At 35.4% G+C, this 144,179-nt stretch overlaps 7 protein-coding genes across 17 annotated transcripts; 6 read left to right on the top strand and 1 right to left on the bottom strand.

Annotated features, from left to right (window-relative positions):
* Positions 1–38,325: 38,325 nt before the first annotated feature.
* LOC126716129 (glutathione S-transferase zeta class-like) lies at positions 38,326–74,063 on the top strand. 2 transcript variants are annotated; one of them, XM_050417151.1, is made up of 11 exons: positions 38,326–38,486; positions 38,572–38,683; positions 38,788–38,844; positions 38,951–39,036; positions 39,140–39,214; positions 40,682–40,735; positions 40,860–40,941; positions 41,128–41,189; positions 41,891–41,950; positions 42,392–42,519; positions 73,786–74,063. In XM_050417151.1, exons 1-10 carry the CDS (start codon positions 38,484–38,486, stop codon positions 42,500–42,502), a joined length of 702 nt encoding a protein of 233 aa, XP_050273108.1. In that variant the 5' UTR covers positions 38,326–38,483; the 3' UTR covers positions 42,503–42,519; positions 73,786–74,063. The 2 variants fall into 2 exon arrangements, with proteins under 2 accessions (XP_050273108.1, XP_050273107.1); XM_050417150.1 differs by lacking the exon at positions 73,786–74,063 and adding an exon at positions 43,068–43,337.
* LOC126716132 (glutathione S-transferase zeta class-like) lies at positions 67,483–74,063 on the top strand. Its single transcript, XM_050417159.1, has 11 exons — positions 67,483–67,641; positions 67,755–67,854; positions 67,957–68,013; positions 68,128–68,213; positions 68,317–68,391; positions 69,221–69,274; positions 69,399–69,480; positions 69,667–69,728; positions 72,538–72,597; positions 73,042–73,169; positions 73,786–74,063. Exons 1-10 carry the CDS (start codon positions 67,639–67,641, stop codon positions 73,150–73,152), a joined length of 690 nt encoding a protein of 229 aa, XP_050273116.1. The 5' UTR covers positions 67,483–67,638; the 3' UTR covers positions 73,153–73,169; positions 73,786–74,063.
* Positions 74,064–76,399: 2,336 nt separating this feature from the next.
* LOC126716130 (glutathione S-transferase zeta class-like) lies at positions 76,400–121,823 on the top strand. Of its 4 annotated transcripts, none has more exons than XM_050417154.1 (11): positions 76,427–76,644; positions 76,750–76,862; positions 76,928–76,984; positions 77,113–77,198; positions 77,292–77,366; positions 79,434–79,487; positions 79,603–79,684; positions 80,857–80,918; positions 81,872–81,931; positions 82,569–82,696; positions 83,286–83,530. In XM_050417154.1, coding segments are annotated over exons 1-10 (702 nt in total). In that variant the 5' UTR covers positions 76,427–76,642; the 3' UTR covers positions 82,680–82,696; positions 83,286–83,530. The 4 variants fall into 4 exon arrangements, with proteins under 4 accessions (XP_050273113.1, XP_050273111.1, XP_050273109.1 ...); XM_050417152.1 differs by having other exon boundaries at positions 76,427–76,657; positions 76,751–76,862; XM_050417155.1 differs by lacking the exon at positions 76,928–76,984 and having other exon boundaries at positions 76,427–76,657; positions 76,751–76,862.
* On the bottom strand, positions 83,945–86,560 carry LOC126716125 (uncharacterized). 6 transcript variants are annotated; one of them, XR_007652010.1, is made up of 5 exons: positions 86,054–86,560; positions 85,032–85,686; positions 84,785–84,876; positions 84,296–84,494; positions 83,945–84,204 (listed from the first exon to the last, which is right to left on the bottom strand). XR_007652010.1 is itself a non-coding variant. In XM_050417139.1 (4 exons), the coding sequence occupies exons 1-4, from the start codon at positions 86,524–86,526 to the stop codon at positions 84,362–84,364; spliced, it is 1,353 nt and encodes a 450-aa protein (XP_050273096.1). In that variant the 5' UTR covers positions 86,527–86,560; the 3' UTR covers positions 83,945–84,361. The 6 variants fall into 6 exon arrangements, 4 of the variants coding, with proteins under 4 accessions (XP_050273096.1, XP_050273099.1, XP_050273100.1 ...); XR_007652011.1 differs by having other exon boundaries at positions 84,847–84,876; XM_050417139.1 differs by having other exon boundaries at positions 83,945–84,494.
* LOC126716131 (vegetative cell wall protein gp1-like) lies at positions 101,426–102,863 on the top strand. The gene is made up of 3 exons (XM_050417157.1): positions 101,426–102,152; positions 102,271–102,397; positions 102,644–102,863. The coding sequence occupies exons 1-2, from the start codon at positions 101,455–101,457 to the stop codon at positions 102,272–102,274; spliced, it is 702 nt and encodes a 233-aa protein (XP_050273114.1). The 5' UTR covers positions 101,426–101,454; the 3' UTR covers positions 102,275–102,397; positions 102,644–102,863.
* On the top strand, positions 104,750–106,733 carry LOC126716127 (DNA topoisomerase 2-like). 2 transcript variants are annotated; one of them, XM_050417146.1, is made up of 6 exons: positions 104,750–104,960; positions 105,050–105,239; positions 105,320–105,381; positions 105,469–105,586; positions 105,969–106,527; positions 106,682–106,733. In XM_050417146.1, exons 2-6 carry the CDS (start codon positions 105,095–105,097, stop codon positions 106,716–106,718), a joined length of 921 nt encoding a protein of 306 aa, XP_050273103.1. In that variant the 5' UTR covers positions 104,750–104,960; positions 105,050–105,094; the 3' UTR covers positions 106,719–106,733. The 2 variants fall into 2 exon arrangements, with proteins under 2 accessions (XP_050273103.1, XP_050273104.1); XM_050417147.1 differs by lacking the exon at positions 104,750–104,960 and having other exon boundaries at positions 105,012–105,239.
* Positions 121,824–126,999: 5,176 nt separating the features above from the next.
* LOC126706259 (uncharacterized) lies at positions 127,000–132,360 on the top strand. The gene is made up of 4 exons (XM_050405636.1): positions 127,000–127,102; positions 130,850–131,295; positions 131,386–131,533; positions 131,582–132,360. The coding sequence occupies exons 1-4, from the start codon at positions 127,000–127,002 to the stop codon at positions 132,358–132,360; spliced, it is 1,476 nt and encodes a 491-aa protein (XP_050261593.1).
* Positions 132,361–144,179: the final 11,819 nt, after the last annotated feature.

The raw sequence follows: 144,179 nt of genomic DNA, 5'->3' as shown, positions 1-144,179 counted from the left end.
TCTCTGTCTTGCCTCAGCCTTAGGTTTTTTTTTTTCTTTTTTCTTTTCTTTTGTTTTTTTGTTTGGACTTCGGAGACTGGAGTCTTCGGTCGGACTGCTAGGTTTACATTTTTGGACTAAACCTTTTTTTTTTTTTTTTTACATGTGGGCTGGCCGGCTGGGTTACAATTTCTGAGGGGGCCCAAGCTTTTTGTAAGGGGGCCCAAGTCTTTTTTTTTTTTTTTTTGAAAACTAACCTACTTAAAAAAAGAAAAAAAAATTGGGCTAGAGGGGCCCGGGCCCCTACCTGTGTCTATCCCTAGCCCTGCGAAACCAAAAAGGAAAACAAAAACAAAACAAGATTAATAACAATTCAGCAATACAAAAGCCAAACGGCAAAAACCCCAAATGGAAAACTAAAGAATAAGGATGAGACGTACTGAAATTTTAGTGATGAGAAACGGTGGAGACTTCGAACAAAAGGACAGAGAAAGAGAGGAAAATCGGTGGCTGTTATCACCGACATTGAAGGAATGAGGATTTGGGATGAACTAGGGTTTTTCTTGGGCGTAGGCTCTTGTGGGCTTTTCAGCTTATGGACCAAAAATTGAAAATTAAAAAAAAAAATTGCAAGTGTGAAGGATTCGAACTAGAGTTGCTCGGCCAAAAATATATCGACTTGCCACCATGCTAATTCGAACAAAATATAGAGATGAAAATTGACCTTTTAACAGCCAATTATGTTCAAATTACACATTCTAATATTTTATAGGAACAAATACCAAATAGCTTTAGAATGACGAGTTTGTACAAATTTTGCGAAACCCAGAGAGAGAGAGAGAGAGAGAGAGAGAGAGAGAGATAAGTGCTTTGTGGCACCGATAAGTCTTCAACAACGAAAACATTCCATTGCTATTAAGGCTCTCTCAGACTTAGCTAGTGGAGGCTCTGCTGACTCAAATAAGGCTCACACTTATCATTGTGGTCGATATGCTAAACTCTCAATGACAAAATTATTTTGATAATTTTTTTAAAAGGATTGGGTTGTTCGTTTTTGGTAAAATCGGTCAATTATGCTTAATTGTTTTTATCTTTTCTATTGGTAATTTTTGTTATTGTGGAAATTTTTTGGGATGTTTATTTTGTTTTAGATGGGTCTAAATATAATAATAATTTTATGAAACAAAATTGCATAGACACTTTAATTGGGTTGGTTATACTCGTGTCGGACACAGTCATTTGACACTTTCGCACACGTGGATCTAATGAAAATGCCTAAAAAATATAAAACCTGGTGTAGTAGCCTTGATTGATGACTATTTCATATTGGATTTGTAGTTTCAATTCAAGTGTTTACTGAAAATTTAAAATTGTCAACAATCTTTGTATTGGATTTTTTGCATGTCTTGCTAATTGTATAGTCACCCTATTTCCAACCTTAGACACCACAATAAACACACAATTGTGATTAAGTTGCAGATGTTGCATAAGAACAATTAGAGAGCACATATGGTTATACATCTTCGGTTTTATAGTGTATATTGATGATGCATAGAAAATCAGCAGGCTGGATGTTTCGGGTTTCAATGGCCTTGAGATTGCTCGGAAGGCCTGAAAAGAAAGAAGCACAAGATCAAAGGTGACTGTGGTGAACTGGCCAAGAACCCTCCGATGCTTAAGTTAGTTTTCTCTCTTGAAATTAGGAATTCCAACTCTGTAAGTGGTGAAAAACATACTTTGATTGCATATGGTTGAGTCCTTTTATAGTGAGCTTTGGAGTGGTTACTTGTTTAGTAACTTCCTCAACGTGGATGGAAGTTAGAAGGTTCAGACTTAATTTCTACAATTGCCTTCAGAAGTTAAGAACTTAATGGGAAGTTAGAGCGATGGATAAGAATTTTGCTCCTACTTCAGAATAGTAGAACGTGGTCTGAATCATAAGCTTTTGGATATAGATTTACTTCGAAAATTTCTAAGTTTTTGGTGGTCGTCCAGGTGACTCCATGCTGGACAACCTTCCTACACTTGGATGACCTTTCTGGTCTTGAACAACACTACGGACGAATTGGAGATAGTCTAATTTTCGGTTCACCATCATATATAAATAATAAAAATATAAACATCAAGAAAATGACCTTAACTATGAGGATGGAACCGTCAAATGTGAGAAAAAAGTAAGAAAACCACCAAATGTGAGAAAAAAATGTCACATGTGATGTTGGAACTGCACAATGTGAGAATGAGACAGTTAAATGTGAGAAAAAAGTAAGAGAACCACCAAATGTGAGAAAAAAAACTGTTACATGTGATGTTGGAACTACACAATGTGAGGATGGAACCGTCAAGTGTGAGAAAAAAGTAAGGAACCACCCAATGTGACAAAAGAACTATCATATGTGATATTGGAACCGCACAATGTGAGGATGGAACCATCAAATGTGAGAAAAAGAAAGTAAGGAAACCATCAAATGTGAGAAAAATTGTCACATGTGATGTTGAAACTGCACAATGTGAGAATGGAACAGTCAAATGTGAGAAAAAAGTAAGGAAACCACCAAATATGAGAAAAGAACTGTCATATGTGCTGTTGGAACTACACAATGTGAGGATGGAACCGTCAAGTGTGAGAAAAAAGTAAGGGAACCACCCAATGTGATAAAAGAACTGTCATATGTGATGTTGGAACCGCACAATGTGAGGATGAAACTGTCAAATATGAGAAAAAAAAAAGTAAGGAAACCACTAAATGTGAGAAAAACTGTCACATGTGACGTTGGAACTGCACAATGTGAGAATGAAACCATCAAATGTGAGAAAAAAGTAAGGGAACCACCAAATGTGAGAAAAGAACTGTTACATGTGATATTGGAACTACACAATGTGAGAATGGAACCGTCAAATATGAGGAAAAAAGTAAGGGAACCACCAAATGTGAGAAAAGAACTGTCACATGTGATGTTGGAATTGCACAATGTGAGGATGAAACTTTCAAGTGTGAGAAAAAAGTAAAGAACCACCCAATGTGACAAAAGAACTGTCATATGTGATGTTGGAACCGCACAATGTGAGGATGGAACCGTTAAATGTGAGAAAAAGAAAGTAAGGGAACTACCAAATGTGAGAAAAAACTGTCACATGTGATGTTGGAACTGCACAATATGAGAATGGAACCGTCAAATGTGAGAAAAAAGTAAGGGAATCACTAAATGTGAGAAAAGAACTGTCACATGTGATGTTGGAACTACACAATGTTAGGATGGAACTGTCAAACGTGAGAAAAAAGTAAGGGAACCACCAAATGTAAGAAAAGAACTGTCACATGTGATGTTGGAATTGCACAATGTGAGGATAGAATTGTCAAGTGTGAGAAAAAAGTAAGGGAACCATCCAATGTGACAAAAGAACTGTCATATGTGATGTTGGAACCGCACAATGTGAGGATGAAACAGTCAAATGTGAGAAAAAAAAGTAAGGGAACCACCAAATGTGACAAAAGAACTGTCATATGTGATGTTGGAACCGCACAATGTGAGGATGAAACAGTCAAATGTGAGAAAAAAAAAGTAAGGGAACCACCAAATGTGAGAAAAAACTGTCACATGTGATGTTAGAACTGCACAATGTGAGAATAGAACCGTCATATGTGAGAAAAAAGTAAGGGAACCACCAAATGTGAGAAAAGAACTATCATATGTGATGTTGGAACTGCACAATATGAATATGAAACCGTCAAATATGAGAAAAAAGTAACCTGATGTAACAGTTTACCTACTAGTGGGTACCGTACCCCCCCCCCTTTTTTGGGGAGGGTACCGTAGAATTACTCTATATTTAATATTTATCATTTGGTTTCAAATGGACTTTAACAAAATCGAATTTTATAACTTAATGGCAACTGGGCTAAACATTTAGTGCTTTCTAAGTTTAATTAAAAGAGCTGCTCTCTCTCTTTGTCACTTTTATCTTAGGGCCCAAAACGAGTGGATAGGATTAGGATTTTTTATTTGTTTTAATTTTTAAGAAAATACATATTGGGATTATTAGGAAGTCCAAAAAAAATCTAATTAAGTACAAAGCAAAGTGGTTTGAAATTAGACATGGCAAACGGGCAAGTCGAGTTGGGTCAATTGAGTTGCGGGTCAAGCAAATTGTGGGTAAAAACAAGTCATTTTAAGCAAGTTAAAAACAAGTTCGGGTCAATCGGGTTGCAGGTTGGGTCGGGCCGGGTCATATTTTTCACATTAATTTTTTTTTATAAAGAAAACAACATATATTTGCCATTTGAAAAGTTATGCAACAAATTACTTAATATAAAATGTATTACTTTGAATTCACCACTTATATCAAGAATTAACTTAGTTAAACTTATTAATACTTACTCAATAATTTTAAAATTATACAAATTCCAGCATTACTAACTAAAACAAAATAACACAAAGATAAGTAAAACAAATACACAAGTTTTATTTCTACACAATATCAACATCTCAAAATATAAAACAAAATTACAAATGACTTATTGGATAACTCATTTGACAAAGAATAAAAATATATAAGAAATTTACAATCTTGAAAATTAATTTTATAATCTATTGTCAATTGAGGTTGGTACTCCATTTCAATTTGAGAATATATATTAAAGTTTGATTGTTTACTTATTTATACATGGTCTCTTTTATAAATATCATATCATTGTTAAGTAACACACACTCTAAGAAAATTTTAAAAAGCCGTTTATTTTGGACATAAATTGTTAAAAAATAGGTCTAGGCATTCATAATTCATGCTAATTTGATACTTTGGCTTCACTATATTCACACTTATGAATGTTTCTCACACATGTCTACAATTTTAAATCTATATTTATAATTCTACTGTAACTATATTATCTGGACATGTACTTTACTATTTGATATCTAAAAATCTTTACTCATTATAGAATGCTTAACCATTCATTTTTCAATTCATTTGCACGTAGTTATGTAAATGTCTCGATTGTTTCCTTAAAACTCACAACAAATAATTAAACCAATATTATTTTTATTTTATTTTATTTTTACCAAAAAAAGTTTTAAAAAATAGTTCGTGTCACGGGTTGGGTCGAGTTGACTCGCAAAACCACAGGTCGGTTCATGGGTCAACCCGTTTTTGCTTCGGAAAAAAAGAAAAAAAAAAAAGGGTTTGAGTCTTTTTTCGAGTTGGGTCGAGTCAAAAAATTCTGACCTGTTTTACCATGTCTATTTGAAATAGAAAAAAAGAATTTATACTCATATATTTACAGTATTATACCTGCTGATTTCAAATCAATAATACAATCATCACTCACATCGCATTTATAATTTGTTTATTTATTTAAGTTCCCAATCTCATGGCCAAATCCAAATTAGCATATTATCTATATATATATATATATATATATATATAACCGAAACCTCTTAAACTCTCACAATTTTCCACGTCAGCACAATATTTAAATAAAATTATCATTTTATTTAAATTAAATTATTTTTGTTTAGTCCAAATTTAACAAGGAGTGAAACTCTATCTCTCTAACAAGTCTAATTTAAACTCAAATTCATCATTATCATTTAAAAAAATTTATTTTTGTTTAATCCAAACTTAACAAGGAGTGGAACTCTATCTCTCTAACAAGTCTAACTTAAACTTAAATTCATCATTATCATTTAAAAAAATTTATTTTTGTTTAATCCAAACTTAACAAGGAGTTGAACTCTATCTCTCTAATAAGTCCAACTTAAACTCAAACTCAAACTCAAACGTTGATAATCTATATAAATATATATATATATATATATATATATATATATATATATATATAACCGAAGCAAAAGATAGAGACTAACGTTTAAAAAAAAAAAAAAAAAAGCAAGCAATCTAAATCAACTTTCTTCTTTGATTAATGAATTTTGTAGGGGCAAAGACTCCATATCATGTAATGGGCTTTGGGCCTCACCCGGGACAATTGACAAAGTCCGAGGAGAGGAAATGGTTGTCTAAAGGATTCCCAGTTAAGCTCTCAAATGCAAGGAACATATGGAAGACGATCCGAGGAGGAATACCTCCTCGGATGTGATGAGTGTAGCTCGAACGTGCACTCTAGCAATTAGAGGGATCCTCCAATAGGCACTAGCAACAAGAGTGTGCCTCATAAACCCACGGGGAAGAAGGAAACACAAAATATCCAAGGAGAGGCTGCTGCTACGGCATTAAATGCATTGTAGCTACTTTTCTGGCCGCATTTATGTGGAGAGGACCTGTGAACAATGCTGCCTTGGCCACCACAACTCACAGAAGGCTGAAGATGGGTGTCCGATGGGACAAGCACTCAAGTAAGGATCCAAATGATCAACAAGTGTAGGACCACGATGACTTCAAGAAGGCTATATAATATGGGGAGTCCCCATGAGAAGGGGGGACGGAGAGTAAAAAAAAGAAAACACTGTAGCAATCTAAACTGCCAAAATATTCAATGGTGATCAATATATATTCATTTAACCTCCTCAGATTGAAAATCTAAGGATATCAATGTGTTTTATTTGTGTTAATCGTTGTATGGCCCAATACTAACTGTTGTCCAATTCGCTAGGACCTAGTTTTACAACCCATTCTCTACAAATTCATTGTTTCTGGGCTCGTTAGACCAAAGCCCCATACCTCTTGGGCTTGGGCCCCAAATCGTGACCCTACCAATTTTATGTCGAATTTTTTATATTGTTATTATTAATAAAATTTCAGTTCAACATATGTGGATATTTGTTTATATCTACGATTTTCTTTCTATTTTATTCTTTTGTTATATTTAGAATTGATTTTCTTTTGAGTGTTTGGGTTAATCTCCTTATTTGTATTGACATTGTTTTCGTGGGTTTGGTTTTTGGGTTGAAATTTCTACTAATTTTTTTTTTATTGTACATGGCAGATAAAGCATCTCTATTTTTTGGAGAAAAATCAAAACTACAACTTATGTCTTCCAGCCTAAGGAACGATAAATTTTTATTTGGTAATATAAATTTGTTGAATTTGGTTTGGTTTTGAAGTAGAATTTGGGGATTCTATAAATTTGAAGTTTGATCTTAATTCTTCACCTTAAATGCTTTTTATTTAGGTTCATGTATTTTTTGTTTTCCTATTAAAAGCTATGATTTTTGGTTGATTAATTATTTGTTTGGATTAATTTCAATTAATTGTTTGTTTGGATTCAACATAAAAGATAATGAAATTAGGTATTATAATTTTGATATTGTTCCATGTTTTGAATTGCCTATATTGTTATTACTATAAGAAAGTCATATTGCTACTCAAATTTGAAACTTGGTGTGTCTTCCTCATATCATAGTCTTTGTTTATATATTTGCAGTTTATATTAGTTTTAAGTGTGTGTGTGTGTGTGTGTGTGTGTGTGTATAACTATTGGGAGTTTTGCTTTATTAATTTAAGAATTGTAAATTATTTTGTAGGTTTCAATAACTATGCATTTGCAACTCAATAACATTCAATGTTAGACAACACTTCTAAACTATGAAAAAGTATAGAAGTTAAATATTTCTTCATTAAAAATAAAAAAATAAAACTATTTAGCAAAATGTCTATTTACTCATTGTTGGATTTTTTTTTTTTCAAAGTCAATAATTTTTTCGTGCATCGCATGGGTTAGCGACTAGTATACTATAAAACTAAAGTTAGGCTTAGACGCCATGATTGCGCTAAGTGGTTTCACCATATTGTAGAAATATTTTTAGATTTTAAAAATATATATAATTTTTCTTCTCCTATAATTTCTAAGTTGATAAAAATCTTAACTTGATTACAATCTAATATCCATGTAATCCTTATTTTTTTTATGTGTAGTGTATTATAAAATATATAAAATATATATATATATATATATATATATATATATAGGTTATATATTACTAATAAAAGTCTAATCAATATTGCAGAATTTTTTTTTATATTTAAAATGATAAGACACGTATATAAAATAAATAATAAATAAATAAATAAAACCTTAGAAACATGGATAAGATAACTAATGTACTTAGATTAGGATACTATAACCATTAGTATTTTATTTAAAATTTAAAATTTAAAATTATAGATAAAAAATAATTTTAGAAAAAATACCCGTATTTTTTTTTTTTTTTTTTTGGATAGAAACATTTTTTAACAATATATAATTGATTAGAATTTCACATAGGATAGGTGTTTCTTTAATTCCAAACCATCTAATAATTTCTCTTATAATTTAACTTCATTATAATTTGAATTCTATGTCTAATAGAACTCTCCCAAGTCCTAAGTTCCAAGTTTTTTGGATAAACATGCATTCTAAGTGATAAGTTTTAGTGTTTTACGGTTTTTTTTTTTTTTTAACGTCAATTGTGATAATTTGTTTAATACATAAATGCTTTTCCTAATAATTCTAAAATTGATTAGAAATCTAACATCTTCACAATTGAAAATTCTCTATATATACGATTTTTTAAGAGTATTCTTATATATTTATATGCACAACTTCTTGTGCCAAATGGCTTCACAAAATTGCATAATTTTTTTTAGATTAAAAAAAAGGATATAATTTTTTTTGTTCTAATCTTCTTCTCCTATAATTTCTAAATTGATTAAAAACTTTAATTTGATTACAATCCAAACTAAATTTAATATAGAATTATGATTAACTTTAATGTAGAGTTCTAATTAATTGATACTGTAGGGACACAAAATCTCTAACGGCCCAACAACGATGTTGGGCTCGCACACGGAAAGTCCCTCACAATAATATTTGTAGAGAGTGGGCTTGAAAGGCCAGCGTTGGATCACAGGGCGACATTTCAGGCCGGACTATAGGTGAATCAATATGAGAAAGAGCTTTGGGCTGGATATTCAGGCCCTTCAATCTTGTATCTAGGAGGATTTGGTTCCTCGGATCATGTCCGAGGAGCGATGGTGCTGTCCCCGGTTACCCGTCGGAGGGTTTTTATGTGGTGTCCGGCGTATATTATCCAGACATTCTCTTTCATCAAGTCTTTCTCAAGAAGCTAGATGGGAGAGAGCCCCCCTTTTTGGTCACATAACATTCTTTTTTATACTAGCTTACGTTCGTTATCCTTCGTCCACGTGTAGGGTCGATCTTTCCAGGACAGATATCTGTCCCATCAGTCTAATCCCAAAAATTGCTGGAGATGATCCATAAAGCCTAAGATCCCGGCTCTGTTAGGGGCAGTGTCATGTCAGGGAAGGGTATTAAAGACAACTTCCCCAGGATATTTTCTGATCTTTCTAGCTTACTCGTGTTCCATTCCTATCCCTGAGGTTTTGGACCTGCCGAGGATGAAACCGTCCTCGGCTGTGTCTTCGGGCCACTTTTTACGTTTCCTAGTTTCGAGCTTGGGCCCTGGCCTCCTTCAGTTTAGGACCGGTGGGCTTCCCATAAGCGCGTGGGCCGGACCCATAAACTACTGGACCCCACATTAGCCCCTCAAAATCCTGCTGTCCAACGTCATGGTAGGACAGGTGGATTTTGATGATGTCAAGCCCTTATTGCCGTTCACTTTCTTCGGATCTTGATCAACACTGGCGACTCTTCCCCTCCCCAAGGAACGTACCGGTCTACGAGCCGTTTTGCTGGATTTGCGTACGTTGCCGTTATGCCGCGTGGTTATCTGCAGCGTGTATTTAATACCTTCCCATTTACGAGAGCTCCCAGATACAACGGTTACTGATGGTGTAGGAGAACGAAGCGGCGCGTTATACTCTGGATTTCCTTGGAGATCTGAGTGCGTTACATGCCCTCTTCTTCGTCCCCTATATAAAGAGAGAAGACAGAGGGTGACTTCTTCATATCCGAATCCCTCACGTTCTTCCCAGAGTCCACTTCCTCCATCCGGTTACTCCCTATTCAATAATACCTCTCTCATAGTAATCCACCATGAACAAATCCTTCCTTTCCCAGAAACGCCATGTCCTAACAAAACTCGAGATGGCTCGGTCGGGGCAAGGATGGCGGAGGCTTAAGATTTGCCTCCCCATTCTTTTAGCCAAAATCCGAAGCAGGGACTCGTCACACCCCATTTCTGGTGTGACTGAGTCGAAAACCTCCCTTGTCATCTCCATCTGCTCTCTCATGAGCATACCTAATATGGCTCCCCTTCTCCCTCTTTTGCTCCTTTTACTTTCTTTTCATTGCTTCCCTCTTCTTCTCCTCCTTCCCGCTCATGTCCTCCATCTTCTTTTTCCCTTGCATTCTTCAGTGACAAGAGCTTGCTGAAGTGCTTCCATGTGTTCCAATTCTTCTTCCTTCTCCTTCATTATTTTTGTATAAGGTTCTTCTCCGGATATGAGCAGTACTGAGGCATAGATTTCAGAGAGACTTTGAAGGCGAGTTCAGAAGACACCTGATGGTTTACTTATTTGTATTACGGATGTTGTTACTGTTTTAGCAGTTCATTTTTTGTATAGGCTTGTTTAAGCCCTTCCTTGTACGTTGTAACAATTTTTCATATTAATAAAAGTTAGTGTTACTCTATTTCGTATGTCTTGTTTATATATTCTAACAAATGTGAAAGCGCTGCTCGGCATAATAGTATAGCATTTGAATCAATAATAACTAAGGCCAAAGTAATCATTGATAAAAAGATGCCACGATAACTTTAACAAAATTATTATTCAACATAACAATCCGACCAGTGAGGAATGAGACTTATCTTAAAATTAGCCGTGATGGGTGTTAAATGCCCGATGAGGTGTAAGAAGTAGTTATCCGAGGACATGTTACCCACCGGATGAATGGCCTCCTTAAGTTGTCGATCATTAGGTTATTCTGCCATCTCCATGATACGCGAGCCTTAACCTTTTCCAGTGTTTAAGCCGAGAAATTTCTTCATTCGGGCAGTTGATTTCCCAAGAAGCCTGAGTCCGAGGACTTTGCAAAACCTGGGTTTTGTTCTGGACTTATGCGTTTTATCTTATGTACTTGATTTTTCCCTTAGGCTTGAGTCCGAGACTTGTGTCTTTATCGGTACTTGGTTTTCCCTTTTAGCTTGAGTCCGAGGACCATGCAAGCCTTAGGTTCTGTCCGAGACCAATGTCTTTATCGGTACTTGGTTTTTCCCTTTTAGCTTGAGTCCGAGGACCATGCAAGCCTTAGGTTCTGTCCGAGACCAATGTCTGCACCAGTACTTGGTTTTCCCTTTTAGCTTGAGCCCAAGGACCATGCAAGCCTTAGGTTCTGTCCAAGACCAATGTCTGCATCAGTACTTGGTTTTCCCTTTTAGCTTGAGTCCGAGGACCATGCAAGCCTTAGGTTCTGTCCAAGACCAATGTCTGCATCAGTACTTGGTTTTCCCTTTTAGCTTGAGTCCGAGGACCATGCAAGCCTTAGGTTCTGTCCAAGACTTTGAGTTCAAATTTTCCCTTTCATTGAGCATTTCCCGAGGTGCCAAACAGGGTGTCCCTGGGCCTTCACGCCAAGCGGGCTTGGGCCGCGAATTCAATGAATCCACGGATTAAGAGATATTTCTGCAACCTCTGGCCACGCAGTACTTCTTTGACGCCCCAAGGATCGAGGCGCGCCTTTACGAGGCTCCTTGAGTCTCTTGGCTGCAATTGACGTTGGAAGTTGAGCCAAGACTACTTTGTCTGTAGTGCTCCTTGGGACGCCGCGTGAGTTGACTGCCATTATCTTGTCTTTTCAAATAAGTAGGAGGGAGAGAGGGTTGCTTTATATATACACCCATCCTTTTATTTTTCTCTCACATCACGCTTCCCATATCCGGAGTTCTCCTTTCTTGGCATAACATGTTGAAAGCGAGGGTTGGGAAGAAAGAACTTTCTCCGCCGCAGAAGCGCCGTGTCCTCATGAGGCTTATAACAGTAAGGTATGGGCACAGGAAGCACAAGTTCAGGAGAGTACTCCAGCTCCACCGAGGGGGAACGGCGTCTCTCCCTCTTTTAGTCAAAATCCGAAGCAGGCTCTGTTCATGCCAGCACTTTGGTATGTCAGAAGAAAGAATCTCCGCCATCAGCGCCTCTACTTAGCAGCAGGCGAATATTTAGAGAAAGCCCCTTAGTTTCCCACTCCCTGCACCTTTCCTTCAACGGTGCCAGGCTCAAGTTGGGTTTCTTTGGCTGCCTGAGTTATGGGCATGTAAGAGCGCGGGGGAAGAATAAGGTCTCGGAGCTGTAGCCAACCTTTCCTTCGACATACCTCCTCGGCTTTCTCCAGCTTTCTTGTATTTTTCTTTTTCTTGCTTATGTAGTAAGCTTTGACGTAGGCTGATTCCAGCTTTTCATTGTACACTGTACTATTTCTTCGTTGTAATAAAAATGGAAATTGATTTACATGTTTTAAGCGTTGATCTGCTGGGCAGTACAACTTTGTGAACGAATGTGCTCTATGTATGTGTTGCTTTGAGAATATTTGTAACAAAGCTACTTTGAAGCATAATCTAATCAACTCTCATCTATCAGCACTATCAGGCATTATATCGATAATTTGTAATAAATCAAACTTAGGAAACTGACCAGGGTAGCAGTTGACTACTCTTGTGATAAACGCGCAAATGTCGCCCAAGAGTGATGACCTCCTCACAATCCATCCGATCTATCGAACGGGAAGTAGGGTACTCCGATCGTGCTTTTGTGTATCTGGTTTTTCATTTGCGTATTTGGTTTCCCCATAGGCTTGAGTCCGAAGACTATGCAATGCCTCGGTTCTGTCCAAAACTTGTAAGACTTCTTCTTTGTACTTGGTTTCCCCACAGGCTTGGGTCCGAGGACCATGCAAGGCCTTGGTTCTGTCCATTACTTGTAAGATCTCTTTTTTGTACTTGGTTTCCCCATAGGCTTGGGTCCGAGGACCATGCAAGGCCTTGGTTCTGTCCATTACTTGTAAGATCTCTTTTTTGTACTTGGTTTCCCCATAGGCTTGGGTCCGAGGACCATGCAAGGCCTTGGTTCTGTCCATTACTTGTAAGATCTCTTTTTTGTACTTGGTTTCCCCATAGGCTTGGGTCCGAGGACCATGCAAGGCCTTGGTTCTGTCCATTACTTGTAAGATCTCTTTTTTGTTAAGTAGCCTTTTTCTCTATACTGATTTATTTTTCGAAGGTCGGCCCCTAGGCCAGGGAGAGAGGAGTTGGCTCGAGGCCGGAAGCCCCTAGAGCTGCCCGCTCCGTTAGTAGTGCAAGGCGTAGCCCCTAGACGAAGCTTATGGCGGAGCAACAACTGCACGTCGCCGGAGATGAGAAAAACTCGTGAATCTCTGTTTGCGAGAGGGCTAACTCATGCGCCACTCGTGCCAACGCGCAAGCCTTTCCCACAGACGGCGCTAATTGTAGGGACACAAAATCTCTAACGGCCCAACAACGATGTTGGGCTCGCACACGGAAAGTCCCTCACAATAATATTTGTAGAGAGTGGGCTTGAAAGGCCAGCGTTGGATCACAGGGCGACATTTCAGGCCGGACTATAGGTGAATCAATATGAGAAAGAGCTTTGGGCTGGATATTCAGGCCCTTCAATCTTGTATCTAGGAGGATTTGGTTCCTCGGATCATGTCCGAGGAGCGATGGTGCTGTCCCCGGTTACCCGTCGGAGGGTTTTTATGTGGTGTCCGGCGTATATTATCCAGACATTCTCTTTCATCAAGTCTTTCTCAAGAAGCTAGATGGGAGAGAGCCCCCCTTTTTGGTCACATAACATTCTTTTTTATACTAGCTTACGTTCGTTATCCTTCGTCCACGTGTAGGGTCGATCTTTCCAGGACAGATATCTGTCCCATCAGTCTAATCCCAAAAATTGCTGGAGATGATCCATAAAGCCTAAGATCCCGGCTCTGTTAGGGGCAGTGTCATGTCAGGGAAGGGTATTAAAGACAACTTCCCCAGGATATTTTCTGATCTTTCTAGCTTACTCGTGTTCCATTCCTATCCCTGAGGTTTTGGACCTGCCGAGGACGAAATCGTCCTCAGCTGTGTCTTCGGGCCACTTTTTACGTTTCCTAGTTTCGAGCTTGGGCCCTGGCCTCCTTCAGTTTAGGACCGGTGGGCTTCCCATAAGCGCGTGGGCCGGACCCATAAACTACTGGACCCCACAGATACATATGAGCCCAAGTTAATTGATATACATGAGACCTTTTAATTTTAAAAATTTTGGATTAGACGTCTGAAATACTTTATTTATTTTTAAAAAATTTTACGTTGATGACTATTTAAAAAAAAAAAAAAAATCTATCCTATTTCCTTACTGCCATCAATCACGTTTTCTTTCTCTTTTTTTCTTCTTTTTTTCATTTTTTATGATTAGAAATGATAATTTCAATAGGATTTAAACTCTATAATAATATCAAATGAGACTCTACAAATATATTTCATTTTTAATTTCATTTTTGGATAAAGTTACGTTGATAACAACTTATTCTTCTTTGTGTTTTTATTTTAGTTTTTAATTTCTACATTAATGGAGTAGGTTTTAAGAAAAAAATTCTATCCTGTTTCTTTACAACCATCAATCATGTTTTCTTTTTTGCTTTTTCTTTTTTATGTTACGTTCATATCAACATTTATTTTTTCCTTTCATACTATTCATATGACTTTTTTTTTAATTCAAATTGCAGCAATTATTTTTAGCTAAAAAAAATTGTAAATAAATCATCTTCTTTGTTCTTATCAACTTTTCTTCTATAACTTTATTGCTTTTTTGGATAAAGTTATGTTGTGTTCAACTTCTTCTTCTTTAAATAACTTTAAATTTCTAAACTGATTATAACTTAGAATAAAAAAATATAAAAAATCTATCCTATTTCCTTATTAGCATCATTCACGCTTACATGCTTTTTTTTTTTTTTTTTTCTTAATACAGGTATGTATTTCTCTTCTTTGTTGTTGTGTTTTTTTTTTTTTTTTAAGGTTGTGCTTATGAGTCATAAATGTAGTTTTAAATCCCTGAAATCCATTATATAAACCTCTATAAATATTGACTCTTTACCTATTAATTTGATAATCCATCAAATTATAAAGATTTCTACACGTGTATTCTTGAATTATTAGTTTTAATTTTAAAATAATATCAAGATTATATTAAATTTGGACTTATCAATTCCTTAGTACTTTTTTTTTTTAAGAATTATCAATTTAAGTTTTAATTTGAAAATTATTGATTTAATTTAATTCTAGGAAGAAATCTTACCCCTTATTTTAGTGAGATAATTATTTACATTTTACAACTTTTTCTGTAATCTTACTGAATCTTTAACTCTTTTAGGCAACTTTTAGGAGCATTACATTGATTCTTTATCTTTAAGATGAGGCTTTCATTGCTATTGCAGCAATGGTGGACAGCTACATATCTCATGCAAGCATACATGAACTTAAATTGCCTTTCAATATTTTGAATGCTTTATTATTTGCTAGATGTGATTAGGCTCAAAAGTAGATGCTTTATTATTTTTTTGGATCATTTAAATACACCACTATTAAGTTAATAGGTTTTTTTTTATATAATTTTTTTAAACAAAAATGAAATATATTTTGTCAAACCGGATTTATTCATGTTGTTCCCTTTTTCTTTTCTTTTTTTATATTTATATTTTGAATATAATCACTTAATACTTATTTATGTAAAGTGTTCATAGAATTATGTATCGGTTTGCAACATTAATTTAGATTTTTTGCTAATTATTAGTATAATATTTTATTACCAACAAATTTTCATTAATCATTTATTTTTTGGTTTTAAATTGCAAAATTTTGGAAATATAATTCCTGAATTTTCAAAATCTTTAAAAAGTCATCATTCTTCCAATATCAATTTTTTTGTGCATTGATTATTTTTACTCTTGAGCCATCACTATAAAATAGGGTTTTTTTTTTCCTTTACAATAATCGAACTTATTTGACTAAAATAGTAAAATCAAAGTTGAAATGATAGCTATTGTAGGCTCCAAGGACGGGCTTGCTGGACCAAACCGCTGTTTGGGCTCACAATTTATTTGTGTGGTGGGTCTGGGTATCCTACCTTGGGTTGTTCTAGGCTTAGGGACCCAATTGGGGGCACTTCCCTCTCTTCCTCTATGTTTTCTTCTTTTCAAATCCTCTCTTTCTCTCTCCTCTCTTTTCCCAAAATTGCATCCCCTCCCTATTCCTTCGTTTCTCCTATTTATAGCCTTTGTTAATGGGGTGATCATCATTATCTTCTCCCTTAGTGCAAAGAAAGGTCTAATGTCGATGAACTTAAGTGGATTTTTAGGTACAAGTGGCTTTGGGAACGGTTCCCATTGCAGCAAATGTGTTCGGCAGCGGAGTTTCCTAAGGTTCTGCCGAGCACTTAAATGGCGATGTGACCGGGCGATGTGACCGGGCACGTATATAAAGCCCGGAAATGGTTTCCCGAGCAGCATGTGAGCAGGGCGTACGCAGTCCGCTTTTTAAGTATCTGGACAACACTCAGTTCAGACTGGTAGTTATTGTGGGCTTGGGCCGAGGCTTTTGTTGGTGAGAAGGTTGGACCCCCGGCCCATATCATTAATTCATGGCCCAAGGCCCAAATGAACTTGGACGTTAGGTGCCGTACAGCTATTAAATATATATTTTTTAAATTGGTAATAGACTCATATGCAATTTTACAATCTATATGGTTCTATTTTTTTTATTCAATTTATTTATTTATTTTTTTTTTTTTTTTTAAGGTTTGTCATAAAAGATTTCAAGCTATCCTAAGAAAGGTTTGTAATCTATATGTAGATCCATTAAATGCAAAATTTATATGCAAATAGTTTGATACATGTAACAACAAATGACATTATAGCACAACTGGTATGCTAGAAGATATTTTTGTAATGAGGTGTTATTGCTATTATACCAATGCAATTTATTCATTTCGTTATAAGTGTAACACCCCAAAATCATAAATAATAAATGTCTATTCAATTTAAATAATCCATAAAAATATTAAATAAATGTAACCAATAACCTAAAATCTCATCACAATTGTTAGAACTCTAATTCCAGCAAAGATAAAATATCCTCAAAATAATTCTCCAGTACAATATTCAATACCATAAAAATAATAATGAAATCCTCAGTTTCAGAATATAATTTGTAACTGTTGTCCTCCAAGAATCTCTACTCCAATGATCCCTCTAATGTATTTGTAAGGGGGAATAAAAGGGGGGGTGAGATAACTCAATAAGTGGAATTTACTAACATTGGGGTGTGGGAACAAACCTTCTTAAATAAATAATTCATACAGCAAAGTTATTGTTAGGACATATGTAATTCAATGTTAAAAACATATGTCAATATTTTATGTAATTGGTTAATCCTTTAACAAAACGCACTTTACTTGTAATTGGGTAGATCTAGGATGTGTTTAATGTTTCAAGAAACAAGGTTTTAAGTTCAAGTGTTAAAGCCATGCAAGTCTATCCAAGAAACAAGTCAGAAAGTGCAGGAATTTAAAGCTCGACAGCTAGCATCTATCGAGGTTTAAAAACTGCTGAAACCCGTGGCTCGACAGCTAGCTTGATAGATGGCTATCTATCGAGGTTTATGAAGTTCAGATTTTCAAGCTAATTTTCATCCAATCCGTGAGTATGTGTTTAGGCTTTCTTTTCTCACAACCCTAAACATATATAAGGATTATTTTAAGGGCCGTAAAAGGTTACAGAAGTTGCACAAGAGTATAATTCCATAGTGTGAAGAAAGGTGTGACCGAAAACCTAGTTTTGCCCTAGTTCTTCTTTCTCTTGAAGAAGCTATTGTGTTTGCACACCATAGGGTTTTGTGACCAAGCAACTTCATGATCTTCATCATGTGATGAACAGAAGAACTTTGCAGCCAACATCCTTCTCAAGTTAGTGATCAAGTCGCGTACTGGAATCCGCGCAATTGGTTAGTCACGTATTGGGAGACATGCATTGAAATAAGAGATTGCACTACAGAATAAGTCCAATTTGGTATTGGGGTAAGGGTTCAACTATAGGTTGGTATAAGGCATTGGGATTCCTTTACTTGTAACCACTTGTTTTGATAATAGTGGATTCTCGAGAGTGGTGACCTCAAAATCACCCGATGGGGTTTTTGCTGTGTAGGTTTTCCCTATTTGTAAACAAATCACTGTGACAATTTATTTTCCGTTGCATAATTTAGATAATTGGTGATGTGTTTGTGCTATCACGCGCTTTGCATGTTAATTTGATTAATTAATAAACTTGGCTAATTAATCAATTAAATTATCACAAGGGGTCAATACGTTTTTGGCCAATCAAGTGGTATCAGAGCAGGCACACTTTAATTAGGTTTTAATTTTTGCTGTGTGATCCATTGACCCCTGTTTGTCATGGATAGAGGGCAATCTCTTATTATATCTCCTTTATTTGATGGAACTAACTATACTTACTGGAAAGTACGCATGAGAGCTTTCTTGCAGTCATTAGATAAGAAAGTGTGGTAAGCTGTGGAGATAGGCTGGACTAAGCCTACAGAAGCGCTGGCTGACTGGGATGATGCTAAGATCAAGGCGGCAAACTTTAACAGCAGTGCATTGAATGCTCTATTCAGTGCAGTCACAAATGAGGAGTTCAAGAAAATATCCTCCACTGAAACTGCTAAGGAAGCATGGACCATTCTCCAAACAACTTATGAAGGAACTAAGGCTGTCAAGGATTCAAAGCTTTAGAGGCTCACTACAAGCTTTGAAGAGATCAAGATGGAGGAGGATGAGTCGTTTGATGAGTTCTATGCCAAGCTCAAAAACATAGTAAACTTAGCATTTAATCTTGGGGAAACCATTCTTAAACCCAAGATTGTGAGAAAGGGGCTCAGATATCTACCCGAGAGATTCCATGCCAAGATCATTGCCATTGAGGAATCAAAGGACATTGACAAAATTCCTTTAATTGAGCTAGTTGGAAATTTGCAGACCTATGAGTTGGGTTTAACGAGGATAGGGAAATCAAGCAAGAGCAAGAGCATGGCTTTGAAAGCCAAGAGCAGTGATACTGATGAGTCTTCTGATGATGAAGATTTTAAGATGAAGTCCTACATCACCAGACAATTCAAGAAGTTTATGAAGAATGCCAATGCAAAGGGCTTCGACAAGGATTGTAGACAGTCGAGTTCTTCTCAGTCTAAGTGCCAACACAAAGGGAAGAAGGATGCTAGGGATGACGGTCAGTACACTGTTCCCTCAGGACCAAAGTGTTTTGGGTGTCAAGGTTTCGATCATATGAAACAAGAGTGCCCTATGTATCTCAAGACCATTGGGAAGAGCAAGGCACTTACTGCTACGTTGAGTGACACTGAGCCTGTGGATGATTATGATAATGAGGATGATGGAATCCTAAATGCCTTCACTGCTACATTAAATCCTACTGAAGGGGTTGTTGAAGATGTGGATGAAGAAAAGGAATTTGTGGAGTCTAAGTTTGAAAAGATGGATGAGCAAGATGATATCCACACAGCCTATGCAAAGTTATACAAGGTCTCAGAAAAACATGAGAAGTTGTATAGGTTGGCCACCAATCCAATTGGGTATTAGGGTAAGGGTTCAACTGTAGGTTGGTATAAGGTACTCGGATTCCTTTACTTGTAACTGCTTGTTTTCATAATAGTGGATTCTCGGGAGTGGTGACCTTAAAATCACCCAGTGGGGTTTTTGCCGTGTAGGTTTTCCCCATTCGTAAACAAATCACCATGTCAATTTATTTTCCACTACATACTTTAGATAATAGGTGATGTGTTCGTGTTACCACGCGCTTTGCATGTTAATTTGATTAATTAATAAACTTGGCTAATTAATCAATTAAATTATTATAAGGGGTCAATACGTTTTTGGCCTATCAGTTATAACTTGTAACTCATCAATATTTTAACATCAAATATTTCATATAAAAATATCATTATATTGTGAGCCATTATAACATACCAACACCATCATATAAACAATTTCTTAGACTTTTCTCATGATCAACGTTTACGCCCCGTTAACAGGGTTGTGCTGTCCCCTTTTAGGACTAGAACCCCATTTTCTTCCCTTCTCTTAAGGGTAGTTCCTTTGGAACCTGAAGGTGCACTCCCTTACTAAGGTGGTCCCTTTTTGGATCCTTAATGGTATACTCCCTTACTAAGGAGCTACAAATTTTGCACTGTCCCCCTTTTCTGGGACCGTCATTTGTTAAGGATTAGCTACAATATTATTGTCCCTTGCTAAGAACTAATACAACACTAAGCTTTTAATCACGACTTGCCATAGAATTCAAAATAAATTCAAGATGCCCACAACAAATAATCATGTCATAGTACTCAAAATACAAAGATTTCTCCACACATACAAATTTAAGTAAGTTTAGGTTGTCCCACAAGTTTTTCACATAACAAATAGTCAACATTTCCATACAATGTGCACATCAAACATTTATAGGGTATCAATATATTTATATAATATCAACATATTTCTTTGATATAAGGATAGTTTGATAATCAAAATTGTTTTGGGAAAATCTAGTAAACACCACTTACCACTTAGTTGCAAAAATGAAATCAACCACCCTTGAGTCACAATAAATCAGTAGAATTAGAATCTAACAACACCAAACATAGGTCCATCAATACAAAAATTTCCCACTTATAATTCTGTTCTTACACTTAACTAGTTTTATATATCTATATTAAAGCCTACGGAGATGTTAGATTCTTTGAGATACACTTCAGCTTTGTCAGATTTTTGGGCTTACAAATATAGCTGCATAATTAGATTTTTCCCATTAATTTAATCATAGATATTCATGAAACACCAATATGGCTGAATGATAGATATTTGATCAATCTAATATATAGTTGAAGCTAATATTATATCTTAATTTATCAATCACATAGCTAGCCCTTTATTCCCCTGTTGCCGCAAAGTTTAAAGATATTGCTGGTCAAATTTCTGAACAATGGCAGTGCGTGAATGACAAATTGGTTAACTTAGATAATATATAATTTTTTATTCCTACATTATAGAGACTAAAAGGATATTCTAGGCTTGAAAAGCATTGCTGCCTTCTATAGTAAGTTAGAGATGAATACACATCACTAGAAGGATGATAAAGAAAATAAATATCAACCATAAAGCAATCTTTTCCCTTTCACATGGTGACAAACTTAAATTGATAAAGTCCAAGCCTATTACTCTATCAGTTACAACTCTCAAAGCCTATGGAGTACCCCTTTCCTGACATACAGCCATTGCATCATTCCTAATTTAATATAATAACAATTATAGTAGCCTTTTTTCCATTAATATAATGATAGATTAGCTTCATGCGCAAACCCAAGTCTTTCTTGTAAGTGTGAGACAATTGCTAGCCATTAAATATTCAAACTTCCTCAATTTAGAGTAAGGGAAACCTTACCTGCAGTTTCCACGCACAGCCACATAGAAGAAAAGAAAATTTCAATAGTCTATTGTGGCTGAAACAAAAGGAAACCTCATATGTATACACATGTAGCTTAGGAGGTAAAAGGTTAGGTTTTTTTTCTCTATATTTTTTTTTAAAGCTTATCAAAACCCATATATATATATATATATATACCTATGCCATCTCACTTGGGCGTCTTATACCGTACTAATTATCAGATTTAAATATTTTGGGCCGAAACCAATTAAATCCATTTAATTGTGGGCCTCCTTTTTAATTTATGTATAAGAATTAAGTTAGTATCAAAATTATGGGATGTTACAATAAGAATTATTTATTTTGTTATAATAATTATTAAAATATGGTAATTATTTTTACATATATTCTATAAATTTTATCATAAAACCATGCAAGGCACGGGTCTTTAACTAGTTATATATAAAACTGAAGTCTTTGACTTTTTATTGATTTATCTAGAACTTGCCACATCATTATCATTTTTTTAAAATAAAATCATTTTTATTTAGTCCAAACTTAACAAGGAGTGAAATTTTATCTCTCTAAAAAGTCCAACTAAAAACTCAAACTCATCATTATCATTTTTTTAAACAAAATAATTTTTGTTTAGTCCAAACTTAATAAAGAGTGAAACTTTATCTCTCTAACAAGTCCAACTTAAACTCAAACTAGAGAGCTACAAATTAGTTGCACCAATATTACATAACATAAACTTGGCAAACTATGATGGCAACCTTCATGATAAGTCATTAGCCTACCTGCGGCAAAAGAAGATAAATTTCAATATAATAAGCATTGGATTTCAAATAATGACGATGTGGTGAGTGAGGCCTTTCCAACAATAACAAAAATTTAAAAGATAAATATTAACTCTTTACCTACGACTTAATTTAATTTGAAAATTAAGTATCACATTTTAATTTGGTGGAATTATGATATCTCAACTTATTTAATATTTAGGGAATTGGTAGTCCTTTTACGTAGAAGATTTAGAATTATAGTCAAGCAAGATTTGTCCAACAAATTAGTTTATTTATTTTATTTTTTGTTATTTTTAAGAAAAAGATGATTGTCCAACAAATTAGATAACTTTGTAGCTGTTTTTTTTTTTTTTTTTTTTTTTAGAAACCAGACCTCAAGCCTGGGACTTTATTGAAGCGAAAAGAACTAATGGACGTCAAAGTCTACCAAAACAGCAATGTCTGAAGGCAAGGCATTCATCCAAACTTGGCAACCAACGTTGGAAGAAGCCTTTTTAGCAAGAGCATCCGCAACTATATTACCAGTGCGGTTAACATGGCTAAATGTAGCTGAAGAAAAACTAGGAAGTAAATACCGAACATCGTCAACAATATTTCCAAAGGAAGATAGTAGTGAAGTCCCCTGGGATACTGCAGAAATGATTGTGGCCGAGTCACCTTCAAAAATTACGCATTGAAACTCCAGCTCAGCAGCTAATTGGACCGCTCTGAGACAGTCAAGCGCTTCCATATCAGCGACTGATGAAGATAGCGGAATAGGCATGGACAAGGCAGCAGGGGAAACACCTCTCCAATCACGCACGATGACCCTTATACCAGCTGAGTTTGTACGTTTGAAGAGTGCCGCGTCGAAGTTCACTTTGACTGCATTTGGTTCTGGAGGGTGCCATTGATGCCGAGCAGAAGGTTGATGGATAGGGATTTCTGGAGTCTGACTAGCAATGAAGTCCTGTAACAGTGCACCAGCAACGGAACTGATATTCGCTATGGGGTGAGCTGGGCGACCAAAATGGAGTGCATTTCGTCTGTTCCATAAGCACCAGGCAATTGTTGCGAACATCTCCGTTCTGAGCTCGTCCCGAACCTGCATAAACTTGTTAAGTAAATCACAGAAATTAAGGGGAGGGGGAGATATCATGGACTGGAACCAATGGAAAGGCTGCCACACAGGGGCTACGTGGCTGCAAAAGCACAGTGCATGAAAGGCATCTTCCAGAGTATCTTTGCACAACTCACACAAGTCCGAATCTGTAATATGTCGCCGCTTCAGATTACACTTGGTAGGAAGAGCATCGTTACAAACTCTCCAAACAAAGTGTTTAATCTTGTTGGGCACCTGCATCTTCCAAATTCCTTTCCAAAAGCTTCTCTGAGTGACCTGATTGGATGAGCTTGCATGGGCTGTTGAAGCCGAGGCAGCCAACAGCTTGTAGGCACTGCTAGTGCTATACTCTCCAGATGGAGTGCATGACCAAGTCACATGGTCAGGGGGTTTTTTGTGGCTAATTGGAATACCCAATACCAAAGAAGCTTCATGAGGTAGAAAAACACGTTTTACCTTCTCAGATTTCCACAAACCCAACTCTGGATTGATAAGAGAGCTCACCTTAGTTTCCGCCATAATTGAGGGGAGGGGGGAGAGGATTACTCTACTTGGTTTCACCGGCAACCACTTGTCTTCCTTAATTCGAACTGATTGACCATTCCCAATCCGCCACACCATACCCTTTTTAATAACATCCTGAGCACCAAGAATGCTCTTCCATGCGTAGGAACCGGAATTGGATTCCTTGGCATCAAGAATAGAGCAATTTGGGAAGAAACGGGCTTTGAAGACCCTAAAGCAGAGGGACTCCAGGTTTTGCATCATCCGCCATACTTGTTTAGTAAGGAGGGCTTCATTGAACTTCTCAATTTCTTTGAAACCCATTCCACCCACTTCTTTTGCTTCACATAACCTCTCCCAACTAACCCAATGCACCTTCCTTGAGTCATCATTGTAACCCCACCAGAATTTCCTAATGAGGACTTCTAGCTCTTTGATCAACCCTTTGGGTAGCTTGAAACAACACATAGTGTACGTTGGGATGGCTTGAATAACAGCTTTAATAAGGACTTCCCTACCTGCTATGGATAATAGCTTTTCTTTCCACCCCTGTAATTTCTTCCACACCCTTTCCTTAAGGTAGATAAAACTCCTTTTTTTCGCTCTCCCCACTAATGCTGGCAAACCCAAGTATTTTTTATATTGTTTGATCGCTGGGACTCCCAATAATTGTTGAAAGTTCAAAAACGTGTACAAAAACACTTTTGAACGTTTAGACCCCCAAAAACCAATTTAATCAACACATGCAATATGTTAAACAACTAGTGTGCGGAAACTTAACATATGCTATAACAAGGAATTGATTAAACAACTATCTAAGCCACATCAAAATAAACCACAGCAGATTAATGTAAAGGCAGAGATAGAGAGGAAGGAAGATGCAAACACAGCGATAACACCAGATATGTTATCGAAGAGGAAACCGAAGACCTCGGCGAAAAACCTCTCCGCCGCCCTCCAAGCGGTAATCAATCCACTAGAAAATACAGTTGGGATACAAGGACAGCAATAGACCCTCCAAGCCTAATCTACCCAATGCACCTAAGCCCTCCAAGCTTCTTGCTCCAACGAGGTTGCGCCGAACCTTTTTCTTTTCTAGCTTTCCGGATTCCGCTACTACACCGTAGCATCAACCAATGAATATTGGCTCCTTCCTAACTGCTTCCCAGAACTCCAAACGACTGTCTCACAGAGATGATAATGGTGAGAACCAGGTTTGGTATAATGGCCTCTCAAGGATTTGACAATGGAGAGGAAGAGAGTGAGGGATTTTGATGAGACTCTAAGGTAGAGATTGTGGGTGAAACAATCTGGTTTTTCTTTAGGGTTTCTCTCTCAAAATTCTCTCTGGAAGCTCTCTTTCAATCGTGGGTTAAAAGGGTATTTATACTGAAGAGGAGTGGAATGCGAAACGTCAGGTTTTTCCAAAACAGGGGTGGCTCGCGGCTTGACCTCGCGGCTTGACTAAGTCGCGAGTTCCAGTCGCGAGTTAACCGTATGGCCAGTTGTCCTGTTTTGTCCTGTAGTGCTCCAGCTAGCATGACTGTTCATCTTCCAGCATACTTGGCACGTGTGCAGATTCTGGCGGGTTGAAGCCGCGAGTCCAGTCGCGAGTCCCAGCCGCGACACTCTGTTTTCTTGCACACTCTTGAGCAATCTTCACACTATCTCACTCACTACCCTTACAACAATCCCACCTAAATACAGGGTTACTAAATGCTGAATTACAAGCAAATTTGGCACGGAATAAAGCCAATTAGATGGTTGAATAAATTCAACCTTACAATCTCCCCCTTTGGCTATTCCGTGACAAAACCCTAAAACAGACTCTAGACTTAACATGTGAGTTGGGAACAGTTGATCAAAACTCACTCACACCTAATTCTAGAAGCTGTGAAGCACTTGAATCATATGAACATAAACTCCTGAAACACAACAATACACCATGATCATTGTAAGCAGAAAATTATTAATGCATATGAAACAGGCAAAAAGAGATCAAGCATAAGATGGAGTTAATGAACAAACCATGGCTTGATCAACCAAGTGAACACCACAAAGTAGTGATCACAGTGTTCATTCACACTTGGAATGAACACACAGACATACAAGTTAACAAGCACAAGGCAAGACACTTGTATGCTCAACACTCAACCAATGCATAGCACACATGGCATATGCATCTAGGAACAATCCTACAAGGGCACAAGAGTGACAGTACATAAACCACAATGCAGAACATTTAGATTTAAAATACTGATTTCACATAGCATAAAGGCTGCACTTAAGCATGGTACATACCACAAGGCCTACAAACTATGCATAAAACATAAACCCTCAAAGCTTACACAAGCATATGGGTACAAACCAACAAATACCTGAATAACAACATCAAACATATATAAAAGTTTATCCAAGAGTATATGAAGAAAGTTAGAAACAGTTATACACCAAAACACAGTGTATCAAAACCAAAATAACCATAAGTTTTGAAGATAAGACGAAAGACAAAAATATGTGTGTGTGTGTACTCCCCCTATCACTATGCACACTTCCCTTTGAACTTTTCTCCCCCTTACTATGCTCTCCCCCTTTTTGTCACGAATAGCTAAAGACTCTCGTCCAACTTTCGTTGAATCTCATCAAGCTGATTCTCCATAGTCTCGAGTCGCATTTGGACATGGTTGTTTGTGGAGTAGAGAAGTGCCACAAGCTCATCAACCCGTTTCTGAATATGCTCAAGAACACTGCCAACTCTGTCAGTAGGAGAAGCAGTTTGTGCTTGCGGAATACCAGCCGGTGAAGCTTCAGGAACATCACGAGATGCAGATGTGGTATGTGCAGGTGTCTCTGAGTCAGGAGCAAATGAAGGACCCGGAGAGATGTGAGCATGTCTTAGTGATTTGGAGGAGTGACTTCTGCTCGCTTGAAGAGTTAACAAAGAAATGGGACGTTGACGAGTCAACATTTTACCATCTGCAGGAGGAGTAATGCCAGCACTAAGGATGAGTTTCATGACTAGACTGCAAAATGGAATGATTCCTCGAGCTGTAGATCGACAAGCGGTCTTCCTCAAGTTGTAGTAGATGTGAGCACATATATCAATGGGGGCTCCGGTAATGAGATCACACAGAAATATAGCTCTCCCAAGATTGATGAATGTAGTGTTGGACAGTGGGTAGAGATTGGTGAACATGATCAACTTCAGTGTGGTCAACTCAGGTGCAAACTTTGCGGTGCTGATGGAAGTTCCTGCACTAGACACCTCATGATCGTGTCCTAGGATTTGTAGAATTTCCCCAACCTCTGGATTTCGTTCATCATAGGGAGTTAAGTTCACATTCTGAGGTCTGGTGATGCCGAGAAGATCTGCGATGGAGTCTGGGGTAACACTAAACTCTGTTCCTCTGACCCAGAAAATGAGGATAGGTCCAAGATCAGATGCATTGGAGAAGCATTCCTTGACCAGCTCATCCATTGGATCATCAAAGTTTCCGAACAAGTTTGTCCAGTCTCGTTTTTCAAAGATTCGAGGGATGAAAGTAGTCCCTAAGGTGTTGAACTCTACTACCCGCTCCACTATAGTTGTTGACTTGTCAAACACATTTGAGTAGGCGTGTGAGTTCAGGGGAACTCTGAATCTATCCTCATTGGGATCTTGAGATGCTTGAGATGAAAGACGAGTCCTTTTAGCAACTGGGGTTGCTGGTTCGTCAGAAACAATGTCTTTACTCCTGGAAGATCGACGAGACATCTTCGTGAGAAGCTTTCCAAGCAGTTGGTGAATGCACCAATCATCTTCATCACGTTCATCATTCCGGGATCTCCGTTTTGCTCTCTAGGTTGATCCCCTGCCCACGTTCTCCTATCAACTCTTGGTCCTCCTGACCTTTGAGGAGTAGCACTGTTCTTTGCTCTCAGCTTTTGGCAATTTGGTCGAGTGTGCCCTTGAAGTCCACAGTAATGGCACACATACATTCCTCTAGGACCTCTTTGTGGTCGAGGACGTGACTTGGCACGAGACTCAGACCTGCCCACATACTGATTATGATGATTCAGCATCCGTTGGTCCACCACATTCTTCTTCTCCTCCACCTCGAGGTTCACACTAGTAGAGTCAGCTACAACTGGATCTTTGGACTTCACAAACTTCACTTCTTTAGTGACATTTCCAGTTGAGCTACTTCCTCCGGTATATCCCAGTCCGGATTTGTCTGAGAAGCTCTTTTGAGATGATATAACATCATCAAGCTTCTTGGTGGTGACCCTCTCTATTTTTGCATTTGCTTGAACAACCTCATTCTCAAGGAATCTCACTTTAGTGTAGGCTTCGGACAGCTCACCATTAAGAGTTTCAATCTCGCATTTGGCCTCCCTATACCGGATTAGGAGACTTTTGTAGTCCTCCTCAGCCTTCATCATCTTTCTCACAGCAGCCTTGGCTACCCTTGTGTATTCACCAGATTTCTCCAAAAGTGAGTTGTAATTCTCTTGAAGAGTAGCTGTGCTTTCTTCTTCTTCAGCTTCAGATTCTTCAACAATTCCTAGTGATTCAACATCACTATGTTCTCCAAGGTCTTGAACAAGCAAACTCAATTCATCCGACGACTCAACATGAGCAATAGTCATGAAAGCTGAATAGTTCCCCTCTCCATCACAGCTTTCTTCAGATTCTGAGTCGGATGAGTCTGAATCACTCAAGGTCGTGGCATACACCTTGCCTTTTGATTTCAAATAGTTAGGACATTCCCTCTTGAAGTGTCCATGCCCGTTGCATTCAAAACAAGTAACACCTTGTGTGGATTGGGATTCTTTTCCATCTTTCCTTTGGAAATCCCTCTTCTCCCTTCCAGAATTTTGGAATTTTCTCTTATCATCAAATTTTCCATTGTTTTTGAATTTCAAAAACTTCTTGAAATTTTTAACAAGATAGGCTACATCCTTGTCCACCATATCTTCTCCCGAAGAGCCTTGATCTTCCACCTTCTCATTAACAGTCTTTAGAGCAATGGATTTACCCTTCCGTTGATTTGACAGCGACATTTCATAGGTTTGTAGAGAACCAACCAGCTCCTGAACCTTGATGTCGTCAAGATCCTTGCTCTCTTCAATGGCTGTCACTTTGGCACGGAAGCTTTCCGGCAATGATCGAAGGATCTTCCTTACAATCTTAGAGTCCTCCATCTTCTCCCCCAAGTTAAACTTGCTGACAACCACCTCATTTAACTTCCCATAGAAAGAGTCGAAAGACTCATCCTCACTCATCTTGAGCTCCTCAAACCGAGTGGTCAGCATTTGTAACTTGGTATCTTTCACCTTCTTCGTGCCTTCATAAGTTGTTTCCAGAATCTCCCATGCATCTTTGGCAATAGTAATATGAGAAATCCTGTGAAATTCATCTGGAGACACACCACAGAAAATAGCATTTAGTGCTTTACTGTTAGCATTAGATGCAGTAAGAGCTGCCTTATCCCATGTGGATTTGGCTGCTTCAGGTTTGGTCCAACCCATCTCAACAGCATCCCACACGGATTCATCAATAGAGCATAAAAAGGCTCTCATACGAACCTTCCAAAATGCATAATTACTTCCATCAAAATATGGAGGTGCATTAAGGGATTGAGACCTATCCATCTCAAAAAGAAAGGGAGTCAAGGATCACACAATGGTAAAGAAACCAAACAGATGTGTACCCGCTCTGATACCAATTGAAAGTTCAAAAACGTGTACAAAAACACTTTTGAACGTTTAGACCCCCAAAAACCAATTTAATCAACACATGCAATATGTTAAACAACTAGTGTGCGGAAACTTAACATATGCTATAACAAGGAATTGATTAAACAACTATCTAAGCCACATCAAAATAAACCACAGCAGATTAATGTAAAGGCAGAGATAGAGAGGAAGGAAGATGCAAACACAGCGATAACACCAGATATGTTATCGAAGAGGAAACCGAAGACCTCGGCGAAAAACCTCTCCGCCGCCCTCCAAGCGGTAATCAATCCACTAGAAAATACAGTTGGGATACAAGGACAGCAATAGACCCTCCAAGCCTAATCTACCCAATGCACCTAAGCCCTCCAAGCTTCTTGCTCCAACGAGGTTGCGCCGAACCTTTTTCTTTTCTAGCTTTCCGGATTCCGCTACTACACCGTAGCATCAACCAATGAATATTGGCTCCTTCCTAACTGCTTCCCAGAACTCCAAACGACTGTCTCACAGAGATGATAATGGTGAGAACCAGGTTTGGTATAATGGCCTCTCAAGGATTTGACAATGGAGAGGAAGAGAGTGAGGGATTTTGATGAGACTCTAAGGTAGAGATTGTGGGTGAAACAATCTGGTTTTTCTTTAGGGTTTCTCTCTCAAAATTCTCTCTGGAAGCTCTCTTTCAATCGTGGGTTAAAAGGGTATTTATACTGAAGAGGAGTGGAATGCGAAACGTCAGGTTTTTCCAAAATAGGGGTGGCTCGCGACTTGACTAAGTCGCGAGTTCCAGTCGCGAGTTAACTGTATGGCCAGTTGTCCTGTTTTGTCCTGTAGTGCTCCAGCTAGCATGACTGTTCATCTTCCAGCATACTTGGCACGTGTGCAGATTCTGGCGGGTTGAAGCCGCGAGTCCAGTCGCGAGTCCCAGCCGCGACACTCTGTTTTCTTGCACACTCTTGAGCAATCTTCACACTATCTCACTCACTACCCTTACAACAATCCCACCTAAATACAGGGTTACTAAATGCTGAATTACAAGCAAATTTGGCACGGAATAAAGCCAATTAGATGGTTGAATAAATTCAACCTTACAATTGTTGGATGCGGGATTGGGTTTGTTGAAGGGTATTGGAGCTGAAAAAAAATATTAGTCTTCTCTTTATTAATTTTTTGACCTGTTCCCCTTTCATAAATAGCCAAAATATCCAGAACCTCTGACACTCAACCTCAGTAGCACGGCAAAAGAGGACACTATCATCAGCAAAGAATAAGTGCGATACTCGAGGACCATATCTACTAATAGCCACTCCCTTTATGTTACCTTCCACCTTTGCCTTTTGCAATAAGCCTTGTAGACCCATGGCACACAAGAGAAACAGATACGGTGATAGAGGGTCACCTTGGCAGAGCCCCCTAGAGGGTTTAATGTTTCCAACTGGCTGCCCATTGAGAAGGATAGAATACGACACTGATTTCATGCATGACATAATTATTCTTCACATCCTCTACCCAAGCCCCAAATGTTGCATTATTGCCTCCACAAAACCCCACTCCACCTGGTCATAAGCTTTACTTATATCTAGCTTAAGAGCCATAAATCCCATCTTGCCTCGTGTTTTTCTCTTCAAATAATGGAGAGTCTCAAAAGCCACAAGGATGTTATCAGATATCAACCGGCCCGAAAGGAAAGCACTCTGAGAATCTGGCACAGAAATAGCTAAAAACTTTTTCAATCGGTTAGCCACCACTTTAGCAATAAGTTTATAAATGACATTACACAAGCTTATTGGCCTAAAATCTGAAACTTTCTTGGGATTTTTAATTTTGGGTATGAAGGTGATGAAAGTAGTATTTATGGAATCTGGGACAATACCTGAGTTTGAGGCTCGGAGTACCACTGCAGTCACATCTTCCCCTACAATGTGCCAGAAAGACTTATAGAAAATAGGGGACATACCATCAGGGCCAGGAGCTGTGAGGGGAGCCATTTGATTGAGAGCTTCTTTGACCTCACTAGCTTGGAAATCACCATCTAACTGCTCAATCAACTCCACCCCAACAATGCTTTGAATACCACTCAAGATAGTGTCAAAGCCATGCGGATTTGAACTGGTGAAAATTTGATCGAAGTAACCCTCCACCACCTTCCCTAATCCGGCCTCATCTTCGACCCAAATTCCATTGTCATCTTCTAATCCTGTAATCAAATTCCGCCGATTCCTTTGATTAGCTCTACAGTGAAAATATCTTGTGTTCTTGTCCCCTTCCTTAAGCCATCTGTTTCTGGATCTTTGCTTCCACATACATTCCTCTTTTACTTGTAACTACTGAATATCATCTCGTAAAGCCTGAATCCGAGAAGGATTGTTTCTGTACCCTCCACTTTCCTCTTCCGACTTCAACTCAGCTAGTTTTTGCTTTAGAGAATGTCGAACATGGCCAAAAGTCTTTTTATTCCACACTCTGAGATTTTCTGGCATGTCAAAATTTTGCTATTGAAACCCCACACCGTGGCTTGTGTCATCCCAACTCCCCAAGAATCACGGATTACCTCTTCACAGGACCTGTCCCTCAACCACATGGCTTCAAACCGGAAAGGGCACCCTTTTTTATAAAACCGGTTTTGTTCTAAATCTGGGCTTAGGAGGATAGGCTTGTGATCAGAGTGAAAAGCATCCAAATGGTGGATTCTGGAGGAAGGGAATCTCAAAATCCAGTCAACGGTAGCTACCCCTCTATCCAACCGGATCCACACATTCTGATTTCCTGGGCGCCTATTACACCATGTAAATGGGAAGCCATTATACCCCAAATCCTTCAACCTGCAAAAATCAAGAGCATCTCGAAAGCCCTGCATTTGTCTTTCCAGTCTATCAAGCCAACCCTGTTTCTCATCTGCATATAACATTTCATTAAAATCACCAATACATACCCAAGGGAGAGTGAACCGAGTACTCAATGTTCTGAGCATGGACCAGGAGTTTTCCCGGTTGGCGGTCTCATGGTCTCCGTAGAAACCAGTGAACCGCCAGGCGTCATCAACTCCATGGTCAATAATGGCATCAATATGATTTTCTGAAAAAGATTGAACATCCACATTAGAATCAGTAGCCCAAAACAAAGCTAGACCACCCCTAGTATTATGACGTGGAACCACAAAAAGATTAGCATATTGTATCTTTCTACCAATTCTTACTAAAACTGATTTCTCAACCTTGGTTTCCATTAAGAAAATCAGCTTGGGATCTTTGTTACGTACCAACGTAACTAGTTCATCTTTTGTCTGTGGGTTCCCAAGCCCACGACAGTTCCAACTAAGGCAACTTATTGGGCTCGGTGGTGTTGGGAACCAGCCACCACCTTTAAGTTTTCTTTTTCAAGATAGTTACAATCTGCCATACATAATTTTTTCCCTTCCCTCATATCTACTAATTCAATGCTAGGTCTTCTATCAACAACCATAGGAGTAGAATTTGGAATTGGGTTACCTGGTTCACGGGCCAACTTCTTCCAGGTTCGAATGGATATTTGTGGATTAGAATTGGTAACACTGTTTGTGTAATCTTGCAATGGAATTGGATTAAGCCTCGGGCTGAGGGGGACTGGGGACTTCCGTGGCGAGCATTTGGCCCTACCCCTGTCTGATGGGATGCATTTTTCCTGGAGTGACAAGCCAACAACTTCTTCATCCAATATCACTGCATGGCTCGGGTTGGTTTGTTTCAGACACGGCCCATCAGAAAATGCACTGTGCTGCCCTTCAACATGTTCACAAACCACTCCAGTATGGCCTTTCTTGAAAGTTGCAAAGTTGTCCATGTAGTGGTCAGCCTCCATTGCAGACTGTGCATCATGGTTTTCATCATCTCGACGTGGAACTGAGTTCTCTTTACTTTGGCTTGATTGGCTTTTCTTCCACCATGGCGGCTGATTGCAAGCATTGCCTGAGATAACAGCCACTGTTTTTCTGCCTTGGCGAGTCGGATCTGCTTTCAACCACTCGCCGTATTGCTGATCCTCCCTTCTCAACTTCCCTCTTCCCCTCAACCATACTTCATAGTCTCGCCCCCCATGTGTAACACGTCCACACCAATAACAGAAATTAGGGAGGTGTTCGTATTTGAGTCCCACCAACCCTATCTGTTTTCCATCTGATCTTAGTTTCGAGCATCGCGGAAGTGGCTTAGAAATATCCATGGTTATTCGGGCTCTCAAGAACTCGCCGCCCGCACTGTCATCTTCCGGGTCAGCCACCTGAACCACATTCCCAATTGAGTTACCTATTGCTTCACCGGTTTCATGGGTCAGGTTCTTCAAAGGTATATTGTGCATCTGCACCCAGAACGTGACCTAATTGTATTCCAGGTGTGGTATCAGTTCAACATCATGAACCCTTTGGAAAGCTATTAAGCTTTTGTCATACAACCAAGGCTCGTATTCGAGAACTCGTTCAAGATCCATAATGTCTTCAAACTCAAATACCAACACATTATCACCTGAATCACGAATCTTTAACTCACCTACCGGTTTCCACAGTGGCTTGAAAGTGCGAGCCACCGCATCGACATTTAGCACTCTTTTCGAAAAAAAACCTCCTTGCCAACCGATGAACCTCCACATCCTCTTGATTCGGAACATCCGCACCCCTTTCTTCGTCCTCTGTGAGAGTGAACCGTGCCCACAAATCTTCCAGTCCAGCCATGAGGGTAGTTTGTAGCAAAAAAGGATTCAGTAGAGCACCACACCGACTAAACACACCGTCCTATTAGTCCGGAGACGTGAAGGGAAAAGCAACCCTAAACTAGGTTAGGGACAATATTCTACTCGCGGCTGAGAGAAAAAAACCCTAGCCAAGCGGCTGAGAGAAAAAAACCCTAGCCAACGTGAGAAACCTCTAACTCTCTGATACTCTCTGATACCTGTTTGTAGCTGTTGAAACTAAAAAATAGTGTCATTAAAAAGAAAGTCATTTCACGGCTTGTGGACTAAAGTGCCACATCACGGCTTTTGGATTAATTTATATGATGAGACCAAACGTGTGATGGTCTACAAAAAGGGAATATAACTATATATATATAAAAGAAGGAGTCCACGTGAGGTGAAGAGTTACTAGTCTGCTAGTCCTCTATTACCTATAAGAAAGGACTAGAGTGAGAAAAATAAGGGAAGATGGGCATAGCATTAACGAAAAGTAAGTCTGCCATTATCCCTAAATAAAAAATAAATAAAATAAAAAAGAGATAAAGAGTGAAAGATGGCCAAAGCAAATATAATTAAAAAAAAAAAGTGAAAAGCTGAAAAAGTGATAAAGAAGTGTCACCACCAGAAAGTGAGGAACACGGTTTGGTGAAAATGGGCTGTCACAAACTAAAAAGAAGGAGTTTAAAAAGCAACTGAACAGAGAAAAGAGAAAAAAAGCTAAAAAGTGGGTCACGACTCAACATTAAATTAGGAGTTGTGGAGGAAAAACTGACGAAAACTGCTCCATGACCTAATCAGTTGAGAGAAGAATAAGGAATAGCTTCTTTGGAATCTCTCTATAAATAGAGGGAGACACGCACAAGACAAAAAAAAGAGAGGAAGGCAGAGACACAAAAAAAAAAAAAAAAAAAAAAAAAAAAGAGCAAGTGCACACACACACGGCAAAGACAATAGAGAGAAGAGAAAAAAAGAGAGGCAGAGAGCAACACCAAGAAGAGGAGGATTACGCAGCATAGGTTTGTATATGGGATTTCATCAGTCCCTTTCTTCTCTATATCTCTCTCTCCCTCATTTTTTTTTTTTTTTGATACAAGATAGAAATTCTATTCTAACCTAATCTAAGTGTATATGTGTGTGAAGCTCTCTCCTAGAGACTTGAACCCCGACCGTTGCCCCCCACACCTCACAAGCACTTATACTTATGGAGTGACCATCGCACCAAGGGTGTGCAGTGGTCTCTCTCCCTCATTCTCAAATCAAATAATTTTTGTTTGGTAAAACAAATAGAATTGGGTTTCATGGGGAGTTTCTAACTCCATGCATGAAGCTTTATACAAGAGTCCCTAACTCTTAAATCCTATTTGAATATTACCAAATAAAAATTCTCTCACTACCAAAATCTTTCTCTCACCCTTCTTCAAATAATTTTTGTTTGGTAAAACAAATAGGGTTGGGTTTCATGAGGAGTTCCTAACTCTATGCGTGAAACTTTATACAAAAGTCCCTGACTCTTAAATCCTATTTGAACATTACCAAATAAAAATTCTTTCACTACCCTATAATTGGAGTCCTTGACTCTACCCCATAATTGAAGTCCTTGACTCTACCCAATTAATGGAGTCTTTGACTCTACCCCATTAATTGGAGTCCTTGACTCTACCCCATAATTGGAGTCCTTGACTCTACCTCATCAATGGAATCCTTAACTCTACCCCATCATTGGAGTCCTTGACTCTTCACAAATTTAATGGAGTCCTTGATTCCACCATCAAATTAATTGAGGCATTAACTTTACCAAATTAATTGTGACTAATTCTTTGGGATTATTAATTCTTTAAACAAGATTGGAGTTAATAATTCTTAAAATAAAATGACTATAAAATTGGGTTGGGGAAATTTTCCAATTCAAAATATGTTCACAATGAATAAAATTGCTTCAAAGGAGTTTTCTTGCCCTTAATCAAAATATCATTAAAGCTCCTACAAAGAAGCAAATGAAAGAATGGAAAATTACTTGGAACTTTAACTTCTCAAAAAGAGAATCCTTGATTCAATTTCCATGGTCTTTGATTTATCCTTGATATTAAAACTAATTATCTCACCCAAATACAAAATTATGCTAGTACTTAATTAAAAGCCAAGTATTGACTTAAAGACCCATCATTTAAAAAGGGACAAAACCATATTTGTGACTTTAAATCTAAAACCTCAAATTAAGAACTACGAAGTGGCTTGATCCCCGCCAAGGGTATGTAGGCAACCTAAATAAATTATTAGGTGCAGCCATAAATAAATAAAAACATATGTCCCCTTGAACATAAAAGTAAATAAACTTATGTACAAAGATGACATGGTTGGAATCAAATGATCTTCCCTTGAAACAAGGGATTGTAATTAAGAGATACATTATCTTGAATGGGTACAACTCACATCAATAAAACTCATACGCCAAAAGGCCTATGGGTGAAATTATGTTTGACGAATTTGACAATGTTTGTTAAACATAATTTGACAATATTTGTTAAACATAAGTTGACAATGTTGTTAAACATAAATTAACAATTATTGTTAAACATTGGTTAATAATTTTTGTCAACAGTAGCCTTTACAAGTTTACATCTCTATGTCACCAATTCAATACATGTGGCAATAATTTAAGCTTAAGTCATTGATAAAGATCTCTATCTAGCCAATTTCTTGTGATCTCAGTAGTTCCAATGGTGGAAATCACCCAAATGAAAAAAGGTTTTAGGCCCCTTTATACATTTTCCTGAAAAAAAAAAAAAAAAAAAAAAAAAAAAAAAAAAAAAAAAAAAAAAAAAAAAAAAAATTGAACAAGCTATATATTTAAAGGATAAAAGACACATTTAGGTATTAATTAATTGGGATCATTCTAATCCTATGTAGTATGACAACAGAATGAGCATATCAATTTTTAAACGATTCCATTCTTCTCAGTTTTGCTAGGTAAAAAAGAAAAAAGAAGAAAAAAAAAAGAGAGCTCCAACATGAAAGACTGTGGCCTTCTAATAACTATTGATTCCCTATCATGTGGTTTGGGTGGATACATTACCAAATTCTATATCCCAATGAGAAAACAAAATTCTATATCTTTGCTTCATCTCACGATACGAAAGTATGTTAATTTCTTGGGCAGAAAGCTTATATACAATATATTAAAAGGAGGTATGACTTTCATTATTTTAACGTGGGCTCCTACTCAACATCCTTTAGCATGGACCACATGCTGATAAGGTTTGTTTAAAATTTAAAACTAATTGTTTTATGGGTTCGTGTACTTTTTTCTTTTTCTTATATTTTTCTTTTGAACAATCATATATTTTTTGAATTGTTTCAATAACCTGTTCTTTAATTATATATCTTTTTTGGTATTTTGGAAGTTTTAACATCCGAATTTATGTAGTCACATATATATGTGTGTGTGTGTGTATTATCTATAATTTGTAAACTCTAAATCTTTTGATTCCTTTCAATAATTATAGTTATGAATTATTCTTTTGAATGTAACCCATCTTTCTCTTATATTTCTCTATTGTTTAGTCATATATATTTTGTTTTATTTCAATAATTTCTAAGAAGTGAATTATCTGATTCTTTAATATTTTTTTTATCTTTTAAAAGTTTTTATATCTGAATTTTTGAGCTATTTTTTTTTGCTGTATCTGAAACTATCTAAAAATTCTTTTGTAAGCCATTACATGTTCAAGCAATGGCTTTTTCATCAAGTTGTAATACAAATTGAAATCATACAAGAGCAAATTATACATCGGTGTAATTTCTTAATCAATTTAAGATTTTATAAAATTATTTTAATGTACCTCACAAATAAATAGGTTCTCGTGCATAATACAAGTTAGCGACTAGTTATTAATATTAATGTAACGATAATAATAATATTAAATTAAAATAATAAAATTGATTTCAAAAAAAAAAAAAAAAAAATTAATACTAAATGAAATGAAACAATCAGGTAATAAAACATTGCGATTTGTGATGTGATGTTAGCATATTCCCCTTTTTATTATTATTCGGCTATTCCTACGGAGTACGAGAAAGAGAAAAGGAATCTTTGTTCCTTAATTTTTGTGGGCTGGGCTGGGCGCCGGTTTAATTGTAATTATCACACATACATATTTCCTTTCCTTTCTTATTAATAAGAAATATCTATGAATCAGAATCAGATGACAACAAAATCGCCGGCGGATTACGCTCGTTAAGAATTAGAAGTCTTTTGTTTTACCAAAACCAAATTTACTGAAATATGGTACGACTGTATCTATCTATCTATCTATCTATCTATATGGTTTGTTTGCTAAAATATATTGAATTGAAATGATTTTATGGGTTAGGCAAGCGTAAGCGGTGATAAGAAAGAGAAAGAGAGTGAATTGAAGCTGAAACTGTATTCATACTGGAGGAGCAGTTGTTCCTTCCGTGTTCGTATTGCCCTCAACTTGAAAGGTACTTTCTTTCTTATTTCTCTTTATTTATTTATTTATTTATTAATTCTTCAATCTATCTTAATTTTGTTTTACATTTATTTTTGATGATAATTGATTGATTAGGGCTGAAATATGAGTACAAAGCAGTTAACTTGTTGAAGGGAGAGCAATACAGCCCCGGTGAGAATAGAATTAGAGTCAGATGACCTTTACTTTACTTTCTATTATTGTTTAATAATAATAATAATTATGTATGTATGTATGTATGTATGGTGTAACTAAAAAGAGTTTACAAAGCTCAATCCTATTGGTTATGTCCCCGTGCTTGTCGATGGGGACTTGGTGCTTTCCGACTCTTTTGCCATCTTACTGGTTCGTATCTCTATCTCTTTCTTTTTCTCATTCTACTTTCCCTATTATGATTATTAATCATCAATTCTTCTTACATTTTTAACTATCTAACTAACTTACACAGTATTTAGAAGAAAAGTACCCCCACCACCATCCTTTGTTACCTCAGGATCTTCACAAAAAATCCATCAATTTCCAGGTATCAACATACTGCCTTTAACTTAATTACACTCATCTCATTTTTAACCTTCTTTTTGGATTTTACACTTTTCTTAATCATAAAAAGCATAAAAATACCCATGTACATCAATCTCCGGTAAGTTTTATGTACAATTAATTGATGCTCACACCATAAAAAGCATCAACAAACTGAGGTTGAAACAGTTCTTTTTTTCTTTTCTTTTTTGATAAATAACGATAGTTTATTAATCAAAATACCCATGTACATCAATCTCTTAAATTACAATGATCAAGCATATCTAAAAAATTAGAACATGGAAAAGGATAAAAAACACAACTCCAATCCAGTAAAGTTAGTCCTGGCACAGCCCTCCACAAATCCACCTTTCGATGTTTACCAAAAAGGACCTTGCAAAGCTGAAAATAGGTCAGTAACACTTTGTGGCATAACCCATAGATGACCAAACTCAGAAGCAATTGGACAATGAAGAAGAAGATGATTCACTGATTCCCACTCCTTTTACGCATATAGCACCAATCCACAACTGTAACTCCCTTATTCCATAAAATATCAAGAGTCAGAATCTTTCCTAAGCTGGCAGTCCACGAGAAGAAAGCAACCCTGGGAGGGATCTTTGAGCGCCACCCAAGTTTCCAAGGAAAAAGAGTATCAGGAGTTGAGTAAAGGGAGAAATAGTACTCACGACATGAGGCTGCAAAGAGCTGATGGCATATAATATCATTTTTTGCCACATTAATAACTTGAAAATTGTGTCTGCTTCAAATTCTATCTTGGTGAAACTTATGCGAATAATTTACATTGAAGAATGTATATAAAGCCTACTTCACTTGCTAAGCAAACTGGGGTACACATTTTAAAGGATGGCTATGCCAAAAATGCCAGCTATGTTTATTTTGAAATAAACTAAATTATTTCTTGTGGATTGGTGCCTAGGATCAGGATCCTCTCCAATTTCTTTGAAAATGAGAGTTTCCATCTCATGTTTAAGATATAGTTTTCATAAATCTAAATATGTATATATATGGTGCAACATCATTTAAAATTCTATTCCACCAAATAAGGAATGATTACTAATTTTAAATGAGGTGGCATCTTGTTCGCCCTTAGATTTGTTAAATACTAAATCTTCACTTTGAATTGGACACTCTTTATTTCAAAAGCAAATGGGGAGTATTATTTTCCAAACAACCTTGCAAGCATACCTACAAGGAATTGTGTCTCACATGGTGAATAACACTAGTGTTGTTCTTTTTTACATGTTGAATGATATGTTTGAAAATCCCTCTTTGGCTTTACTTTCTTTTCCAGCCTTGAGGATATAGTATAATGTTTTGAGCTTCCTGATCTAATCAGGCATAATTCTTTGTTGTATCGTATCCATTTTTGCTAATATTCACACATGTTTTTGCAAGTATGTTTCAGATTTAGACACTAATGGGGTTGCTTTTATAACTGGATATGTAGGCTGCCAATATTGTTTCCTCAAGCATACAGCCTCTTCAAAATCTAGCTACACTGGTATATATCTGAGTGAGACTGTTGTGGTTATATACCCCTCTGTTAAAATTTAGATGTCATTTTTCACGAAATTGTTAGAACATATATGATATAAAGTTCATTTTTGTGCTTTTCCTATCTACAGAAATACATTAAGGAAAAAGTTAGTCCTGATGAGCAACAGCAACTTGCTTTTGCTAAACATCATATCGAAAAAGGCTTTGTAGGTAAGCTTTGACTAATCTGGTGAAAGGATCGTGCTCTTTGTTTATTTGGACAATCAGATTAATGTTCATGTCTCCAAATCTCCCTGGCAATTCCTGTCACATGTGAACTTTATGTGCCACCATGCGATGATTTCTGCTCCTCAATGGGTTTGAGTCTATTTCGATTATTATTTTCATATGTTTCAGCACTTGAAAGGCTTTTAAAAGACTATGCTGGAAGATTTGCAACTGGAGATGAAGTTTTCCTGGTTCGGTTTCCTGTTTCATCTGTGTCTGTGCCTGTAAACTTGATTATAGTTTATGCTGCTTCTGTGTTAAGGATTCTTTTCTTCTTTTTCTCTATCCACATTGAATGTACAAAGTACCTAACCTTAAACACAATCATGCACCATAAATCTGTTGAATCTAAATATAAAATTGGCTGCTGCACAGAGAAAATACTAAAAGCATCTGCATCGCTCTGAATTTTCATTTTACTACCAAAATATTCCAATATTTCTAGGGATTTGCTACTGAAGTTGCCAAGCATCGTGAAGTTGTTCTAATATCTACAACCAAACAAGGATTTTCTTCTGCTTGCTTGTAATGTTATTTCAACCATAAGTATTGAGATCAACTGCCAACAGAACACAGTATAAAATATTTGAACACTCTCCTCAATCTATAAGACTGCAATCGGAACATGGTTCTTCTCCCAAACCCAAACCATGGATTACGAGACATGATGGCACTAAACTCAATTCTAAGCATTACATTTTTGACATAAGTATATGAATTTATATAATTGTACTAAAGTCAGTCGTATACTCAATATGTTTTAGTTCCACATTGCATGGCATAGTAGAATTTCACTTCCTAAAATGCTTGGAAGAATAGTTTGGATGGAATTAATTCATGAATTAAGGTTTTTTTTCAAAATGTAATGCAATGCATTGACAATTATTTGCAGGCAGATTTGTTTCTAGCGCCTCAGATTCGTTCAGCGGTTGAAAGGTTCAAGATGGACATGGTAGTGCTTGCTCTATAATTATTGTGCCAGTACCATTTGTAGACAAATATATTTAATTTAAATATAATGTAATTTTTTTCATTATATATACTAATTTAGTCTTCAATCTGCTTTAACACCAAATTCTTTTTTCACCTTGGGCCTCAGCAGTTTGTGGAATTACAGTTTTCAAAAGCCTTGTAGCTCAATTGGCACCTTCTAGTGTTTCCAACCATGATTCAAATCCGCCCACCCCTAACTATTGATGTATCAAAAATAGTTTGTGGGATTACAGTAGTAGCAAAAATCTGTAGTCTTATTCTGCTAGCGTAAATCTTGCTTCTGGTTTGAGATGTTTCAATTTCTTCATCCACACCTTTATTCAGTAATCTTGAAATTAGGGTGTGCTTTAAAGTCCATTTCTGTATCTGTATCTGCTGACAATTTTTTTTTTCCATGCAGACTCAATTCCCTGTCTTATCCAGGTTGAATGAGGCATACAATGAGATACCAGCTTTTCAAGATGCTATGCCAGAAAAGCAGCCTGATACTCCTCTGACAAGTGCTAGTTAAACCAATGGGTTGAGGAGGTACGGAGAAACATTGTTGAAATCAGAAATTACTAGCTCTTTCTTATCCATTAGGTTTGTCTAGAATATTTGTTATATATATATAAGAGTTAGGTTCAAATGTTGGATTGGAAATTATGAACTACCTCATCTAAAACATGGTCAAAATTATGGTAAATAAATGTTTTAGTGTATAGTAAATGATATTAGATTAATAGGAAATTTAGCATGCATGATGATAAGCATATGGAAGACATGTAATACAATGATAGACTTGAAAAGATGTTAACCTAATTAAAAGTTATTAAGTGATGTAGTATCACAAAAAGATACACCATTTGTAACTAAGACCACAAGAACAAGAACAAGAATAACAACAACAGCAGACTATATATATATCTGTGTGCGTTGCATAATAGAGGGCTAACATATATTCTTTCAATTGGTCTTTTGCATAATAGTGCTGGTTATAAAAAAGAAACATATCTGAATTTGATTGAAATTGTCATTCCTGTTGAACTGAAACTTTATTTTCTAATAAAATTATGCTTCCAATCTCAAAATTGCAGCATAAAGTGCCACATGATCAAGCTTCGAGATAGAGCTTTTTGAAGCATATTTGTATGAAGGTGTTGTGATGAAGGTTGTCACCTTAAGGAACACAGTGGAATAATGTTAATAATAATGGATGGTGAGCTGATACGTACAATAAATGGTTTGGTTACCTGTTTGAAGTCCTTGAAGTTCAGTTTGCTTTTGTATCCGCTAAAATTATAGTTTTGTTTACCTGTGTTTTCTTCCTGTTGTACACCAATAAAATATCATATTTCTAGCAGAAATGTGTTAGGACTTCCTTAGAAACTCTTTTACAATTCATTAATAACCAAATAAAAATCTGCAGTAACAAGTTTAGATGTGGATCTTGTCCTTGGAAAGGATGAGACATACCAGTTGGCTAGAAAGACCGGTAAATTAAGAAAGATTGAGGATCTTTTTTTTGTTTTTTTGGTAATAATTTGTGGGGGGCTTATTTAACCATCCACATTTGTGAAGGAAATTTATTGACTTGCATTTGAGAAACAATCTATAGAGAGTAGTGAGCTGAAGTGCCGCATTCATTTAATTGTATGATGCGTGGCTTTCCATCTAGGAGATGGTTTAAAACTCAAAGCTTTGCAAAATGGCTTTCTTTTTTGGTCTGAAAATGGCTTTATATTAAAATGAAAAGAAGATTTACAAAACAGAAGCTTGAGTTTACATAAGACTGTATACAACATTAAGAAGTGAGGTGGCAAAACCCGATGAAAGTACAGGATCATGCACATTGCTTGTGCATGACAGAGGGCGTGGCTTTCTGATTCAATGCAAGTTTTAATCATAGTATTTAATTTTCTTCAAATTTTGGTAATAGTGCTTACCGTTAAACTATTCTATATATGTTAATAATTTTATCTACTAGGAAAAGGGGTATTAGGTATTAGGCATCCTACCATTGCACACCTTTGGTGCGATGGTCACTCCACAAGTATAAGTGCTTGTGGAGTGTGGGGGGCAAGGGCCGGGGTTCAAGTCTCCAGGAGGGAGCTTCACACACATATGCACTTAGATTATGCTAGAGTAGAATTCTATCTTGTATCCCAAAAAAAATGTATTAGGCGTCCTGGTGATTTGGCACAATTGCAATTTAGTCCACAAACTTTCAATTGCTAAATTTAATTTTTTAAGGTTTGAACTAAAATGAAATTGTTTAGGGTTCCACTCAAAATACTTCTCACGATTTCATTTTTGTCCATACTAGCCTAGAGAGTCAAAATCTAACAATTGAAAAAGTTTGTGGGACTAAATTGTAATTGTGTCAAACCACAAGGGGGGTTTGTCCTAAAAATGGAAAATTTGGACAAAGCCTAAAAGTTTTATTTTAATGTAAACTTTCATTTTAATGTAAACTTTAGAGGTTAAATGTAACAATAATTGAAAATTTTGTGGACTAAGTAAATTATAACATATTCTCTACTCATTGGGGCAGCTACAATATGTAGGATGAACTTTAGGATATATATATATATATATATATATATATATATATATATGATTTATACATGCCCTTAAATAAGGCTCCAAGGGAAGGGAAGGGAAGGGTTAATATTGGCTCACTTCATCCAAGACCCATACACATGGCAAGTAAAGTTGGAGGTCGCACAATTAGGCATGGCCCATGGGCATGAGATTGTGTGATACTGATGGGCCCCCAAGGCAAGGCCTGGCCTGGCCTTTGGGGCTGAGCTTCATGCTTACTTAGATTAGATATTATTGAGAGCTCAGGAGAAGATGAGGCGTATGTGTATCGTATAAACATGCTGTCATAAATTTTTGTAACAGTCGAGTAATTTAAGCGTGACTGATAAAAAATAATAAGTGAATCAAAGATCAGAACACAGAAAGAAGGAATATAAATTAGGTATTAGCGTATTTTAATTCTAGCTTCTAGGATTGGGCACTGGGGTCACATTGTTTTTTGCCTCCTCATTTCTTTATATTATAAAAGCGCGAATGCCGCTACAGTGCTTCGGTACTGTGCACTCAGAGTGTTTACACTGTGCAAGCACTATAGCGGCAACAGTGCTTTGGTGAGGCACTTCTCCTTTTTTTTTTTTTTTTTTTTTTTTAAGTCTTCCCTTTTTTTTTTTTTTTTCCTTTTATATATATTGTTGTATTGACACAACAAATTTCACAATATTTTCACAATTATTGAGGTGTCAATTTCTTATAAGTTAAAATAAAATAATAAAATATGAAACTGTGACCAACCACAACTGAAAATAAATGTGTTGTGAAAAGCGACAATGCCGCTACAGTTTGCACTGTTCATCTATAGTGTTATTTTGGTGAGCCACTTTGTCTTTGTTTTTTAAGTTTTGAACAGTAGCTACAATTCCAAATGGCACTATAGCTACAGTAGTTACAGTTTTTTATTTATTTATTTATTTTTAGTCTTCCGTTTGTACTTTTTTTTTTTTTTTTATATATATTGTTATACTGATGTAACAAATTTGATAATATTTTCACAATTATTGAGATGTCAATTTCATTTTGCTGCTTTAGTGTTTTAGCACTATTCATCTACAGTGCCATTTTGGTGAGCCACTTTGTCTTTTTTTTTTTTAAGTTTTGAACAGTAGCTACAGTACCAAGCGGCACTGTAGCTACAGTAGTAACAAAATTTTTTTTTTTTTTCCAGTCTTCCGTTTGTACTTTTTTTTTCCCTTTTATATATATTGTTATACTGACACAACAAATTTCATAATATTTTCACAGGTGTCAATTTCTTATAAGTCAAAATAAAATAATAAAATATGAAACTTTGACCAACCACAACTGAAAATAAATCTATATATATAAAAACACGAATGCGCTAAATCACTGTAGCTACAGTGCTTTGGTTTCGTGAGCCACTTTTTTTTTTTCCCAAATTTTGAATAGTAACTACAATGCCAAGTGGCACTGTAGCTACAATAGCTATAGTTTTTTTTTTTTTTTTTTTTTTTTTTTTTTTTTTTTCATGTAATCGGTTTGTGTTTTTTTTGTTTTTTTTTCCTTTTGAATATTTATGTAAGCTGGTGTAAGGACTCGATTTGTAACGACCCAAAATGATACTGGGTTCGCACGTAAAAAAGGCTCAAACAATATTATTTGTAGAGCGTGGGTTTGAAAGGCTAGGCCTTGGTCACCGGACGATAGTTCGGGTTGGTTCCGATCAATGAATCTCGTCCGAGGAGTCTGGGGAGCTCTATGCTCTTCTTATTCTCCCTGTTTATAGGACACCATGGCTGGGAGGACGGGTTGTTTGTAAGGACTCGATTTGTAACGACCCAAAATGATACTGGGTTCGCACGTAAAAAAGGCCCAAACAATATCATTTGTAGAGCGTGGGTTTGAAAGGCTAGGCCTTGGTTACCGGACGGTAGTTCGGGTTGGCTCCGGTCAATGAATCTCGTCCGAGGAGTCTGGGGAGCTCTATGCTCTTCTTATTCTCCCTGTTTATAGGACACCATGGTTGGGAGGACGGGTTGTCCCCCCCTTCTCTCATACTGCCTCTCTTATCCTTTTATACGGGGCTTTATCCTCTCACCAGCGTCCACGTATAAGCTCACTTTCCTAAGACTTAAGACCTGTCCTGTCAGCCCATACCTAGAGTGGTTGGGAGTGGTTATAAAAGCTGAAGAGCATGGCTCTGTTAGGTGCAGAGTATTGAATGGCAGTAATGGCAGCTTTCCCTTTGTCCTTAATCGTTATACTATCCAGCTTCTCATTCTCTATTGACATAGATATTTTAGATTTTTTTCAAAACTGTTCCTATACCGTTTTTGCCATTTCTTCCAGGGGGACCTTGGATATGCCGAGGACGAAATCATCCTCGACTGTGTCTCAAGACTATTTAGACTTATATTACCCATCCTCGGCTATACCCTTCCTCGGATCGGGCCTTGGGTCCCAATGTAAAAACGGGCCAAGGTCACAAATTATTGGGCCCCACAATAGCCCCTCAAAATCCTACTGTCCGACCTCTTGGTCGGAGAGGAGGGTTTTGACGATGCCAAGCCTTTATTACGGTTCGTTTAGCTCTACCCTTCATTAATGTTGGCGTCTCTTCATCTGCTTAGGAAATGCGCTGGGTTACGAGACATTCTTCTAGATTTACACACGATGTACTCCCGTCGTTTCAATGTACGAGGCGCGTCTTTAATAAATTTCCTTTACGAGGCCAATCAAATCTGACAGTTACAGATGACATTGGGGAGTTGAATAGACGCTACCTTACTTGCAGATCTTCTTGGAGATATGAACGGATTAAATGCCACTGAATTCACCTTCCATATAAGAAGCCAAACGAGAGGGTATTCCCTTCGCGTAAAGACTCTTTAACCTTCCTAAAGCCTCAACCCTCAAGTTGTGCTCTAAGTCTTCCTTATCAGCATAGCCACAGCTTATAGTGTGACACATTTGAAGTAGAAGTGGGGATGAAAAGATCACATCCTTCTCAGAAGCGTTCTGTCCCTCCGAAGCTTAAGATGGCTCGGTCAGGACAGGGATGGCAGAGACTCAAGATACCTTTCATCCTCCCTTCAGCCAAAATCTGAAGCAGGGGCTCGTCGCGTCAAACTTTTGGTGCGACTGAGCTGGGGTCACCCATTATCAGTACCAGCTGCTCTCTTATGAGCATAGCTAACATGACACAGCGTGTTAGGAGTCAAGACTGACGCAGGGACATAGTATCCCTGCTTCTTCCTCTCTTCCTTCATTGGTGCCTCCTTTTGCCTCCCCTTCTTCTTCTTTCCCATCACCAGATCCATCCTGGTGCTTTTCCTTCTTCCTCTTTTTCTCTTCTTCCACCAAGGGAGGTCCTCCTCTCAATATGGGTGCTACTGGGGCAGAATTTGGAAAGACTTCGGAGCAGAGCTTAAAAAGACTTCTGGCTGTTTGTTTGTCTTGTTGTTGTTGTTGTTGTTGTTTTTTTTTTTTTTTTTTTTTTTTTTTTTTTTTTTTTGTAATTCGTTTTCTATATAGGCTTGTTTAAGCCCTTCATTGTACACTGTAATACCTCTTTATATTAATAAAAGTCATCATTGCTTTATTTCGTATATTCTACCTCTTCTTTTTGAAATGGTTATGCCGTAAATAGTCGTACTACCATATGACTTCTTTTTTTATTTTTACATTCCGAACGATGCTTAGGGTCGAAATCCCAGTTAATAAAAAGGCCTTGCTCTGTGCTTATTGAAACTATCCGGCATAATAATGCTGATTTGAACAAATAATACTTAGGGCAGAAACCCTTATTAAGAAAAAAGAAAAAGATATTATGATGAGCTTATTAGAGCTGTCTGGCATAATAACGCCGACCTGAAAAAACAATACTTAGGGCCGAAATCTCTTATCAAGAAAAAAGATGTTATTATGAACTTATTGGAGCTATCGTGTACAATAAGACCGACTTGAAAATGGGTTGTATACCCCAAATTTGAACGAGATGATGGCCGAATGCTCGGTGCCGTGTAGGAAGTAATCATCCAACGATATATAACCCAAAATGAACAGCCCCTATAGGTCGCTGAGAATTAAGGCATTTTGCTAACTGCCTAATGACCTTCATAGCCTTAGCCTTTTCTGGTATTTGGTCCAAGGACTGAGCGACTTAGAATTTTTCTTAAGTAGCTGACTTTTCCATAGGTTTGAGTCCGAGGACCATGCAATACCTTGGTTCTATCCAAAACTTGATTTTTTAAGTAGTTGGTTTCTCCATAGGTTTGAGTCCGAGGACCATGCGATACCTTGGTTCTGTCCAAAACTTGATTTTTTAAGTAGTTGGTTTCCCTATAGGTTTGAGTCCGAGGACCATGCAATACCTTGGTTCTGTCCAAAACTTAATTTTTTAAGTAGTTGGTTTCCCCATAGGTTTGAGTCCGAGGACCATGCAATACCTTGGTTCTGTCTAAAACTTGATTTTTTAAGTAGTTGGTTTCCCCATAGGTTTGAGTCTGAGGACCATGCAATACCTTGGTTCTGTCCAAAACTTGATTTTTAAATAGTTGGGGGAATTAACCCCTCGGCTATGACGTGGGACCTTGGTTTAGGGGGATTAGCTCCTCGGCCAAGCCCTTAGAACCATCCGTGCTGCTGACGCTACGAAACACAACCCCTAGTGAAGAAACGTAGCCCCTAGTGGAACTTTACGCTAGAACACTACATCCGGATGTTGGAAATGATGTGAGGGATTGTCTCAACCCACTACCTGTGCCAAGACACAAGCCTTTCCCACAGACGGCGCCAATTATAAGGACTCGATTTGTAACGACCTAAAATGATACTGGATTCGCACGTAAAAAAGGCCCAAACAATATCATTTGTAGAGCGTGGGTTTGAAAGGCTAGGCCTTGGTCACCGGACAGTAGTTCGGGTTGGCTCCGGTCAATGAATCTCGTCCGAGGAGTCTGGGGAGCTCTATGCTCTTCTTATTCTCCCTGTTTATAGGACACCATGGCTGGGAGGACGGGTTGTTTGTAAGGATTCAATTTGTAACGACCCAAAATGATACTGGGTTCGCACGTAAAAAAGGCCCAAACAATATCATTTGTAGAGCGTGGGTTTGAAAGGCTAGGCCTTGGTCATCGGACGGTAGTTCGGGTTGGCTCCGATCAATGAATCTCGTCCGAAGAGTCTGGGGAGCTCTATGCTCTTCTTATTCTCCTTGTTTATAGGACACCATGGCTGGGAGGACAGGTTGTCCCCCCTTTCTCTCACACTGCCTCTCTTATCCTTTTATACGGGGCTTTATCCTCTCACCAGCGTCCACGTATAAGCTCACTTTCCTAGGACTTAAGACCTGTCCTGTCAGCTCATACCTAAAGTGGTTGGGAGTGGTTATAAAAGCTGAAGAGTATGGCTCTGTCAGGTGCAGAGTATTGAATGACAGTAATGGCAGCTTTCCCTTTGTCCTTAGTTGTTATACTATCCAGCGTCTCCTTCTCTATTGACATAGATATTTTAGATTTTTTTTCCAAACTGTTCCTATACCGTTTTTGCCCTTTCTTCCAAGGGGACCTTGGATATGCCGAGGACAGAATCATCCTCGGCTGTGTCTTAAGACTATTTAGACTTATATTACCCATCCTCGGCTATACCCTTCCTCGGATCGGGCCTTGGGCCCCAATGTAAAAATGGGCCAGGGTCACAAATTATTGGGCCCCACAGCTGGTATATATATTGTTATATTGACACAACAAATTTCACAATATTTTCACAATTATTAACGTGCACGTATACGCTAAAGCACTGTAGCTACAGTGCTTTGGTTTCATGAGCCACTTTTTTTTCCCAAGTTTTGAATAGTAACTACAGTGCCAAGTGGCACTGTAGCTACAGTAGCTACATTTTTTTTTTTTCCAGTAATCGGTTTGTTTGTTTGTTTTTTTTTTTTTTTTCCTTTTAAATATTTATGTAAGCTGGTATATATATTGTTATACTGATACAACAAATTTCACAATATTTTCACAATTATTGACGTGCCAATTTCTTACAAGTCGAAATAAAATAATAAAATATGAGACTGACCAATCACAACTAAAAGTAAATGTTTTGAGAAAATGTTACAACACTTATTGTGCAGTGCGTTTGGTTTATTCAACTGGTACGGTAGCTACCGTGCCTAAAGTTTTTTTTTTTTTTTAGTAATCGGTTTATATATATATTTTTTAATATTTATGTAAGCTGGTATATATATTGTTATACTGACATAACAAATTTCACAATATTTTCACAATTATTGACGTGTCAATTTCTTACAAGTCGAAATAAAATAATAAAATATGAGACTGTGACCAATCACAACTAAAAATAAATGTTTTGAGAAAATGTTACAACACTTATTGTGCAGTGCTTTTGGTTTATTCAACTGGCACGATAGCTACAATGCCTAATTTTATTTTTTTTTTCTTTCAATAATCGGCTTATGTTTTTTTATTTTTTTTTAATATTTATGTAAGCTGGTCTATATATTGTTATATTGACACAACAAATTTCACAATATTTTCACAATTATTGATATGTCAATTTCTTACAAGTCGAAATAAAATAATAAAATATGAGACTGTGACCAGCCACAACTAAAAATAAATTTTTTGAGAAAATGTTACAACACTTATCGTGCAGTACTTTTGGTTTATTCAACTAGCATGGTAGGCCTAAAGTTTTTTTTTTTTTTTTTTTTTAATTTTTAGTAATCGGTTTGTGTTTTTTTTTTCCTTTTAAATATTTATGTAAGCTAGTATATATATTGTTATACTGACACAACAAATTTCACAATATTTTCACAATTATTGACGTGTCAATTTCTTACAAGCCGAAATAAAATAATAAAATATGAGACTGTGACTAACCACAACTAAAAATAAATGTTTTGAGAAAATGTTACAACACTTATTGTATAGTGTTTTTGGTTTATTCAACTGGCACGGTAGCTACAGTGCCTAAAGTTTTTTTTTTTTTTTTTTTTTTTTTTTTTTTTCAATAATCGGTTTGTGTTTTTTTTTTTAAATATTTATGTAAGCTGGTATATATATTGTTATACTGACACAACAAATTTTACAATTATTGATGTGTCAATTTCTTATAAGTCGAAATAAAATAATAAAATATGAGACTGTAAGCAACCATAACTAAAAATAAATGTTTTGAGAAAATGTTACAACTCTTATTATTATCACAATATTTTTACAATTGTTAAAATCTCAGTTTCTTATACATCAAATAAAAAAATGCTAAGTCCACAACATTTTAACATTAATTTATACAGTGCCTAAAGTTTTTTTTTTTTTGTTTTTTTTTTCTTTTAAATATTATGTAAGCTAGCATATCTATTAACTATATAAAAAGTGCCAAAGGCTCATGAATAGTGTTTTTTTGGTTTATTCAATTAGTGAGGTGCACTTTTTCTTTTCTTTTTTCTTTTTCTTTCTCCTTCAAGTATGCCAGTTGGTTTGAGCTTTTTTTTTTTTTTTTTTTTTTTTTTTAAGATCTTTATATGTTTACTTTGTACTTGCAATGCAAGTTTATATTGTAAATACACAAAAGTTGTTAATATTATACACATTTGCACAAAAAATGGTAAATATTGTACAAAGTTTGTAAATGTGTACAAAATTTGCCAATATTTTTGTGTCCATAATATAAATTTACATTGTAATTAAGTACAATGTATACATAGAGATATTATGAAAATGTTGTAATGCATGTGTCAATTCCTTATGAATCAAATAAAATAAAATAAAATAATAAAATATTATATCGAGATCTAGCACAACTAAAAATGTCGTGACATTTTGTTGTTATTACAATATATTTACAACTATTAAGGTGTAAGTTATAGGTCAAAATAAAATAATAAAATATTGGACTAGGATTTGTCACGATCTTATATGATTGAGATTAACTTTTTATGACATAATTATCAAAATTCTTAAAATTAATATCTCTTTTGATTAATATAAATCTCTTTGTATTTTAAAAATCAAATGATTTATATTTATATTTTGTGATACAAATAAAATCTAAAATTGATCCTAATCACTATTTTTTTTTTCCATGGCTAGCACGTGCCTTGCACGTGCTGCCTTGACTAGTATTGTAACAATTGACAATGGGCAGTAAAATTAGTGTATAATCAGAGCGTGGCAGAGTTGTGTCCTAATCAAAGGAAAGGAAAGGAGATATTAAAGCAACGAAATCAATTAATTAAAAAAAAGAAAAAGCATATTATAGGAAGGAAACTATGAAGAAGATAATATTTAATAATTATACAATAGTGGGAATACCCAAAAAAGAATCGGTGCATACATACTAACTGTAGAAATTTTATTAGGTAATTCGGGAGTATCACCCACCACATGGGTGGGTATCACCCACCATATGAAATGGAGAAAATATATTTCTAAAGTACCCAATAATAACCAGCAATATTATGGAGAAAATCTACTCTTGGAGTACCCATTAAGAAAAAATCAATTTTATATAAAGCTAAATTTAACAGCATGTATGTGTTGGAATGAGGTGGTAAATTCCCATGGGCCATGGGGAACACATTGGCAGTTTTTTTTTTTTTTTTTTTTTTTTTTTTTTTTTTTTTGAGAAGCCATTGGCAGATGTTAAATGAAAGAAAGAATCAATTTCCTTAAAATTATTATTATTATCTATATATATATATATATATATATAAAACCGAAGCTTTTGAAGCTCCCACAATTTTCCACGTCAGCACAATATTTAAATACAATATTTAAATTAAATTAAATTTTCCACCTCATCACTGTTTTCTTTTTCCAATGCAAATTAGACTTTTAGCCAAATAAGGACACTTTTCCACCGCCTCTACTCTCTCCTATTTAAGAATTACTTGCGTAGAAAACCTAAGCCCCAAAACACAATTTTCTTCTTAAAACTTATTTTTCTTCAAGAATTTTTTTGAGGGCGGCTTATGCTTCACAATTCACATATTCCACTTATGTATTGGACTTCTCTCCTTCTTCGGTCAATGCATCAAGGTTAGGGTTATTTGATTTGTTCAATAAAAATTATAGATTTGTTGTTTTTTCTTATAAGTTTGTCAATTGTTGTTTTGTTTATTTAATTGCTGGGCCTGAATCTTTTAATTAAATCTTCAAATTTTTTTTAACCTTTTAAAAGTTTTAATATTTTGAATTTTAACATTTAAAAGGTAACTCATATTTCTCTAATATTTCTATGTTGTGTAGACATATTTTTTTTGTTTATTATATTTCTCCATTGTGTAGTCACATAATTTTTGCTTTGTTTTAATAAATTCTTGGCTCAAAATCTTCTAATTGTTTGGTTTACATATGAATTTTTAAGTTCATTTTTTGCAATACATTTAATTGTTTGGCCAATTTCAATAGTAGAAAAGCTATAATCATGGATTCCCTTCTTTCTATTGTATTTCTCTATTGCGTATATATATATATATATATATATATATATATATATATTTATATATTGTTTTATTTCAATACTTTTGAAGCTTTGAATCTTCTGATTTAAAAAAAAAAAATTTTTTTTGGCCTTTTGGAAGTTTTAACATCATAACTTTTGGGTTTTATTTTTTCTATTATCAGAAATTATCTAGAAGATTTCAATGAATATCCATGGATTATTCTTTTTGAGGGTAACCCATCTTTATCTTATATTTCTATTCCTAACTTTTTTTTCCTATATTTTTTCTTTAATTGTCCGTGTTTACATCTCTTTTGTTTTTCTTATTTTTACTTTCATAGCGTAGGTACATGTTGTGTATGTTCTTTGATTCGTTCTTTAATGATTTTTGTGTGAGTATGTGTCATTGTATCTAGGTACTTAGGCAAAATCTATAAAGACTAAAGATGCTTCTTTTTTTTTTCTTTTGTTTTTTTTTTTGGTAATGAATCCTGTGTTTTTCGACTTTAGTGAGTCATATTCTTAATTGATCGAAATGGTTTTGTTTGACGTGGATTTTGTTCATACTGGTTTCAAAGTTTATTTCTTGGCTTATATTATAGATTGTAATATATTTATTCATCAAACTGTTTAGTTGAGTTTGTTTTCGAAATTGTTTTCAGTGTTGGACATTTTCTTGAAGCATGTTGGTATCATATATTAAAATACTGTTAAGTTGATAATAATAATAATAATAATAATAATAATAATAATAATATAGTTTAATAAATGTCTGAAACTAATAGCTGTTAACAAATGTTTTAGCTATATGATTTTATTTTACAAATTCAATTTTGGTGTTGTAGTAAAATAAACAAAGATTAAATTATATATTGTACTCAATACATTTCCCGTGCATCGCACGGGTTACCGACTAGTTATTATTATTATTATTATTATCATGGTCGGTGTTGGATTTTGGAAAAGCAAAAGCTTTTTTTTTTTTGGGTAAACGAAAAGCAAAAGCTTTTTTCTTCAAATAACTTTCCTTCCTTCCTGTCTTGTTGGATTAAATTTAAATTTAAATGGTATGCTAGCCTACCGCTACCGCTGCCACTACCAGTTACTGTATTTATCTATCTATCATCTTTTTGTTTTGTAAGATTAATTAAATTGTAATATTAATCTGGGCTCTTTAATAAGGGATAATGTAACATTGTGTCTCCTATTCATCACCATCGTCAACTATTCCTCAATCAATCTAATCACTCAATGATAATTTCTTTCAAAATGTGTCTTCTCTCTATCAAAATACATAAATAAAAAATTACTTTTAGAAAAATTATATCAATATGAGTCACAAAATAAAAAATGAAAAAAAAAAACTAAAAATGAAAATGAAATTAAAAGTAAGAGAGCATGAGAGGAAAGAGAATTACCAAATCGTGATTTGTGAGAGGGTGGATTAACTATAGAGTAACATTTAATCTCTTTCAAAATTTAATAATTTGCATTCATTATAATTTGGGATTATTACATTTTTCAATCATAAAAAATCTAGGGGCGTAATGAAAAAATTATTTCACCTACAAATGCATTATAATGGAAAATGTAAAAATTGTGTATAAATATATTCTTATATTGGTTGATAAGAATAAAATATTAACCAATGTTTCATTTTTCTTCTATCATGCAGTCAAAACACAAAGCAGTATATGTCAAGGCTAAAAAAATTTCAACCCAACTTATCCCATTATTAAGTAAATTTTGTCAAGTTGATTTCATTTTTCTGTTCTCATGCAGTCAAAACACATATCATATGCAGAAGTAGTTTATGTCAAGGTTAAATACAAAACAAAAAAAAAAAAAATCAACCCAACCCATCCTAACTCATCAATACACAAAAAAATTTAGTTTATTAAATTTTGTCAAGTTGATTTCATTGTTATTTTCTCATGCAATCAAAACACATATCATAACCACTGCACACCCTTGGTGCGATGGTCACTTCATAAGTATAAGTGCTTGTTGTGGAGTGTGGGGGGAAAGGGTCGAGGTTCAAGTCTCCAGGAGGGAGCTTTTACACACATATACACTTAGATTAGGTTAGAGTAGAATTTCTATCTTGTAAATAAAAAAATAAAAAATAAAAAAAACGCATATCATATGCAGAAGTAGTATATGTTAAGGCTGCAAAGGAAAAACTAACAACAACATGAATTCTCAATAAATTAGTTAAGGTCAGTAACATGTAGTTTTTTATATTTGAAATTTTGAAGTCATATTTTCAATTTGCTTCTTTAATTCATCCACATGTATGATACTTCTATTTCCCAAAAAAAAAAAAACTAAATAAAAATGTATGGAGAAGAAGAGTACCAAAGATGAAGTTGGTAGAACTCCTAGCAACTTAGTTCTTGGCAGCATCACCTATCAAGTGCTCATTGTCAATGAAGGCAACATAGGAAGGCGTCATTCTGTTGCCCTGCTTGTTGGTTATTATTTCCACACGATCACGTTGCCACACTACCACGCATGAGTGCATCGCCTCGAGATCAATACCGATTGCAGGACACTCTTCTTCACCAGCCATTCTTATTTCTGATACGAACACCGCACACACTTTGTCTCAATTGTCACTGTAAGAGATGTAGATGCAGAAGAAGAGTTAAAGTCTATTTTTCTTTTCTTTTTTGATAGGAACGGTTTGTGTTTTTTGTGAGCAGTAAAATTAACATGGTCTTGTGGTAGTGTTTTTAGGAACTATCCCCACTAGGACTGAGCAAGGGACCCGACCCACCCGACGACCCGACCCAAATCGAGTGGTTTTGGGCGGGTCTGAAAGTATTCGGATCGGGTTTCAGGTCTAAATTTCGAGTTATTTTCGGTTTCGGGTTGGCGTCGGGTCTCTTATATATGCAAATTCTAAACCCGATTTTTAAAATTAAAAAAAAAAAAAAAAAAAACCCTACTCTATGTTGGTTTCTCTCCACCTCCCTCAGCTCTCTGCCTCCCTCAGCTACTCTCCCAGTTCTATCTCTACTTCTGAATCTGTTTGAAGTTCTCATATATATATTATGATGCAGAAGAAGAAGAAAAAGAATCGAGCCATGATCATCGAACCAAACGAAGCAAACAGGCAACCATCTTAGAAGAAGAAGATCGAATCAAAGCCTTACCTGACTCGATCCTCCTCAGCATCCTTTGCTTCTTGCCCATTAATGACGCTATCAAAACAGGCGTTTTATCCAAAAGATGGGCCTCTCTTTGGACCTCCCTTCCCTCTCTTAGTTTCGACTCTGATTCCTTCGTATACTTAGAAGATTTCACCAGTGCCGTCGATGATACTCTGCTCCTACACAGGACCTTTGTGTTGGATGTGAGAGAATGGGGCAGAGTGGAGTAGATGCGGCTGCAAATGAAGATGACACAAAAAGAGGAAGCGAAGCTTAAAATTGAAATCATGGACAGTCCATTTGAGTGGAGCAGATGCGGTTGCAAGGTGAGAGATGTGCTTTCTTTAGGGTTTTGTATGATGCGCTTCGGAGAGGTACTATGTGGTTTATTTTTTTTATTTTTTATTTTTGTTGGGTTTTAGGTTTTTTCCCAAACGAATGGGGCCAAGGCCCAAACCTTAACAAATGGAGTCTGGCCCTTAGAGAGATCAGACATCAATAGTGGACTTGGCAGTAGCAAGCCCATTTGGGTGATCCCATGCCAATCCAACCCAAGACCCGACCCGAGACCCGAAAAACCGACCCGATTACAGACTCGATTTTTCGGGTCAGGTCGGGTTTCAGGCAACCAAACCCGATGTCTATCGGGTCGGGTTTCTGGTCACAATAAACCCGACCCAATATTAGTCCTAATCCCCACTTCCTAAAAAGAGTAAAAAAAACTATCTTCCACTAACCCTGCAATTACACAGTTACCTACTTTTTTGAAAAAACTCTTCCTCTAATTTACTAAAACACAACACCACTACCTTAAGATTAATAAATGTTTTTAAGTTTTAACCCACCTCTTTGGCCAAAAAAAATAAAACTAATACCTAAATTTAGACATTTTATAATTATTTTCTGATAAGTTACTACAAGCTTATCCATTTCCATTTGGCAAAATTTATCCATCAAATTCTAGTCTCATTATAAAAAAACTAGCCTCTGAGCACGCGCTCACGCATGTGCTCAGAGGCTCTTCTATTTTTTTTAGAAAAAAATTAATAATTTCAATCTATTATAATTTGAGATAACTACATTTTCCAATTACAAAACAACCTAGGGGTGTGATGAAAAATTATTTCACCTGCAAATGCATAATACTCATCACACCCCTAGTTTTTTTTTTTTTTTTTTTTTTTTTTTTTTTTTTTGTAATTGAAAAAAATAGTAATCCAAAATTATAATGGATGCAAATTATTAATTTTTTTTCCAAAAAAATAGAAAAGCCTCTGATGCACGTGCTCAAAGGCTAGTTTTAATAGAAGACTTAGAAAATAGGACCACTCTACAACGTCAATTACTGCTTCAAAAAACCCAACTTCATCCACAAACGCATAACACTCATCACACCTCTAGGTATTTTATGATTAGAAAATGTAGCTGTGGGGGGTAAAAGACCAGGAGGTCCACGTCAATGTCCACATTGGGCCAAGGGCCTAGTCCAAGGAAAAACCCCTCCTCGGCCATGGAAAGAACCCTCCTCGGCATGGATGTAGCCGAGGACAAAGGGGGCAACCTGCCACTGGTAGTGACACTCCAGATCATTCCACGAAACAGAAAAAGTATTAAAGCAAAAAAGGACAACGGAGAAAATGGAAACGTCAGAGGGAAAGGCTGCCATGATTTCATTCAATGCCTTATGTCTGACACAGTCATGTTTTTCTGCCTTTTCAACTACTCCCAACAACTGGAGGGGAGGGCTGAAGGGACAAGTACCAACCCTAGGAACCCCATTCAGGAGGGAGGAAACTACTATAAAAAGGGGGTAGAGAGAAACAGAAAAGGGGGGCAGAGACTCCCCAACACACCAGAGGCACCAGGAAAAGCTCCTCGGACCGTGCCGAGGACCAACCCTCTCTGGTAAACTCAGTCCATCTCAGCTTGATCGTGAAGAACACCGTGCTAACCGTTGTCCATATACTAAAGCCTAACTCTTTGGCCCACTCTCTACAAATTCATTGTACCGGGCTCACTGGTCTGAGGTCCCATACATCTTGGACCCGGGTTGAAAAACGTGACCCTACAGTAGCAATCATAAATTATAATGAATACAAATGATTAAATTTAGTAAAAAAAAAAATCTGTTTACCACTAACCCCGCAGTTACACAGTTACCTACTTTAAAAAAAAAAAAAAAAAAAAAAAAAACCTCTTCCTCTAATTACTAAAACACAACCCCGGCCACTACCTTAAGATTAATGGTCTGTTTGAGATCTACTTATTTTGCTAAAACTGAAAACTTTTTGCTAAAAGTACTATAGATAAAGGTAAAAATTAGCTGAAATAGTACAGTGAGACTCATGAATAATACCAAAAAAATGCAGTGGGGTCCATGAATAATAGCAAAAATAAGCTGAATAGTAGCAAAAATAAGCTGAATAGTAAAAAAATAATTTTTGCCAAACGGATACTAAGCCACGTTTCAAAGTTTTAACCCACCTCTTTGGCCAAAATAGATAACTTAATACAAATGTCGGATAAAATTTTTTTTTTTTTAATGGAATTTTTTCTGATAAGTTACCACAAGTTTATCCATTTCCATTTGGCAAAATTTATCCATCGAATTCTACTCTCATTAAATAAAACCCATATACACCATGCCCATCAAAGTTTTCATATGTAAAAGTTTTAAATAAAAATTCCAAAATTAGGACTATTGGACTGAAATCTGCTTGTTTTGCTTACGCAGCATATGTGAATGGCACAATATTTCAATTACAGGTTAATGACAAATCTTACTTGGAAAACAGTTAGAATGGGCTACAAAACACGATGAGCTATCATCATCTTTGATCTTTGTCACTGCCTAGTGAGTTGGGGGATGCAAATTTCAAAATACATTTTGATTATCTATTTTTTTATTTAATTTGGGACTTGTTATACATTGCAATTATGTAATAAAGCAGAAGTATAGTTCAAAAACTTGCGTGATTGAAAAAAAAAAAAAAAAAAAACCCCAAGTATATACATCTCCTGAAGCATTCCACCAAGGCAATAATGCATTATTTTCTGCATCACCGGCAAGTTCCAAAAGCTTTGGCGCAACTGAAGCAACAGTTGTTGTTGTTGAGCCTTTGACATCAAATTCAGCACTTAAAACAGTAATATCATCATCAACCTTAATTTCAAGCACACATGCCCCTCTATACAATCTTGCCAGTACATTTACCCACTCAGAATCGGAATCATCGGAGAAGTAAAAGTCAAAAACATAAAAATCCAATTCAATCTCCGACGCCCCGAATTCTTCCCAAAGTTTTTGTCTAACAAAGGTGTTGTAAAGGCCATTGGAGAAGATAAGAATGATAGAGGATGGTTTCAAAGTTGTTGAAGAGCGGGCTAAAGTAAGGAGTTGTTGAAGTCGAAATTTGAAGCCCTTAGGAGGGGATGAATCCCAAGAAATGTAGGTGGGGTTTCGATCGTATACAATAATCCAAACAGGGTTCCTATTGAGAGTATCAAGATGATGACGGACAGGTGAGGAATTGGTTTGCAAACTCGAGAAACTGCGGTTATAAAAGACTGGTGGAGAATATGAACAATAGCCTCAAGGTGCCCAATATTCAAACTGTCAACACACCCATACGGAACCCACACCTAGATTGAAACAAACATCTCTATCCTATCTATCACGCCCTTGCATCTCTCCTTTGCCAATTTCACTCCTTCCATAGCTTTCCGCTTCATCATCCGTCTCTCCTTTGCCAAATTTTTTATTTTTTATTTTTTATTTTTTATAAATGAATAAAGTAATTTGAAAACTATTAGGAGGGTGGCCCTGTTTTGTAGCCAGTGTTTTAGTGGGAGTTGAGATGCATTTTTACCAAGTTTTACCTCTACTCAAAGGTAAGTTGTAAGGATATTTGGAACCAAAAAAAAATCTAGTTCAAACAGGAGAAACCCTTTAAATAGTAGTACTAGTCTCTGACCACGCGCGTGAGGCTCTTCTATTTTTTAGGTAAGGGTTAATTTAGAGCATTTATTATAATTTGGGGTTACTACATTTTCCAATCACAAAAAAAACCTAGGGGTGTGATGAGTAATAATTTCACTACACATAATAATCATCACACTCCTAGGTTTTCAAACAGGGAAAGCTCCTTAAATAGTAGAATAGATAAAATCGATGCCTTTGACTTTTTATTGACCTCTCTAGAGTTTGCTCCATTATTATCAATTTTTTTTAAATAAAATTATTTTTGTTTAGTCCAACCAAACTTAACAATGAGTGAAATTTTATTTCTCTAACAAGTCCAACTTAAATTCAAACTCATCATTATCATTTTTCAAAACAAAATTATTTTTGTTTAGTCTAAACTTAACAATGAGTGAAATTTTATCTCTTTAACAAGTCTAATTTAAACTCAAACTAGGGAGCTATAAATTATTTGCACCAATATTACATAACATAAACTTGGCAACCTTTATGATAAGTCATCAGCCTACCTACAGTGAAAGAAGATAAATTTCAATATAATAAGCATTGGATTTCAAATAATGACGATGTGGTGAGTGAGGCATTTCCAACAGTAAAAAAAAATTTAAAAGATAAATATTAACTCTTTACCTACGACTTAATTTAATTTGAAAATTAAGTATCACATTTTATTTTGGTGGAATTATGATATCTCAACTCATTTAATATTTATGGATTTGGCAATCCTTTTACGTAGAAGATTTAGAATGATAGACAAGCAAGATTTGTCCAACAAATTAGTTTATTTATTTCTTTCTTTTATTTTTTGTTATTTTTAAGAAAAAGATGATTGCCCAACAAATTAGTTAACTTTGTAGCCTTTACAAATTAGCCAATTTCTTGTGATCTCAGTCGTTCCAATAGTGGAAATCACCCAAATGAAAAAACGTTTTAGGCCCCTTTATATTTTTTTCCTGGAAAAAAAAAATTTGAACAAGCTATATATTCAAAGGATAAAAGACACATTTAGGTATTAATTAAATGGGGTCATTCTAATCCTATGTAGTATGACAGCAGAATGAGCATATCAATTTTTAAGCGAATTCCATTCTTCTCAGTTTTGCTAGGTAAAAAAGAAAAAGAAAAAAGAAGAAGAAAAAAAGAGAGCTCCGACATGAAAGACTGTGGCCTTCTAATCACTATTGATTTCCTGTCATGTGGTTTGGGTGGATACATTACCAAATTCTATATCCCAATGAGAAACAAAATTCTACGTCTTTGCTTCATCTCACGATATGAAAATATATTAATTTTTTAGGCAGAAAGCTTATATACGATATATTAAAAAGATGTATGGCTTTCATTATTTTAACGTGGGCTCTTGCTCAACATTTTTTAGCATGGGCCACATGCTAATAAGGTTTGTTTAAAGTTTAGACCTGTTAAAATTTAAAACAAATTACTTTATGGGTTCATGTACTTTTTTTCTTTTTCTTATATTTCTCTTTTGAATAGTCATATATTTTTTGAATTGTTTCAATAACTTATTCTTTAATTATATATCTTTTTGGCATTTTGGAAGTTTTAACATCTGAATTTGTGCAGTCACACATACACACACAATCACACAATATATACATATATATTTTATCTATAATTTGTAGGTTTTGAATCTTTTGATTCCTTTCAATAGTTATAGCCATAAATTATTATTTTGAATGTAACTTATCTTTCTTATATTTCTCTATTGTTTAGTCATATATATTTTGTTTTGTTTCAATAATTTCTAAGCAGTGAATCATCTTATTCTTTAATATTTTTTAATCTTTTAGAAGTTTTAATATCTGAATTTTTGAGTTATTTTTTTACTATATCTGAAACTATTTGACAAATTTTTTGTAAGTTATTGCACGTTCAAGCAATGACTTGTTCATCAAGTTGTAACACAAATTGAAGTCATACAAGAACAAATCATGCAATAGTGTAGTTTCTTAATCAATTTAAGATTTTATAAAATTATTTTAGTCTACCTCACAAATAGGTAAGTTCCTGTGCATTGCACGAGCCAATGACTAGTTATTAATATCATGGTTTTAAAAACCGGACCAGACCAGTCGGTCCTAGCCATCAATTTGGTCCGGTTATGGGCAAAAACTGAAAATAGCTTAAAAATTAGGAAAATTCAAAAACCGACCAGTTCAACCGGAGAACTGAGAATCTGCATGGTCGAACCGGTTGAGATTTTTTTACTTTTCCCTAGCCTAAAACTACGTTGTTTTGGCCAAGAACCTAAAAACTAACCCTAAACACTCTCACGCTCTCGCGCCTAAACACTCTCACACTCTCATGCAGTCACGCCTCATCTCAAGCTCTCTGCGTCTCTACCTCACTCTCACGATCTCAACTCTTACCTTACTCAACTCATCTCAATCTCAAGTTCTTTGCCTCTCTGCCTCACTCTTTCTGCTAGACTGCCTCACTCACGCACAACTCTCAAATTTTTTTTCCCTTTTCATCCTCTGACGTCTGAAGTGTTCTGGGTTTTTCTTTTTCTTTTTTCCTCACGGCGTTTGAGCTCTACTCTTGGCTTCTCGGCTTCATCAGGTAATATTCTTTTCTTTTGATTTTGATTTTGTTTTTAATCATTTTCTCAGTTGTTTTTTTTTTTTTTTTTTTTTTTTTTTTTTTTTTTTTTTTTTTTTTTTTTTTTTTTTTCAGAGACTCAGATTCTCCATTCATGTTCTCAGATTCATCTCAAGTTCTCCATTTCGTGACTTCACTGGTAATGAATGAGGCTTGGTCTTAAAACTTAGCAGTTGTTTGTTTGAAACTTTAAAGCTTATTTGCTATTTGGATGTAATGAACTTATTTGCTATTTGCCATTTGGATGTAAATGTAATGATTAATTAACTTATTTATTTGGTTTTGTTGAAAGTTTATTATGTTAAGGATGATTGTTTTATAATGTTATTATGTTAAATTCTTTAAAAAGATGTTAGATACTTATATACTTGTATTTTTTTTTTAAAGGAAACATATTTATTACTATTGGTTTGTTAGTTTTAGTATATTAAAAAATTATTAATTATTTATATAATTTAAATAAATAATAATTAAATTATTTATGATGTCACCGGTTCGACCATCGGTCGAACTTCGATCTAACCAGAAAATCGATAATTAGTTCATTTTCCGGTTCTTTCACCATACAGGTTTTTAAAACCTTGATTAATATTAATATAGCGATAATAATAATATTAAATTTATATCAAAAAATATGAACTCGTTTGGTAATGTTGTTCTAGTAACGTTGTTTGTATTTTTGAAAATACATGTGAGTGAAAAAGTATGTGAAAATACATGTAATGTTGTTTAAATTAAAATAATAAAATTCATTTAAAAAAAATTAAAAATAATAAATGAAATGAAATAATGAATAATCAGGTAATAAAACATTGCGATTTGTGATGTGATGTTAGCATATTCCCCTTCCTATTATCTATACTACTATTTAAGGGGCTTTCTCTGTTTGGATCGGATTTTTTCTTGTTCCAAAATACCCCTACAACCTATGTTTAAGTAGGGGCAAAACTTGGTAAAAATGCTTCTTCAACTTCCACGTAAAACACTATCTACAAAATAGGACCACACTCCCAATACACTCACGTTGGTTTTCAAACTCAAATTGCTTCTTCTTCAGTTCTCCAATTCTCTCAATTTTGCGTTTTCAAACTCCTTTCACCCACCTCTTTGCTTCAAATTTCACTACAAACAACAACAGCGGATTGATTTGAGGTAAGTTCTTTCTTAGATCAAATCTCAACCTTTTCTCTCTCTCTGATCTCACTTTTTTATTTCTACATTTCTCACTTCAATTTGTCTCTCTATTTGGCCATGTTTTGCTTATTGTTATTTCGAGACTTACTGGATATTTTATGATCTATTGTTTTATAGGCCTTCACAAGACGCTACTAAAAGATGTTTCATTTTTTATGACTCTTCATTGATGTGTAGGCTTTGAGGTTAGTACTATTCGGCTTTGTTCTTCTCTACATTATTTGTCGTAATAACAATGCCATTAACAAGACGCTAAAGAAGAATTACCATATTGATGTGTAGGTAGAGGAGATTAGCGTGAGAAGGAGAGAGAGTAAACTGATTTTGGGTGCAAGAGATTCTCTCAAAAAGACACTTTTTAGGTTAGGAGATTAGTGTCAAAACGAGAATGTCTTCTATTTCCCTTAGGGCCACATCAAATAGGTTCGTTTTTAACTCTAATTCTTTTTTTTTTTTTTGGTCTTTCAAATTATTTTTTTGGAGGAATATCTTTCAATTTTTATAATTATTATGGTTTTTTTCTATTTTGGGCATGACAGCTGTGAAAGGTTGAGTTTTTGAGCTTTTGTTGTTTGAACTTCAAAGTGGCTAATAAGTAATGATTTTTTTTTTTGTTAAGTCTTGGATTATTGTTTAGCAAAAAAAAGTCTTGGATTATCAGATTATGTGTTAATCTTCTTCTCCATGTGTTGGTTTACCAATGAGAAATTATTTCGTGCTTTCTTGAGTCTCAATACAAGTCGCAGCAAGTAATATATTGAGTCTTAATACAAGTTGCAACAAGTACGTAATATATTAAGTCTTGGATTATCATTTAGGAAAAAAAGGTCTTGGATTATCAGATTATGTGTTAATTTTCTTCTCCACATGTTGGTTTACCAATGAGAAATTAAATTTATGTGGTAGATTTTGGGGATAGGATAATTATTGCTTAATTTGTAAAAAAGGGTTGTTTTATCTCCAACAAAAACTTATTATTTTATCATGATTTAGATTTTAAAAGGAAAAAAAAAAAAAAATTAACTCCCACGTAAAATAGTGCCTACAAAATAAGACTACACTTTGTTATCATTATCCTTTCCATATCATTATCTTATCTTATCTTTTATTATTTTTTTTCTTTTATTTGGTTAGTTTGATGGGTGTTTAAGTGTTTTCTCTAATTAATTACTGTTTTTTAAAGAATAGGAATGATATATATTGATTTGTCTTTTTTTTTTTTTTTTTTTTTTTTTTTTTTTTTGTTGTGGTTATCGAGTTTCACTCATTATTTTAGTGTATGTGTTCTAAGTGGTGCCCTCTCTTCCCCTTATTATTTTTGTTTGTTGTTTTTCTTACATTTAAGCCTTACTCTCTATTTTTTTTAATTTATTTTTTATATTTTTTAGGGTGACATATAAAAAATTTGGTTAGATTGCATAGAAGACACATTAGATGAATTCGGGTAAGCGAAGTGGTAGTCAATCTATCAAGTTCTTGTTAAAAAACATTTTTTTTTTTTTTTTTGTAAATATCCTAACTTATGAAATTTAATATTGTCCTTTTTTGTGCCTTTCATTGCACATTTGATGATTCTGTAAGCAATTGTCATATACGCAAATTTGCTAAAGCAAGAATGATCCTAGAGAAGTTATCTTTAAAGATAAAATTTAAAAATTGTGGTGAAAATTGCTTCTAAATAATAGACTAACTTTTAGGGGTAAAAATCTACACCCTTAAATATATCTTATATTTAATAGTTTATAAATTTTAAAAATTGGCAAAATTTAATCACATCCAAAATAACTTACCAAAAGACAAAAATACTCCAAACAAACCATGCCTTTTGAATTTGCATCAAGTGTTATGTGTCCTCAGTTAATAAATTGTGAGTCCTTCAATGTCTTTTTTTTATTTTATTTTTTTTAGGGTGGTGAGTCCTTCAACGTTGGTTTCCTATTTTTTTACAACTTCAAGCAAAAATAAAAAAAATAAAAATCCCGATGTTTTAGGTATTTTAATAATATGCCAGCACTGTTTTACATTTAATTTTTTTTTTAAAAAAATGTTTTAAGTTTTTTTATTCCTAAAATTTTGCCTATTATTTAGATATTATTTAGAAGTAATTCTTTCCATGATTTTATAATTTTATATTTAAAGAAAAGAGGAAAAAATAAAAACCCATGTTTTATAGATTTTTATCCAGGTATTTTTATTTATTAAACTTTTGTGCTTGGGTTCAAAAAAATAATACATGCACCAAAAAAGATTACATCACTTGATATTAAACTTAGAGAATAGGTGGACTCTTCAAATGGTATTTATTTATACTAGACATCCTAGGTTTTTTTTGTTATTGAAAAATATAGTAATCCGAAATTATAATCGAAGAGTCTTTGAGCAGACACTCACAACATTTTTCAATAACAAAAAAAACCTAGGGTGTCTAGTTATTCTTACGATACTACGGAGTACGAGAAAGAGAAAAGGAAACTTTGTTTCTTATTTTTCGTGGGCTGGGCTGGGCTGGGCAGGGCAGGGCCCCAGTTTAATTGTAATTGTCACACATATATATTTCCTTTACTTCTTATTAATAAATAATAGTATCTATTAATCAGAATCAGATGACAACAAAATCGCCGGCGGCTTCCCTCGTTAAGAATTAGAAGTGTTTTGTTTTACGAAGACCAAATCGGATCAAATTGAAATATGGTAGGTACTAGGTACTACTCACTCTATCTATCTATATATATGGTTTGTTTGCTAAAATATATTATAACAAATGTAGTGTAATATTATTAAATTCAAATGATTTTATGGGTTAGGCAAGCGTGAGCGGTGATAAGAAAGAGAGTGAATTGAAACTGTATTCACACTGGAGGAGCAGTTGTTCCTTCCGTGTTCGTATTGCCCTCAACTTGAAAGGTACTTTCTTTCTTATTTCTCTTTATTTATTTATTTATTTATTAATTCTTCAATCTATCTTAATTTTTTTTACATTTATTTTTGATGATGATGATTGATTAGGGCTGAAATATGAGTACAAAGCAGTTAACTTGTTGAAGGGAGAGCAATACAGCCCCGGTGAGAATAGAATTAGAGTCAGATGACCTTTACTTTACTTTCTATTATTGTTTAATAATAATAATAATTATGTATGTATGTATGTATGTATGTATGTATGGTGTAACTAAAAAGAGTTTACAAAGCTCAATCCTATTGGTTATGTCCCCGTGCTTGTCGATGGGGACTTGGTGCTTTCCGACTCTTTTGCCATCTTACTGGTTCGTATCTCTATCTCTTTCTTTTTCTCATTCTACTTTCCCTATTATGATTATTAATCATCAATTCTTCTTACATTTTTAACTATCTAACTAACTTACACAGTATTTAGAAGAAAAGTACCCCCACCACCATCCTTTGTTACCTCAGGATCTTCACAAAAAATCCATCAATTTCCAGGTATCAACATACTGCCTTTAACTTAATTACACTCATCTCATTTTTAACCTTCTTTTTTCCATTTCTTTCCTTCTTTTTCGATTTTACACTTTTCTTAATCATAACTATAATCTATAATTGATGCTCACACCATAAAAAGCATCACCAAACTAGTATTGTGCAGTGTTTTAAGGCAGACTTTTTAGTCACATTCAACTCAATCTATGCCAACTGAGGTTGAAACAGTTTTTTTGAAAAGGATGGCTATGCCACTATGCCAGCTATGGCTATTTTGAAATAAACTAAATTATTTCTTGTGGATTGGTGCCTAGGATCAGGATCCTCTCCAATTTCTTTGAAAATGAGAGTTTCCATCTCATGTTTAAGATATAGTTTTCATAAATCTAAATATGTAGATATATGGTGCAACATCATTTAAAATTCTATTCCACCAAATAAGGAATGATTACTAATTTTAAATGAGGTGGCATCATGTTCACCCTTAGATTTGTTAAATACTAGATCTTCACTTTGAATTGGACACTCTCTATTTCAAAAGCAAATGGGGAGTATTATTTTCCAAACAACCTTGCAAGCATGCCTACAAGTAATTGTGTCTCACATGGTGAATAACACTAGTATTGTTCTTTTTTACATGTTGGATAATATGTTTGAAAATCCCACTTTGGTTTTACTTTCTTTTCCAGCCTTGAGGATATGAGCTTCCTGATCTAATCAGGCATAATTCTTTGTTGTACCTTATCCATTTTTGCTAATATTCACACGTGTTTTTGCAAGTATGTTTCAGATTCAGACACTAATGGGGTTGCTTTTATAACTGGATATGTAGGCTGCCAATATTGTTTCCTCAAGCATACAGCCTTTTCAAAATCTAGCTACACTGGTATATATCTGAGTGAGACTGTTGTGGTTATATACCCCTCTGTTAAAATTAAGATGTCATTTTTCATGAAATTGTTAGAACATATATGATATAAAGTTCGTTTTTCTGCTTTTCCTATCTACAGAAATACATTAAGGAAAACGTTAGTCCTGATGAGCAACAGCAACTTGCTTTTTCTAAACATCATACCGAAAAAGGCTTTGTAGGTAAGCTTTGACTAATCTGTTGAAAGGATCGTACTCTTTGTTTATTTGGACAATCAAATTAATGTTCATCTCTCCAAATCTCTCTGGCAATTCCTGTCACATGTGAACATTATGTGCCACCATGTGATGATATCTGCTCCTCACTGGGTTTGAGTCTAATTCGATTATTATTTTCATTTGTTTCAGCACTTGAAAGGCTTTTAAAAGACTATGCTGGAAGATTTGCAACTGGAGATGAAGTTTTCCTGGTTTGGTTTCCTGTTTCATATGTGTCTGTGCCTGTAAACTTGATTATAGTATATGCTGCTTCTGTGTTAAGGATTCTTTTCTTCTTTTTCTCTATCCACATTGAATGTTCAAAGTACCTAACCTTAAACACAATCATGCACCATAAATCTGTTGAATCTAAATATAAAATTGGCTGCCGCACAGAGAAAATACTTTTTTTTTTGATAAGTAAGAAGAAAATATTATTAATAAGGGAAAAGCATTAAAATACAAAGGGTTCACGGTAGTGAACTAAAAGACACAAACAGCCACTAAGAAAAGCTAATAGACAAAAGGAATTCCATAAGGGTAAAACAATCCGAAAAACCCCAACACCGAGACCAATCAAAGAGGGTCCGTTGGCACAAATCTACTAACTGATCCACAGTTTTCCCCTTATTCTCAAAAGAACGCCGATTCCGTTCAGTCCAAATAATCCACATTAAACAGCCTGGAACTAGATTCCAAATATCGGAGCTATGCTTCCCAAGCCAATGGTACCAACAAAATAATAAGTCCGCTACTGAACCTGGCATGACCCACTCGATCCCAAACAACCGAAGCATATGAGTCCACAAAGAATGAGCTATCGGACAGAAAAGTAACAGGTGATTCACAGATTCCTCATTACAATAGCACATACAACAACGATTCACCAAAGGGCGACCTCGAAGCATGAGGTTATCCAAGGTAAGGATCTGACCATGAGCTGCTGTCCACATAAAAAATGCCACCCTTTTAGGAACCTTGACTTTCCAAATGCCCTTCCAAGGGAAAGTGGAAGGAGTTGCATTTTGAATCTTATGATAGAAAGACCGAGTGTCAAACTTCCCATTTCCATTAAGACCCCAACGAAGCCTATCATCCCCATTACCCCTAGGGATCCGGGTTTGGATGAGATGAAGAAGGGAATAAGAAGCCGCTAACTCCCAATCATTGAAATCCCTAAAAAAGCTTAAACTCCACACTCTGGCGTTATCACCCACTAAAGGGCTTAACACTTCAGAAACATAAGCTTCTTTATTAGCAGAACACAAATATAACTGGGGATAAAGAATTTTAAGAGGGACATCTCCAATCCATTTGTCATGCCAAAAAAGAATACGGGAACCATCCCCCACTACAAAAGACAAATGCTTAGCAAAACTTTCCCACCCTTCACTAATACTCTGCCATAAACCACAACCATGAGCCCTTCTGCAAACTCTAGAGCACCAACCCCCTTTCCCCTCCCCATATTTCATGGCTATGACCCTCCGCCATAGATGAGTGATTTCATGGCCAAACCTCCAAAGCCATTTCCCTAATAGGGCCTGATTAAAATACACCAAATTCCGAATTCCCAGACCACCCAACTCGCGCGGAAGGCATACCTTTTCCCAAGCCACCAAAGGATATTTGAAACACTCAACTGAGGAACCCCATAAAAATTCCTCTGAATACATTCCAATTTAGTCGCCACAGCTTTAGGGATAGTAAAAAGGGAAAGGTAATAAGTCGGAAGGCTTGAAAGGGTACTTTTCAACAATGTGAGTCTACCACCCTTTGACAGGTAAAGCCTCTTCCAGCCTGAAAGCTTCTTTTCCAACCTCTCAATAATCGGATTCCAGATAGCGGCTGTCTTATACAAAGTACCCAGTGGCATACCCAAGTAAATCATAGGCAAACTGCCCACCCTGCACTGAAGAATATTAGCCAATGACTGGATGTTGCTCACCTCCCCAATAGGGACAATCTCACTTTTCCCCACATTCACCTTCAATCCAGTAAAAGCTTGAAAACAGGTCAAAACCAGCCTAATGGAAAAGATCTGCTCTCTTGAAGCATCGCAGAAAAGAATAGTATCATCAGCAAATAGAAGGTGAGAAATACTAATACCAGTATGATTATTAGGACCCACATGAAAACCCTGAATGAGACCACCATCCTCAGTTTTCTTCAGGATACGACTTAAAACCTCCATGATCAAAAGAAAGAGGAGAGGAGACAATGGGTCTCCTTGTCTTAGACCTCTAGAGCTACCAAAGAAACCAGTAGGAGATCCATTAACCAAAACTGAGAATCGAACGGTAGTGATACAAGTCTTCATTCAACTCCTCCATTTACCCCCAAAACCCATCCTCTCTAACAGATAAAACAAGGAATCCCAATTCACATGATCATAAGCTTTCTCGATATCTAACTTACAAACCACCCCTGGAGCACGACACTTCAGTCTACTGTCTAAACATTCATTAGCAATAAGCACTGAGTCCAAAATCTGTCTGCCACCAACAGAGTCCAAAATACTAAAGCATCTCTGCATCGCTCTGAATTTTCATTTTACTACCAAAATATTCCAATATTTCTAGGGATTTGCTACTGAAGTTGCCAAGCATCCTGAAGTTGTTCTAATATCTACAACCAAACAAGGATTTTCTTCTGCATGCTTGTAATGTTATTTCAACCATAAGTATTGAGATCAACTGCCAACAGAACACAGTATAAAATATTTGAACACACTCCTCAATCTATAAGACTGCAATCGGAACATGGTTCTTCTCCCAAACCCAAACCATGGATTATGAGACATGAAGGCACTAAACTCAATTCTAAGCATTAGGTTTTTGACGTAAGTATATGAATTTATATAATTGTACTAAAGTCAGTTCAACATGTCTTAGTTGCACATTGCATGGCACAGTAGTATTTCACTTCCTAAAATGCTCGGAAGAATAGTTTGCATGGAATTAATTCATGAATTAAGGTTTTTTTCAAAATGTAATGCAACGCATTGACAATTATTTGCAGGCAGATTTGTTTCTAGCGCCTCAGATTCATTTGGCAATTAAAACGTTCAAGGTGGACATGGTAGTGCTTGCTTTATAATTATTGTGCCAGTACCATTTGTAGATGAATATATTTAATTTAAATGTAATGTAATTTTTTTCATTCTATATACTAATTTTATCTTCAATCTGCTTAACCACCAAATTCTTTTTTCACCTTGGCCCTCAACAGTTTGTGGAATTACAGTTTTCAAAAGCTTTATAGCTCAATTGACACCTTCTGGTGTTTCCAACCATGATTCAAATCCCCCCACCCCTAACTATTGATGTATCAAAAAAAGTTTGTGGGATTACAGTAGTAGCAAAAATCTGTATAGTCTTGTTCTGCTTGTGTAAATCTTGCTTCTGGTTTGAGATGTTTCAATTTCTTCATCCACACCTTTATTCAGTAATCTTGAAATTAGGGTGTGCTTTAAAGTCCATTTCTGTATTTGTATCTGCTGACAAATTTTTTTTTTCCATGCAGACTCAATTCCCTGTCTTATCCAGGTTGAATGGGGCATACAATGAGATACCAGCTTTTCAAGATGCCATGCCAGAAAAGCAGCCTGATACTCCTCTGACAAGTGCTAGTTAAACCAATGGGTTGAGGAGGTACAGAGAAACATTGTTGAAATCAGAAATTACTAGCCCTTTCTTATCCATTAGCTGTGTCTAGAATGTTTGTTATATATATATATGAGTTAGGTTCAAATGTTGGATTATGTGACCTCCAAATGCCCATGATGCTTACCCAATTGAGATGATTGTAAATTAAGAACTACCTCATCTAAAACATGGTCAAAATTACGGTAAATAAATGTTTTAGTGTATAGTAAATGATATTAGATTAATATGAAATTTAGCATGCATGATGATAAGCATATGGAGGACATGTAATGCAATGATAGACTTGAAAAATGTTAACCTAATTAAAAGGTATTAAGTGATGTAATATCACAAAATGATACACCATTTGTAACTAAGACCACAAGAACAAGAACAAGAATAACAACAACAACAGACACTATATATATATATATATATATATATATATATATCTGTGTGCGTTGCATAATAGAGGGCTAACATATATTGTTTCAATTGGTCTTTTGCATAATAGTGCTGGTTATAAAAAAGAAAAATATCTGAATTTGATTGACGTTGTCATTCCTGTTGAACTGAAACTTTATTTTCTATTAAAATTATGCTTTCAATCTCAAAATTGCAGCATAAAGTGCCACATGATCAAGCTTTGAGATAGAGCTTTTCAAAGCATATTTGTATGAAGGTGTTGTGATGAAGGTTGTCACCTTATGGAACACAGTGGGATAATGTTAATAATAATGGATGGTGAGCTGATACATACAATAAATGGTTTGGTTTTGAAGTCCTTGAAGTTCAGTTTGCTTTTGTATCCACTAAAATTATAGTTTTGTTTACCTGTGTTTTCTTCCTGTTGTACACTTATTATATATCATATTTCTAGCAGAAATGTGTTAGGACTTCCTTAGAAACTCTTTTACAATTCATTAATAACCAAATAAAAATCTGCAGTAACAAGTTTAGATGTGGATCTTGTCCTTGGAAAGGATGAGACATACCAGTTGGCTAGAAAGACCGGTAAATTAAGAAAGATTGAGGAGCTTTTTTTTAGGTAATAATTTGTGAGGGGCTTATTTAACTATCCACATTTGTGAAGGAAATTTATTAACTGGCCTGGAACTGGCCTGGAAAGCATGTGTCTAGCATTTGGAACTTAGCTCCATTATGCTTGATGTGGTGTCTTTGGAGGGAACGAAACAGGAGGACTTTTGAGGACATGGAAAGTTCGGATGACCAGTTATTGGCCTCTTTCAGTGGCTCTCTGTTTGACTGGTCTAGGGCCTGGGGACTCACCTCTAGTGATTCCCTCCCTTTGTTCCTTAGTTCTCTCCTGTATAACTAGTCTCCTCTCCTTTCTCTCTTTTTTCTTTTTTCTCTATCTTTCCAATTGTACTTTTCTATTTGCCTTATGTTTTTCTGCATAAGGTAGTTTCTTCAATATATATCTTTATTACTTATCAAAAAAAAAAAAATCTATAGAGAGTAGTGAGCTGAAGTGCCGCATTCATCTAATTGTATGATGCGTGGCTTTCCATCTAGGAGATGGTTTAAAACTCAAAGCTTTGCATAAACCCCCTTTTCTTTTTTGGTCTGAAAATGGCTTTATATTAAAATGAAAAGAAGATTTACAAAACAGAAGCTTGAGTTTACATAAGACTGTATACAACATTAGGAAGTGAGGTGGCAAAATCCGATGAAAGTACAGGATCACGCACGTTGCTTGTGCATGACAAAGGGCATGGCTTTCTGATTCAATGCAAGTTTTAATCAGAGTAGTATTTAATTTTCTTCAAATTTTGGTAACAGTGGTTACCGTTAAACTATTCTATATATGTTAATAATTTTATCTACTAGGAAAAGGGGTATCACACGTCCTTGTGATTTAGCACAATTGCAATTTAGTCCACAAACTTTTAATTGCTAAATTTAATTTTTTAAGGTTTGAACTAAAATGAAATTGTTTAGGGTTCCACTCAAAATACTTCTCACAATCTCATTTTCGCCCATACCACCTCAGAGAGTCAAAATCTAACAATTGAAAAAGTTTGTGGGACTAAATTGTAATTGTGTAAAACCACGAGGGGGTTTGTCCGAAAAATGGAAAATTTGGACAAAGCCTAAAAGTTTCATTGTAATATAAAATTTAGAGGTCAAATGTAACAATAATTGAAAATTTTGTGGACTGAGTAAATTAAAACATATTCTCTACTCATTGGGTCAGCTACAATATATAGGACGAACTTCAGGATATATATATATATATATATATATATATATATATATATATGATTTATAAATGCCCTTAAACTCCAAGGGAAGGGAAGGGAAGGGTGTTAATATTGGCTCACTTCATCCAAGACCAAGACCAAGACCAAGACCAAGACCCATACACATGACAAGTATAGTTGGAGGTCGCACAATTAGGCATGGGCATGAGATGGTGTGATACTGATGGGCTACTTCAAATGTTTGACAACTTCCCCCAATGCAAGGCCTGGCCTGGCCTTTGGGGCTGAGCTCCATGCTTAGATTAGATATTATCAAAGATATTATTGAGAGCTCTTCAGTTAAGGAGCGAAGGGGAAGATGAGGCGTGTGTGTATCGTATAAATTTTTATAACAGTTGAGTAATTTAAGCGTGGCTGATAAAAAATAATAGGTGAATCAAAGAGCAGAACAGAACACAGAAGGAATATAAATTAGGTTTTAGCGTATTTTAATTCTAGGATTGGGCATTGGGGTCACTTTTTTTTTTTTTTGCTTTCTCTTTTATTGTAACAATTGACAGTGGGCAGTAAAATTAGTGTATAATCAGAGCGTGGCAGAGTTGTGTCCTAATCAAAGGAAAGGAAAGGAGATACTAAAGCAGCAATATCAATTAATTAAAAATAAAAAAAGCATATTATAGGAAGGAAACTGTGAAGAAGATAATATTTAATAATTATATTGCAAGGAATATACCAAAAGAAGAGCTGGTGCATTCGTACTAACCTTAAAAAATTTATTAAGTAGTTTAGGAGTGTATTCACTACCTCTCACTTAAGAGTGAGCATCACCTATTATATGAGATCTCGGAGTACGCAATAATAACCACCTACTCTATATATATATATATATATATTGCCTTCGGCAGGCTGGAGCTGCGTGCATTAAGAAAATTTCATATAAATATTTTATATGAAGCTAAATTTAACATTATGTAATGTATGTGTTGGAAGGAATGAGGTGGTAAATTCGCATGGGCCATGGGGAACACATTGGCAGATGTTAAAAGAAAGAAAGAAAGAAAGAAAGAAAGAATGAAATTATTATTGTCGGTGTTGGATTTTGGAAAAGCAAAAGCTTTTTTCTTCAAACAACTTTCCTTCCTTCGTTCCTGTCTGGGTCAATCCAAACCTTAAAAACGCTGATTTGCTGCATAGCATTGCAGCTGCTCTGTAATAATAAAAAATTGGAATTCACAAAACCAAATCTCACTCTAAATTTAAATTTAAATGGTATGCTACCACTGCCACTGCCACTACCAGTTACTGTATCTATTTATCGTCTTTTTGTTTTGTAATATTATTATTATTATTATTATGGATTAGGAAGGTGAAAGTGGAAGTGGAAGCGGTGAGGTGAAGAAGCTGAAGCTGAAGCTGTATTCATTCTGGTGGAGCACCTGTTCCGTCCGTGTTCGTATTGCCCTCAACTTCAAAGGTAATTTCTTTTTTCTTTCTCTTCATTAATGCTTCATTCAATTATTATATTTTATTTTTGATTAGGGCTGAAATACGAGTACAAATCAGTTGACTTGTTGAAGGGAGAGCAATTGAGCCCCGGTGAGACCGAGACCACCTCTAAATTCTGACTGCTTTTTGCTATTTCCTTTCCTTAAATTGCCTTTGTACTACAGTATGTTTATTTCTTCATGTATGTTTTTCTTTTTTTACATATCTATCTATCCTAGAGTTTATAAAGCTCAATCCTAGTGGTAATGTTCCTGTGCTCGTCGATGGAGACACCCTAGTTGCCGACTCTTTTGCCATCCTCATGGTATCATCGTATAGTATTCCTATTTTCTTCTATATATCCATCCCTTTTTACCAATTAATTCTTCATTTTCTTTATTATTCATCCATTTCACAGTATTTAGAAGACAAGTATCCTCACCACTATCCACTGTTGCCCCAAGATATTCACAAAAGAGCCATCAATTACCAGGTACTATCTACTATCTACTATCTACTATCTTCCTTCTTTACTCTTTCAACCTTCTAACAATAACTTTATCAACCACCACCTCCAACAGTGGCTTATTCTTATACTCATGTCACTTTAGGAGGTGCATGCACAAATTGAACAACATTTCTTCTGACCCTACTGTCTTTGGGCTCATAATGCGTGAATCTGAATTTGGACTTTAAAAACAGATTTGGGTTGGGTAAGGCCATTGTGTATTGTTTAATTTTAAAAAAAAAAATTAAACAAAATGCCACATCATCAAACATAGAACACCTTATGAGCTCCATTAGCCACGTACACAAGAAAATTAACAAAACTAGAGGAAAGGACCATTAGGGCTCATTTTTTAGACTTTAGAGACTAAAATCGCTCCTTTGAAACATCATGGACTAAAAACGTTCAACATGTAAACTTTAGAGACCAAATGGCCTTTTATATGATAAGTTTAAAAATCAAATATGTGAGCTCATTCTACTTTTATTTATCATTTGTACTCAGCTGTTATGACCAAAACTTTTATTGACTTCACAGAAAGTAATAATCACATAGTTTAAAGCTTTTTTTTTTTTTTTTTTAAAAAAATTATGGAAAAACTTTAGAATGTTGAATTCACATGCGTGATTCCCCTACCATAAACTCATTAACAAAGTAGTGCAGTGTTTTGAGGCATATACTTAGTAGCATTCAGATCTATCTATGTTTTTGCTTTGTAATCTCTTTTCTGCTGCCTTCTATTGGTTCACAATTTTCCTAATCTCCTTTGGCAAATTAGGTTGGAACAATTTAGGGATTAACTTGAAAAACTCTTGATAGGGTCAATTGACATGATGTTGCTAGGAGCTGATAACATGTAATTGCACTTGGAACTACCTCTGGCATTTTTGCCACATTAATAAGATGAAAATTGTTTCTGTCTCCTATTCTATCCTTCCCACTTGGTGAAACTTATGCAGACAACTACCTATAATTTGTATTAAAGAACACGTATAAAGCCTACTACACATACTAAGCAAACTGGGGTACACATTGACAAGGATGGCTGTGTCCGCTATGGTAATTTTGAAATAAAGTAAATTCTGCCTTGTATATTGATGCCTAGGATCAGGCTCCTATGTTTGCTTTTAAATTAAAATGGTCTATGTCATGGTGAAGATTTGGTTTTCTGAAATCTAAGATGTATTTGGTGCGACATCATTTAAAATTGTATTCCACCAACTAAGGAATGATAACTGATTTAGGTGGCATCATGTTCACCCTTAGATTTTTTTAAATACTAAATCTTCACTTTGAATTGGATACCCCATTTCAAAAGCAAATGGGGAGGGTTCTTTTCCATACAACCTTGCCAACACACCTGCAAGTTATTGTGCCACACATGATAAATAACACTAAAAGGACTGATCTAGTAATAGGAAAAAATATTGTTTCATTTGTAAAATTTTCATGAAGTTCAGTTTCCGTCCCTTAACTTTAGAAAGATCATTTTTCATCACTAAACTATTGAAAACATTACACTTATCATATTTCTGTCCACTGCTTGTAAGGTATATCTTGTGTGTTTAGGTGGCACTATTTTTAGCATTAGATTATCTGATATGTCTGACATGGACCATTACATTTAAAAAAAAGGACACATGAGATGAACAAGTGGCAAGAAACTATTGGTCACACACTTAGTATGGAAGATTTTTTTTAAAGTTTAGGGATGATAAAAGAACTTTTTTCAATAGTTTAGGGACTAAAAGAGAAAATTTTAAAGTTTAATGACAAATGGTGCAATGTTTTCAATAGTTTAGGGGAAAAAAACTTTTTAAAGTTAGGGATGAAAAAAAAAATCATGCAAACTTTAGGGACGAAAACAATATTTTGGTTTAGATAATATTTTTCAAAATTACTCTTCGGATTTACTTTCTTGTCCAGCCTTGAGGATATGGTATAATGTTTTGAGCTTCCTGATCTAATCAGGCATAGTTCTTTGCTGTACCTTATCCATTTTTTGCTAATATTCACACAATAATGGAATTGCCTTTATAACTTGATATGTAGGCTGCCAATATTGTTTCCTCAAGCATTCAACCTCTTCAAAAAGTAGCTACACTGGTATATATCCTTGTGAGACTGTTGTGGTTATATACCCCTATGTTGTTATTTTCATGAAATTGTTAGAACTTATATGATATAAATTTTGTTTTGCTGCTTTTCCTCCTATATACAGAAGTGCATTGAGGAAAAAATTAGTTCTGATCCTGATGTGAAACTTGCTTGGGCTCAACATTATATCAAAAAAGGCTTTGTAGGTAAGATTTGACTAAGCTGCACAGTACTCCCCCCTTCCCTGGCAGGTGGGCCCCAAAGCAGAAAAAAAAAAAAAGATGTAAGATTTGAAAGAATAAGTAGATACCAGATCAGTTCTGGATTGTGCTACACACTATAACATTTAGACATTGTTAGATTAAATGATTAAACTCACGATTTCCTAATAGCTTAAGCTTTTGGGATAATTTGTAATTTATTATGGTATTAAAGTAGGAGGAGCTGGGTTCAAACCATGTCTTCAGCTTACCTCCCATTTATAAAATTCTCACATGTTGGGCCCTACTTAATAAGGGTGGTTTAGGCCCACGGGCGACGGGAGAGTGTTAGATTAAGATTAAATTCACCATTTTCTAATAGTTTAAGATTTTAGGACAATTGGTAATTTTTTAGACATGATACCTAGAATTAAAATTAAGAAGTTTTTGTGGCCCATGAAAGCAAAAAACTCAAAAATACCTTTCTACCATGCCAGTCTCGCATGTTTGGAGGCTGGTTTAATTTAAAAGCTGATGACAAGACCAATCCCTCCAATCCTGTTACACTTTCTTTTAAATTGAGAAAACACATAGAAATTTAGCAAGATGTAAGTGAAGTTATCTGATAAATAGTATTTGCAAACATACGTGCACTATAAAGTTAAAAGCTGAGAAATTAGTCCTTCCATGAGCTATTTAGGAGATGCAGCTAACTAATGATATTGGATCCTGATTTTAATTCTCTGTATCAGTTCCAAACTCCCTCCGTGGTCTGTGGTTAACGAGATTAGCAAATAACTTTGGCACATAGTCAATAGACTTGACACTAATTTCTTTTGTAAGTTCAATAGAGCTTACTACAAATGGATACTCAACTGGAGTAAGGAAGACATGTTAAGTGGACAATTGACTCTTGATCTGGTGGAGGGATTATACATGTTTGTTTGTTTGGACAATCAGATTAGTGTTCGTATCTCCCAAACAAATCATCCAAATAGTTTGGGGGAAAACAAGGGCTTGTATAATTTTATTTTCATGGATTATCTTGATCTTTTTAACAACTGGGTTCTTCTCCCTGGAAATTCCAGTCACATGTGAACTTTTTGTGCCACTATGGGATCGTTTCTGCTCCTTAATGGCTTTAGGCTTATTTTGATTATTATTTGCATTTGTTTCAGCACTCGAGAGGCTTTTAAAGGACTATGCTGGAAGATTTGCTACTGGAGATGAAGTTTACCTGGTTTGGTTTCCTGCATCATCTGTGTCTGTGCCCACAAACTTGTATATACAATATGCTGCACTGTGTGTAAACATTTGAAGAGTCAGGGTTTTGGAAGTTTCTACCAATGTTTTACAGCTGTTACAAATGCTTTTCCCTTTTTCTCTATCTACATTGAATGTGTAATCATGCACTCTAAATCTGTTGAAACTAAATTTAAAATTGATCACTGCATAGAGAAAGACTAAAAGAATGGCCATTGCTATGAATTTTTATTTTACTACCAAAATGTTTCAATATTGGTAGGGGCTCCTTTGCAAAGGAAGTCGTCAACTATCCTGAAGTTGGTCTATCTTCTACAACCAAACAAAGATTTTCTTTTGCTAGCTTGTAAATCTATTACAACCTTAAGTATTGAGACCGACAGCGGAACACAATATAAAATAGCAGAACCCACTTCTCAATCTTTAAAGATTGCAATCTGAAGATGGTTCTTCTCCCAAACCCAAACCATGGATTATAAGACATGAAGGCACCATACTCAACTCTAAGCACTAAGTTTTTGACTTAAGTATATAAATATACATAATTGTGCCGAAGTCAGTATTTTGATGCAGGGAATGTGATGTGCTTCTGTTTAGGCTAGATAGAATTTGGGGGAATGCATTCTAATCACATGCTATGTCACATGGGACATATGAAATACAGCCCTGAAGCTTTGCTGGCCATGTGCCATGTCACCATTGTGACCATACCATGTCAACATCTTCCATGTATTGCATTAGACTTGCATCTTCCATGTATTAAATTAGACTCTTGCATCAGTCTTATACTCTACACGTATTAGTTTCACAGTGCATGACGTGCTAGAATTTCGCTTCCTAAAATACTACATAACAGCAGCTTGCATGGATTTAGTTTATGAGTTATGGTGTTTCTCTTAATGTAATGTAATGCATTGCAATTTTTTGCAGGCAGATTTGTTTCTAGCTCCTCAGATTCATGCAGCAATTAAAAGGTTCAATGTTGACATGGTAGTGCTCATTCTATAATTAATGTGCCAGTTACATTTGATTTGTAGAAAACATGTATAATTTATATTAATGGGAAAAACGTTGCAGTCTTGAGTCTTGTAACAATTATTTTTCCTTCAGAAAAACCACTAACAAAAGATAAAGGTTAGGGGTTGATTTTCAATGTTCTCATTACATATATTAACTTTATCTTCAAACTGCTTTAATGCCAAATTGTTCTTTGACCTCGGCCATCAAGAGTTTGTGGAATTACAGTAGTTAAAAAAATTTATGACCTTGTATAGTCTTCTTCTGTCAGTGAAAATCTTGCTTCTGGTCTGAGATGTATGAATTTGTGCATCCTCAAGCTAGAATTGTTGCTATGGATATTTTTGGATTTATTAGTTATGCATTGGTTGCCCCATTTGTTGCTTCTTCTACCTTGTTTAATGATTATACGGCTACAAAACTCTCTCTCTCTCTCTCTCTCTCTCTCTCACACACACACACACACACACACACACATGCAGAGAAATATGCATGATAACACCTATATTTAGTAATCTTGAAATTTAGGGCCTACTTTAATATTCATTTCTGTATCTGTATCTGCTGACAGGTTTCTCCTTTTTTTTTTTTTTTTTTTTTTTTGTTGAAGACTCAATTCCCTCTCTTATCCAGATTGAATGAGGCATACAATGAGATACCAGCTTTCCAAGATGCTATGCCAGAAAAGCAGCCAGATACTCCTCTAGCAAGTGCTAGTTAAACCAATGGGTTGAAAAGGTACGTAGAAACATTGTAGAAATCAGAAATTATTAGACATTTCTTATTGATTAGGTGTGTCTAGAATGTTTGTTATATATATATAGACACACACATGCACATGTGGCTAACCTTAACTAATCTATTCAGGATTTATAATCAACCCTAAATTTGGGATTAAGGCTTTGATGTTATTGTAGTATATATGAGTTAGGTTCAGCATTGGATGATGTGACCTCCACGACCATTGAGCTTGCTAAATATCAAAATTAAGAACTATCTCATCTAAAAAATGGTCAAAATTATGGTAAAAAAATGTTTGATAAGTATATGGAGGACATGTAATCCAATGTTAGACTTGAGAAAACATTAATTAACCTAATTGAAAGTTTTGAAGTGATGTAATATCGCAAAAAGAGACACCATTTGTAACTTGAACCACAACAGTACCACACACATCCAAGAACAGAGGGATATATATATATATATATATATATATGTATGTGTGTATAGAGGGATATATATATATATATATGTATGTATGTATACACTCATATATGAATTTTATTGAAATTTTTTTAAGATTACGCTTCCAATCTCAAAATTACAGCATAAAGTGCTACTGCCAGATGATCAAGCTTCGAGATAGAGCTTTTCAAGGCATATTTGTATAAAGATAAAGGTGCTGTGATGAAGGTTGTCACCTCATCGAACGTAGTGGAATAATGTGAATAATAATAGATGGTGAGCTGATATATAAAATAAATGGTTTGGTTACCTGTTTGAAGTTCCTTCAAGTTCAGTTTGCTTTTGTATCCACTAAAATTATAGTTTTGTTTACCTGTGTTTTCTTCCTATGGTGTATACCAATAAAATATCGTATTTCTAGCAGAAAAAATGTGTTAGGACTTCCTTAGAAACTCTTTTACAGTTCATTTAATAACCAAATAAAAATCTGCAATAACAAGTTCAGATGTAGATCTTGTCCTTTGAAAGGATGAGACGTACCAGTTGGCTAGAAAGACCAGTCAATTAAGAAAGACGGTGGAGCTTTTATTTTAATTTTTTTATAAATAATTTGTGAGAGGCTTATTTAACCATCCACAATTGGGAAGGAAATTATCAACTTGCATTTGAGAAACGATGGTTAGAGAATGGTGAGCTGAAGTGCCTCATTCATTCAATTTGTATAATGCGAATCTTTCCCTCCAGGAGATGGTTAAAAACTCAAAGCTTGCATAAGCTTTTTTTTATTTTTGGTGGGGGGTGGGATCTGAAAAAGGATCTATATTAAAATGAAAAAGAGAATTATGAAACAGAAACTTGAGTTTACAGAAAACTGGAAACAACATTAAGAAGCGAGGTGGTAAAAAACCCAATGTAAATTGCTTGTGCATGACCAATGTCATGGCTTTCTAATGCCATGCAGGTGCCTACACCTGGCAAGCTGGTGGTTACACTTAGGCATAGTATGGCAAGCTGCCATGGCTGCTACTTCAATGTTGACAACTTTGAGGGGAAGATAGTGCCTATAAACAATTAAACATGCATCAGAAATTGTTGAAATAGTAAGCAATTTCAGCGTGCTTGAAAACAGTGATACATAATAAGCGAACCAACATAGCAGGTTAATTGGCTTTTTGCATATTTTTTGGTCATCCAAGCTAATGTTGGGCTTGACTTTGCTCAGCATTTTTTCTTCCTCTTTTTTGTACTACTTGTGCTTCCCATATTACTGGCAGTGATTAGTTTATAATCAGAGCATGGCATTTCGCTTAGCTTCCCAAATGTCTTTTCGTAGAAGTGCCAGAGTTCTGACCTAATCAAAGGAGATATTAAGTAGCAAAATTAGTTGATGAGAATTACAAAAATGTTAAAAGAAAAATATGAAGAAGATAGTATCTGATACAAAATTATACTATTCGTATAGGAAAATTTTTAGTTCCTTCCGGAACACGGAGAAATAGTGCTCCCTCCTCTCACATTCATGGTAGACTCCACCATGAATTTAATGAGTGGACTCTACTATAAATGTGAGATGAGAAAGCATCATTCTCCGTACTCGGAGAATATCTAAAAATTATTCATTTGTATGGTATATATACACACCAGTATGCCAAGAACTGAAATGGTGCATACTTCCCATATACACTTTCAATATCTCTTTGTACCGTTTGAATGGTGGAATTTCTCGCATGGACCTGCATTAAGAAAACGTCAATCATATTCATATGTTTAGTTTTTCAACGGTAGGGGTGGAATTTCTCCATGCATTAAGAAAACGTCAATCATATTCGTATGTTTAGTTTTACAACGGTAGTAATGACAAAAACATGAGGAAGAACCAAAAGGGTACCTTTCTTAGATGCCGAATAGTTTCAGAATCTGTTGGAATGACATGGTAATATCCCATGCACATAAGCACATTGGCACATGTAAAAGTACCAAATCCATCAATTTCTTTCAACTGTTTAGCCAACTTATTGTAGTTGCTGGATTTGGCAAAGCTTGCTCCTTTACTGGCCTCCTCAAGTTGTGTTAGTTGAATCCTGCCTTCAACAATATCCCGAGCAAGTTTCAAAATGCGACTTGCTCTATACCCAAGATTGCATCTTGAAGCCAGAAAGCCTTCATCAAGGTTTGCTAATTCTGTGGGGCTAGGAAAATTTCCAATGGTATCATAGTCAGAAGCAATGTTGTGTGGTTCATCCGCAGCCTGACAAGTTTTGCAGTTTAGACATGAATAATCATCATCATCATCGCGTACAATATCAGCTGGAACACAGTCTGCTTTGATAGACCCAGAATTTGTAAAATTCGTTGAAACCATGGACTCTTGTGGTATGGGTGTGTTGGGAATGAAGTGGTCCATATCGGGTTTTGGGGTATTAAAGTTGGTACTTGCAGCAGCAGCTGCAGAATCAGCCACAAATAACAGACTGGATGATTGAGGCTGCAGTTCCAACTGAAGCTCACAAAGTGCTCTAGCCATGCTTAAAGTCCTGGACCACCTATTGAAGTCTTATTAGCGTTAGCTTAGCGAATCTAGCGGTCTAGTTACTAAAAAGAAAAAGACTGGTGATTTTGAAGTTTTTACTCTCTTTGTCAAAAGAGTCATATTTGTGGTCCAAGTTATATGTAGTTTGGTTTCTAAAATTGGGAATAGCTGTTAAGTATAAAGTAGTAGTAGTAGATTAGTAAAGTGTGAGATATGAGTTAGTACTACTACTTATTAGTACTTACGTAGTAGAGGTCGTTAATCGACACGAATGGGAAGGCATAATGTCAAACAGTTGGCAGGTATGAGAAATGAAAGCATACATTTATCTATAGAAAAATGGAAGTAGTAAAAAAAGAGAGAGAGAGAGAGAAACTGACTGGCAGTTGCAGAGTAGCATGCACTTGACCATGTCTTCAAACAAGGTAGGAGACCTAAACACCCTGCCCACAAAGCTGCTCTCCTTCTTCTTCTTCTCATTGTCGTACATATTTCGGAACTCTCTCACAGCTCTCTCCTCATCTTCAGACAGACGCAGCATTCGTGACACCTGAGCCAGCACTGATTCTCGATGTTGTCGGGAGAGACTGGGAGAGTTATGGCAGTAAACTCGGACATGGAGTGAGCGAGGGGCCCACTGGTGTTGAGAAATACGGACCATCACTGATTCTGAATCTCCAAGGCCAAGACGGAGTGAGCGGAGAAGTGTCTTGGAAACGGGGTCCCACTGATTAGGTGGCATCATGAACAGTCCATGGCTACACACTGCTTTCTCCAGTTCAAAACTCTCCTCCTCCTCCTCCTCCGCTGCCCCCAGTGGCAACTCTAACACCACCACCCCACCACTACTCATCTTTTCAGTTTTACCAAACCAAGCAACCAAATGTCCTTCTTCTATGATATATATATATAATACTCCTCTGGGGGGAGATTCCTTTTTTTTTTTTAGTTTTTAAATTTTTTATTATTTTTTTATTTTTTATGTGTTGCCCAGACTAGACAAGTACTTTCACAATTACATTTAAGGGCGAAAATGAAAAATTAACCATAATTTTCCAACTATATAATTAGTAGTCCCGGTTTTCAAACTATATAATTTACTAACATCTCGAGTCTCAAAGACTCGATTTTGGGCCTATAAATCGAGTCTTTGAGGCTCGATTTTCCCAGTTTGATGTGGCAAAATTCCACATGGAGTAAACCTGGAACTCGAGTTTCTGAGAGTCGAGTTATGTGACGTGGCCATCTGGGTTTGACGTGGTCAGTCCATGTGGAAAAATGGGAAACCGAGTCTTTAAGACTCGATTTCAAGTTGGGTTTTTTCAAAATTAACGCCTCTCACACAGATCGGACACTCTCCACTCTCACTCACCCTCTCTCTAACACAGAGCAAACACTCACTCTCACGTTCTCACTCACCCTCTCACTCTCACACTGAACCTCAGCCACTCTTACTCATTCACCCTCTTCTCTCACTCACTGTTCTCTCACTCAGTCTCCACTCTCAGTCTCCACTATTTCAGATTCATCGCCTTCGCCAAAAGATTTGATAAAGCCATAGCAACGTGTACAGAGTTTTTAGTTCCTTCAGTGTCTATGCAGTCTCTCAAAACTAAAAAAAAAGGTGAGTCGCTTTGTACAAAGTTCACTGTTTGGTTGCCGAGAAATAGTGGGAAAAATCAAAGAAACTTTGGTTTGACCAAGTTTTTTCTATTTTGGTTTATGTATTGAATTTCTAATAGAACTGTTAAAAAAGATTAAAGCTTTATTGTTTTTTGAGTTTGAATTGGTTTGTGGGTTTGATTTTTTTTTTTTTTTTTTGGTTTTGTTTTGTGTTTTGTTTTGTTCTGTTCGTGGGTTGATATTAGGCAAATTTCAAATTTCTATCTCGAACTATGCATTGTTCTGTAGTGATGATGGTTATGAGAGGCCAAGATCACTTATGAAATTGTATGAGAAGTATCTCCAAACGGTAATTTTGTTCGGGTTCTTCTTGAACCGGCAGAGTTTTCATTATATTTATATTTTTTTACAAGGACCAATTTTAAAGGTTCTTATCTAATAAGCACTATTTGATGTGGTTTCAATCTGTCCTGTGGTTCTACATCCATATAATCTTGGTACTTCGCCTTGTATGGTTATAAATTATTAAATTCCAATAAATACTTTCAGGATTTGATGTTCTTTTTTTGTATATAGTTTTCCTTCCTTTCGTTGTATTTTTTTGGCTACTTTGTGTCTTAAGTAGTCTTTTTTTCAATAAATATTTTTCTTACTTATCAAAAAAAAAAAAAAAAAGGATTTGCTGTTCTTTCTCTTTACCAACTTGTGGTTGGGGCACATGAATTCATGTTTGCAACATGCATTTAGTGGTAGCTATAATGGGGTAGTGTTGGGATAGGTTGATGTTGCATTTTTTATGTGAATACAAAAATGGTATGTGGTTGTGGTGAATACAATTGCAGGTGGCCTGATGGTTGTGCTAGTGATCATGGTGATGTCGTAAGGGTGAGATGATGGTAGCTGGTGGTGTGATGGTGCTGGGGTAGGGGGTGATGGTAGAGTTTGATGGTGGCAGGGTTTGTTTGGATATGATTGTGTTGGTAAATGGAAATTCATTATTGTGTGTCCCAACATACAATAAAAATAGTTAATAAAGTCAAAATAGTAATATATTTTTGCCTATTTGCTCAATTTGATAGTTTGCACAAAGTTCACATGTTTGAATTTTCCATAGTTATTTCAATTTCTTAAAATTTTCAATAAATTTGAAAAAAAAAAATTATAAATGGAAAATATGATAATAAGCTAATCATAAAAAGTTGAAAAACAAAATTTTATCTAATCCTCTTGCACTTTGTAAAAATAGCCAAGAGCCTTGTAGCTCAACTAGCATTTCATGGTGTTTTCAACAAAGACATCTAGAGTTCAAAACTCCAATTCTCCTTGTTTCAATTGTAGAATTATAAATAACTAACTAAATAAAAATACTTAACTGTGATAGATATGATCAAAATGAAGTATATGGTTCAATCAAAATATATCCATATTCAAAGGCCAAAAAGCACAAGGTTTGTAAAACATCCTTGTTCATACCTTTTGATATGTAAACAAAATAACTTTTGTATAGTACACTATGAAGCATGGGTGCGTTTCGGGACTCGGGTGCGGGTGCGGGACTCGGCAATTTTTGAAAAAGTAGGGTGCGGGTGCGGCGGGACTCGGCGATTAAAAAATTATTAAAAATATTTTTATTTATATTTTCTATATATTTTGACTATTAAAATATTCTTAAAAAACACATTAATATACTTGATTCACAAAACAAAGAAAGAATAAGACAAGAAACGCATCTGAGGTCAGAATTTCGGCCTCTCCAGCGATTTTCACGGCCGATTACGGCCTATTTCGGCCGTATTGGCCGTATCGGTCGCCGGTCGATATTGACCGATATGGCTGATATGGCCCGATTCTGGCCGAATCAGCCCGGTTCGGCGCGAATCGAGCCGAGTCGGCGCGAATCTGAGAAAAAAAAAAATAAATAAAAAAACGCAGACGCAGCACCGACGCGCTGTCAACCGCGTCGGACGCTGCGTCCCACGTCGCGCCGCGTCGGACTTGGGTGCGGCACCCTCCCAGCCGCGTCCGTGCATTCTAGATAGTACAACACCTTAAGAATGGTGTTTGTATAATAAATCAGTGGTCAATGTACATACCCATTGGAAGCATGTGTAACTAACCAAGAAAAAAATTATTTATATTTGGTTAGAATCTTCGTAGTGGTTGCTTTCTAAAAGTTAGATTTTTAGTTTAGGTTAATTATTGGAATAATTTCAGCCGGTGTGCGTTAAGAATTTGATGTTGGCAGTGGATAGAATATTTGGATGCATAGTTGTTGTTAGGAACCTGCTTCAAGTGAGGTGGTTGCTGCTGCTGCTATGCTTACTGTTGAGGTAATGGCACGCTTATTGGTGCTGTTGCCATGATTACCAGCGCAGTTATTACTTGGAAGTGTGTTGCTGTTATTACTTTGAAGCTTGATGTACTACTTGTGTAATGTTAGTAGCTGTTTAGCAATTACTAAGGTTGTTAGCATGTGTACTATGTTGCTGTTAAGCCTAATGTTGTTAAGTAATTGAGCATGTGCCTGAATTGGGAAGTTAATTGTTCAGTTAGTGGTGGTTAGGCTAACAGATTGTAATTTCTGTATTTGACCCCTATACACTCCCTGTGTACTAGGGTGTCCCTTTTTGATATCAATAAATCTTCTTACTTATCAAAAAAAAATAAAAAAAATTGTTTGTTAGGAGATCAGTTGTACTCGAGCAGCCTAGTTAAATAAGGCTGGCTCTTGTTTGTAAAGCACTCAAGCAAGAACAAATAATAAATCCATTTGAATTGAAGGGTGTATGATAATAAATCCATTTGAAGAGGGGTGGTTGGATTGAAGGGTGTATGATAATAAATCCATTTGAATGGAAATAAATTTATTTCCAGACAGCTTGAATGATTTATGATAAATTAGGTAGTAGCTCCTTTCTGCTGATAGCTAATTGTGAATACTACTATTTTAAGTTAGAGAATCTCACTGGATTTATACGAAGGCTATCAATTGTGGAGCTTTGCTTTTAAATTTTTTTGGGGTCTCTTGGGTATTACCTGAGAAATTGCTTGACCTTTTGTTTGGTTGGAGGAACTGGTTGGGTAAGTATTCTTCAGATATTTGGAACCTGGTGCCATTATGTTTGGTTTCAATTATTTGGAGGGAGCGTAACAGACGTATGTTTGAGGATTTGGAGAGCATAGGGAGGGGACCATGTTTTAGCCTCATTTGTAGGCACTTTGTTTGATTGGTCTCATGCATGGGGATTCACAACTAGTGACTCCATTCCTGTGTTTATAGTCTCTTTCTTATTGAACATAATTTTTTTTTTCTTGTGTAATTGTTTTGGCTGCTTTGTGCTTTTTGTATGTAGTCTTTTTTTCAATAAAATTATTCCTATAAAAAAAAGGCTCTTCTAAATATTACAATCTGAAATTCATCATATATATTAAAATGCCTGTCTAGAAATTTATTTTCCTTTCTTCCTTCTTTATATAAGCATAGAAATGATGTTTATCTATATATATACATATTTGAGGTGCCAATTGCATTTTTTACCTTGTAGGAAAAGGCTTGAAAAGGCTTCACAACATAAGCTTTTAGAGAAGGTAGTTGCATAGTGATATTGCAGGTAATGATTCTACTATGTTGCCCCATTTCAAATCTTGGCTGCCATGTTTGCTTTGTTACCTTTGTTCATCTGCTTTACTATATATTGCTGTTATTGAAGATTTTTTTTTTTTTTTTTTTTTTTTTTTTTTTTTTTTGTCCTGGTATTTAAAATTTGCATTATATTGTCTTATTTTTAACATCTGATTCTTCACTTCTTCTTCATAGTTTTCACATGAATCTACAGAGGCAATGCTGCAATGCTGAAATGATTTTATGATTTCTTACATTATGTTTGGTAGGATGAAGTGTAGAAATGAGATTTTTTGTACCTACTTGTGTTGGGTGGTAGGGTGTAGAAATGAGATTTTTTGTAACTATTAAAATATATATTACTTTGGGGATTTTGGTAACAACAAAATTTTCTTCTAAAGTTGGAGAAATACCAAATTTGCTATTAAAAAAAAAAAAAATCTTGCAGTCTAGAATAGTAAGTTGCTTTTCAACACAGTACCTATGTTCTTGAATTGAAAATTTTAATGCGTATTAAAATACACATATTTTAATAGTAGGAGGCCTTGAAGACACTATCATCACACTGTGCATTATAAGAATTTGATTAAATGTAAGCTAGGTTAATCAAATTCTAGAGCTCTTTTGAGATTCGACTTCAATCCATCTGTTTCACAATGTTCTTTGATATTTCTCATTTTTTAAATTTTTTTTTATTATAGTTCCTGGCATGGTGTTTATGGTGGTGGTGGTGTGATGCCGTGATGGTTTGATCTTGGGTTTTTTATTTTGGTTTGGCAATGGTGGTGCTATGCCATGATGGATTGATCTAGTTGTCTAATTTGGTGCGGTTGTGTTGTCTTTGGTGGTGATGGCGACGGTGGTTGTCTTTGCAGTGGTGGTAGTTGTGCTCGGGTTTAACCTTTGGTTGATGGTGGTGTTGTCTTTGGTGGTGGCGTACAGTGGTGGCTATCTATGTTGAGAGGAGAGAGAAAAAATAATTATTTAAATGAAGTAAAAAATAGAGTATTGAGTCTAATGTGTGTGCATTAAAAACATAGATAGCTAAACTATAAAAAAAAAAAGTAGAGTTTTTTGGATTAGTTTAGCTAAAAAATTTGAGGAGGCTGATGTAAATGCTCTTAGGTGTATACTCTTTTGTTTGTTGATTTATGATTCTTATTGCTAATTTTTTTTACCCTTCAAGAAATGTTTACTTCTACGGCTTAAAATAGTTGTGTAAAGATTTTTTTTTTTTTTTAATTGTAGTTCTTTGTTATATGATAATTAACTTTAACAAACAAAGTTTCTTTCTAAACTAGTTTGAAAATAAACTCTTCAAACTTTTTATATATCTTTATATTGAATGTAAAATTTTAAAAATATAACCGTTAGATTGAATGTTTTTATTATATCATTCATGCTTGCAAAATTTCAAGAAGATCAAAGATCAATTGCTATTTTATCAAACAAATGTTAAAATTTCAAATTTTTGTGATCTAAACTTATATATAAAAAATAAGTTTATTGATCGAATAGTAAATAAAATTCAATTTGAATGAAATTTAATATGTATGTTAAGAACATGAGAAATATGAAATTCAACGGTTAAAATTTTAAATTTAATACCAAAAAATAAGTTACATGAGAAGTTTGAAGAGTTTCACCGACAACAAAAAATCTCAATGTGTAAATGGAACCTTACACGTTATGATTTATGAACCAAAGAAAAAGCACCTACAACTGATAATGAAGCCACCAAAAATATTGTAGCATTTTATAAAGTACTATTACTACTAGTTTGTTTTTTGTGTTATGAGTTCAGTGGGTGTAAGAAAATAATATATTAAAATATTTTTGGTAGTTTATAGCATCACCTACCTATTTGGATTTTCCATGACATGAATACTCTGCAATATTGCTGGCAATTGATTATGTGACGCATGTTTGAATGTTGATAACCATTGAATCAAGCCATAATAAAAATCTTAATTGATAAATTGTTTCGATTTATTGCTTAATTGGTTTAGTAATAGAAATTTGATTGCTTTATGTCACTTAGCAAAAACTGGGGAAAAAAAAACGGTGAATTAGGAATAATAGTGTGTGTTATGTACTTAAACAGTGAAAATTATTTGCTTCTTTTCCTTTGAACAAGCAAGAGTATCTTGTTCTTGAGAAGAAACTTGGTATGTTCAAAAAACGATTTCGCCATTTGGAAAACACCATAAATTTATATAGAGTAATACAGCAAAGACAAGGTCATCAAATGCTCTAACAAATTCATCATCAAATCAGCCTATAATGGAAGACTATTGTACAATCTATAACTCTATTGTACAGTCTGTGACTTTCAAATCAGACCATATCATCCACCCAATCTTAAGCAAAGCTCTTAGTCAACACGTTGTTGAGTAGATTAAAAAATTTGGGAATTTAGATTGATATTGTTGCTTATCTTCAAATCCACTACTACCACCATAAGTAGTTTCCCTTCACTTTAGTGCTAGCAAATATCATCAGTCCTGATGGTTTTTAGACCCCTTAAAACACAATTGAATTAACCTAGGTAATTAGCCAAGTTGTTACTTAGTCCAATTTAACAAATCTAGGTTATCACAATCACAGAGATCATATCATGCAAAACAGGGGAAAGATAAATAACGCAAAGATATGATCACCCAGGAAACCAAATCGGTAAAAACCTGGGGAGGATTTAACCTAGTTATCCTCAAGGTAAACTTGAATCCACTATCTTGAAAGAATCGAAGTTCATACAATAAGACTTACAAACTCCCACGCTCGACTTCTTAGTGCTACCCACCAGTAGAACTTACTGACACGACCACGTGCAAACTCCGAATCTACGTACTCCTTCTTTCTTGGATTCACCACCAGATACAAGCAAACCCGCTTGTGTTTCTTTAAGCTTCAATGGCAGCAACTGAGTTGATCATCAAGGTGTAGATAAAATCTACTCCTTGAAAACCCTAAGTTTGTGTAAAGGAAAGCTTCTCTAGATCTCACAAAAGATTTACACAAACAGCAATATGAGCAACACTAAAACGTGGCTAAAGTTTGCCTTTTATACTACGGACAAATTAGAAAACCCTAAACGTTTTAAACAACTAGGGCTGAGTTGGAAATCTGCAGAAAAACACATTTTGCCCGAGATTCGGTCGATCGAGCCTAAACTTCGATCGATCGAGCCAGACCGAAATGCACAGTAACTTCTGCATTAGCTTGATTCCAACTTTACATAAAAGATACAACTTTGAGCAAGACTAAACACTTCTAAACATATTGTTTTAATCATGGTTTGCCAACAATACACATTAGAGTTCTAAATACATAAAAACCTAAGTCTTTAGAACCTAACAAGTCCAAATTAAAAAATTTATATAGTCCTCACTTAAAATAAGTATGTGTGGTACAGTCAAGAGCGTTTGGTACATAGCAACTGTCCATTTACCTCAAACAATCAACTTCCCAAGCTCAACAACCCACCAAATATGCTCCTCGTTTTCTCCCCTTGGTCTAGGCACAAGGAAAAAAAAAATGCAGTACTTTGATCACCCAATGCTAGGTCTGAATTCTTTTAGACTACGTACTATTTAGAAAATTTTCAAACAAAAATAGTAACCTGCATTCCGACTATATACCACATTACAATGCAGGGACAGAATTTCAACAAGACAATCCAGCATTTCGTAAACTCTGAAAGTGATACAGAGAGAGAAAATGGGAGCATTTAAAACTACACAAGTAAATAGATTAGTTAGTGGATTCACACAGATAGATTGGAAACAACCAATCAGCTGGAAGGTCTTATGTCTGTGAAACATAAAACAACGAAGCCAGCTGACAAGCTAAAAAATTCCTGTTGTTAATGTTCTATTAGAGATCTTACAATCATTTGAAGTGGCTCATTGTTTGGAATACAAAGCTCTAGAAGGTCGATGAGAAATTTACGTACTAATGCCTATAAATATTAACTTACAAGCCCAAACAAAAAGCCTTGACATAGGTTCTACGTGCTCTAGACAGCAAGAGACTCACCATGAAATTTGTCAATCTAATGCTTTACCACATAACAAATCCATCAACCTGGTGTAGACAAAATTATTCAGCATACCTTACTTGCAATTGCAGAAAGGATATGCCTCAATTTTGTATCAATGTCCAAATCCAACAGAATTGCTCACTGCACTGAGCAACTTGAAATAAAGCCCCCCCCCATTGTGCACTCTATTTGCTTCACTATGCATTCGAAACAGCCCCAGAACAACAACTTTACAAACTGAAGAATCTTTCTCATCAAAGTATTTTTTGGCTATACATTGAACTCTACTGTGCACTCTATTTGCTTCACTATTGCTTAATTGGTTTAACAATAGAAATTTGATTGCTTTATGTCACTTAGCAAAAACTGGGGGAAAAAAAAAACAGTGAATTAGGAATAATGGTGTGTTATGTACTTAAATGTGTTTTGTTGTGTTGCCTATTTAATTCAAGTTGTTAAATGAGGAATTTAGTAATGCATTGAAATTATGTTAACTAGTCGTAGACCCGCGCGTTGCGTGTGATAATATTATTGGTTAATAGTTGGTTTTTCGTTTTCTTTCAAGTTAATATATTGACTTTGAAAAAATATAAAATTTAATATATTAATTCAACAACAATAATAATAATGTTGAATAAAATAATATGAAAAGAAAAAAATAAAAATAAAAGATATAACAATAAACACCAAATTAATTATCTCTAAATAAATACCAAATTATTTAAATCATATTATGTAATATTAAAATATTACATTCTTATATACTATCTTTAATTCTTTACAATGCAATATGATAAAATTTAACAACTAAAAAAAAAAAAAAAAAACCTTAAAACACAATTAAATTGGATCAACCTAAAGTAGAGTTCTAAAAAACACAAAAATTTCTCAATCTAAAGCAGAGATGCAAATTATATATATATCACCAAAAATTGAGAGAGAAAGAGAAATAAATTTTTTTGTGAAGAAAAATTATGCATATAATGGAAAAGAGAATGCCAAATTTATACTAAAATGATAACAATAAGAAGAAACAAAATAAAGGGAAAGATGAAGAGTGATATTAAGAGAGAGGGTAATGAGGAGATGAAAATGTAAAGAGAAAGAGAAAGGTTGGAGAAAGTGTAAATATTAAAAAAAGTGAGTACAATTTAATTTATTTAAATTTAAATAAAATATTATATGTTTAATTAAAAAAAAAAGATAATATAAATAATTTAATTATATGGAGGATGTGTCTGAGTTTATATATTGAATAAAATAAGATAAAAAAATTTAAAAAGTAAAAATATAATATATATATATATATATATATATATATATATATATATATATATATATATATATAACAATAAACACCAAATTATCCAAATCATGTTATGTAATAGAAGATTCTCAAAAAAAAAAAATGTTATGTAATAGAATAATGTATATTATATTCTTATATATTATCTTTTTAAATTTTTTTTATAACACAATAGTATAATATTTAACAATCAAAAAAAAAAAAAAAAAAAAGAAAAACTTAAAACACAAAACTAAATCATACCAACCCAACATAGAGTTATAACAAACACAAAAATTTGTCAACTTAAGTAGAGATGCAAGAAAAAAAAATACTCCAAAAATAATTGTGAGAGAGAGAGAGAGAGAGAGAGAGAGAAAACCTTTATGTGATGGAAAACTATGCAAAAAATGGAAGAGAGAATAACAAATTTATAGAAGATGGTATGAATATGAAGAGACAAAATAAACGAAAATGAATGGAAAGATGAATAGTGACATTAAGGTTAAGGGTAGTGGGGAGATGAAAAGGTAAGGGAGGGAAAGATAAAGAGACAAAATAAAGAAAGATGAAAAGTGATATTAAGGTTGAGAGTAGTGGAGAGATGAAAAGATAAAGACATGAGAAAGGTTGGAGAAAGTGCAATTATTAAAAAAAAGTAAATGTTAAAAAACAATTATAGGAAAATTGAAAAGAAAAAGGATAATGACATAGATGTTGATGTGGCTCAATGTGAGCACAGTAACATTAAACGCTACGTTTCAGTTTTTAGTAATATATATATTTGGGATAAGTTCTTCTTCCTTTTTTTTTTTTTTTTTTTGAGATAAGGCTATTCTCTTCTATGTGTATATATAATGTTTCTAATAAATAATAGCATTTTGAATAATCAAATTTTTTTTTTTGTTTTATTGTGAATGTAGATAAATAGAAGTACTCTTTTTTTCTTATTGTGATAGTAGACATAAATAGAATTTCTTTTTTATGTGCGCATTGGAATTTATTCTTAAAAAATCTCATTTATTTCTCTCTTTCTTCCATTATTTTTCATGGCAAAAAAGTGATGATAGACAAGTGGATAATAAGAATAAAAATCAGTCAACCACTTGTTTAAAAGAAAGAAATGTTTTACTTTTGTGATCATCCATTGTGCCATTCCTTTTTTTCCTTCGGAAATTGAGCCAGCTTGGTCCCAATTAATTGGACAAGTTTGTCGACTAGAAGAAAGCAAGTTCATCATATGCTCATCAATTCATCATCGACCTTGTTTGGGGCCCTAGTGTTTAATACTGTTTTTTTTTTTACTTTTTTTTTTTATTTTTTTATATATACGTCCAGTGTTTAATAGTTAATACTCTATCAAGTAACTACAATATGAATATCATACTTATCAACAAACCAAAAAAAAAAAAAAAAGGTAAGTACAATGTCAAACTTTGTTATTTTTGCTTGCATATGAGGATGGGGCTTGATTAATTACTCATTACCAGAGGAAATGATAATTCTTAAAAAGGTACTGTTAATTAGTGCCTTAAAGTATAGGTTAAGAAATTATATACTTCCACTCATTCATGAGCTCACATTTTGATCGAAGTAGGAAATGTACTTGTTAATAATTCATTAATTTATAGGCACGATGTGATTGTGTAGTTTTTCTTTTTTGAATATATGTACTCCAATTTGATTTTTTATTTCTTGAAAAAAAGCTCCTTACCATTGCCCTTAGGGCATTTATTCTCAAAATCATTTATCAAGCTTAATTTGTAATTCAAGCTATGCAATTATTGAAAGCTAGACACAGTACAACGAATTTAATTAAATAACCAACACAACATCATCATCATCATTGTTGAGTCGGTGGCTATAATTTGGTCTAACATAGAGTACTTGTTGTAATATAGCGGTCTATAGTAACCCTTGTGCAAGGTTAATACCTTAGCCGACTTAATATATATACATATATTAAGTTAGTGCTGTGGCAATTCATTTAGGGAAAAGTAGAATTAAATTGGGGTTTGGGTCGAGAGTGCTTGTGTTACTATTGTAATCTTCTTATTTTATAGTGAAACTTTTTTTGTCACCACCAGTGGACGTAGGCATATTGCGAAAATTCTCGTGTCTATTTTTTTTCTCTTTTCTTTAATCTTGCCTAAATGGGTTTATTTTCACAACAATCATCTTTAATAGAGGAATGATAAATAATCAAGAGTAGAATTTGATGTTTGGGAAATGGAGACTCTAACTATTTGTACAACTATTACATGTAGCATGGTGAAGTTTAGATTCTGATCCAGCCAACTCCTGCATCTTGCTTCCTCCCCTTCTGTTATGTTAACTTCTGTACATCTCTAATCATAAAGTGATATACAAAGCCTAATAAGCTGTGTTGTCTGTGGCTTCTTTTTTGAGAATCTTTCTTAGATTGTTTTTGTTTTTGTTTTTGATAATATCTATTACGTGCTAACTGCTTATCATTTTTGTGCAGTATGGTTGCTGCATATGTTGGACGGATTAACTATGCAGAGCCTGGACCCATTGACACGTTGATGTTGACACAGCAGGCCAACCATCGGTTCGATGCTATTTGGAATGGGCAGGTAAAAAACGCAACACTAAATCTTTAACTAATGTACATGCATTTAATTCATACAATGTACATGTTGCAGCTGTCATATATTAGTCTATGGTTCTGTTTGTGCAGGATCTAGGGACCCTTACCTGCCGCAGCCGTAGTTCAGAGTTCTCCAATCGAGAGCCAATGGTGGATGACCGAGTCGTTAACATCATTAAGACACTTGGTTTGGAGGGACTCCTCTGGGTTCCGAGTAGAGAGATTGACCATGGCCTGATAACGGCCTTAATGGAGCTATGGCAACCCGAGACTCACACCTTCCACATGCCACATGGTGAGGTTAACATCACATTGCAAGATGTGGAGGCTCTTCTCGGGCTTCCTGTTGATGGTGACACTATAACAGGGAGCACGCAGAAAACCTGGACAGAGGTGTTCCGGGACTTCCTTGGGTTTCAACCTATAAATCAAGAGCCACATAAGCAACTCACTGGCCAGAGGATTCTTATCAGCCAACTTTTGGAGCAAGTTGCTAGTCCATTGCCGCCTAATGCTGAAGAGGATGAGCTGCATAAGTACGCACGATGCTACATCCTAGTACTATAGGGGGACACAATATTCAGGGACAAATTCGGCGATAGGGTGCATCTAATATGAGTACAGCAGTTAGAAGACCTTCACAACCCACAAATGTACAGTTGAGGAAGTGCTTGCCTTGCATGGTTGTACTGAGAGTTATGCAAGGCAAGCGATAGGGGTACCAGTTAGATCGGTGGGTGCTTACTGTTGGTCCAGTATTGGGCATGGGCCAGGTTCTCCTATTTGTGCCCGGTAGTTGAGCGTGGCCTGCCAGTGGGTGCTTATGGTCCTCCGGTGTGTGATTGTCCCTGAAGTCTCTCTTGAATCCCATCCCCACTCCCTTTATTTTGGACAGACTACATCCTCTCTCCCAAAACCCACTCCACCCTGTTTTTAACTAATTATTATTGTTTGGTGATTTTTTTTTTTTTTTTTTGGTGGATTGGGCAACTAATTGTTTTTTATAAAGGCATTTTTGGGCAACCCTTGATGAATTGAAAAATGTTTGAAGAGGTTTGGATGTTGTAAAAATGTGCTTAGCTGTGAAAAAATAGTATTTTTAATATTTGTTTAGTGATAACTGATAACTTCTATAACTTTGTTTGAATTTTATAGGGCCTTGTATAAGAACATTGCACAACTGGTCTACTAGGTATTGTTATAGATGTGGCGGTAAAATTATGGAATTAAAGCAATTTACTTCCTCCTTGATAAACCCAATTTTCTACCAATGTTGCAACATCATCCAAAATATTGGTTCTGTGTATACACAACATACTCTACATATTTTATGCCAAGTTTGTTGATTTCAGTGTTATTCCAGATCGGTAATTCTGTCAAAATGAAGTTTTATGAATATTCTAACACAATCTCATGTCTACAAGGTTTCATACATGTCATGTGCATGCACCCTTGGTTCTTCTCAATGGGTTTTCCACACTTTGGACATGGCTTGGTATTGATTACCATCCATACTGTATTATGAGCCTCAGAACTATTCTTCAATTGCCACTTAGCCACAGTCTCACAATTCACTAGCCTATGCGCATCATCCATACAATTCCAACAAAACCCATTGATTCTATTTATTTTTTGTAAAGGCTTCTAAATTTTAAACAGAGGTTCAATATATATGATTACGTTAATATACTCTAATTTTGTGACTGTCATGTGGCTTGTATGTGCTCTATTTTTTATAAGGACTATTGAAGTTGTTCTAGTGATATTATTAATTGAGTAAATATCTATAAGATTATCTTAGTTGTAATATGTGATTACATTATAGATTTAATCATAACATTATCTTAGTAGGAAAATTCTAGATATTGATCCCTTCTTCTTGATTGTTGTAGGTGGTTGTGGGTCCCAAACAAGAAAAATAGGCCTATCCACATCTTCAGGGACAGGTATCGCGAGCAAATAGCTTCAATGTTGCCAGGCCAAGTATGAAAATGCCCTGTTTTACATGTTTAGGAACAATCTTATAGGTTTGATGAATTTTGAAATATAAACATACACTGGATTGTGTCGTTTGTCAATTTGGGATGATCCAAGAAATTCCCCGTGATGTTGACACTAATGAGGTCCTTCATAAAATTGATTTGAGGGGGAAGGTCGGTGTTAATTGGATGCGAAAACATGCTATGCATATACTTGACTGGGGTAATCGCCTTCAACGGCGTTTTGAAGTAGTGCTTGGTGATATGCCTCCACAGCACGAGTACTTCGGCTGGTTCAACAGGGTAACTCGGAGGTTTATCGATAAGCCCGATGCTAAATTGACTATGATGGTAAGTTCTCCATGTCTTCTACATCTTACCGTACTTCTTAGCATGAAACCATTGTTTACAGAACATGATATATGTTACTACATTTTCTGCTTAGCACTTGCTCTCCCTATAATTTGCAATTATTACTAGCAGAACCAATTCAAAACCAACATTTATTTATTTTATTATCGATTGGCATTGTTGATTATTTAGGCATTACTAATATATGTGGGTTTTCCATGTGCAGGTTTCACTTGTCAACCATTTGTTGAGGCATCACCCAGTGGGTATGGAGGACCACAAGGACATTATTGATGTGCTGACGGTAGTGCACCTCCTTGACCGTGTACAACCTCCCATCCCTGAGGCCCTGAATGAGGAGGCAGCTACTCCTGCGGGCCAAAGCAGTATTGAGGGCCCAAGCACGAGCACAGCTCTGGCCGAATGTCCCTCTCGTCTGCCTGTTGCTACCCCTTGGGTTGTCCCTACCCCCGATCCCTCTCCGTCCACCCCACATCCATCTCTTAGCCCTGCCATCCCTTCATCCACCCCACATCCATCCCCTAGCCCCACCATCCCTTCACCCATCCCACATCCATCTCCTCGTCCCACCATCCCTCCACCCACTCCACATCCTTGTCCTGGGTTTGACATTCGTCCACCCACCCCACGGTCATTTCCCAAGCTGTCACCCATTCCATCCTTTGACCTGGGTATTGATCCGACCCCATCTGACATGCAGCAGGAGCCACCCTCCCACAGTACGTCTATTGGCCCTTCTTCAGCCATCGACCCACCCCATGTTCAGGTTGAGCAGGTTGTTGGGTTACTTGCAGTGGCAAAAGGTCGGCCGAAACGCAAATCAAAGGCACCTCCTTGTGGGACAGGGGGGCACAAACATGGACACAACGCTGGGCCCGAGGCATCTGATGAAGGACATGCAAGACCTCCTCCTCATTATATGAGACGACATAAGGTCCAAAAAAGGTAACTCAAATGATACCTTTTCAAAGTTTATTTTACAATATATGAGCAGCTAAAAAGCATTCTTTGTTTTGATGGTTAGTTAATTATCATGGTTTGTTCACTTGTTACTTTCATCAAGATGATGATGCTATGAAAAAGCTGGGAGCACTGAAATTCATGTTCAGCATAATAAAAGTTGCAACAAATAACTTTTCTAATGCCAATAAGCTTGGAGATGGCAGATTTGGTTGATTTTGAAGTGGCTGGTAATGATTCTAACTTATTATTGATTTTCAAGTGGTTGGTAATCCTCTCTTCATAATAAAGAAATATAAATTTTCGTTCAAGCTGTTAAGCATTGAATATCTTATATAGACATACGAAATTAGTGTAGCTAATTGATGCATGACTGCACTGCAACTGCACTTAGTTATGGGATTTACAAAACGGATTTTCCTACTTCGGGCCCAAACTGTGTTCTGTTTATTGACATTGTTCATTGTGATACCCAGGTCTCTATTAAATCATTTAAGGCTGGGGATATGAGGATTTGACTACAGGCTGTTGGTTTGGATCGTTCAGTAAGCTCCCTTAGCTTCCTTTTTTAGTTTGTGATGTATTTAACTGGGGCCAGTTAGAGGGGCTGAGCTGAATGAAGTTGGGGAGTTTGAAAATGTGCTCTATGATTATGTTTTTTATCAGGAGCTTATCTATTTTTGAACTTTGCTCAGTACGTAGGGTCCAAGGAAACTAATGAAAAGGCTGATGAGGTTCTAAAGTTGGATATTTTGGATTGTTGGACTGCAGAAAATCAATAATGACGGTCTAAATCTAAATGTTTACCATTTCTAGATTTAGACCATGGATAGTGATTTTCTGGAGTCCAACAATCCAAAATATCCAACTTTAGAACCTCATCAGCCTTTTCATCAGTTTCCTTGGACCCTACCTCTAAGGTCCACAAAAATGGAGCTTGAAGAATCAGTTTCTGAAGATGTTGGAGCTGATCTCAATGAAGGTTTTAATACCTTTATTGTAAAAAAATGTATGCTTGTTTCCCAAATATTACAACCTTGAATTAGCATAACGAGATTTCTCCCCCCCACCCTTCCTTCTCTCTAAACCAGATTTGGACTTTGAAACCTTCATTGGTGATCTTCTTGGTTGCATAAGAGACAAAAATATTCCACTTCAAAACATGCATTTTGTGGTATGAATGCATTGACCAAGTTTGGCCAACAAATTCAAACTCACGGGTGCCAGGTATGGCATTCTTATTTACTGTTTATTAGGTTGCTGTGACTTAGGTTGTTGAAATCGAATTGTCAAAAATATATGATCTGAAGTTTTCAATTCTTTCAAATTATTTAAGTGAATTTTTCTCCCTTTGTTGAATAGGTTTGCTGTGTTTGCTTCTTATTTTTGGATAAAGTTTTACTGGAAAATTTGAGCTATCAAGTTCTTAATCTCCTCTCCCTCTTCTTTTCAAAAAAAAAATTCTCCTCTCCCTCGTTGTCCTTCTTGTGGGCCTCTGTTATAATTGCATAGTACTGCTTATTGTTGGGGTGAAACCTAGATGTACTCACTTGCCACTCCATTTATGCACCAACTGGACTAAGGGTTTGCTCAATCACAAGTTGGGGAAGTAGTGAAGAATGTAAAACGTTTATATGGCTAGTTTATATCCAAATTACGGTTTTTGTTTGGATATTCTTGAACCAGAATTGTGATGAACTTCATGTGGCCTCAACTCTTTCAATATGTAGTCAGCAGAGTCTTCAGGCATTTTCGATTTTAGTTGATTTAATTATATTAGGTTGCATATATTACTCCACTTATACTCACCTTGAAGACTCTGATAACGTGAAAATAAATTTGTGACAGTGGATCATTTTGCTCTTGATGTGTTGGTTATATCTTGAAACTGTATCTATAACTGCAACTTTGGTATCATACAGAATCTTCTTAACTTCAAATTTTCCTCCTCTTCCCACTTCTAAGTATTAAGCCTAGGCCTTAATGATCGACCAGGGCAGTAATCTAAGCACTTTTGGGTTTGAAATTGTTGTGGTAAAGATGGATGGTTAGTGTCATGTTTATTGGGAAGACTTTCATATCCTTAGTATCACATTGTTGTAGCAGAGCCTCAAATGATGGTCATAAGTAAACCTAATCAAGCACGTGAAGTTTAAAGGTGACCTACTTAGCATGTACCAAGTTTGGAGAATGGCTTACATTGTAGAAAATTTCCTGAACATACTGAATTTGAAGCTAAATCTTGATAAGTAGTCGTGTGTTAAAGCATTTAATTTTTTTCCCTTCTTTTTTTAAATCAGAACTTACTATTTCAGACTTTCAGCTGCTGCCTATGAAACATGGGAAAATGATTATGCCATTTATTGCCACTTTCTGAAGGAAATTAAATATCCATGTATTAGTTTTTTATGAAAAATGGGGAAGATGATTGACCAAGTTTTATGAGTGTTAGATTCTTGCTAATGTATATCATGCTCGGGTTAGTGCAGATTTTGGACCTGGAAATTTCTCATGAATCCCACAACTTTAATTCTCAAAAATAAATGTGGATATATTTGGAAAGAGAGGATGGTGGTGGCTTAAAATCTTTTGTTTGCCAAATTATTTGGTGGTCTGCTATTATCGATGCAATAAAAGGATAATAGCAAGAAGGCCTGACCATTGAGAAGGTTCAGGAGCTATGTGCTGAAAGGGATAAGCTCAATAAGGAGGTTGATGATTTGAGAAAGGAAACTCCAAAGTCCAAAGTCCTTTTGGAGGAAAGATCTTGATGCTCTGGAGGGGCAACTCGATGTATGACTGAAAAATTAACAATTCCTTGTGATGATTTGTTTATCTTTGTGTCTTTCTGATTCTTGACTGTTTAGTTTTATGTCATTTAGGAGCTTGAGAAAAGTGATGCTCAGTCAGAGGAGTTAAGAAAGAAAATGAGAGGCAAAGCAAGGGGTGAAGCTGCTATGAAGTCTATTAGACAAGCACCCAGGAACCCACGGAAGAACAATAATAAGAAGGCAAATAATGCAGAATCTGTTGCAGAAGCTGTCTCATCATCTATGGCTGCAATGGAAATTGGTAAGTGTCAAACAATTTTATGTTTATTATATGTATTAGTTTTTGTTTGATTTTTGGTTTACATCTGCTTGATTTACCAGAGAAAGCTCCTGAGGCAGCAAAACCCAAAGGCAGAGAAGTCTCTAGGAAAGCTCCTGCTAAGGTCTGTTTCTGTTTCTGTTACTATGTTCTATTTTTCCTTGTAAAGGATTTCTCTAGAACTCATGTTGATATTACCTTTTCTTTTCAGCCGAAAAAGCAAACTTTAGTCTTGAATGATGATGATGACGACGACAACGACGATGTGCTTAAGCTTAAAGAACGACTTGCTGCCTATAACGTTGACTCATCTCCTGATCAATCAGCCGGTAAATGCTATATTATTATATTTCATTAGACTATTTATTATCATCTTTACACAACTCAGCTGTAATGTAAGAAAGATTACAGTGGATGATGTGGGGATATTGTTTGCAAACCGGATAATATATGATCTTGTGTGAGAAATTGTGTTTCTATTATTCTTCATAAAATCAATTATACAAGAACGAAATACTGTAATGTACATAGATAAAAATTTTCCATGTTACAAGCACCAACTAAAATTTCCACTTGAGATTCAGCAGAACTAATAATTAGTTTCTTGTGAATTTTTCCATGATCTTTTACTGCGATCATTAGGAATGTGTTGGAGTGTTTTTTCTGTAAGTATTTGTGAGTTAAATTTCTCATTGTTTTTATGCCCAACAGCCATGGAGACTGAAGTGCCCAAAGTACCAGCCAAGAAGAAAGAACCTAGCAAAAGGGCTGCTGCTGCACAGAAGAAGAAGCCCTTGGCAACTGTTTCGGAGATATCTAACGATAATGTTGATGATAATGATATTAATGAAATTGATGATGATGATGATGAAGATAGTGAGATAGAAGTTGTAGCTGCTACAGAAGCCAGGAAAGAGGGCGGGAGAAATCCGGCTGCAAATGCTAAGGCAGTTAAGGCCCCTGCAGCGGCAAAGAAGAGAGGTGCAGCCAATAAGCAGCAGCCTCAGACATTAGGCCAGAAGCTGTTAACTGACATGTTAAAGCCTGCTGAAAATTCTGAGATTTCACCAGAGAAGAAAGTGAGAAAGATGAGGGCATCTCCATTCAACAAGAAAAGTGGTTCTGTGTTGGGAAGGGTTGGTAAGGTAAATGAAGTGACTGAAAATGAAGAAAATTCGGGTTCTGCTTCTACTTCTGCCAGTACTGAAGAAACTAATGAAGTTGCACCAGCAAGAGCAAGACCTCAAAGGGTGAACCGTGCACAGACAAGGTATGTGACTTACGGACAAACTTGTTGGAAAAGAATATATAATGTATTGAATTATATATTAATAGGAACTTTATGCATTTGGATCAAGCCCAATAACGGGTAAGGCTTGAACATGTTGTAGGGTGACTTATGGTTTCTATAATTACACACTCAGGTTCCGATTTTTGATGGCTCGGCAAGTGAATGCGTGAAGGCCATAGAACAAGTTGGGTTACAGGTGGCCACAGATCAGTGTGGGAACAGTTGTGAAAAAATGGTACCTTATGTGAATGAACCTGTGCATGCGTGGAGGAAAGATTCTTTTGTTGCTGCATTTCCTTCACAAAAGGTTCACATAACTTGTGGGATTGACTTCCCACAGGTATGAATATTGCTAGACTGTCAATTTCTGAATATATATAAATATTTCTTGGGTGTGTAATTTGAAAATGGAGAAGGTTGGTGCCACTTCTTTGCATTGGTACATTATTGGCTGTTAGAGCATATAAGAATTTATTACTCGCTTCTAAACTCTTTATGTGTTATCCCTACTGGATGGGGGCCACGAACTAAATAAATGGGATGGCTGTTATTGGTCCATGCATTGCTCCTGTTTTGCTTGCCTTTTCTGCTTGTGCAATGGAAAATCTTGTAGGTTGATTGGGTTGATACAAGTTTTGGGCATTTAACTTGTATAATAACACTTAATGGTCAGATTTGGCATTTCTAAATTTGAGATAGGACTAACTGTCACCAAATATTGGTGAAGTGCCTTTGTGTGCTATTGCTATAATTATCTTATTATTCTTCTTTAGTTATCTACAATGTTGTGAAGCAATGAAACCTTGATCCTTGGATATATAGTTGTTCCAAATTATTAGTGTTGGATCTGCATTCATTTTGTTTATTTTTCTATTGCATATATTCTTGTGTGTGTATCTGGGTTTTACTCAATAGGGGTCGGTACATGAAGTGGCTCTACCTTGAAGAGGTTCCTTTGTCATTTAAAAAAAAAAATTCTTGTGTGTGTTTGTGTGTTGAATGAATTTACTACTCCTAACGCAACAAAGCTTAATCCCAAATTTTTGGGGTCGGCTATGGATCCTCAACAAGATTAGTCAAGGTTGGTTATATGTATTCTTTTCCTCCATTATATTCTATCTGAAGTCATAGCCTCTATTGAATGATTTTACTGCTAATAAAAAATTGCAGGCTTAAAATGTTTGGTTGCGGGATTTTCAATTATAGAATTTGGCAGTTGTCATAATCAGTTTATAAGTGAAATGCTTTGTTTAACATAGAATAGGGACCGATTATTTTTCTTCTTGAGATTGAGTAAAGTTGCTACAATACCTGGTTACTTGGGATTTCTAGTGGTTAGGGTATACTGGAAATGTGATTTGGGTGATTTGGGTGATTTAGAAGACCTGGAACATATTTACGAATGTCAATTTTAACTATTCAGTAGTAGTCTTGTGAGTAATAAAGATAAGATGAGTTGTCTTAATTTACTTATACAAAAAAAGAAAGAAAAAGATTAATTGTCTTAATTTCTATATGGTAATCCACATTTAAAAAAAAAAATTATATCGCAGGTGCATGCTATTGGCTGTCAGTGAGTTTTTTTAGAAAATTCAAAGAACATAATGAGTCTCCAATTAATTAAATTCGCATAGAGATATGGAATTGTTAGTTGAAGATATTTTTGATATTATTCGAGAGAAGATATTGAATACTTAAGGAATTTTTAATCATCAATGGGAGATTATTAGAATTTAATAATTAGGAAGAATAAATTGTGTGGGATTTGTTAGGTGAAATCAATCGTTCTAGATCCATTCTTATCATATTTTTTTTACGCTTTTAGATTTTTACGTTTTGTATTCGTAGATTTATTTTTATTAAATAGTTTAATTTAATTAAGATAGTAGAACATTCCATTTATTTTTGATTTTTCAAATAGTAATTAATTTAGTGAATTTCGGTATTCAATAACATAGTTAATCCCTGTGGGTTCGACATTCGTTTTTCTAAAAACACTTTATTTTTCGCGAACAAGTTTTTGGCGCCGTTGCCGGGGATTAACTATTTGTTATTGATATTGATACTAGCTAGATATGTAATACTTTGGATTTTATTTTATTTATTCAAAAAAAAAATTTAAATTAGGTGCATCTGAGTTTGTTTTCTTTCTTTTTAGGAATTAGAAGTGCATGACCCGATTTAAATTAGAGTAGACACTCTTTGATCCTGAAATTGAAAGAACCTTACGTCAGCTCAAGAAAGAAAAGAAGAAAGAGGCCAACACATCTCTATCTAATATGGCCGATCAAGAGCAAAAGGCGTTAAGAGATTATGCTATGCCCTCGGTAAATGGAGCTACATCGAGCATAAGGAGGCCAGCCATACAAGCCAATAATTTTGAGATCAAGCCAGCCATCATTCAGATGATACAGTAGACTGTCCAGTTCGGGGGGCTGTCACAAGAGGATCCTAATGTCCATATTGCAAATTTCTTGGAGATTTGTGATACTTTTAAATATAACGGAGTGACAGATGATGCGATTCGACTAAGGCTTTTTCCCTTCTCACTTAGGGAGTAGAATTATTTCTAGAATCTTCAACACAATATCATTTACAGTTTACACACTCAACCCTTTCTCTAAATGAATCTGATCGAACTACTATTAATTTTTCATCCCATGTAAGCAAGAAAAGAAATTTCCGAAATATATGATAATGGCAAGTGGTCCTTCATTTATTATGCAGCTACAGTTATCTAATCTATATAAAAAAAATATCAATAAGCTGGTTGGAAATCTGAGCAAGAGTTTGGTAGTTGATACTGTCATAGGTTTGATTATTGAGTTTTTGCCTGTGTATTGATTTCTCCTCCTTAGTATGTGCATCTCCCTTATGGAATATCTCTCCCCCTATGAATGTGCAGGAGAAATAGAATTTCTCCCCCTAAGAATGTACACAAGAGTCATATAGAAATGACAAAACTCTCTGGTATACTACTCTAGAGTATACTCTCCCCCTTTTTGACATGAATAGACAAAGGGCCAAGGAGAAATGAGAGCAAGAGATGAAGGTACGAACAATGGTAATGATGTATGAGGGGTGCAAGATGAATGAAAAAATGAAGCTCAAACCAAGACAAAACAAAATGCTACAAAGTATAAGGTAAACATGACATGCTAGGATGAAGAAATAAGATATAAACCAATGCATGACAAGGGTAGCAAAGGTGTGTGCAAGAGGTGGTTATGTGCAATGCATGACCAAAGCATGGAAAGTGCACATGCGGGGTAAGGTGTGTTAAATATACAACCAATGAACCAAAACATGTTCCTAATGAGGAAACATGAGAAACCCCAAAGTTTGATACTCATCGGAGTCCAAACAAGTAAGAAAATGCCTAAGAGGAATTTTATCAAACACCTAGCGAGCACACTATGAACAACAATGTGAAACAATACATGAACATCATGAAATCCACCCTTAATACATGTTCTTTTTGCCACAAGGGACCAACATCCAAAGTAAATCATTAAAAGAAACCAATCCCATACAAAAATTTGACAAAAATTAAGTTTTCCCAACTCCTATGATGAAAATCCCAACCAAGAGCACAAAACTCTCCAAAACATAATCTAAGGATCCAAATAAATGAAAAGAGTTTAAAATTACCTTAGAGATGTTAATGGAATGAAAAACCATTTAAATTGATTGGGTTTTGATTAAAAATATTGAAAGAGGGGTTTTAGAGAGAATGATAGAGGTTTAAAACAGGTTTCCCACGAAAAGCTCTTTAAAAAGCTGTTTCTGGGCATTTCAGGACTGGGCGAGTTGCGAGATGAGTCACGAAGAACTCTGACAACTGTTTTTCAACACAAAACATGTTTAAAACAATGAAAAACAAAATAAGCATTAAACATCAATACAAAGAGTGATAAAAAATCTTTTTGGATCATATATAGTTGAGTACACACACATTACATTTAAATAAGTACAATCGAATATAAAATGATCAAAAATCTTTTTGGACCATATATAGTTGAGCACACACACATCACATTTAAATAAGTAGAATCGAACAAATGAATAAGGCATTCATTAAACATTAGGCATGTGTGTTGTGTGTGTGTATCAAGTGTGGAATAGTCCTTAGTCTAGAGTGAAACTTCAATGATCAATTCAATCAAGTCATACACAACTAGTACTAAGTCAAGTGGTTTATCTCAATTATAGAAATGAACATATATGACCTCCCACAAGAAAATGATTACATATCTTTCAAGTTTTTCATTTGGTTTCTTTACAATTCATAACATTTGATCATTTTTTATCTTTACATCTCTTTTTGAGATCGATGCTTGAAATTTTTGATATTTCAATTTGATGAACAAGTCTTTGACTTTTGGGCACCATACATTTTCATAAAAGTCACTTTCCCTTTTTCCTAGTCAAATACTAGTATATGTGACGGCTTTTGCAGTTCATTATCTCTTTTCATTTTGAGATTTATATTGGTTGAGCTCTTTAAGCAAAAAAAAAAAAAAAATGGGAAGATATATAGGCACAAGTCTATGCATGTATCAAAACCAACAAGACTATTGACTAATCAATCATGACAAGTTTGAAGATCGATTTACAACAATCACACATAGATGTCAAGATTTTTCCCACAACGATATAAGTGCATAAAGAACAAGCTAAGCTCGTAAATGCACACTGCCATTTGTACGAAGGTACTAGGCCAAACACACATGTAATATGTGCTCAAACATATACGATCAAACTTTGCGAATTTTTCACTTTTTATGTGGTTTTGGATTTTTTTACTTACACAAAACTAAAACATAAAAGTAAGATCAAAACAGAAAACAATGCATATAAAAGAAATGCAATACGCACAAAATGCATGAATATATGACATTCAATACATAAAGGGTCCTACAAAGATTGAAAGAATTAGATCAAGGATCAAAAAAGCAAAAGCTCAACCATAGAAACCCTTTCTCATCCAAAGGAACCCTTCCTCGTCCAAATGGAACGATTGTTTGGAATGAGTGTCTCATGAAAAGAGAGACGAGGGTTGGAAGAATGAGAACCAGAGATGTACATAGACAAGGAGTTAAGAGCATTAAACACTTTCTTTAACAACATGCTATTTTCACTCAAATCCGGTTTACCATTTTTAGCACAACTTCCAATAAACTCAAGTTTCTCTTTTCTTTTGATTCTTTTAAGGGCATGAAACTTAGAGTAATGAGGTCTTAGATGACCAAAAGCGCCACAATGGTGACAAACAATGTGTTTAGATCCACTAGAATTTTTGGGAAGAGATCTAGCAACATGGTTTTGTTCTCTCTTCAACTTATTACATTAAGGTCTTACATGACCAATCACACCACAATGGTGACAAGTTAGAGAAAATTTAGATCCATCCAAAACCTTAGGTTGAGACCCAAACAGAGGCTTTGGCTTAAGAGTCTTTCTCTCCACCTTTTGATTTATTTTGTGTGGAAGAACATACACCGATTTGTCCTTTGAGGTAGAACACACAATAGGCATAAAATCGAGTACCACAACATGATTGCAACAAATATTATCATCCTTTTTAGTAATAAGTTCAGTAATCAAACACTTGGCATGCATCTTAAGAGATTCATTTTCACATTTTAGCTCATCAATTAGTTTGTTAGATAAAACAAGTTTAGCATCCAAGTCCATATTTAAACATTCAAACTCCTTTAGTTTTTCAAGAGAATGTTTAGCAAGTTTCTTATACTTTTCAACCAATTTATTGGATTCATTGAACTTAGAAATCAAATCATCCTTTTTCACAAATGAACTTGCTCAAATTCTTATGAAACTTCTTAGCATTTTTCTTCAAGAGTTTGATGTTAGGAATATCAACAACACCCAAAGATTCATGTAACATAGCATCACAATCATGATAATTATCACTCATAGAGGCATTTTTACAAACACGTGGCATGTTACAAACATCATCAACCAAATCATGCATAGAGGCATACAAAGCACTATCCATGATAAATAACACAAGGGGTCAAGGATCACACTTGGTAATGAAACCAAAATAAGTGTACCTGCTCTGATACCAATTGAAAATTCAATTAGCGTGAAAACACCAATGAGCGTTTAGACCCCCAAATATAAAATTACCAACATAAGCTTATACACAAACAATATATGTGAGGAAAGATGAATATAAGCTAAATACAAATTGGTAAAACACTCTAAACAGAAATTAATCATAGTCATAGCAGTAATTAAAAGGTGAAGAGTAAGGTGTAAGGTTGAATTTAATCAACCATCTTGTTGGCTTTATTCCGTGCCAAATTTGCTTATATTTCAGCAATTAGTAACCATGTATTTAGGTGGGATTCTTGTAAGGGTAGTTAGTGAGATAGTGTGAAGAAATGCTCAAGAGTGTGTAAGAAAAACAAAAACTCGCGACTGGATCTCGCGGGTGACTCGCGGCTGCAAGCCATCAAAAGCTGCACACGTGCCAGGCATGCCAGAAGTCGAAGCGTCATGCTAGCTGGAGCATTACAGGACAAAATAGGACAACTGGCCATTCAGTTATCTCGTGGCTGGATCTCGTGACTCAGTCAAGCCACGAGGCCAAGCCGCGAGCCAGCCCTGTTTTGAAAAACCTGACTCTTCACATTCCATTCTCACCCTAGTATAAATACCCCTTATACCCACGAAAGAAAGAGAGCTTCTAGAGAGAATTTTGAGAAAGAAACCCTAGAGAAAAACAAGACTGATTCATCCACAATCTTCACATAAAGAGACTCTTCAAATTCCTCTACGCTCTTCCTCTCCATTGTTAAATCCTTAAGAGGCTTTTTACCAAAACCTTTTCTCACCATATCCATTACTGTGAGAGGGTTGTTTGGTGTTTTTGGGAAGCAGTTAGGAAGGAACCAATTTCACATTGGTTGATGCTATGGTCAAGTAGCGAAATCTGGGAAGCTAGAAAAGAAATAGGTTCGGCGCAACCTCATTGGAGCAAGAAGCTTGGAGGGTTTAGGTACACTGGGTTGATTAGGCTTAGAGGGCTTAGGTACACTGGGTAGATTAGGCTTGGAGGGTCTATTGCTGTTCATGTATCCCAACTACATTTTCTAGTGGATTACTTACCGTTTGGAGGGCGGTGGAGAGGTTTTACACTGAGGGCTTCGGTTTCCTCTTCGATAACACATCGTTATGTTGTCCTTGTGTTTGCATCTCTCTTTCCTTAATCTTTGCCTTTTATTTTCTGCTGTGGATGTGATTTTAATTGGCTTAGATTGTTTACCAATTCTGTTTATAGCTTGTGTTCATTTTCTGCACACTTTTTGTTTGTCATAAAGCTTGAATTGGTATTTTTGTTATTGGGGGTCTAAACGTTCAAGGATTTTTATACACTATTTAAACTTTCATAAGGGAAGAGAGATACAAATACAAAGATAACACGACAATGTGTTATCGAAGAGGAAATCGAAGTACTAGACGAAAAACTTCTTTGCCGCCCTCCAAGCAGTCAATAATCCACTAGAGAATGAAGTTGGGATACATGAATAGCAAAAGACCCTCCAAGCCTAATCTACCCAGTGCACCTAAGCCCTCCAAGCTTCTTGCTCCAACAGAGTTACGCCAAACCTTGTCTTCTCTAGCTTACCAGATCCTGCAATCGCTCATTGCATCAACCAAAATGAATTGGTCCCTTCTGAATTGCTTTCCAAGCACCAAAATACCTCCTTACTGATATGGATATGGTGAGATAAGGATTTGGCAAAATGTACCTCTCAAGGATATGTCAATGGAGAGGGTGAAGTAGAGGAATTTGGAGAATCAAAGGATGAAGATTGTGGATGAGTTAATCTTGTTTTTCTCTAGGGTTTCTCTCTCAAAATTCTCTCTAGAGGCTCTCTAGAATACGTGGGTATAAGGGTATTTATAGTAGGGTGTATAAGGAATGCGAATAGTCAATTACAACCAAATAGGGTGTTCTGGCAACTCGAGCTCGCGACTGGAACGAGTCGTGAGTTTGAGTTGCGAGCTAACTGCCTAACTAGACTAGAAGTTTTGTCTTGTAGTGCTATAGCTGGCGTGACCTTTCAGCTCCCCGTACATGCTTCACATGTGTGCCATTCTGGCGACTTGCCAATCACGAGCCAGTCACGAGACTCTCTTGAATTGCACACTTCTGAGATTTCTTCGCACTCTCTCACACACTACCCTTACATAATTCTCACCTAAATACAGGGTATATAATTGCTAAATTACAAGCAAATTTGGCATGGAATAAAGCCAACACATGATTGAATAAATTCAACCTTACATCTTTGAAATATTTAAACATTTCCTCCAAAATCTAAACTCTTAATCTCAGCATGAAGTTTCAAACATCTCTATCCTCTTTGAGGATCTTCTTACTTCTAGAGGATTTGAGTGGTACTATACGTTAGGACTATGCATGTATTAGATTGGACAAGTTAAAGGGAAAAAATTTTAACCAACCTGCCATTAACAGGTTGGAAAATTTTGAAATTGCCGCCAACCCATCAACCTCCAAAAACAGTTGGTCAGTTGAAAATTTTGGCAGTTTCGACTTGGCAAATTGGGTGAGTTAGATTTAGTTATAGATAATATTTTAAAAATTATTTTACTAATTACAGAGAAATTTAAGAAGTTATATTTCATCTATAAATCATTGGAAAAAAATTTAGGAATTGACTCATGTTTCCATATATCAAAATACGTAGGTCTTTAACTATGAGAACTTTCTAACTTTTTTCTTTAAAAAAAAATGTTGGGTATTGTATCTATGTCACTATGAATGCTTATAAATATGTTGGGAAAGTTTTATTCATTTTTCATATTAAAATGCATAAATAATGGAATAAACCAAAAAAAAAAAAAAAAGGAAAAAAAAAAAAAAACATTAAATTTGATATGAGATCAAGTGTAAAAAGACATGAATATATATCTAGGTGGGTTAGGTTGAGTTATGGCTATTTAAAAAAGACTCAACCTACCATCCAACTTGATCTACAACTTTAAAAGTTGAACCCACGCTAACCTACTTGAAAATTAATACACAGCCCCACTATATGGGAAGTGGGTAGCTGACTAGCATGACATACACTCAATCATCATTGTCATGCCCCGAACCTAACCATAAAGATAGGCACAACTCAAAAGATATATATATATATATATATATATATATATGTAATTATTTTTATAATTTATTGAAATTTGATTTAAATTATATACATTAAATTATAACTCATAAAACATTTACAATCAGTTTTCAATGTTACAAAAACATCTCAAAGCATAACAATACAATATCATAAACACTGTTTATAATTCCAGTCTATAACTACAAATGTTAGGTCCTTTTGTTAACCTTTGTAGTTGTACTTTGGTTATATAATGTATTATAAACTCGGTTTGAAACACTATTTATAACTCCAGTCTATTACTATTTTAGTGTGTGTTCTAATAATTATTATTGTTTACTAAAAAAAAAAAATCATAAACACTTCAAATCTTAAAATATAAATAATATAAATTCAATAATACAACACAAAAAGATATTAAAAAATCAAAGTTTAGAGACAAAAAATCATACTCTATATATATATATATATATATATATATATATATATATATATATATATAATCAGGTCAAGGTCTCCAATATACCTAACCCGTCTTAACCTAATTCAAAGCAAATATTTAACCCTCATCCCGTCTTTGTCTCATTTGCTACTGGGAATGAGTTTTAATCTTCCCATTCAAAGTTGGGCAAGACTCATGCCCATGTGATGAACAAAGTTTAGATTGAAGCTATTTCCTCCATTCCACTTCGTGGCGATTTATAAGACATATATTATATTTAAAAAATTTACATGATGTCATTTAAAAATGAACAAAATTTAGCTACAAAATTGGTTGCATCGCCTAAGGATACAACCTTACTTAATATGGTTAACATTGCTTCATATTCTGAAAATCTAATTATTGGATTAATTGTATGATCTCTAGAATCTTTACGCCCTTAATACTCATGTCAAATTTTATGCTAATCGGATATTATTTATTATATGACCTATAAGCTTATATTTTATGAATAATTTTAAATTTCAAAAACATACAATTTAAACAATTTATTAATAATACAGCTATTGATCTTTAATTTTATAGAAATTTTGCAAACATATAAGATATAAGAAGAATATGTAATCTAATAGTAAACTTGTCCAAATTCACCTCTGATAAAAAGATATTAAATAATGCTACATGTAGCTAAATTTTATGTGTGAGTAAAACTACACATGAATAGTATCTTCAACAAACATAGAGTGGATAGACATGGTAAAACGGGCGGGTCGGGTCAATTGGATTGCAAGTCAAACGGGTCATGGGTCAAAAACATGTCTTTTTAAGTGAGTTAAAAATGGGTTTGAGTCAATCGGGTTGCGGGCCGGGTCGGGTTGACCCGTATTTTTCACATGATATATATATATATATATATATTTTTTTTTTTTTTTAATTTTATTATAAAGAAAACAACATGTATTTGCCATTTGGAAAGTTATGCAACAAATTACTTGATATAAAATGCATTATTTTGAATTTACCACTTATATCAAGAATGAACTCAGTTAAACTTATTAATATTTATTCAATAATTTTAAAATTATACAAATCCTAACATTGCTATCTAAAACAAAATAACACAAACATAAGTAAAACAAATACACAAGTTTTATTTCTACACAATATCAACATCCCAAAACATAAAACAAAATTACAAATGACTTATTGGATAACTCATTTGATAAAAAATAAAAACATATAAGAAATTTACAATCTTGAAAATTAATTTTATAATCTATTATCAATTGTGGTTGACACTCTATTTCAATTTGAGATATGCATTAAAGTTTGATTGCTTACTTATTTATACATGGTCATTTTTATGAATATCATATCATTGTTAAGCAACACATATTCTAGGAAATACCATAATTTATTTTGAAAAGTCAATTATTTTGGACATAAATTGTTAAAAAATAGGTCTAAGCATTCATAATTTATGCTAATTTGACACTTTGGCTTCACTATTTTCATACTTATGAATGTTTCTCACATGTCTACAATTTTAAATCTATGTTTTTAACTCTACAAATTATCTTGGCATGTACTTTCCTATTTGATATCTAAAAATCTTTACTCATTATAGAATGCTCAACCACATGCATTTATTTTTCAATTAATTTGCATGCAGTTATGTAAATGTATCAATTGTTTCCTTAAAGTTCACAATAAACAATTAAACCAATATTGTCTTAATTTTACAATTTTTTTATCCAAAAAAAAAAGTTTTAAAAAAATGGTTCGGGTTCGGGTTGGGTTGACCCGCAAAAAACACGAATCGGGTCACGGGTCAAAAAAATTGAGTTCGAGTCGAGTATTTTTCGGGTCAGGTCGGGTCGGGTCAGAAAATTCTAACCCGTTTTGCCATGTCTAAGAGTGGGTGGAGGACAATAGCTCTATTGTGATTTGGGGCTAAACTTTTTGGGCGTGAGACGACTTTTAAAAAGTTTAAATGGGCATACCCTTTTAAAGGTGTTAGGTTTTGGATGGAGACACAAGGTCCCAAACGATTACAATTGACAGACAATGGAGCAATAAAAGCATTGATTAATTCAGAGTTGAATATTCGGTAACAGAAGTCATAGTGGACTCATTTTAAAGTAAGTAGACTGAAGACGACGCATGCCCAATTGGATACGAATGATAATAAACCTATGAATATGATTGAAATGAACAAAAGACAAACCCCATGCAGTTCCAGTCATTGAGACTTGTCTTGTCTGTTACATACATACATACATTAATTAATTGGAAACTGAAAAGCTAAAGAGAACCAAGCCAGCCAGACACACAAGAGAAGAGGAGAGGCTAAAGGTGGAAATGGAAATTTGTCATTTTTAACTTCCCTCCTATTCATGTAATTAGATATTAATTTCTGAGAAGAAGGTCCCCTATGTCTATATCTCCATTTACAATGAGATGCCATACAAACTCTGTATACACACACACACACACAAGAGTTTACCTATGAGGATCCCTTGATTTTAGCACAATAAAAGGCTAACATGTTTACAACATGTGGTTCATGCGCGATATGCAATTCCTCCACAGCACACAGAGGGTTACTGTTTTTGTTAGGCGATTATCAATGATCTCCAGTGTGAAGGTTATGGATCAGTGCCTTGGAGAGTTACCCTTTGTTCCATTAACTGCATATGACTATAGATTGACACACTCCCTCCTTTACAGGCACAGTGCATATTTATATGGTAGCATTCATAAGTTAGGATTTGATAGTGTTCTACTTTTATTTATCACTGGCCGCAGACCCATGCAATGCGTGGGAATATATAAATATTTTGTAATAGGGTGTAATATATAAAAATTAACAATTACTTCAAATATTATTTATTTTTTAAAAAATTTCTACAAGTATTTTTCATCTTTTTATATCTACAAAGTACAAATATATCATACTATTATATTTTTCATGTTTGATTAATATTTTTTTAAGATGAACTATATTTTTCTAACTTCCATTGTAGTGTGTTATATTTGATATACAACTAAACTTTATAAGTTTCAAATTTATTATTCCAATTTCTCATCTCTTAAGGAATAATGAGATTATCATAATAATAAAAATTCATCACAAAATTACAATGTTATCTTAACAAAAATTAAAATGAAACAAAAGGAATAAAAGACATACTTTATATAATTTATTACTCAAAATTGGTAAGTATATTCAAATTCATAGCCATGTAGAATGTGTTTTGACATAAACTCAAATTCCTATTTCTAAAAAACTAAGTATTAACCCAAATCAAAATTCAACCAAAGCTTTAAAAGGGAGAGAGAAGACTCTATAATGGGAAATTTTTTTTAAAAAAAAAAAAAAAAAAACACCAAAACACATATTTAAAAATAAAAAACCATTAACCTTAATCAGAATTATAAGAAAGAACAAAAATCCACAAGAGAGGGAGAGAGAGAGTATTTACAATTTTTTTGTGGGGAAAATATAGATTGAATGGAAGAAATGATATCGAATTTATACAAAATAAAATGGGGAGAAGAAGAGTCAAAATATAATATAGAAAAAATGATGAAGGAAGTATGACAGTAAAGTGTAAAGTAGTGGGAAGATAAAGAGAGTCAAGTAGAGAGTAGTGGGGAGATAAAGAGGTAAAAGTTTAATAGACCCTCACTTATACTAATTTCCATCAAAGACCAAATTCTCAAACACATGCCATCGATTCTACTCATGTCCACTATACACATTCATCAACATGTCTATATACAAATCACCCACTTGCCATTACATTCATTTTATCAATGTTTTGAATTTCCACAAAGAATCAAAATAGTGCATATACGAATTGTAAGTGTGTGAGTCGCTTATATTATCATGATGTTGTGGTCAAAGTTAGTGGCAAACTTATTGAACTCGACCAATTGTTTTTGCCTCAGAGAAGATGGCTATTAGCATTCCAAGTCATGAAGTTTAAATGGCTATGGGAAATTATCATAATGTATCAACTGCTATGCCCCAAAAATAGCAATTGCTCCTACCTTCATTGCATCACATCAGCTATATCATATTATGTTTAATAAGGAAAGAAATAGAAAAATATGAAATTTAAAACTCAAGTATAGGAGTATTATTATGTTTTGTCTAAAGCTCATGTACACAATATTCTAGACATTCAATAGGAGAAAATTCCAAAAAGAAAATCAAGTAGTTGAAAGAAAGTAGCATAATCCAAAATCTAAAACTAAAAACCCAACTGTTGTTCATGTACACAATATTATAGGTAGATATTCAAGAATCAAGAACCAATTAGCTTATCTATTCACATAACAATTAGCTTAAAGCTAGATACTAATGGTATTAAAGTTGGAGGAGCTGGGTTCAAACCATGTCTTCAGCTTATCTCCCATTTATAAAATTTCCACATGTTGGGCCCTACTTAATAAGGACAGTTTAGGGCCACACGTGAAAGGAGAGTGTTAGATTAAGATTAAATTCACAATTTTCTAATAGTTTAAGCTTTTGGCACAATTGGTAATTTATCAGACATAATACCTAGAACTAAAATTAAGAAGTTTTTGTGGCCCATGAAAGCAGAAAATTCAAAAATATCTTTCTACAATGCCAGTCTCACATGTTTGAAGGCTGGTTGAATTTAAAAGCTGATGACAAGACCAATCCCTCCAATCCTGTTACACTTTCTTTTAAATTGAGAAAACACATAGAAATTTAGCAAGATGTAAGTGAAGTTATCTGATAAATAGTATTTGTAAACATACGTGCACTATAAAGTTACAAGCTGAGAAATTAGTCCTTCCATGAGCTATTTAGGAGATATTGGATTCTGATTTTAATTCTGTATCAGTTCCAAACTCCCTCCATGGTCTGTGGTTAATGAGATTAGCAAATAACTTTGGCACATTGTCAATAGACTTGATACTAATTTCTTTTATAAGTTCAATAGAGCTTACTACACATGGACACTCAACTGGAGTAAGGAAGACATGTTAAGTGGACAATTGACTCTTGATCTGGCGGAGGGATTATACATGTTTGTTTGTATGGACAACCAGATTAGTGCTCATATCTCCCAAAAAAAAATCATCCTAATAGTTTGGGGGAAAACGAGGGCTTGTATAATATTATTTTCATGGATTATCTTGATCATTTTAACAACTGGGTTCCTCTCCCTGGAAATTCCAGTCGCATGTGAACTTTTTGTGCCACTGTGGGATGGTTTCTGCTCCTTAATGGCTTTAGGCTTATTTTGATTACTATGTGCATTTGTTTCAGCACTCGAGAGGCTTTTAAAAGACTATGCTGGAAGATTTGCTACTGGAGATGAAGTTTACCTGGTTTGGTTTCCTGCATCATCTATGTCTGTGCCCACAAACTTGTATATACAATATGCTGCACAGTGTGCAAAAATTTGAAGAGTTAGGGTTTTGGAAGTTTCTACCAATGTTTTACAGCTGTTACAAATGCTTTTCCCTTTTTCTCTATCTACATTGAATGTACAAGGTGCCTAACCATAAACACAAAATCATGCACCCTAAATCTGTTGAAACTAAATTTAAAATTGATCACTGCATAGAGAAAGACTAAGAGAATGGCCATTGCTATGAATTTTCATTTTACTACCAAAATGCTCCAATATTGCTAGGGGTTCCTTTGCTAAGGAAGTCGTCAACCGTCCTGAAGTTGGTCTACCTTCTACAACCAAACAAAGATTTTGTTTTGCTAGCTTGTAAATCTATTACAACCTTAAGTATTGAGACCAACTGACAGCAGAATACAATATAAAAATATAGCAGAACCCACTTCTCAATCTTTAAGATTGCAATCTGAAGATGGTTCTTCTCCCAAACCCAAACAATGGATTATCAAACATGAAGGCACCATACTCAACTCTAAGCACTAAGTTTTTGACTTAAGTATATCAATATACATAATTGTGCTGAAGTCAGTATTTTGATGCAGGGAATGTGATGTGCTGCTGTTTAGACTAGATCGAATTTGGGAATGCATTCTAATCACAAGCTATGTTTAATACAGCACATGGCTTCTACTTCTAACAACTTCCTAAAATCTAGCTTGTGCATGTGCCTCTAACTAATTTTCCCTACTTGGCACATTTGAATATAGCTACAATAATCACATGGGACATATGAAATACAGCCCTGAAGCTTGGCTGGCCATGTGCCATGTCACTCGTGCCATTTTTGGATGAAAGGAAATTCTTCATTCACAAAGCATTAAAAATTTAAAAGACAATTTAGAAGTTTAGGAAACACTTTTGCACATTAATATATACTGTACACACATGGCTACGCGCATGGTAGATTTAATTTAATACTCACATTATTGCCAGGAGGTACGGAATTGACAACTAGCTTGTGTTGTGTATGATATTTGGTTGGAGAAGATATCTATATTACGAGATAAAACTACCCATCAAAAGCTTAAATGATGAATAATTCAAAAAAGTTGGAAACACCTTTTCCACATTTGTGTGTGGAATCGCTATCACAATTATTTCTGCTTGATAAAATTATTAACCCGCACCACTGCTACACATCTTCGTTAAAAACACTCTGGGAAAAATTTTTGTTTTTAATTGGCATTCATTGTAATTAATTTTTATGTTAATCTCTATTTATAATAGAGAGTACTTTGGCCCCTCAAAAACATGATTTTAAGACCCAGATTGTTCATAGAATTGTAAAAGAGAGAGATTTAAGGTTTTTAAGGTCAGACTGTGATAATATCATAATTAATTTTATAATTTAATAAGTACAAAATAAAATAACATATTTGTAAAAATGAGTAATTTTGATTAGAAAAACAAGATATAGAGAAATTTAATAATTTTCAAGTACATTTTCACAACTTATATATATATATATATATATATATATATAAAATACAATACAAAAAAAAATAAAAGTATAATTACACTTAATCCTTCATGTAAGGACTCAATTTGTAACGACCCAAAATAATACTGGGTTCGCACATAAAAAACGCCCAAACAATATCATTTGTAAAGCGTGGGTTTGAAAGGCTAGGCCTTGGTCACCGGACGGTGGTTAATCGTGGTGTTTCTCCTTTTATATTAGCCTGTATCCCTTATCCTACGTCCACATGTAGGATCGACTTTCCAAGACTGATACTTGTCCCATCAGCCCATACCCAAAGTGGTTGGGGGTTGTTGTAAAAGCTGTTGTAAAAGCTGAAGAGCATGGCTCTGTCAGGTGCAGAGTATTTAATGGCAGTAATGACAGCTTTCCCTTTGTCCTTGGTCATTATTTTATCCAGCGTCCCCTTCTCTATTGACATAGATATTTTAGATTTTTTTCCAAAACTGTTCTTATACCGTTCTTGCCCTTTCTTTCAGGGGGACCTCGGATATGCCGAGGACAAAATTATCCTCGGCTATGTCTCAAGACTACTTTGACTTTTATTACACGTCCTCGGCTATACCCCTCCTCGGCTCGGGCCTTGGGCCCCAATGTAAACATGGGCCAGGACCACAAATTCTTGGGCCCCACACTTCAAATATAAAAATATTACTTTTTTTTTTAGAGTAAAAAATAGTGCTTAAACAATAAGATAATTTTGATGTTTCACATACAATAATATTAAGTATATTAGTCACAATAAAATATATATGATTTTAATTAATATCAAAATATATATTTTATAATCAGACTATTGGATTCTTTTTTAATATATCTAAATTTTTGAAAGTTTAGCTAAAATTAATATGCTTTCATTTTACTGTATAAGAAGCTTAGTTGCCGTGGTAGTTAGCGTGTATGTTTTTGTTTGTCGGGCTACTAGGTTCTATTCCTACCATTAGCAACTTAAACATATATTTTTTCAAATATTGACCTTGACTCTAAAAACTGGATGGTTCACCCGTAGTTTGAGTGGTTCACGGACTTTAGTGTAATGTTCGGTTCTTGATGCTTAAAAAATCGGTCTTTATTTTTTCAAATATTGACCTTGACTCAAACTATGTTTGAACCTTATCTGGTTCTATAAAACCAGAATGGTTCACGGACTTTATTGTAATGTTCGGTTCTTGATGCTTAAAAAAATGTTCTTTGAGCCAGTTCACGGTTAACCTAGTCGGACTAGGCGGTCTGGTCTGGGATTGAAAACCATGGCCAATAATGGAGAAGGTATGGGCCTGTTTGGTTAAGAGAAAAAAGTGGAACATGTTTTTTCAAATATTGACCTTGACTTGAACCGTGTTTGAAACATGTTCTGTTCTTTAAAAACCGGACGATTCACACATGGTTTAAGCGGTTCACGTACTTTGGTGCAATGTCTAGTTCTTGATGCTTAAAAAATTGGTCTTTGAGCCAGTTCACGATTAACCTGGTTGAACCGGGCAGTCTGATCCAAGTTTGAAAACCATGGCCAATAATGGAGAAGGTATGGACCTACTTGGTTAAGAGAAAAAAAGTGGTATTTTCAGTATTCATTTTCATTTTTTTGTGCGACCCACCACCAAAAAATTGGCTTGGTTGTGTTTTTGTAGTCAATATTCATTTTTACTTTTTAAAAAAAGTGGATTTGAATACAGAAAATGAATACAACTTTTCAGTGTTTTCATTTTCTATGAATATGAATACATTGGCATATTCGTAAATACTGTGAAAACAAAAATGTTACTTTTTTTTTTGAGTGATGTGATGTGTGTGAGTGAAAAAAGTTAATTTAAAAAAAAAAAAAAAAAACAATGACCAAACCCAGATATGATATATTTTATAGCCAAATTATATATTCAAAATAACTTACCAAACATTACCAATTGTGAAATAAGTATTTTTTCTATATTCAAATTCAGGATTTGAATATAGAATAAAATAAATGAAAAGTGGATACACCACTTTTTGAAACCAAACAGGCCCTATACCTCTTGCATGCAGTATATACCGATGAAAAGTATATTTTTCCCCAATAAAGGGCTTGGGTATGATATTTTCACACTTAAATCAAGAATATTTTTTTTTTTTTTTTTCTCATGGTCTAGTTCTTTCATGAGTAAGTTTGGCTTTTGCATATTTATGGTAGCGTATTTACATTGTGTTTATAAAAAACTGTAAAATCTAGTAACTTTTATATTAAATGTGTTACAAAAGAATAAAAACTAATTTATTTAAACAACCTTTTTTTTTTTTTGAGAAGATTTATTTAAACAACCTAAAAGTAAAAAGAAAATGAGACACACACACACACACACACATATATATATATATATATATTGAACTTTTATGTGGTTCAGAAATACTCCTAAACTTTAGGTTTAACAGGGGAAAAACTTGAGGACAAGTTGGTAAAAATATATCCCTAACTCCACTTAAAATGCCTACAAAATAGGACATTTTCCTACTAATCCGTATCTTCAAAACAAACTCATCATAATTTTTTTTTTTTAAAGAAAAATTATGACACTAAAAAAAAAAAAAAAAAAAAAAAGCCTCATCGTAGGTGCAAAGTGCATGTGATGAGACTAGTGTATATATACACACACACATTTAAAAAAAATTATTTATTATTCTTTTATAGGACCAAATATTAACATTGCTTTTACATTAATAGTAACTTCTATCCTTATTAATCATCGATCCTAAAAAAAAAAAAAAAAAAAAAAAAAAAAAAAAACCTTATTTATACTATTAATAACAAGATTCCCGATTTGGTTTTCAACTTTTTAAGTCCTAAAATACCCCCACACAATTTCTTAAACTCTCTAAAATATCTCTATCATTTAGTTAAATAATTTTAAATTAAAAAACACAAACTGGTTAAAAAAGTAATTTACTTTTCTTAAGTTTTAGGTTTTTTCCTTTATCTTCTCCATTCAGCCTAAAACTTAGGACACTATCTCTATCTCATTTTTAAACATTATTCTACGTTACCTTATCTCTTTCTTAGAAAAAAAAATACATGGGTTATTTATATATCACTTTTAAACATTATAACATTAACACAAAAAACAAATAAATAAAAAAGAAAATTATTACATGGAGTATCATGCACATGAAAAAGTCTAGAGACAATTTTTGCACCAGAACTCTCGCCACAACTCTTAAGTGGTCAATTGTGAGGCCTGGGATGAGAAAAAAAAAAAAAAAAAAAAAAAGGGATCCATGTGAACGTGATAATATATATATATATATATATATATATATATATTTTTTTTTTTTTTTTTCATAATCAACTAAAAATTGTGGTCACAGAAGAACTAAGCATATATTATCAATTGTATTCAATTTGCAACTGGACCATAATTACATGCAAGAAAAAATAAAAAAGAGGATGGTGACATACACCAACTAATACTTACGCATAATAAAAGGCCTTAACTTTTGGTTGGATGTAAATAGAAATAATAAAGCTAGTTAACTATAAAGCTTTTGGTAAGACTTTTTATAGCTCAAGTGCTCAACTGTTAAGGATAAGATAAGCCACGACTCTAAAATACAAATTCAAGCTGATACTTCTAACTTCACTTTAACTGATACTTTTTAAGATTCAAATCCCGTGCTCCCAATTATCAAAATATAGTAAGCTTTCAGTTTATAGCAGCTTTCGTCCACACACCTGTTAACAAATGCCGTATCAGGTAATGACCTCTCTGTGTCAGCTTAGCTTTTGGATGTGGTAAGGCTATCATCTTAAGCCACGTCCCAACATACCAACTTATTTCTAAGTATTTTTTGGACCACTCTTTGCACATACATAGTAATATAAATTACAAGAACACAGATATTTGAAGCCAAAGTAGACCCCAAAAGAAAATGGATAAAAATATGGGGGATATAGAGAACAGGTTGGGCACCACTAACACCATGAATGCTGGAATGGAAGAGGAGACACAATGCGAGTGGAATTGGAGAGACTCTGCTTTCTTTGGTTTTCTTTTCATAATCATTTTTCTCATAAGTTTGCCATCAATTTTGAGATTGTCTAAAAAAGCAGAGAATAGGGGAGTGAAGGATCAACCAAGAGACTTTCACTTCGAGGAACGTTTCCCATTGGGTTTTCATCTGTTTCAAGGAAAATTTGACACCCAGAGTCAGGGACGGAGCCATTCACTGGCTTGGGAGGGCAATGGCCCCCCTAAATTTTGAAAAAAAAAATCAATAGTATATATATAGCAACCTAATTTTTAGCAATTTGACTCAATAAAATTAAACTTGCCCCTTCAAACCAAATAAAAGACTCATAAAAAAAGAAAAGAAAAGGCCCATAAAATCAACAACAAAATCAATAATAAAAAGTTAAAGACAACTTAGCCCAATCAGCAAATTTTACCAAAAGATTAGCCCAGCCCTTAAAAATATTTGAAACAAAATCAATGTGAATCTTACATACCAAATCATTCTATCAAATTCCAAAAAAATAAAAAATAAAAAATAAACTAAACGTGAGGGGCAGAGAGAGTGAAAGATGCAGCAGCTGTGAGCTTGATTGTTGAGACTTGAGCTCTGGACAATGAGTGTCGAACTTGATGAGCTTCTGAGATCAAGCAGTGTATGGATGCAACAACGGTGAACTTCTTAGATCTAACAGTTAAGGTAGTAATGAACACAAAAAAAGATTGTTTAATTGTGATTTGATTTGATTTCTAGACTTCAAGTAGGTTCAAATAAGAAAGAAGAAAATTTTGTAATTGTGATTTGATTTACAACTGAGATAGCACGTGAAAAGCTTTGAAAAGGTTGTATAAAAATTTTTTTTTTTTTTTCTAAAACCAAGATAATGGGTAATGGTGAGGTATTGTGCATGACAGATGTCTTCAGCCATTCAAAATAGTAAGTTAGGAACGTTTTCAAACAATTAAGAAAACTAACATCTCGAGTTTTTGAAACTCGAGATTTAACTTAAAAACCGAGTATTATAAAGTCGCTTTGCATTTGTTCTGAACTGCCGAGGTGGCAAAAATTGCCACGCAGATCTCGAGTCTTTAAGACTCGAGTTTTGCCTGGCACAAACTGAGTCTATAAGACTCGAGATTAAATTAGAGGAATTAAGAAACTTTCAACAGATCTCGAGTCTTTAAGACTCGAGTTTTGCCTGGCACAAACCGAGTCTATAAGACTCGAGATTAAATTAGAGGAATTAAGAAACTTTCAACAGATCTCGAGTCTTAGAGACTTGAGTTTTGCCTGGCACAAACCGAGTCTATAAGACTCGAGATTTACTTAACCAAACATCGTTCTAGTGGAACTATTTTACTAACCCGTTCTGTCCACACTCAAAAACAGATAGTAGTATAATTACTAACGCGTTCCTGGGACTATATTATTCGGTCCACACTCAGCCTCACTGAACTCTCACCCAAAAACAGAGCATCCTCAACTCTCACCCATACACTCAGCCTCACTAACTCTCACACCTCTCACTCTCACTCACCACATTGCCTCTCTCACTGCTCTTCCCTCTCAACAATTTCATATTTCAGGTATGGGTTTTTTGATTTGATTGTTATTGTAGTTGGGTATTAGTTGTGTATGGGTTTTGCCACTAAGAGAACTTTCCAATGGTTCTTAGTGTCTTTAAATCTTTTTTATTGACTTCTTATCACAATTCATGTTCCCATTCTGTGCTGCCAAACGCTGCGTTAATTTATGTGTTTTGAGTTTTGTTATCTGATTTATTCTGAGCTGTAACGAAATTTATTTATTTGTAAGGATTTTGGGCTTTTGACTTACCAACATATGTAAGATATATAAAGAGCAAGTAGAGTTGATTGATGATGTTGACTTACCAACATAGTGATTATACTAGAAAAAACCATTTTAACTTTTTTATTGATTGATTGATTTCAATAAATTTTTGTTTTTAGCTACAAGTAGAGTTTTTTCGAATGATGATGGCAAGAGAAAAGAGAGATATAAAGCCTCTGTTTATTATTTGTTATATTTTCTTTGATTTATTACTAATTCATGTGATTAATCTTAACCATCTTGATAAAAATATGTTTTTGCATTAGCCATTTTGGTGAAATAAAAAAAATTATGTTCTCATTGACTTTATTCTTTTTGAGGTGTTTCCTTGCATTAATTCTTCTTGATCAAATCTGCCAATTTTAAAGAGAATCAATCTTTCTTGAATTAGATTCACCAAATTCTTGTAGGTTAGAAAATTTTATGAAAGATTCATAGCAATGTATGTTTCCCTTGTTAGCGGAGATGTGGAGTGTTGCTTGATTGTGGAGTCACCACTTTATCTTGAAGGAGCTAGTGGATTGTTTGAATTTATTGTTAAAAGACAAAGAAAATGGGCACATGGTTATAGTAATTGTTGAAGTTACAAAACTTCTTCTTGAAATAATGCGTACAAAAGACTAGCAGGACATGAGTATGCAGATATCTCAAGGGATTTAGGTATGGATGCTAGGATGTAAGTCTTGCTTTGGAGTTGACTGTGTTGTTTGCCATGCCTAGAAATTGTGAACATCTCAGAATATAGTAAAAAAAGAACTTGGAGAGGATTATTTGTGTAGTGACTAATTCTAACTTTAAAGGTTGCCTATTATTTCCTTCATTTTGCTTTCTGACATGGTGCTAGAGACATTAATGTAATTTTAACTGCTTGAGTTGCCCTTTTTCAGTTTAGTAAATGGTAAACGTAGCACTAGAACATGACAGTTCCTTTATTTAGGAATTGTCTGCCTCTATACAAGATGCAAACTTAAGAACCATTGATTTTGTTATAGGTAAATCATGTGGACGTTTACATTTTTTTTTTCCAGTGAAACCTTTAAGGTCCCTAACACTTTTTATAGTGGTGTAGCAGATTGAGTTTAGATGTGTATAGGTTAATATAGATGTGTATAGGTTAGTACAGGTTAATATAGGTTAGATGTGTATAGGTTAGTACAGGTTAATATAGATGTGTATGTGTGAACAAAATATTATGGACTTTAATCTTGTAACGACTTTTCATGGAATCATTATGAAAGTGGTCTGTACATAATAGCAGAGGTTTTCTTATTCATTTACGAAGGGGCTTTTGTTGAGAACAGTCACAATGTTGAAGCATATTTAATTTGTAATGAGTGTGTATCGTGTGTTCATTAGGCTAAAAGGTCCACTCTGATGTGGTTATTAAAGGTAGTCTTGGAATCTAATAAAATGGTTGACTGGGATTTCAGTTGATACTAATGTCTTAAACATGAAATATGTTGGAAATACTGAAAAGGCCTCGATTCTTTTTTGTTTGGGGGGGGGGGGGGGGGTTTGTATGTGTTACCAAAAAATGTGGCTGTGTTTGTGTTACAAAATTATATGATATATCTTTTGCAATTATTTAGTCCCCCATTATCTTTTGCAATTTTGTATGTGTTACAAAAAATTGCGTTTGCAATTATCTTTTGCTTTACATGTGTTTGCCTCTCATACCATGCAGCTGTAATTAGCCTCTTGTATATAGGAAGGATAGATGGATTTGTATATGTCCAATTGTTAAATATAGTCGTACTACAGCCAAAATTGTAGGAAAAAATGTTCAATTTGTATGTATGATGAAAAGCAACTTATAAAAATTTCTCGGCTGCATCTTTTTATTAGAAAGTTAAAGACCTACTTCAAGTTTCTTTTAGATCAGGGAACTTGAAAATGTTTGTTAACTAACATAGTAACTTGACTTTAACAGGTTCACAATGCCTGAAAATTGATATAATCATATACCACGGTGGTCCGTTGAAGAATGCCAATGCGAACAAGGGATTGCCATTTGAAGGGCTGAGTATAAAGACCTATTATACCCAAATTGATCGTAGGTTGAAGACCCTTGACGAATTGAAGATGATGGTTATGGAAGAGTTGTGTGAGAACCCTACTGTGCACAACATACACATTACTTATCGCATGCCAAATGAAATCCTGAAGCACCGGATTAATTACAAGTATATGGCGATAGAAGCAGACAAACATGTGAAGATCATGTTTGACAAGTTGGAGAGAATACCTGAAGTAACTAACATTGAGTTGTACGTACAGTTGAAGCGACGTGCAGAAGTTGGTATTGAGGAAATCCAACAAACACAAACAAGTTTACAAGTTACAGTTCCAGATGCTCAATATGAGTATTTTACACATGTAGAGCATGATGATGTTCATGCCGATGATGATGATGATGAGGATGAGGATGAGAATGATGATGATTATGATGATGAGGACGAGGATGAGGATGATGATGATGAGGATGACTATGTTGATGAAAATATTGCCATTAATGGTGAAGATTTTGGCAATAGAGATGAGATTGAAGATAGGATTGAACAAGGGGACTTTAGGGACTTTGAGAGGGACATTGATGACGATGAGACATTGGACGGTAGTTAACCTGATGCATACAATGTTCTTAGTGTCCAAAACATTACAGACACAATCCCTGTGTACTCACCACCTGCCTTGTCATTTTCTGAAAATACTTGGGATAATATGGTTGATCCTTCACATATTGAGACACCATTTGTGTCTAGTTGGAGAGAGGGGATGAATTTGTGCAAAGGCTTGACTTTTGCCAATAAAATGGAGGTGCAACGCGTATTAACAAAGTGTGCCCTCAAGGAAAACAAACATTTTATGATCAGTAGGTCAACCACGACAAAACTTTGTGCGAAATGCGTGGATGAGTCATGCACGTGGTATGTCTGCCCAGTCATGAAGCCCAAGTTCCACAATCTATGGATGGTCACCATGTACAAGGGTCCTCACACGTGTATACGGACTGGGGTGCGAAATGATGGTAGAATGATGAGTTGTAAATTTATTGCAGATGACATCCTTAAGAAGTTATGTGAGGATCACACTACCCCAATTAAGCATCTCAGATCTATGATAGAGTCGAAATATGAGAGACAAAAGCCTTCTTACTACAAGGCATGGGATGTGAAACAAAAGGCAATTGGGAAGATGTTTGGGAATTGGGAAGAGTCTTATCAAAGGTTGCAAAAGTTGCTAATGGCATATATTGATCAGGATCCGACTACCCAGGTGTTCTATCGTACCACATCCACCGGTGAAGATGACACAGTATTTTTGAATTATGTGTTTTGGTCTTTCGGTCCAAGCATTGATGGATTCAAATATTGCAAGCCGGTTATCAGTATTGATGGGACCCATCGGTCCAAGCATTGGTGTCAATGGAAGCAGAACTGAGTTTCGATGGCTGAGTGTCAATGGGAGCAGCACCTTCGGCACGGCGAGTTTGAGAGAGTGGAGTTTGAGAGAGCGGTGTCTGAGATTGAGAGATTTTGAACGGGTCTGAGACTGCAGATTGTTTTAAGTGGGAAGGGAAAAAAACGTTAAAGCGAAAGCCAGTTTATAAAACTTGATTTTGGAAATCGAGTTTTATAAACTCGCTATCCAAGTGGAAACTTTCGCCATGTCAGCAACTGAAAAACAACAAAAACGAGTCTTAAAAGCTCGATTTTTAATTGAATCTCGAGTTTAAGAAACTCGAGATGCTATTATTACAAATTCTTTCGCAACAGGACAACTAACAAAATACTTAGCATATTACAGTTATTTAGAAACGAAATTCGGGTAATGGCTGTAACCCACTAACTATAATAACATGTCTTTTTTACTTGACACTATTTTTTGTTTGTTAACTTTTTTTTTTTAAGTATTTGTTTACTTTAAACTTTATTTACATTTTTTTTGTTTAGGTTCGTGGGGCATATTTATTTGGTTTTTTTGGTTAGGGATTAATTTCTAGTAAAGTATATTTGTAAGACATGAAAATAACGAAGCATCTTAAAAATAAATAAATAATTAATTAAATAATGGTTTTACTTCAATGAAATTGGTAATATTTCATTGTAGCGTTATAATAAAAGTGAATGAGCTTATATTAGTTTGCTCCCCAAGATTCGATTCCTGACTCCGTCCCTACCCAAAGTTTTGCAGTGTCCGTCAGTCTCATTGTCCTCCTTGGTTTGGTAATTTGCTTGATTTTCTCTAGGCAAAGAATAAAGAAGCAAATGAAGGCTGCCCTTCTCAAAGAGGGTGTTGTATATGAATCCAGTCATCTTCCTTCTACATTGTATAGGTGTAATATGTCGTAAGAACGATGGTACCCGTGATTCGTGAATCTCATTTGTGGTTTCATGCAAAAAACCTACCATTATGTGAGAGGGTGATGTGTTTGGGATAAACTTTGAATTAATAATAAGAGTATGACATTTCTTTTATTTGAGCATATGTACAGCCTCTCATAAAGTTCTTTTATTGACCACTGCACAACCTTAGTGCAATGGTCACTCCACAACTATAAGTACTTGTGGGGTGTGGAGGGTAAGGGCCGGAATTCAAGTCTTCAGAATAGAGTTTCACACACATATTCACTTAGATTAGGCTAGAGTAAAATTCTATCTTGTATAAAAAAAAAAAATAAATAAAGTTCTTTTATTTTTTTCCCAAAGAGGATGGTGTGCATTTAGAAATTACTGTTCTTATACTATATTATATTATGGTTTAGCTCTGGTCCAGTGTTTAGTGCACTGAACCCAATAGAATACTGTCATATGTCCAAATATTGTCACATGGTAACATCTCATCAAGTTTAATGCACATAAAGCATTGGACCTAAGCCTCTCCCTTTATATTATGAGTTACAGAAATTTGTATGATTCTTTTGTAAAAATGTTTTCTTTTATTATTAGTAAGTTGTAAGCGTCATAATCGAGAATTTAATATACTCAGCAACGCTTGTAAACAAATCTCCACATATGTTTTTTTGCCATATTTTTGTTTTGATTTTGGTAATTATATATAAGTCAAAGGGCCTAACCAACTTATTTTTGAGACAATTTTGGACCACTGTTAAGAGCTGTAAGGTTGAATTTATTCAACCATCTAATTGGCTTTATTCCGTGCCAAATTTGCTTGTAATTCAGCATTTAGTAACCCTGTATTTAGGTGGGATTGTTGTAAGGGTAGTGAGTGAGATAGAGTGAAGATTGCTCAAGAGTGTGCAAGAAAACAGAGTGTCGCGGCTGGGACTCGCGGGTGGACTCGCGGCTTCAACCCGCCAGAAGATGCACACGTGCCAAGCATGCTGGAAGATGAACAGTCATGCTAGCTGGAGCACTACAGGACAAAACAGGACAACTGGCCATACGGTTAACTCGCGACTGGAACTCGCGACTTGGTCAAGCCGCGAGGTCAAGCCGCGAGCCACCCCTGTTTTGGAAAAACCTGACGTTTCACATTCCTCTTCACTCCAGTATAAATACCCTTTTAACCCACGATTGAAATAGAGCTTCCAGAGAGATTTTTGAGAGAGAAACCCTAAAGAAAAACCAGATTGTTTCACCCACAATCTCTACCTTAGAGTCTCATCAAAATCCCTCACTCTCTTCCTCTCCATTGTCAAATCCTTGAGAGGCATTATACCAAACCTGGTTCTCACCATTATCATCTCTGTGAGACAGTCGTTTGGAGTTCTGGGAAGCAGTTAGGAAGGAGTCTTCATTGGTTGATGCTACGGTATAGTAGCGGAATCCGGAAAGCTAGAAAAGAAAAAGGTTCGGCGCAACCTCGTTGGAGCAAGAAGCTTGGAGGGCTTAGGTGCATTGGGTAGATTAGGCTTGGAGGGTCTATTGTTGTCCTTGTATCCCAACTGTATTTTCTAGTGGATTGATTACCGCTTGGAGGGCGGCGGAGAGGTTTTTCGCCGAGGTCTTCGGTTTCCTCTTCGATAACACATCTGGTGTTATCTCTGTGTTTGCATCTTCCTTCCTCTCTATCTCTGCCTTTACATTATCTGCTGTGGTTTATTTTGTTATGGCTTAGATAGTTGTTTAACCAATTCCATATTATAGCATATGTTAAGTTTCCGCACACTAGTTGTTTGACATATTGCTTGTGTTGGTTAAGTTGGTTTTTGGGGGTCTAAACGTTCAAAAGTGTTTTTGTACACGTTTTTGAACTTTCAATTGGTATCAGAGCAGGTACACTGCTGTTGGTTTTATCACCTCAGTGTGATCCTAGACCCCTGAGTTGTGGTTGTTGTTTTCGTTTATACCATGCTGAATTGTAGCTCAAGTGTTTGTGAAAAATGTCTCTATGCATATGCCTGAAAGGTGTCTTACTGATGATCTTGTAGAATTATTAATAACTAAGAAACATGCTAGAGTTTTTGTTCACATGCTGAAATATCTTGAGAATCAGAATCTTGTCTTACACAGTAGCATATCTGAATCAAAATCATTGATTAAGAAATATAAAAGAAAGAATAGAATGTTGTGTGAGATGATTGAGAATCTGAAAATGAAAAATCAATCTAAAAGTAGCATGAAACCTGATAATGAGTTTGTGTTTGAAGGTCAAGATTGTCTGTCACATGTGAACCTATTTGTGCATACCTCATTAAAGGTGTTTAATGCATGTTTGTGGTATCTTGATAGTGGGTGTTCTCGCCATATGACAGGGGATAAGTCACTGTTTAAGTCACTCAAAGAAAAAGTGGGTGACTATGTGACCTTTGGGGATGGAAGCCATGCTCAAGTCCTAGGCAAAGGAACCATTGAGATACCCGGTTTGCCTCTGTTGAAAGATGTGCTGTTCATAAAAGGGCTGAAGGAAAATTTGCTGAGCATCACTCAAATTTGTGATGACGACTTCCTGGTACAATTCTCCAAGAAAGGATGTTTGATCATCAATAAAGAGGGGATTCAGGTTTTGGAAGGAAATCGGACTACGGATAATTGTTATGGAATAGTTCCCACGGCACCAATATCGTGTAGAAGTGCTCGGGTGGATATGTTGGAGTTGTGGCATCACAGATTTGGGCATGCCAACTTCAAACAAGTAGCAAAAGTCTCCAAACTTGAAGCTGTCGAGGGACTTCCTAAGTTTGGAAAAGTAAAGGAGACCATTTGTAGAGCATGTCAAATGGGGAAGCAAACTAAGGCAAGTCATCACAAGGTAAATGTGATAGCCACCTCTCGTTGTTTGGAGTTACTCCATGTTGATCTGATGGGGCCCACCAGAACTGAAAGCCTAGGGGGAAAAAGATACATTATGGTCATTGTGGATGACTACTCAAGATACACTTGGGTTGAGTTCCTTAGAGAAAAATCAGAAGCTTGTGCGAAGCTGGAGATTCTGTGCAAGAAACTACAAAATGAAAAGGGGGTTCCAATAGCCAAAGTTAGAAGTGATCATGGGAGAGAATTTGAGAATGCAAGATTCGAGTCCTTCTGTGAGAAGAATGGTATTAAAAGAGAGTTTTCAGCTCCCAAAACTCCACAACAAAATGGAGTGGTTGAGAGAAAAAATCGTGTGATTCAGGAAATGGCCAGAGTCATGTTGCTTAACAAGCAAATACCTCAAAAATTTTGGGGAGAAGCTGTCAACACCTCGTGTCACATTGGAAATAGGATTTTCTTTCGAGTTGGTACAAAGAAGACTGCATATGAGATATGGAATGGGAAGAAGCCTAAAGTGAAGTATTTCCGGGTTTTTGGAAGTAAATGTTATATCTTAAATGATCGAGAGAATCTTGGGACGTTTGATGCAAGAAGTGATGAGGGTATTTTTCTTGGCTACTCTACTACAAGTCGAGCGTATAGAGTGTTTAACAAGAGAACAAAGACTGTGATGGAATCCATAAATGTCAAGATTGATGATGCCCTACCTAAGGTGGAAATGATTAATGATGTCGAAGGGCCGAGCACAGAAGAGCCTGATGTTGAGGTAGAAGCTTTGGATATAGAAGGTGAAGAACCTATACCAGAAGTAGAATCGACTCCCATCATCCCAAGAAGGGAAACGAGATCGATGTCTAGAACTTCAAGTCCTCTTACTCCTCCAGAAGTTCATCCTCCTATCTCTCGCAGTGATGAAGTTTCCACTTCAAAAAGGCCTTCCTCAAGAATTATTAAGAATCATCCTGAAAGTAATATCATAGGATCACTTGATGACGGTCTTCGCCTCAGGAAAGGAAATATTCTGCTTGCCAATCATGTAACATATCACTGTTATCTTGCACAGTTTGAACCAAAAAGGGTTGAAGAGGCTCTTCAAGATGAGAATTGGGTTGAGTCAATGCATGAAGAACTGAATCAGTTTGAGAGGAATGACGTGTGGGAACTTGCTCCACGGCCTGAGAACGTTCATGTTATAGGCACAAAGTGGATTTTTAAAAATAAAACTTATGAAGATGGAGAGATAATTCGAAACAAGTCTCGGTTGGTGGCTCAAGGATACACACAAGTAGAAGGGGTGGATTTTGATGAATCATTTGCTCCGGTGGCAAGACTCGAATCCATTCGAATCCTCATGTCCATTGCGTGTACTTTGAAGTTCAAACTTTATCAAATGGATGTTAAGTGTGCTTTTCTGAATGGATATCTAAATGAAGAGGTTTTTGTTGAGCAACCAAAAGGATTTGAGGATCCTCATTTTCCAGATCATGTATTAAGATTGAAGAAAGCACTATATGGTTTAAAACAAGCGCCTAGAGCCTGGTACGATCGTCTTACACATTATCTTCTAGATAGAGGTTTCAAGAGAGGGTACGCCGATCGAACTCTATTTGTCAAAAATGATGAAGATTATCTCCTTGTGGCACAAGTCTATGTTGATGACATAGTGTTTGGAGCTACTATCGAAGATCGTGCTACTGAATTTTCTGAGGAGATGAAGAAGGAGTTTGAGATGAGCATGGTGGGGGAGCTCACATTCTTTTTGGGTCTTCAAGTCAAACAACAGAAGGAGGGTATATTTGTATCTCAAGAGAAGTATGCCAGAAATATTGTCAAGAAGTTTGGCCTAGACTCCAAAAAACATGCCTCTACTCTCATGAGCTCTTCCACTAAACTGAATGTGGATTCATCAGGAGTTGAAGTAAGTCCTACATTGTATAGGAGCATCATAGGAAGTTTGCTCTACCTTACAGCAAGTAGACCGGACATTGCTTTCAGTGTGGGTGTTTGTGCCAGGTACCAAGCTAATCCGAAGGAATCTCATCTGACTGCTGCTAAGCGAATCATTCGATATGTGAATGGTACTGCAAACTATGGTCTGTGGTATTCAAAAGACTCAAATGCGTGTCTTGCTGGGTATTCGGATGCTGACTGGGCTGGCAGTGTAGACGATCGGAAAAGCACTTCAGGCGGCTGTTTTTATCTTGGTAACAATCTTGTTTCGTGGATGAGCAAGAAGCAGAATTCAGTGTCTCTATCTACTGCAGAAGCAGAATACACCGCTGCTGGAAGTTGCTGCACTCAGCTTCTTTGGATGAAGAAATTACTTCATGATTATGGAATTCCTCAAGAAACGATGTGTGTCTTCTGTGACAACACCAGTGCCATCAATCTTTCCAAAAATCCTGTTCAGCATTCAAAATCCAAACACATAGAGATACGTTACCATTTCATTCGGGATTTGGTAGAGGAAAGAGTTGTGTGTCTTGAGTTCATACACACCGACAATCAAAAGGCGGATATCTTCACCAAGCCTCTCGATGGTCCACGGTTTGAATCACTCCGTAAGACCATTGGTGTCGGTACAATTCCTTGACTCTCTTGTGTGTTGTGTGCTTCACATTGTTATAATATGTTAAATCTGTCTGTGTTGGGGCACACATTTTTTTTTGCAACATGTTTCTTGTTTGTTTGTTCTTTTGCGTATACTGCTGGTTATTTTTGTGTTTATTCAATCATTTTTGTTTCTTGTGTCAAAAATCCAAAAAACACATAAAAATTAGAAAATCAAAAAGCTTGATTGACTTTGTTGAGTTTTGTCTCAAAACTTATTTTGCCTTGTACCTTTGTGCTAATGACTTTGTGCATTTTCGAGCATTGCTTGTTTTCATGCACTCATATCACTATGGGAAAAATCTTGAAATCTATGTGATTGTTGTAAATAGATCTTCAACTTTGTCATGAATGATTAGTGAATGGTTATGTTGATCTTGAGACATGCATAGACTTGTGTCTATATATCTTCCCACTTTTTATTTTTGTTTTGCTAAAACGAGCTCACCAAATGTAAATCTCCAAATGAAAAGAGATTTTGAGCTGCAAAAGCCTGTCGCACATTCTAGTATTTGACTAGGAAAAAGGGTAAGCGACCATATATTAAAAGTGAAATTTCATTCAAAAAGGCCAAAGGCCTGTTCTTCAAAGACAAAATGTTACATATCCCTCTCACAATGAGAGATGATTGTCTCAATAAGATCAAAAAGATCAAATGTTATGATTGAAAGTGGAGTCAAATGAAAAGCTCCAAGTTATGTTATCAAGTTGTGTGGGAGGTCATATATTCATATTTCTATAATTGAGATTGGTCACATGATCTTGTGCTAATTGTGTATGCCTTGGTTGAATTGATCATTGAAGCTTCACATTAGACAAAGGACTATCTCATTGTTGATATCCACACACAACATACAAGTTTATGTTCAATAAATGCCACATTCATTTGTGTGATTGTACTTGATAAAATGTGTTTTCACATGCTCAATCTTTGTTAATTCAAGCACAAAAAGATTTTTGAGTGTTTTAGGTGTTTTTGGAAAGTGTTTTGTTGGAAAAATCTGAAAATTTCAAAAATACAGTTTTGCCCTGTTTTGGCGGCTCAGTCGCGGGTATGTCAAGTCGCGAGCCTCAGTCGCATCTTCACTCGTCATGTTTGGCGACTTGTTCGCGAGTGGAAGGTCCAGTCACGAGGATCACTCAGAGATTTTCGCGGCTCAGCTCGCGACTCACTCGCGGGTAGACCTTCCAGTCGCGAAAACCACTTAGAAAATTTTTCAAAATTTTGTTCTTGAGTGATTTGGCGGCTTGGGCTGGCGACTATGTGGCGACTTACTCCAGTCGCGAAAATCGCGTGTTTTGGACATACAGGGGCAGTTTTTAAAATTTTCTGTTTTCCCTCGATCTTTTTGTGACTGTTCATTGTCTTTTCCTTCTGCACTTTCCCTTTCTCACCGTGCCTCCATTGTCGATCTCCATTGTTTGCTTCTTCTCAGCTAAAAATCTTTGACTAACAGGTATGGTTCTCTGTCTTGCACTCTAATTTTCCTAATGTCTTGATTTTCCCTCTGGATTATTCACTTTTGATTGTGGTTTTGTGATGGGTTTTGTGATGTCATCGTTGTTCTTTCTTAGCTTATGGTAACCTGTGCTTCTGGTTTTGAGCTAATTTATTTTGTTGATTGTGTTCTTCATCATGTGCTTAGCTAGGGTTAGCTAATTTTCGTCTGATCTGCTGTTGCTATCATGTTTCACTTTGGTCTTGTGTGGTATTGTGTTGATGTGGTGTTGATTTTGGTCCTTTCTCAGCTGATTATGTGGTTATATTTGATCTCTCTATACTGTGTAGTTCTAATTTGGGCCTTTGGTGTCCCTCATTGTTACTTTCTGACCATACTCATCCAGCTGTTAGGGGTTCTTCATTGTTCCTAAATTTTCACTAACCCACTGCTGATATAGTCTGTTGGATTGTGTTCTGTCATTTCCCTTGTTTATAATACAGACTGGTCATGTCTCCATTCAAAAAGGCTGCTGTGAAAGGAGGTTCTTCCAAAGGGAAGGAACCCGTAATTGATGTTGATGAAGACACACCTCTCCCGAAAGTGACTCGCTCTTCATCACAGCGATTCGATCCCAATAAGTTCAGATCCTATTCAGCCTATCAGTCATATGAAAATTTTTTTCTTCATGCCACACCATTACTAGAGAGAGCTGTGGATCTGCCCTCACTTCACAACACTGACATTCCGATATGTTTTGCTCACAAGGATTGGAATTACCTTCTCTCTGATCCGGATATCGTGTATGAAGAGTTGGTTAAAGAATTTTATGCCAACGCAATTGTGGAAGGAGATGAACTTAAGTGCTGGGTTCGGCAAAAGAGCTTTTCTGTCTCTCCTACATACCTGGCCGAAATTCTTCACATCAACAGACCCATTTTTCGTCATTCACCGGTCTATGATGATCTATGTCCTGATGAGGAGCTTCTCAAACAAAGTCTTGGTCAAGACTTGGAGTTCTCACCCAATGGAAAATCCATCAGTGTTTCCTCCCTTTCTCCGAAACTGCGAGTGCTTACAATTGTGATGTTTCACAATCTGTACCCTTTATCAAGTACTGGGTATATGAATCTCGGACGTGCTTTGTTTCTTCATGATCTAATCTCTGATGAAGAAATCGACATTTGTGCTCATATCTTTCATGTTCTGCGCAAAACAGTTCTTCGAGGTGAGTCTCGGATCTGCATTCCTTTCTGCAGTCTCATTTCACGGATCTTGAAGCTCAAGGGAATTTATCCAACGGCTGATGAGTCTCCTATCCCCAAACCGAGTCCGATCAACATGCGTACATACAATGCAAGTGTTGGACATAGTCGGAAGAGAGCCAAACCAGAAACTTCTGCCTCTCACAGTGACTCTCAGTTCAGCAATCTCTCCCTCGATGAGAAACTTGATCGCATTGTTTCCTCTGTCCACGAGTTGAATACAAAGATGTCTGGACTCACTGCTTCTCTACACCATCAAAGCAACCGATGGGATATGAAGTTTACTTCTCTTCAAACTCAATTGGATCAAATTCAGAGGAAGCTCGAAGAGGATGACTAGCCTATTCCATGACAAAAAGGGGGAGTGATAGGCATAATCAGAGGGGGAGGATATTACCCTAAGGGGGAGCGTCTTTATCTAAGGGGGAGTGTCTTTATTTTTTTTCAGTTTCATTTCTCTCTTTAAGTTGATATATTGTGTTTTGTAAAACTGTTATTCAGGATATTCTGTGTGGTTTGTACCCATATGCTTTTGTAAGCTTTTAGGGTTTATGGTTTATGCATAGTTTGTAGGCTTTATGGTATGTACCTTGCTTAAGTGCAGCCTTTTTGCTATGTTTGGAATCAGTACTTTAATCTAAATGTTATGCATTTTGGTTTATGTACTGTCACTCTTGTGCCCTTGTAGGATTGTTCCTAGATGCATATGCCCTGTGTGCTATGCATTGGTTGAGTGTTGAGCATACAAGTGTCTTGCCTTGTGCTTGTTAACTTGTATGTCCTTGTGTTCATTCCAAGTGTGAATGAGCACTGTGATCACTACCTTGTGGTGTTCACTTGGTTGATCAAGCCATGGTTTGTTTATTAACTCCATCTTTGCTTGATCTCTTATTGCCTGTTTCATATGCATTTATAATTTTCTGCTTAAAATGATCATGGTGTATTGTTGTGTTTCAGGAGTATTATGTTCATATGATTCAAGTGCTTCACAGCTTCTAGAGTTAGGTGTGAGTGAGTTTTGTTCAACTGTTCCCAACTTACATGTTAAGTCTAGAGTCTGTTTTAGGGTTTTGTCACGGAATAGCCAAAGGGGGAGATTGTAAGGTTGAATTTATTCAACCATCTAATTGGCTTTATTCCGTGCCAAATTTGCTTGTAATTCAGCATTTAGTAACCCTGTATTTAGGTGGGATTGTTGTAAGGGTAGTGAGTGAGATAGAGTGAAGATTGCTCAAGAATGTGCAAGAAAACAGAGTGTCGCGGCTGGGACTCGCGGGTGGACTCGCGGCTTCAACCCGCCAGAAGATGCACACGTGCCAAGCATGCTGGAAGATGAACAGTCATGCTAGCTGGAGCACTACAGGACAAAACAGGACAACTGGCCATACGGTTAACTCGCGACTGGAACTCGCGACTTGGTCAAGCCGCGAGGTCAAGCCGCGAGCCACCCCTGTTTTGGAAAAACCTGACGTTTCACATTCCTCTTCACTCCAGTATAAATACCCTTTTAACCCACGATTGAAAGAGAGCTTCCAGAGAGATTTTTGAGAGAGAAACCCTAAAGAAAAACCAGATTGTTTCACCCACAATCTCTACCTTAGAGTCTCATCAAAATCCCTCACTCTCTTCCTCTCCATTGTCAAATCCTTGAGAGGCATTATACCAAACCTGGTTCTCACCATTATCATCTCTGTGAGACAGTCGTTTGGAGTTCTGGGAAGCAGTTAGGAAGGAGCCAATCTTCATTGGTTGATGCTACGGTATAGTAGCGGAATCCGGAAAGCTAGAAAAGAAAAAGGTTCGACGCAACCTCGTTGGAGCAAGAAGCTTGGAGGGCTTAGGTGCATTGGGTAGATTAGGCTTGGAGGGTCTATTGCTGTCCTTGTATCCCAACTGTATTTTCTAGTGGATTGATTACCGCTTGGAGGGCGGCGGAGAGGTTTTTTGCCGAGGTCTTCGGTTTCCTCTTCGATAACACATCTGGTGTTATCTCTGTGTTTGCATCTTCCTTCCTCTCTATCTCTGCCTTTACATTATCTGCTGTGGTTTATTTTGTTATGGCTTAGATAGCTGTTTAACCAATTCCATATTATAGCATATGTTAAGTTTCCGCACACTAGTTGTTTGACATATTGCTTGTGTTGGTTAAGTTGGTTTTTGGGGGTCTAAACGTTCAAAAGTGTTTTTGTACACGTTTTTGAACTTTCAAGAGCATCCATCAACCAATTTCACATAGTTAGATACAATTTGCGAAATTGTAAATTAGTCGATGGCAGCTGTGGAATTTACCTAGGCAAAAATATAAAATATTGTATATAACAAGATAAAATATTCTCTATTGTACTATGATTAATTAAGCTAGTACATGGTTGTAACACTAGCAATGTCATTTTTTTAGTAGGGGAAAATAGGGTAGAAGGATAATAGGGTTAAAGGAGTTTTTCTCTCGGTCCAAAAATAGGGTAGAAGGATAATAGGGTTAAAGGATAATAGAGTTTTTCTCCCTATCCTTCAACTTTTATTTTTTTATTTTTTTTAATCTTTTTTATTAAATATATATAGCAGAAAATACAAATATTTTCAACTATTCTATTTTTATATCTCTCCAACTAAACAAAGCCTAAAAGGCCAAGAATTTAGAACAACAATATCGGTATGGTAAGATTTAGTCCGTTTGAGAACAGCTTATTTAACTGAAAGCCTGAAACTGAAAATTTTTCCTAAAA

The sequence above is a fragment of the Quercus robur genome, chromosome 2 (assembly GCF_932294415.1).
Source record: "Quercus robur chromosome 2, dhQueRobu3.1, whole genome shotgun sequence".
Lineage (NCBI taxonomy): Eukaryota > Viridiplantae > Streptophyta > Magnoliopsida > Fagales > Fagaceae > Quercus > Quercus robur.
This window is presented reverse-complemented; position numbering and strand designations above follow the sequence as displayed.

Bases quoted from the DNA above. Each gene is read 5' to 3' on its own strand.
- LOC126716129 (XM_050417151.1), top strand. The intron at 38,684-38,787 runs GTACTTTCTTTC...TTGATTGATTAG, and splicing joins TATTGCCCTCAACTTGAAAG to GGCTGAAATATGAGTACAAA. The intron at 38,845-38,950 runs GTGAGAATAGAA...GTAACTAAAAAG, and splicing joins GGGAGAGCAATACAGCCCCG to AGTTTACAAAGCTCAATCCT.
- LOC126716132 (XM_050417159.1), top strand. The intron at 68,214-68,316 runs GTTCGTATCTCT...TAACTTACACAG, and splicing joins ACTCTTTTGCCATCTTACTG to TATTTAGAAGAAAAGTACCC. The intron at 68,392-69,220 runs GTATCAACATAC...CTGGATATGTAG, and splicing joins AAAAATCCATCAATTTCCAG to GCTGCCAATATTGTTTCCTC.
- LOC126716130 (XM_050417154.1), top strand. The intron at 76,985-77,112 runs GTGAGACCGAGA...TATCTATCCTAG, and splicing joins GGGAGAGCAATTGAGCCCCG to AGTTTATAAAGCTCAATCCT. The intron at 77,367-79,433 runs GTACTATCTACT...CTTGATATGTAG, and splicing joins AAAGAGCCATCAATTACCAG to GCTGCCAATATTGTTTCCTC.
- LOC126716125 (XM_050417139.1), bottom strand. From the start codon at position 86,526: ATGAGTAGTGGTGGGGTGGTGGTGTTAGAGTTGCCACTGGGGGCAGCG. The intron at 84,877-85,031 runs GTACCCTTTTGG...TTCTTAATGCAG, and splicing joins CTATTCGGCATCTAAGAAAG to GTCCATGCGAGAAATTCCAC. The intron at 84,495-84,784 runs GTGTGTATATAT...TCCTTTGATTAG, and splicing joins TTTCAGTTCTTGGCATACTG to GTCAGAACTCTGGCACTTCT.
- LOC126716131 (XM_050417157.1), top strand. From the start codon at position 101,455: ATGGAGGACCACAAGGACATTATTGATGTGCTGACGGTAGTGCACCTC.
- LOC126716127 (XM_050417146.1), top strand. From the start codon at position 105,095: ATGAGAGGCAAAGCAAGGGGTGAAGCTGCTATGAAGTCTATTAGACAA. The intron at 105,240-105,319 runs GTAAGTGTCAAA...TTGATTTACCAG, and splicing joins TATGGCTGCAATGGAAATTG to AGAAAGCTCCTGAGGCAGCA. The intron at 105,382-105,468 runs GTCTGTTTCTGT...TTTTCTTTTCAG, and splicing joins CTAGGAAAGCTCCTGCTAAG to CCGAAAAAGCAAACTTTAGT.
- LOC126706259 (XM_050405636.1), top strand. From the start codon at position 127,000: ATGGGGGATATAGAGAACAGGTTGGGCACCACTAACACCATGAATGCT. The intron at 127,103-130,849 runs GTTTTCTTTTCA...TGACTTTAACAG, and splicing joins GAGAGACTCTGCTTTCTTTG to GTTCACAATGCCTGAAAATT. The intron at 131,296-131,385 runs GTAGAGCATGAT...GACGAGGATGAG, and splicing joins AATATGAGTATTTTACACAT to GATGATGATGATGAGGATGA.